This window comes from Trichomycterus rosablanca, chromosome 1 (genome assembly GCF_030014385.1).
Source record: "Trichomycterus rosablanca isolate fTriRos1 chromosome 1, fTriRos1.hap1, whole genome shotgun sequence".
NCBI lineage: Eukaryota > Metazoa > Chordata > Actinopteri > Siluriformes > Trichomycteridae > Trichomycterus > Trichomycterus rosablanca.
Window position 1 is genome coordinate 13,238,620 of NC_085988.1, and position 112,705 is coordinate 13,351,324.

General features: G+C 40.9%; 2 protein-coding genes across 7 annotated transcripts; both read left to right on the forward strand.

The window, feature by feature from the left end:
* The first annotated feature begins 189 nt into the window (after positions 1 to 189).
* On the forward strand, positions 190 to 11,538 carry stpg1 (sperm-tail PG-rich repeat containing 1). 3 transcript variants are annotated; one of them, XM_062999932.1, is made up of 10 exons: positions 190 to 253; positions 636 to 929; positions 1,296 to 1,341; positions 3,456 to 3,568; positions 3,670 to 3,768; positions 5,812 to 5,991; positions 7,233 to 7,344; positions 9,233 to 9,401; positions 10,147 to 10,334; positions 11,330 to 11,538. In XM_062999932.1, the coding sequence occupies exons 3-10, from the start codon at positions 1,308 to 1,310 to the stop codon at positions 11,401 to 11,403; spliced, it is 969 nt and encodes a 322-aa protein (XP_062856002.1). In that variant the 5' UTR covers positions 190 to 253; positions 636 to 929; positions 1,296 to 1,307; the 3' UTR covers positions 11,404 to 11,538. The 3 variants fall into 3 exon arrangements, with proteins under 3 accessions (XP_062856002.1, XP_062856011.1, XP_062856018.1); XM_062999941.1 differs by having other exon boundaries at positions 636 to 756; XM_062999948.1 differs by lacking the exon at positions 190 to 253 and adding an exon at positions 412 to 495.
* An 8,618-nt stretch (positions 11,539 to 20,156) lies between these two features.
* map7d1b (MAP7 domain containing 1b) lies at positions 20,157 to 89,740 on the forward strand. 4 transcript variants are annotated; one of them, XM_063018482.1, is made up of 19 exons: positions 20,157 to 20,493; positions 51,158 to 51,358; positions 53,292 to 53,360; positions 54,566 to 54,586; positions 62,634 to 62,797; positions 64,929 to 65,037; positions 68,125 to 68,229; positions 71,415 to 71,534; positions 74,269 to 74,393; positions 74,482 to 74,612; positions 75,517 to 75,773; positions 77,281 to 77,515; positions 77,981 to 78,140; positions 79,918 to 80,022; positions 82,140 to 82,190; positions 84,609 to 84,651; positions 86,977 to 87,058; positions 87,624 to 87,868; positions 89,212 to 89,740. In XM_063018482.1, exons 1-19 carry the CDS (start codon positions 20,436 to 20,438, stop codon positions 89,220 to 89,222), a joined length of 2,292 nt encoding a protein of 763 aa, XP_062874552.1. In that variant the 5' UTR covers positions 20,157 to 20,435; the 3' UTR covers positions 89,223 to 89,740. The 4 variants fall into 4 exon arrangements, with proteins under 4 accessions (XP_062874552.1, XP_062874706.1, XP_062874634.1 ...); XM_063018636.1 differs by lacking the exon at positions 68,125 to 68,229; XM_063018564.1 differs by lacking the exon at positions 54,566 to 54,586.
* The last annotated feature ends 22,965 nt before the right edge of the window (positions 89,741 to 112,705 follow it).

A 112,705-nucleotide genomic window follows, 5' to 3' on the forward strand; every position in this document is an offset into this window, starting at 1 on the left:
TTTTTTTTTTATAGAATCAGGTTTCGATGGGAAACCCAAAGGGTGCAGAATTTGGTGGCATCAGGAAACGACATTACACCTAGCATGAGCGATCTATGTAAAATCCCGTGGTTGACCTCTGGGAGGCGCTGATGAGGTGTTGTATTTGATTTTGTGTGCGTGAAAATCGAGTAGTGTCAGTGACGTCATTGTCATGGCAACGGAAAGCCGACTGGACTGCGGGCGGACTTTTATACAGTATAAAACTCATGTGGTAAGATCTATTTAGTCACTGTATTTATATTTACAGTTTAAAAAATACATACTAACAGTCAGTATGGGTAAAAATGGCATATAAATAATGTATAATTCTTTCTCAGTGCTGTTTTATTAAAGTTTTAATAGCGCAACTGTACGCAGTATAGATTCAATGAGAGTGGATGCTGCACAACAACACCAGTCTTAAGGCCCTGGGTTTGATCCTTTCCTCCAGTGATGGTCTGCGCGGCATTTCATGTGGGTTTCCTCCTGTTGCTCCGTTTTTTTCCCTCCAGGGGTGTGTGTGTGTTGTGGTCAGTGGTCAGTGGTCAGTGGTCAGTGCCCTGGGCGATCAGTCTGAATGTTTCAGGTTTGACTCCTAGCTTTTTTGTTTCCAGATTGCATTACGCTCCCTCTCTGCTGATGCTGATCTCCACTTCTGATTGAGAAGAGCGAGACTGTTACACGCCCCCTCCGACACGTGTGAAGTAGCCGACTGCATCTTTTCACCTGCACGAGGCGAGTTCATATGCAGATGAGCTTTGTGTACGGAGAGCCACACCCTGATCAACGCATTATTCCTCGGCTCTGTGCAGGCGCCATCAATCAGCCAGCAGAGGTTGTAATTGCATAGGTTATTAGGTCCCTATACGGCTCCCACCCTGTATGAACAACAGCCAATCATTGTTCAAGTAAGCCGGGCTTAATTAATTCAAATTCAGATACTAAAATCTTCAATACACAAAAGCATTCAGACCATGGAATGGCGCCCTGTCCGGGGTGCTTATATGTACTTTGTGCCCATAGACCCTGATTAGGATAAGCGGTTTAGAAAGTGAGTGAGTAAGTGAGTAAGATAAGAGTAAGTTAATGGTCTTTTCACAAAAAAAACACGTTTTAATTCATAACCCCCAGGGTTAGCTATCATTAGCCCAGTTCCATGTATTCAGGAAAAAATAAAATGCACATTAATAAAATCATCTTCAGTAATCATACAGAAAATGACAATGCTTGCAGTATCATAACACAGGTGGCTAACAGAGTCTCTCTCTGTATAGTGAACAGTGAAAATGGGCAAACAAGTCCAGAAAGGACTGACCCCAAGTAAGTAAATCTTTTTCCTCCTGCTTCCTTTGGTGTACTTTATATGGACAAATAAATATTGGGACACATATACATATACACAACAATAACATTAAAACCACCTCCTTGTTTCTACACTCACTGTCCATTTTATCAGCTCCACTTAAAATATAGAAGCACTTTGTAGTTCTACAATTACTGACTGTAGTCCATCTATTTCTCTAAATACTTTGTTAACCTGCTTTCACCCTGTTCTTCAATGGTCAGGACCCCCACAGGACCACCACAGAGCAGGTATTATTTAGGTGGTGGAGGATTTTCAGCACTGCAGTGACACTGACATGGTGGTGGTGTGTCAGTGTGTGTTGTGCTGGTATGAGTGGAGCAGACACAGCAGCGCTGCTGGAGTTTTTAAATACCGTGTCCACTCACTGTCCACTCTATTAGACACTCCTACCTAGTTGGTCCACCTTGTAGATGTAAAGTCAGAGACGATCGCTCATCTGTTGCTGCTGTTTGAGTCGGTCATCTTCTAGACCTTCATCAGTGCTCACAGGACGCTGCCCACGGGGCGCTGTTGGCTGGATATTTTTGGTTGATGGACTATTCTCAGTCCAGCAGTGACAGTGAGGTGTTTAAAAGCTCCAGCAGCGCTGCTGTGTCTGATCCACTCATACCAGCACAACACACACTAACACACCACCACCATGTCAGTGTCACTGCAGTGCTGAGAATCATCCACCACCTAAATAATACCTGCTCTGTGGTGGTCCTGTGGGTGTCCTGACCATTGAAGAACAGCGTGAAAGGGGGCTGACAAAGAATGCAGCGAAACAGATGGACTACAGTCAGTAATTGTAGAACTACAAAGTGCTTCTATATGGTAAGTGGAGCTGATAACATGGACAGTGAGTGTGGAAACCAGGAGGTGGTTTTAATGTTATGGTTGATTGGTGTGTGTGTATATACTGTATTCAGCCACAACAGTTGCTAACAGGTGTAATAAATGAATTATATAAGGGAATTGATATGCTTCCAACTTTGCAGCAACAGTTTAGGGAAGGTCCCTTCCTGTTCTAGGATGTACATTTAGCAATGTTTTGAAACTGATGTTTGGAAGAAATTGAGTTGACGTTTGAAGCTTCCTGTCTCCCATGAAGCCCTAGGATCTCTGGGACTCTACCCCGGGACTCCAAAGGCTTATTACATAATTACAAACTTATTAAGCCAAGCATGGCCCCCCTTATGTTCTGTCATCCTGAAAAAGACCACTTACACTAGTATAATTTGTAGTGACTATTTTTGTAAGGGGACGAGTTTAATCCATGGTAGCAAAATGCTTTGAACAAGTAACTCCTCTTTTTTACCGTTGGTGGCTCAGTAGTTAAAGTACTAGACTCACAGGTCATCTGCCAGGTTGTCACTGTTGGGCCCTTGAGCAAGGCCCTTAACCCTTAATTGCTTAGACAGTATACTGTCACAGTACTGTAAGTCTCTTTGTATAAAAGTGTCCGCTTAAGCTCCAACAAGTTGTTCAGTCTTTGTGACTGAAGCTCCTGCCATTCATGTATAAACGATGAACCCTAAATGATAAAGTCACTTAAATCCTTGATCCAAAATCAAGGCCAACGTGGGATCATCAAGGGTATCATTACTTTGTATGTAGTACACATACATAGACACATGATCCAAAACATTAGGGCCACCCGCATAATCTACTCTCAAACCAGCTCTGATCTCTGAGATATGGACTCCACAAGACATCTACAGGTCTCCTAGTCCTCTGGTATCTGTTACCAGCAGCTCTTCCACAGATAAACGATGCACAGGGCGTCCACATGAACTTGAAGAAAGTAGGATTCATCCATTCATCCATGAATGGCAGGAGCTTCAGTAACAAAGGCTGCTCAACTTGTTTGAGCTTAAGCAGAGACTTTTCCCCAATCAGTACAATTTCCCAGACCAGGTACAATCCAAGCAATTGAGGGTTAAAGGTCTTGCTCAAGGGCCCAACAGTGACAACCTGGCAACCTGACAGATGACCTGAAGGAATTCCTTCGATTCCTGCTTTTCTGATGCATAATACTTTTCATTTACTATTTACTCTTGTGTTACTGTTGTTTACCATAAATCAGGCTGTAAACCTTCTGGATCTTCAACCATTCCCACCAAATACCAGACTGTGGTTATCAGGAACACGGAGAGGGATGGGTTCAACTCCCACACCAAGCGCTTCACTTACAACGTGGTAAGTCCATCAGGCACATAGATACCAGAAACCAGAACAATAAGCATCACATTTTCCCTGGACTTATTTCGTATGAATCGTGAACCTTCTGTTTTGAGTAGAATGAGAATCCTGGTCCAGGCTCATATTTGTCTCACACGTCCTCGGACACTTGCAGTCCATCATTCTCCAAGAAAGGAACTGGAGGATTCGCATCAAAGGTCAGACTTAATAAGAAACCCTATGTCCATAAAAGATGGGACATTTTGTAAAGCGCAATAAAAAGAAGAATCTGTGATTTGTTAATAAAAGGAGGATCCACCAAAGGATCAGTATTTATAAGCGATGATGTGTCGTTGCTCACCACTTTGTGCCAAACTTCATGAAAGAATGATCAATCAGTTCAAAAACAACATTTCTCAATGCAAGACTACTAATAATTTAGGTATTTACCATCTACAGTACATAATATTGTGAAAAGATTGAGAAAATCAGAGTAAATCTCGTTGTACGGTAGACCAAGGCTGGAAATCACTGTTAAATGTGTGTAATTTTAAAACCCTGAGACTGTGATGCTACTATAATAAATATAGCCACATGGGTTTAGGAGCACTCTGGAAAACCGTTGCTACTTAACACAGTCCACCACTATGTCAAGAAACACAAAGAGAAAGCCAGACATCAGCTCGATGCTCCAGGCCCAAGCTCATCTCAGATGGACCGAAAGATGGACGTCAAGTTCTCCTCGCCAAAGATGAAAAGGACCATCCAGGCTGTTATCAGTGAAAGGTTTAACATCCAACATCTGTCACATGGAGACGTAATATTGGGATTTTAGAGAGGCATGTGCTGCCCTCATTGTGACTTTATTTCTCAGGTTCATGATTATTTCAGTAAGATGATGCCAGTTTTTATTCAAAGTGACTTTGTGGACACAGAGTGTGTGTGTGCTTGACTGACCTGCCTGCAGTCAAGATCTGTCTTCTATTAAAAATCTACGGTGCTTTATGAAGAGGAGAATCAGACGATGGCGACCACGGACCGTTGAGCAACTGAAGTCTCGTATTGAGCAATAATGGAGAATCCACACTGCAAAACTGTAACAATAGGTGTTCTCAGTTTTTAAACCATTAAAAAGTATCATTAATAGGAAACCTGATAAAACACAGGGGGGAACACGCCTCTGTTCCAACTTTTTTGAAGTGTGTTGCAGGCATTAAATTATAAATAAGTTAATATTCATCAGTTAAGTAAAAAATTAGGAGAATTAGCAAATCACAGATTGTTCTTTGTGCTGCATTTGACAAAACGTCCCAACCATTCAGGAAATAGGTTTTGTATAAATAATGTAATTTTTAGCCACTTTCAATGTTTTTAGAGAGGCAGAGACTGTTTGCCTTTTGCCAGGAGCACTAATGGTTATCTGGGTTGTCAGTGGTTTAGTATTGTAGGGTCATTGTTAGGAACATTGATCTTGGCTGAGGCTCAAGACGTCAGTCGCTCTTTAGTAGATTAGCACATTATTTGCTTTTTTGGTGCTTTCTGAGTCCTAGAGCCTTAGTTGATCTTTTCTGACTAATATAAATCAGTCTTAGCAAGTCTGAAATCCCTCAGGTTGTAGCATAGTGTCCCTGTAGAAACCTGAAGGTGACTGTTTGACTTTAAATAGTACAAGATGAGTCAAATTTTACATTTACATTTTCAGCATTCAGCTTTTTATCCAAAGCGACTTACAGTACTGTGACAGTATATTGTCTAAGCAATTGAGGGTTAAGGGCCGTGCTCAAGGGCCCAACAGTGGCAACCTGGCAGTGGTGGGACTTGAACCAGCAGTGATTCGATTACTAGTCCAGTACCTTAAACGCTAGGCTACAGCTGCCCTTTTATTCTACAGCTTTGTTATTAAGCCCGGCTGTGTTTGATTGGTTACATTTGTTGACCTAACTGATTGATTAATTGGGTGGGATGGCGGTAAATGACGCTAGGCCACTACCGGTATCCAGGGCTCAAATCCCTAGCGGCGCTATCAGTCAGGCTGGTGTCTACATACATACTTGATTGGCTGTGTCTAAGGGGGGCTGGCACAGGCCTTGCGATGGATTAGCGTCCTGTCCAGGGTGTGTTACTGCACTGTGCCTAGTGATACCAAGGAAACCATACCCACCACAACCCTGACCAACCCTGACTTGCGTTTAGGATGTAAAACCATTTATTTTCAATATACAGTAAATTTTATGTTGGGATCTCTTTCTGAACGTACGTAGACTGCACGAGTGAGTCGTAAAAAACAGAGAGGACCGCCGGGCCCCGACGCCTACAACCTACAGAGCTCTCTGGTCCAACAGCATGATTTTAACCACGGCGTTTCCAGAACCTTCCGCCCACTCGTAGCTGTTAAACCTGAAAACCAGCTCCCAAGATCACCAGCTCCAAACCAGTACAACGTGGGTGGTGTTACATTCTGCTAATCGTTAAGTAATATTTATAGTAGTTCCAGAATTATTGGCAGTCCTTGGAAATATAAAAGAGTTTGGAGCTTTTTTTATTAAGTGGTTTTGTTTCAGTCAGTGTTACAGTGGTTTAGCAACATGCTAACATTTATGATAAGATTAAAAAACTCTTTTAGAGGAAATGTTGTTTTTATTCAGATTTATTTTTTTATTTCTTATTTTCAAAGTAAAATTGTTCTTATTAGAGACAGACCTTTTATTGCCTTTTTATCCATCTTTACTAAGGATGTTAATAATTATGGAGTCTATATGTATAATGTGTATTTACTAGATGGGTAGATGATTGAATGAATGGAAAGATGGATGAATGATTGGATTTATGGATCGATGGATGGAGGGATGGAGGGATGGATGGATGATTGGATAATTAGATGGACAGATGAATGGATGGATAATTAGATGGATAATTAGATGGATGGATGGATGGATGAAGGATGGATGATTAAATGAATGAATGGATGGATAAATTATTAAATGGATGGATGGATGGATGTATAATTTGATGGATGATTAGATGGATGATTAGATGGATGATTAGATGGATGATTAGATGGATAATTAGATGGATGGATGGATGGATGGAAGGATGGATGGATGATTAAATGAATGAATGGATGGATAAATTATTAAATGGATGGATAATTTGATGGATGATTAGATGGATAATTTGATGGATAATTAGATGGATGGATGGATGATTAAATGAATGAATGGATGGATAAATTATTAAATGGATGGATGGATGGATAATTTGATGGATGATTAGATGGATGATTAGATGGATAATTAGATGGATAATTAGATGGATAATTAGATGGATAATTAGATGGATGATTAGATGGATGGATGGAAGGATGGATGGTTGGATGGATGGATGGATGGATGATTAAATGAATGAATGGATGGATAAATTATTAAATGAATGAATGGATGGATAAATTATTAAATGGATGGATGGATGGATAATTTGATGGATGAATAATTAGACTGATGATTAGATGAATGGGTGAATGGATAGATAGTTAGATTGATGGATGAATGATTGGATTGGATGGATTATTGAATGGATGGATGAATGAATGGATGAATGGATGGATGTAGTCTAGTAAACTCTAGGTGAGACGTGTGTGTGTGAGATAATGAAGTTAAGTGAAATTGCTGGTGTGTATGAGCAGGTGAGCTACAGTGGTGTGCAGGTGAAGTCTGTCGTCTCTGCTAAATCTGTGTTTCTGTCCAAAACTGAGAGGAGTGCTGTTTTCACCTCTACACAGAGAGGACCGTCTCCATGTGAGTATAATGAGCAAATAAACATTAATTGTGAATATAAATGTACAGATGTTTGTTGAGGATCTGCAAACTTATAAAAACACAAACACTAACCATGGTGTACAGACCATGATAAACCAAACATTAAAACTATTCCCCAAAAGTGTGCATGGTAGTGCCTGTTTTGCAACAATGATGCATGTGATCATCGGGGATCTAATACGTTGATCTAAGGGAGGTTCCTCAAAGTTTATGTGAGTTTGATACAAACAAATCATTATAGCCAGATGACTGGGTTGAAGCATCTCCCGAACAGTAAGGGGTGTCACAGACAGTCCTGGTAACTTTCACCGACAGTGGTTTCAGGAGGGACAAGCCAAGAACCACAGACAGGTTGTTGGGCGACCAAGACTCATTGATGCCAGAGGACACAAACGCTGTCCGGACCGACAGAAGATCTACTGTGGATTATACTGCAGATTATTTTAACTGCATGTCACAAGACAGTGAATGGAACCCTTCTGTGTACAGTGCTGTGTGGGTGCCCATGCTTGATCACGTCCACCATTGAAAGCAACGGTTCAATGGAAGATGGTCTAAAGATGCACTAAAAACCTCACAACAGGAGTTGAAGGACCTGCTGGTAATGTGATTGGATGAATAGATGATTGGATGAATAGATTATTAGATGGATAGATGGATGGATGAATGGATGATTGTATAGATAATTAGATGGTTGGATGGATGATTTGATAGATAATTGGATGGATGGATGATTGGATGAATAGATGATTGGATAGATAATTAGATGGATGAATGGATGATTGTATAGATAATTAGATGGATGAATGGATGATTGTAAAGATAATTAGATGGATGAATGGATGATTGTAAAGATAATTAGATGGATGAATGGATGATTGTAAAGATAATTAGATGGATGGATTAATGGATGATTGTATAGATAATTAGATGGATGAATGGATGATTTGATAGATAGTTAGATGGATGGATGATTGTAAAGATAATTAGATGGATGAATGGATGATTGTAAAGATAATTAGATGGATGGATGAATGGATGATTGTAAAGATAATTAGATGGATGGATGAATGGATGATTGTATAGATAATTAGATGGATGGATGATTTGATAGATAATTGGATGGATGGATGATTGGATGAATAGATGATTGTATAGATAATTAGATGGATGAATGGATGATTGTATAGATAATTAGATGGATGGATAGATGATTGGTTAGATAATTAGATGGATGAATGGATGATTTGATAGATAATTGGATGGATGGATGATTTGATAGATAATTGGATGGATGGATGGATGAATAGATGATTGGATAGGTAATTAGATGGATGGATGGATGGATGGGTGAATGGATGGACAGCTGATTGGATAAACAGATGATTGAATGAATAAATGATTGGATGAATTGATGATTGGATATATAATCAGGTGAATGGATTGATGGGTGGTTTGATGGATGGATGGATGAATGGGTGGATGGATGTTTGATTGGTGGAAAGTTGGATGGATGGATAATTGGATGGATAATTGGATGGATGGATGATTGGATAGATAATTAGATGGATGGATGGATGAATGATTGAATGAGTAGATGATTGGATAGATAATTAGATGGATGGATGGATGAATGATTGAATGAGTAGATGATTGGATAGATAATTAGATGAATGGTTTGATGGATGGATGGACAGCTGATCGGATAAATCCTGGTACCAGATACCACAGTAGTCCTTCAGATGTCACAAAGAAGCCAATTCATTTGCAACCATGTAAATTTGCTAACAATAAAATCCAGCTGATGTAATTATTATAGAAAGCAGTTTAAGATTGTTGAATAATCCTGTGGCTCTGTTCACTACAGGTCATTACAGCGTGAATGATGAGGTATTACAGAAGACCCCTAAAGTACCTTCATCCTGCTTCAAATCCACTTCTGCCAGGATTCAGCCGCTGGTTAATAATGAAGCTCCCGGTCCTGGAAGCTATAATCCTCATGAAACCCCAGAGCCTACCAAGAAAACCATTCTGCCGTAAGTGCCGTACTGTACAGTACCAAGATCTAGATGAAAAGTCTGGAGAGGGCGCCCAGGTGGCACAGCAGGATATTCTGCTAACTCCCCGAGTTTGAATCTCATTACAATACTGTGACAGTATATGGTCTAAGCAATTAAGGGTTAAGGGCCTTGCTTAGGGGCCCAACAGTAGCTTGAACCAGCGACCTAAACTATACGCTACCACTTCCCTGCATTTATATTGGTTATCCAAAGCCACTTACCATTATGACTAAATACAATTTGAGCACTTGTGGATTAAGGGCATTCCTTACAGGCTTAACAGTGGCAGCTTGGCGGTGGTGGGGCTTGGACCGGCAACCTTCTGATTACTATGATAGTACCATAGCCACCGACCTAACACTGCAACAGCTACTACTGTTTTATAGCACATTTATAGCACGTTCTGTAAATGTTAGCGCTTTTAGGCCTGCAAAGAAGCGACTGGTGACTTAACGTGTTGGAGGACCCACTCTAGCTTGTGGCCCTCCTTAGCAGCAGGGGTCGCCAGAGCGTCTAACAAACAATACAAACAATATTGTGTTAAACAGAGGCAGTTCTCAGACAGTCGGTAAGAGTACCAGTGCTGTTGCAGCGACTTGCTTCATAACTTATCCCGCTGGCAGGGCGAGACTAGCATTATGCCACAGAACATGCAGTTTGCACAATGCTAACTGGTCACTAAATGCTTCTCTCGTTTGCTGCCTGTGATTGTGTCATTCAGGAGGAGACATTATTTAGGACTCTCGGCTCCTCCGTTGATTCCTCCTAAACCACCGCCCCTGCCTGGACCGGGTCAGTACGACATCGTGAACAACGGCCCACCCGAGCACCTCAATGCCAGCGCTGCATTTGTGTCTGGAACAAGCAGGTGGACTCAAGAGACTAGAGGACATGAAACCCCTGGACCAGGTTACAGAAGCTCCATGTCTTTAGGGACCATTTATGCAACATGGAAGCTGGTGATGTAGTTATGAGGAGTCGTGTCCTTCTGCATTGCCAGGTTTGGCTAGCAGGTGGGGCACGGAGGCACACATTATTGACTTGTTAGTCTCTCTTGATTGACAATCAAAAACCTTGTAAGCGATAATTCGCTCTAGGTGCAGAATGTTTTATCAAGGTAGAACAATACTGGGGCTAGAAAGCCACAACATGAAAGGGGGTATAGAAATAAAAAGGTGGCCAAATTAGTAGAAACTAAGGAACAAATGAAAGACGCAAAAACATCCGCAGTCCTCAATTGAGAAAGTGGACAGAACAGGGACAGGGCAGAACTGAAAACTGGATGTCATAATATGACTGGCCGCTCAAGCCGTCTGTGACAAGCCAGCTCTCAGAAAAATTTAATCTAGGGAACCCCAAACCCAACCCTACCATCCGCCGCACCCCTGCATAACATGGATTTAGGGTGGGGTCTGCTCCAGAAAACTCTGGGTCGGTCCGCTTTTCCAGGGCGGTTCATCGTGAGGTTCAGAATGCTGCGACACTTGTGCGACTTCCCAGAAAGTTAAAGAATGCTGGCATCACACGCCAGTGGAAGACAGTACTGGCATCACGGCTTCAGAGAAAAACAAGTGTCCCAACAAGGGAGAGGGAGAAACCGTGATGTTTAGAAAAAATTCCACCTGGAGCGAATTGCAATCACAAGTCAATCAAGAGAGACCGATTTATTAATCATGTGCGCCTCCGTGCCCCTTCTGCCAGCCAAACGTGGAAAGGCAGAAGGACGCGACTGTTAATGTCGATCAGCTACCGAACTACATCAGCAGTTGCCACATTTCACTTTATAAGTCACATTATTTGTCTATAAACACATTTCTGTAGTTTGTCTTGTCTTTATTAATGGATTATTTTATGTTACTGCATGTTTATACGCTAACCCCGTGTCTCTTTTCTTTTTCTTGTAGGTTCCTATGAACCAGATGTGCTCACAAAGCGGACATTCTTATACAACCACGGCAAAACATGGGTACCAGCCTAAAGCGTGACATTCGATAAGTACCGCCTGACTACCAGACAGGGTAAAGGTGATGAAAACAGCAACATAAAGCTCTATGAGTTCTGGTTCATTCACCAAGTTTGTTAGGCAAAATAAAAACAGTAAATGAATATAAAACTACTGTATCACTCTCATGTCTTGAACTAGACGATGGGGCTTGAACCTTCTGCTCACTAGTCCAGCATCAAATCCCTGCCCTTGAGCAGGTTTTACTTTGGCATGGATTCAAAATCAGCAACTCGAATATTGACTCAAATTTAAAACAAAATTGCTGGAACAGGAAAGGGCCTTCCCTAAACTTTGTACCTTTGTGTAATTGATTTATTACACCTGTTAGCAAATTGTTGTGGCTGAAACACTTGATTATCACAATACTTTTGTCCATATGTGGAATGTTGTCATGAGCGGTCATAACAGTTGATGTCAGTTGTTATAAGAGGTTTATGTTACCCGTACCAGCCTTACAACATGACATCTGAGACCACTCATTACGGTTACCTGTTCTGCTAACACATCACTGTTATAATACCTGCTGTTTATGGCTGCTCAAATCGAGGCATATTAACAATTCTTACCCCAAAACAGGACGTCCCAGCTTTAACAGAACAAACTGCACCTTGGGAACCCTTATCTTGGAAGCTACATGGAATATTCGGCCAAAGGTTTAATGAAAGCATGATGTATACACTATATCAGGGTGTCCAAACTTTTCTTTTTGGGGGCCAGATGGAGTAAAAAATACACAAACACGCGACCACAGTCTTTAGTAATAAAACAAGTACAAATATAACAGAGCTCCCGATTACTAACAATTCCACTTCATTTTTGAGTGATTAATGATCTATCGTCCACAGTGTTGTGTAACTCAGATTTTGTCAATTTCACTCACCAGTTTATAATCCTAATGGGAAGATTATTACCCTTCTTTAAATTAAACATACCCACCTCCCTCTGAACTCAGTGGAAAATATTTATTTTCCCAGCGCTCCTGAAATCTTCTGCATTTGCGTCTGGTTTTAATTTCATTGAAGCCGCCGTGTTTATCCAAAAACTGGGGAACGTTAATGTAGGTGTAACGTTAACGTTCTGAGTCGGGGGAAAGAAGACGGGGAGTTTTAGATCTGTTTTATGTGAGAGCGCCACCCAGAGTTTAAACAGTTCAAGCAGTTTGTTTAAAACCTGATTAACAGCGGCACGACTTTAATTTTATTTCTAAAATACCTCACGAGCCGTTTCAAAAATGGTAATGGGCTGCAAATGGCCCGCGGATTATAGTTTAGACATCCCTGCACTATATGGACAAAAGTATTGGGACACCTGAGCATGAGCTTGTCGGACATCCCATTACAAAATCGTGTGCATTCATATTGAATTGCTCCTTCTTTACTTTGTAGCTTTAATATACAGTAGCACTCACTCCTCTGGGAAGCCTTTCTACAAGACTTTGAAACATGTCTGTGGGAAGTCGTGCCCATTTAGGCAGTAGAGTCAGTGAGGTCAGGCACTGATGTTGGAAAAGAAGAGAAGGCCTAACTCACAATCCAAGTTGAATTAATCCTAAAAGTGTTGAGTTGGCTTGAGATCAGGACTGTGTAAAGCACACAACTAGTCAAACCACGTCTTTATAGAGCTCGCTTTGTGCTCAGGGGTGTAATGATGCTGAAACAGAAAGGGGACTTCCCTAAACTGTTACCATAATGTTAAAAGCATATTATTTACTATACATCATTTTTATACATCTGTTAGTAATGTGTCCACATATTTTTGACCATATAGCGTGTATTTGTGATGGCTGTATCAGATGTTTACACATTTTCTTTTTAATGTCAGATCAGTCTGGCACATTTAAGACTCCTAAAATTAAAATGGATTCTGAATGATTATTTAATATAGGGTGACCATATGTTGGTTTAAAAAAAAGAGAACACTTGTCAGGAGGGCAGCATGGGCTAGCTAGACACTGGTAGCACTTTTCCACCAAAAGAACTATGGTTCTTGAACCGGTTCTGTTCAGGTTTTTTCAAACCTTGGTGTTTTGTAGAGAACCGACCCGCGTTTCCACCAGTTTTTGGGGATCAAGCCTGCGTCATCAACGTTGGGCGTCACACAACGAAAGTAAAGAGTAGTGACATGATGGTGGATCATCCTGCATCCTGTTGCTGTACAGAACAAAAAGCATCGATCAGCTATCGGTGATAAGGAGACGTAGACGTGTTTGTCTCAGTTGTTGTTTTCTTTAGTTAATTGAAGCGTTTTGTGCTTCGCTCTCACCACGACCCTCGGCGCAGATAGCCGATTTGCTCAGTGCTCGGTTTGAGCGGTGAACATCACTAAAGTTCCACGACATGAACATCCATCTGTGTGAAATAACCATCAAATCCAGTCTAAAAGCTCCACATGTATCTGTGTTTATCTGGATTTACTTCCCGTGTGGTGTTTATGCAAATCGGGGTTCTGAATCCGCCTCTCGGGAGAGTCGAAAAAGCTTCACCTAAATAAAGCGTCACGTGGCTGAATGTACTAAAAGTACGACACAGAAACACTCAATTTCTCTTCGTTATTACTGGTTATTAGTGCTCTGTGTTGCACAAATTCATTGCTCATTGTTTTAGTACAACAAGCCACGTTACGCTTTATTTTTCACGTTAAGCGGTGTTCGTTCTGTCCGGGTCACTTCTACCACGTCATATCACACAGTTCATCTCTTTGAAAATATCAGCGAATATCAGCGGCAAACCGGATCAAAATGAAAGTGCAGCGCAACTTTCTCGTGTAAAAGGGGGGTGGGGGGTGGTTGGTTGGATGGGTCCATTGATCTGTAGCTGTTGTGATGCTTTGTGGTGTGAAAAAACTCCCTCTGCAGCAGTAACAACATCTTCTGTGTTACCCGATCTTTACCTGACCACCTCTCTCTCCTTTAGGTGCAGTTTTGTGTTTGCTGAATTGGCTCCTTTGTTTGACACTTTGCAGGTCATGCGTTCTGCTTCCCAAGGATCCCAACCATTTTTCTGTAATTCGTTTGTGATTTTTTGTTTGAGATTTTCAATGTCTAAAAAAAGAGGACATGTCTGGAAAAAAGAGGATGAATGGTCACCCTATTTAAGTCCCAACCGATTACACAGTAGATTCAGCTGTGAATCAGAACAGCTGAAAATCTGCTGGACGCTGGTTGACCTTTATTAGACTAGGCGTGGAACAGCTGCTCCTGGATCAGCTGGCCGGCTGTGGTTCGGTATGAGATGCCTAAAACACTGATCCTAGTTCTGTAATGGAACAGATGGAGTAAACGGAGCTCATGTAGAGCAACTGCTGTGGAAATATTCTCCAAATGTGAGGGCGTGGACGCGGGTTTCAGTGTGAGTAATGTGGAGAGACGAATCATGACATAGTGTGTCTTCAGTTTACATGAAAGCTTTAATAAAGATTTGTTTAATTATGGTGAACTAGCACCAATTCATCATTTCTACATACCTGGACTACATATACTGTAGATATAGAAAGACAAGTTTTGAAACAAAAAATTCAGCAACGACAAAACTGTACTGTTACACACCTTAAGACGTGTTTGCAATAAAAATGGGACAAAATTACACCTGAAACACTAAATCACTTGGTCTCCTTGGAGCCAAAACGTCTTTTAAGTGTGGTGAAAAGGACTGGCAACATTACAAAGTGGTAAATGCTTTACCATCCCAACTATGTTGTAATGTGTTGCAGAACTGAAATGGTTCATACTGTCTACAATCAAGTAAAAGTAACACCGCTTTTGTTTGATTAGCATTTTCCATACTGTCCCATCTTTTTCTGATTTGGGTTGCATATATAGGGATTTTACTTAGTGGCTAAGTGGGTAGCACTGTCGCCTCACAACAAGAAGGTCCTGGGTTCTATTCCCAGGTGGGGCGACACCGAGTCCTTTGTGTGTGGAGTTTGCATGTTCTCCCCGTGTCCGCATGGGTTTCCACCAGGTGCGTGAGGTGAATTGGAGATACTAAATTGTCCATGACTGTGTTTGATATAAACTTGTGAACTGATGAATCTTGTGTAATGAGTAACTACCGTTTCTGTCATGAATGTAACCAAAGTGTAAAACATGACGTTAAAATTCTAATAAATAAACAAACAAACTTAGACATTGGCTCTCATTAATGGAACTTTTCCAGGGAAGACAATGTCAGGCTTCATTCTGCAAACACCAGAACACTGTGGCTTCGTAGCTGCAGAGTGTGTGTGCTTGACTGGCCTGCCTGCAGTCCAGATCTGTCTCATATTGAAAATGTACGGTGCATCATGACGAGGAGAATCGGACGACAACAACTACAGACTGTTGAGCATCTGAAGTCTCGTATCAAGCAAGAATAGAGTAAAATTCCACTTACAAAACTGTAACAATTAGTGTCATCAGTTCACAAACCATTAAAAAGTCTCATTAATAGGAAGGCTAATGGAAACACAGGGGTAAACACGTCTCTGTCCCAACTTTTTTGGAATGTTTGGAGGAAATCAAAATCTAAATGTGTTGAAAATTACAAAGTAAACGTTGGAAATCTTTTCCTTCTGCTTTCATCAGTGACTGTAAATAAAGACTCAAGAGAATAACCAAATCACAGATTCTTCTTTTTATCGTGCTTTACCAAATGTCCCAACTTTTTCAGAAATATGGTTTGTATTACTGTGTTTTCTCTATAAAATGCTGCTTTATGCACTTTAACACATTTTTGCAAGCAGGGGATTGTGAAAGATAATCTGCCAGATAATGAGGACAAAGGGAAAACATTCATGGTCTCTGTGGGTTCTTCTTTGAATGGTCTGAAAGCTTCAAAAGTATTAAACTGTCCTAAATATAAAGACACATGTTCTTTAGCCTACTGAAATTATACTGTGTGTTTTTCTGTCTGGCTGAATTTGAGAGTGTTCCTTTGTGTAATATCATCTTATAGTGATACGCAATAGTAAAGGTCAAATTTATCTTGGTTTATGCTCCTAAATGCAGATGATAGGGTCCGAATTTGGTGTCAACGAGATAAATCCATAGACCAAACCTTCCTTCTTCAGTTCAGGCTGCTGCAACTGAGGTTATTGTGTGGGAAATACAACCCCAAATTAGAAAACGTTGGGACAGTATGGCAAATGCAAATAAAATAAAAATACAGTGTTCCTCACATTTCTTTAGAATTTTATTTGATTGCAGACAGGATGAACCTGAGATATTTCATGTTTTATCTGCTCAACTTTATTTCATTTATTAATAAACATCCATTCCTGCATTTCAGGCCTGTAACACATTCCAAAAAAAGTTGGGACGGGGGCAATTTAGGGCTAGTAATGAGGTGAAAAAACTAAATAATGATGTGATTTTAAACAGGTGATTGTGATCATGGTTTGGTACAAAAGCAGCATCCAGGAAAGGCTGAGAGTCTTTGATGAGTAAAGATGATCAGAGGATCCAAATGTGTGAGAAAATTATTGAAATGTTTTAAACAATGAACCTCAAAGAAAGATTGGAAGGGATTTACATATTTCTCCCTCTACAGTGCATAATATCATTAAACCATTCAAGAAATCAGGAGGAATTTCAGTGCGTAAAGGCCGAGGGTGCAAGCTTAATCTGAACGCCCGTGATCTTTCATTCCTCAGACGGAATCAAGAACCACCACTCAACAATAGCTGATATAACCACATGGGTGAGGGATTACTTTATCAAACCTTTGTCAAGTTCTACAATACGGAGTTACAGGGTATGTCAGGGTTTGGGGCTGTGTCAGTGCCCTTGGTAAAGGTTATTTACACTTCTGTGATGGCATGCAGAAAAGTACATTGAGCTCTTAGAGCAACATGTGCTGCCTTTAAGACGTCGTCTTTTCCAGGGACGTCCAGCATTTTTCAACAAAATGCAAAACCACCTGCTGCACACATTACAAAGACATGGATGTGGAAGAAGAGGGTACTGGACTGGCCTGCCTGCAGTCCTGACCTGTCCCCAATAGAGAATGTGTGGAGAATTTTGAAAGGAAAAATGTGACAACGACGACCCCGTACTGTTGCACATCGTAAGACGTGTTTGCAGGAAAAACGAGACAAAATAAAAGCTGAAACATTAAATCACTTGGTCTCCTCGGTGCCAAAAGGAACGACAGCATTACAAAGTGGTAAATGCTTTACTGTCCCAACTTTTTTTGGAATGTGTTGCAGGCCTGAAATGCAGGAATGGATGTTTATTAATAAATGAAATGAAGTTGAGCAGATAAAACATGAATTATCTCAGGTTCATCCTGTCTGACATCAAATAAAAGTCAAAGTAAATGTAAGGTGTTATTTTATTTACTTTTTCCATGCCGTCCCAACTTTTTCAGATTTGGGGTTGTATTTTTGACACACACTGCTGTGTCAACTTTTTACTTTGACCATGCATTTTGCACTTAGGTAAATTTTTTGTTCTTACTACCCCGTTATAATGACGATGGCTTCATTAGTGTATTCAAAGATAGATTGTACTTGTGACAGGTTGCATTGACAATAAACGATTCATAACTGTTATTATGGGCTTTTGATTCATAACATTACTTTTAATTGTTGCATTTGTATTTTAACATACATTTATGTGTTTAAGGACCTTGACATTAATGTTTTAATAAGGACGGTGATTTAGTGTCCGCCGTGTGACCGTCACAGCCATATTTTCTACATCCTGTACAGAACAAAGCCGTCTTTCATTCTGCACGACTATCAGACAGAAACAGAGAAATTTTTTGGGAAGGGGGGAAGGTGAATATATAATCATTGGTACATCGGTAGGTTCATGTTCTCGGGCAGCTCAGTAGCACAGGTCTCAATTGTTGAAAGGTTGTTCAGTTCTCGACTTACTGGACCTGTTTTCGTCCCAGCAGCACCAGTGACGTCAGAGATGAGCTCACCAGCTGATGAAGAAGAAACTTTATACTGCAGCCTTGAGTTATTTTTGTTTTGATCTGTTCGGTTCTGTCTTGTGCTGCTGAACTGACGTCCAACGACAAACAGTGTTTTATTTACTCTGTTTCTCTCTGCATTTTAAAAAGCTGAAACAAAATATTGAGTGGTGGTAAAACAGACAATTAATGAATGACTTTATTCTGGTCAGGGTCACAGTGGGATCTCATGGGTTGTGGGCTAGAATAATAATAGACCACTATGCCATCCAAGCACCTAATATTATTTATGTGGTTTTGCATTGTCTTGTTAAAAAATGCATGAATGTCATGAACGTCCCTGAAAAAGATTACATCTTGAAGCAGCACATGTAATTTTCTGCATTAATGCTGCATCACAGAAGTGTAAATGACCTTTGCCAAGGGCACTGATACAGCCCCATACCATGACAGACCCTGGCTTTTGGACTTGTTGCTGATAACAGTCTGGATGGTCCTTTTCATCTTTGGTCCAGAGCACACGGTGTCCATTTTTTCCAAAAAAGGCCTGGAATGCTGATTCATCTGACCACAATACACGTTTCCACTGTGTGATGGTCCATCCTAGATGCCCAGAGAAGTTGACGCCGCTTCTGGACATGGTTAACATAAGGCTTCTTTTGTGCACAGTAAAGGTTTAAGTATCATTTTTGCAGTAACTGTATTGTAGAGCTTAATAAAGGTTTGATAAACTAATCCCTCACCCATGTGGTTATATCAGCTATTGTTGAGTGGAGGTTCTTGATGCCGTCTGAGGGATGGAAGATCACGAGCATTCAGCTTAAGCTTGCGCCCTTGGCTTTTAAGCACTGAAATTCCTCCTGATTCCTTGAATGGTTTAATGATATTATGCACTGTAGAGGGAGAAATATGCAAATCCCTTCCAATCTTTCTTTGAGGTTCATTGTTTTTAAACATTTCAATCATTTTCTCACACATTTGTGGACAAACTGGATCCTCTGATCATCTTTGCTCATCAGAGACTCTCAGCCTTCCCTGGATGCTGCTTTTGTACCAAACCATGATCACAATCACCTGTTTAAAATCGCATTATTATTTAGTTTTTTCACCTCATTAGTAGCTCTAAATTGCCCCGTTCCAACTTTTTTGGAATGTGTTGCAGAACTGAAATGCAGGAATGGATGTTTATTAATAAATGAAATGAAGTTGAGCAGATAAAACATGAAATATCTCAGGTTCATCCTGTCTGACATCAAATAAAATGAAAGTTTTATTTGGGGTTGTAGAACATTAAGTAATAGAAAAAACAAAAGGTATCTAGCACTGATGTCGATCAGGAAAGCCTCAGTTGTTGTTCCAGTTCATTCCAGAGCTGTTCAGTGGGGCTGAGGTCAGAACTCTGGAGTTTCTTTAAACCGAGCTTTTCTTTTTGTCATTATAGAGCTTGCTTTGTGCATAGGAAAGGAAAGGACCTTCCCTAAACTGTTGCAAGGCTGGGAGCATATGCAGTACTGACTGAGTCATTTCTATTTTCTTCCACCAGTCCAGTGGTGGAACCATGAGAAGCGCTCACTAAAGTGGGGGGTGTTTCAAAACTAAAAAACGATTTTTTTTTTTCTCACTTGCGCAAAATCTACCAAATAGGTTTGCAAACAGTGTTCAACAAAGTTAAATTGTGTTAATCTTGCATTGAGAAGCGTGTAAACTGGGTATTTCTTTGTAGGAAAGTCTTTTATACAGATGTGCCCCCCCCCCCTAGTGTGTATCTGGATGGTTTAGTCCGGTACAGATCTGCTGTTCCTCTGAGCGCTTTCATTGCAGCGGGGTCGGAGCGGTGCGCCGGAGGAGCTTCCAGGTTTATCGTGGGTTTGTTTTTAAAGCACCGCGAATCATCCTCTGTGTGTCTGTGTCCTGTACCAGTACACGCGTATTCTGGTGTTTGATTATCCACTGGTAGCTCTGGTTTGGACCGCTTGTGTTGCTGAGCGCTGGCTGGGACAGGCGCATTGTTCGGGCTGAGCTGGTTCAGGGCGCACTGATGGAATGACGCACCGTGGAGAGGAAAAGCCTTAAACATCTTCAAATAAATAATACTAAAACACGCAGAAAATGGAGAACAAAGATCTGGAGAGCAGCTTCCAAGCAAAACTGACCCTGACAGATAAAGGTACATGTTTTTTTTTTTTTAATTATTATTCTTGAAGGCTTTATAGCTGCTGACATGTCTGGTTAAATCATGGAGATAAATGTGCAGCTCTGGTGGACATACTCGGATTTACTCTGGGATATGTTTGTTATTTTGTTCACTTATTGTAAGAACATACATGTTTTGCTTTATTCCTTAAGCTTAATGTGATGTCCACACAGTTGGACACAGAGTTCCATTAATCTTGGACACACCCTGGGACCATTCTAACATATTTTACCATACCAGACCTTTATATGTTTAATTACCATTATAGAAACTTTGATTTTCGGTATTTTATCAATACAAAATGTTATCTAGTTTGCAAGTAATCGCTGGCATATATATTTCTAAATAAGGGGGTCCAGGCACATAATAGCTGGGCCTACACTGACCACTGATGACCCTTCAGATCCTGTCATGATATGTCCTACTTTGACACTCCATGTTACACTGTTATTATGGTAGAAGCTCCAGATAGTAAAAAAGCTTTATATCTGATCAAAAGTCCACATAATACGCCTAGAGTACTATAAGTAGTATTTTATAGCCTTTATATTGTATATCATTATAAGACTCAAAGCTCTCAGTGTTTACTTTTGGACATATATTATGGCAGATGATATTTAATCTTGTAAATTATTATTTATATACAGTATAAGTATATAGTGATGATATTATTATTATTATTTTTAAGGAAAACAGCAGAAGAGAATGTGGTTTGGTCTTTGTTGAACCTTTTAAAACAAATCTCAGTGTGTTCTGGAGCATATTACAGGGCTTAATTTGTTAAATCTTGGCTAGAGAAATGTATATTTCTGTGTATAATTAGCAAGAAGCTAAATATATATTGTATTTTATCATTAGGGGTCCAAGCACATCGTGTTTACATTGTAGATAAAATGTTTATGTTTACTTTTGGACATATATTATGCCAGATGTTGATTTGGTTAATTTTTTGAAAACACAATCCAACTCTGTGCATTTATATGTAAGTACATAGTGATATTATTATTCTTATTATCATTATTATTATTATAGGTATTAGGGAAAATAGCATAAGAGGAGAACATGCATTTGTTTGTTTGTTTATTAGGATTTTAACGTCATGTTTTACACTTTGGTTACATTCATGAGAGGAACGGTAGTTACTCATTACACAAGGTTCATCAGTTCACAAGGTTATATCGAACACAGTCATGGACAATTTAGTATTAGGGGTCCAAGTACTCAGTGTTCAAATTATAGATGAATATTACTTACTTTTGGACATATATTATGCCAGATGTTGATTTGTTTCTTAATCTTGATCTTTTAAACTCTAAATCCATTTATCATTAACCTTTTTCCAACTCTTTGTATTGATATATAAGTGTATAGGGATGTTATTATTATTATTATTATTATTATTATTATTATTATTATTATTTAAGATATTAGGGAAAATAGTAGACTAGTGGTCTATGTTGTATAACAGGTACCCTTTAAAACAAATCTCAGTGTGTTCTTGAACATATTCCAGGGGTTAATTTGTTAGATGTTAGCTATAGAAAACGTATGTAAATTTAGCAAGAAGCTGAATATATATTGCATTTTATTATTAGGGGTCCAAGCACTCAGTGTTTAAAGTCCACGTGAACTTTTGGACATATATTATGGCAGATGTTGATTTGTTTAATAATCTTGATCTTTTAAACTCTAAGACTCTGTGCATTTATATGTAAGTATGTTGTGTAATGGGTAATAATGTGTATTTTGCAAAAAGCTATAGTGCAGCAGTAGAAATTGTGATATGAGTACCACTGGTGGTCCACAACGTTCCCCCGTTGTGCTAGTCCAGTGTGTGTTTGGTGTTTGGGCAGACATGTTTGTATACAATGTCACACACATTGCTTTCAGCTTTTTCCAATTTTAAGCCTTCCAGGGCTTGATGCAGCTCTTATAGATCACTTGTAAAGTTCTCTTGTAAATCCCCACATAATCCTTACATTCAGACAACAGTGTCAGTCTTAGCAAGATGGTACAAAACTATTTAACCGAGGACTAAACAGGTTCACTCATTTTAAAGTTCATTTTAAAGCCTAGCCTTTAAAGTCTACAACGTGCTTTATCTGGAAAATCTGATGTTTGAACCACAGTCTAATAAAAAAAGCTAAATCAAACACTAAAAAAGAGAAAAGTGTAGTTCCACCAAAAGTGGCATTTAATGCAGAAGGTGTTATTAACATTAAATGTGGATCAGAATGTAACAGGGTCGGCAAGGTCAAATTTTCCACTTTTTTAATGATTTAAAACCCGATCATATCTTTTATTTAGCAACATAAATAATAAAAGTAGTAACAATAATAATGACAATAATTACACATTAGGTATACTTATATATTCTACAGTATATTATAATATAATGCTATGACTCGACTCACATAGACCAGTTATCCCTGATTAAGGTAAATGATATGTAGACCAGGTTATGATTTAGCCCATGTAGTGCAATGCTAACCCTTCTGATTCAAACTGAAACACTGCATTATGAAAACACCAGGTTCTGATTACGTCTCGGACACACCCTGACACAGAAATGTTAAGCCAGAGGCTAATAAACAGAGAGATGTGTATTTCAGGCTCAGACTACATGAATATTTAGAAAAACTGACCCATCTGTGCAGTCAACCATCACAAAGCGATGACGGCGTGGTGAAGTGACGTGATACAGTTTGTACCCACCTGCTGACAGGATCTGTCTTCTTCTTAAAACAAATGTAGGTTATGAGTAGATCTGACTCAGGTTTGAAATCCTGCCTGTCTGCTAAAGTAATAGAATGCCTTTATTTGTTTTGACGCTGTGGTCAGAGCGCAGGGTCAGCCATTGTACAGCGCCCCTGGAGCCGAGAGGGTCAAGGGCCTTGCTCAAGGACCCAACATGGTGGATCATTCTCAGCACTGCAGTGACACTGACATGGTGGTGGTGTGTTAGTGTGTGTTGTGCTGGTATGAGTGGATAAGACACAGCAGCGCTGCTGGGGTTTTTAAATACCTTACTGTCACTGCTGGACTGAGAATAGTCCACCAACCTGTGTCTGATCCACTCATACCAGCACAACACACACTAACACACCACCACCATGTCAGTGTCAATGCAGTGCTGAGAATCATCCACCACCTAAATAATACCTACTCTGTGGTGGTCCTGTGGGGGTCCTGACCATTAAAGAATAGCATGAAGGGGGGGGGGGTAAGAGAGTATGCAGAGAAACAGATGGACTACAGTCAGTAATTGTAGAACTACAAAGTGCTTCTATATGGTAAGTGGAGCTGATAAAATGGACAGTGAGTGTAGAAACAAGGAGGTGGTTTTAATGTTATGGCTGATCAGTGTATATGGTCTGAAATGTAAGTAGTTTTGGATAAAGGCGCCTGCTAAATGCTGAAAAAATCTATGTAGGCTGTAATTGTGCAAAGTGAGCTATAATATCATTATGAATATACTCCTCTCATGATAAAAAAAACATTTCTGTGTATTATGATGTAATTATTATGTAATTTAAAGGTCCAAGCAGCTGGATCAGGATCTTCAATTTGATCTTGTGCTCGTTTGTTTTCTTGACGTTGGACGTTGTATGCCACTGTGCTGTATTCACCATGACAGTGCTGGTTAATTAAGAGAAATGTTTGTAGGCTATGATTTGACCCATTTATCCGGAGGAATGATCGCACTGTGCCTTTTAATCACAGAAAACATCCAGGTCGTAATTTAGCCCACAGTGAGCTTCTCTTTCAGTCATCACTACGATGTTCCTGTCTAAAGGGACAAATCCCTTACAAGTTACTAAGAGATATCAACGTGGATTTGTATATTAGCAGTGTGGGATGGTGGTGGTGTAGAGCTTAAGGCTCCAAAATATTACTGTCATAGGAAAATAATGCATTTTGAGGTTATTTTCTACTCAATCAGCAATCAGTGTAGCTTTCAGAGCGCTCAGGGGGCGCAGCGGTAAGGTACGCTAGCCCACTACCGTTATCAGTAGGTCGTGCGTCTGCACTGACATGACCTTAGCCTAGCTGTTGGGAGGTGTACTCTCAGTCCTGGTTCCAAGCCAGGATAAAAATAGGAGGGTTTTGTCAGGAAGAGCAGCCGGGATAGAAAACTCTGTTAAGTCTGGTAAAAAATGATGCAGGTTTTATGTTCAAAATACACCACATGGCCAAAAGTATGTGGCCACCCCTTGTAATGATTGAATTTACTTGTTTCTTGCTTTATAAAGAAGTGGTTTGAATAGTTGTGTGTGAATGAGCTCGAGTTTCTCAACCCGACTTCACATTTTTGGGCTGAATTAAACTTGGATTGTAAACCAGCACTACACTTAGTCAATTAACTAAATGAGCACAAATTCCCTCAGACACTCCAAGCTTGTAGTAAGGCTTTCAGAAGAGTGACTGATGTTAAAGCTACAAAGTAAAGAGGAAGCGATTCAATATTAAAGCTCATTGTTTTGGAATGGAATGTCCAAACAAGCTCATGCTCAGGTATCCCAATACTTTTGTCCATATAGTATAGGTTAAAATATTGACTTGAGGTCAAATGTATTCAGTATTTTAATTCTCATTCTTGTAAATGAGAGCCGCCGTAGCTGGGACTGCAGTGTCCTCATAAATCACGTCAAGGTCAGAGCGTTACTTTCTGATGTTCAGTAGTACGCAGTCCTCAGCATCGGCGGTGTTCAATACACGTTTGATTTAGGATGATCTGAGCAGGATGTATTTGTGAGCTTTAAGGCATTTTAAATGAAGGATGTTCCTGTGGTGAGGCGTAAAGATAGACACGGTGTGCAGACCCACATCGAGGTATGAAAACACATTCCATTCCCATTAAGCAAACCAGCTTGTACTGAAGAGTCTTACAGTGATGCATACCATCATTATTGCCTTTATCTCAGTAAAAGTACCAGTATTCTGAATTATAAGTCTTTTTTTTGGTCTTCATATGCAGCTTATGGTTTGATTTCATTTATTTATTTAGCATTTTCCCCCAATTTTCCCCAAACTAGTTGCACAATTGCATTTTGCTTCCTCTCTACTGCTGCTGATTTCCACTGCTGACCGACTCTTCAGTACAAGCTGGTTTGCTTAATAGGAATGGAATGTGTTTTCATACCTCGATGTGGGTCTGTTTACCATGTCTATCTTTATGCCTCACCACAGGTACATGCTTGAATTAAAATCCTTAAATCTCACATATACATCCTGCTTAGATCACCCTAAATCAAACATTTACAGAACACCGCCAATGCCGAGGACTGCGTACTACTGAACATGAGAAAATAACGGTCTGACCTTGACGTGATTTGTGAGGACACTGCAGTCCCAGCTAGGACGGCTCTCATTTAGAGGAATGAGAATTAAAATACTGACTACATTTGACATCAATATTTTACCCGACACGTCCGACTCAGACGGAAGAGTCAATCATTGACTGTGTGGGCGCCCAGCATGTTAGTAGTAGAGCTGAGATTCGAACCTACAAGTGTTTTACCGCTGGGCCACCTGAGCGCCCCATTTTGTCGGGACTTAGTTCTTTGTTGATCTACATTGTTATCATTTTAATTTGTTTTCTTTTTGTGGCTCTTCAGCTTCTTCTACCTTGGTTAAGTATCCTTCAAAGCATCCCTTTAATGGTTGTGTCAGTACCCTTCCATGGTCCCATGACCCTGTGTCACTACTATGTTGTCACTGTTGGGCCCCTGAGCAAGGCCCTTAATCCTCAACAGCTGAGACAGTACACCTTCGCAGTACTGTAAGTGACTTTGGATAAAAGTGTCTGCTAAATACTGAAAATGTAAATGTAAAAATCTGAACTATTAGGGCAGTTGTAGCCTAGTGGTTAAGGTACTGGACTAGTAATCGAAAGGCCGCTGGCTCAAGTCCCACCACTGTCAGTTTGCCACTGTTTGGCCCCTGAGCAAGGCCCTTAACCCTCAATTGCTTAGATAATATACTGTGACAGTGGATAAAAGCGTCTGTTAAATGCTGAAAATGTAAATGTAAAAATCTAAACCATTAGGGCAGTTGTAGCCTAGTGGTTAATGTACTGGACTAGTAATCGAAAGGCCGCTGGTTCAAGACCCACCACTGCTAGGACTAATCACTGTTGGGCTCCCAAGCAAGGCCCTTAACCCTCAATTGCTTAGATAATATACTGTCACAGTGGATAAAAGTGTCTGTTAAATGCTGAAAATGTAAAAGTAAAAATTTGAACCATTAGGGCAGTTGTAGCTTAGCGGTTAGGGTACTGGACTAGTAATCAAAAGGCTAGTGGTTCAAGCCCCACCACTGTCAGGTTGCCACTGTTGGGCCCCTGAGCAGGGCCCTTAACCCTCAATTGCTTAGATAATATACTGTCACAGTGGATAAAAGTGTCTGTTAAATACTGAAAATGTAAATGTAAAAATCTGAACCATTAGGGCAGTTGTAGCCTAGTGGTTAAGGTACTGGACTAGTAAGCAAAAGTTTGCTGGTTCAAACCCCATCCCTTACTACTACGTTGTCACTGTTGGGCCCCTGAGAAAGGCCCTTAACCCTCAATTGCTTAGATAATATACTGTCACAGTGGATAAAAGCGTCTGTTAAATGCTGAAAATGTAAAAGTAAAAATCTGAACCACATAAAACCATTAGGGCAGTTGTAGCCTAGTGGTTAAAGTACTGGACTAGTAATCAAAAGGTCGCTGGTTCAAGCCTCACCACTGTCAGGTTGCCACTGTTGGGCCCTTGAGTAAAGCTTTTAGATAATATACTGTCACGGTACTCTAAGTTGCTTTGGAAACAAGTGTCTGCTAAATGTCATAAATGTAAATATGGTAGCTGGTAGTAGGTCATTGGCCTAAAACGTTTGAGAACCTCAGCTTAGGTTGAGTATCTGAACACGTACTAACGTGGAGTCGGTGGGAATGGATCAGTACGAATACAAACGTTTTAACCCATCTAGTAAGGAGGACAGGGTGCAGGTTTCACTGCAGACGTTACCATGTGATTTCATCCAGGTGTGTGTATATAGTAAGCAGTTCGATTCAAACCACCTGTAATTAATGAGACGTGAGACTCGATGTCCTCTGCGCTCCATCATCAGTGGCTTTATGTGGTACGACTGTGGCACTGAGCCTCTCCAAGTCCAGACGTGTTCAAATAAATATTTTCAGTCTGTGATAAAAGGAAGCGCCGTTCTTTCTTTCTGTTTTTCCGAGACACAGTCAGGAGAGCGTGTGTGAACTTGTGAGCATTTTAGTTCAGCTGAAAAGTTTACATACACTCGCAAGCAGAAGTGCGACTATTGTTTCTCAAAATTGTTCATACTGGAGTCTCCACAATTATGTAAAGGTTGCCACTGTTGGGCCCTAATGCCAGGCCTTTAACCCTAAATTTTGTGGATTGTACATCGCTTTGGATAAAAGCGTTTGCCGCAAATGTAAACAGACCGTAAGCTTTCTGAACAGCTCATTGTTTACTGTGCCCTGCCCAAACTGATGCCACTAAGTTGAAAGAACATAATTTATTTTATACAGTTGATTTTACATGCCTGTTTGCAACCTGTCAGTGAGTAAGATAACGGACTAGTAAGGGCGCATTCACATGAGAAGCGGCAAAACCGCGAGCCTCGATGCAAACCGGCGCTTTACCGGTGCGGTACGACATGAATCTGCATTTGTGTGGAATAACCATCAAATTTACTCTGAGAGCTCCATGTGTATCTGGGTTTATCTGGATTTTCCTCACTGTTTCACTTTTAAACTTGTGTTATAGCCCGAGGTTCTGAGAAATTGTGAGAATCAGCTTTTCTGAGAGAGTCTAAAACGCTTATTGTTAAAAAAAAAAGCGTAACGTAAATTAGAATGACACAGGAACCATAAACCTCTCTTAATTATTACTGCTTATATTGTAAGTTCTCTCCACTAATGAAATTCTTTACTCGTTGTTTTAGTACAATAAGTCACGTTAAGTTTTTTTCATGTTAAGCGTCTTTCGTACAGCCTGAGCCACTTTTACTGTGTTGTATCAAACAGTTCGTCTCATTGGAGGCGCTTTGAAAAGGTCAGCAGCAAACTAGGTCAAAGTTCAATCAGGAATCTTAGCAAAAATCACGAGCACAACGCTGCAAAAGTGGTTTTGCCGCTTTGAATGTGAATGCACCCTGATCATAAGGTTGCTGGTTTAAGCTCCTCAAGATCTGCCAGGTTGTCACTGTTGGACCCTTGGGCGGAGGCCTTTAATTCTCAAATGCTTGGATTGTATATAGTTACAATTGTAAGTCAGTTTGGATAAAAGCTTCTGCTTCAGTCATCTGGAAAGATGTCCACCATTTACATTTTCGGTATTTAGGAGACGCTTTTATTCAAAGTGACTTACAGTATACTGTCTAAGCAATTGAGGGTTAAGGACCTTGCTCAAGGGTGCAGCAGTGGCAATCTGGCAGTGGTGGGGTTTGAACCAGCAATTTTCTACCTACTAGTCCAGTACCTTAACCACTAGGCCACAATTGCCCCTGCACCAAGGACGTAGCCATAAATTAAACACATTGTAGAGCATTTTTGCCATATTAAATAACTACTGATTAAAACAATTATGGATCCTAACATTACACGAAGCTAGTGAATGGAATATGTTTATTTATCATTTATCAGTATATTGGGGATATATTGGACGTGCCCCATAACCCCAAGTATATATTGTGATAACAGCTTTGGTGTTCACATGCTTTTGGGCAAGAGGTAGGGTAAATGTCACTCTTCTCTAAATATGAACAACCATTCAGTAGATATTGGTGGTTCTCTCATGATCTCTCTTTGGTACAGTGGTAGCCTAGTGGGTAGAGTTTTGGACTATCAATTGAAAGGTTGAGAGTTCAAAGCCCGGTTCTGTCAGGTCTTGAGCAAGGTCCTTAACCCTCTCTGCTCCAGGGGTACCGTACAATATCTGACCCTGTGCTCTGACCCCAGCTCACAAACAAGCTGGGATATGTGGAAAAAAAATCCATCATACTGTTCACGTGTATCTGTATATATGACAAATAGAGGCATTCTATTCTTTTTGAAGAATTGTGCAACTTCCTCTGGAGAGAGGCTAAAAACAGGAGTCCTCATACATTTTGCGATGTTGTTGCAGTAAGGCACAGCTGGAATCGGAGTCTCCTCAGAGCACGTCATCATCATTTATGGTGTTAGTCGCCCTCCTCCACATTTCCTGGCTGCACGTTTTAGACTGAAGCGTTGGTTAGAAATCTCAATCCCAGACTCATGACTCAACTCAGACCTCTAACTCACCGTGTCTCTAAAGATTAGATAATATTGTTAAAGATATTATTAAATTGTTAGAATGGTAGGTCTATGATACACTACATGACCAAAAGTATTTGGACACCTGACCATGAGCTTGTTGGGCGTCCCATTTCAAAAACAAACAATGTGATCTTTGGCTTCTTTGAAGCATGTCTGTGGGAATTTGTGCCCGTTCAGTGCTATAGACATAATATACAGATTAAGGTGCAGATTAAGATTAAGGTGCTATGCAGATTAAGGTGATACAGATTAAGGTGCTATGAACATAATAGATAAATGTATACGGTATAGGCTATGAACATGAACATAATAGACAGATGTATACTGTATAGGTGGAAATTATGAACAAATGAGATACAGTATGTACAAATGAGACATATGTAATGCAGAAAAAGGTTTGTAGAGCAACCTTTACCAGGAGGAGAGATGTGGGGGGCTAACAGGGGACAGAGTTCAGTAAGGAGACAGCTCTGGGTAAAAAGCTGTTCCTCAATCTGCTGGTCTTGGTCTGGAGGCTCCTGAAGCGCCTGCAAGAGAGCAAACAGTCTGTGTGCAGGGTGGGAGGAGTCCTTATGAATGTTGCGAGCTCGACGCAGACAGCGTTTCCTCTGTACGTCCTCAATGGGTGGAAGTGGAGTCCCTGTGATGCACGGGGCCGTTTTCACCACTCGCTGCAGTGCCTTGCGGTTTGCAACATCTTTCAGCTTGAAAAAGAAAGAAAGAAAAGAAAGAAGAAGCCTTTATTTGTCATATATACATATACACTGGTCAGAGCGCTGGGTCATGAATTGTACATCGCCCCTAGAGCAGACAATGTTAATGTCCTTGCTCATGGGTTCAACAGTGGCTGCATGGCAGAGCCAGAATTTAAATCCACAGTCTTCCAGTTGCTAGCCAGAGCAATTAGAAGATTGTGATTTCCAGTCCCTGCTCTTAGTAATATTGACTGAAGATTTGACCTTTTATGCAACCACATTGATAAAATGACCCCTGATAAAGACAGATCAATGATGTTGTCCAACACTGCGGGCAAATTCTTCAAATTCAGATTTGGTCTGTGCTTGCCTGAAGGATAAAAAACTCGCTACTTTTTTGTTTCAGAACAGTAATTCGACTGAGCATTTATCAATAGATGGAGCATCTGATACTGCGTTTATAGACCACTGAAGACCACTTCTCGTTATGCCCATATTTGGAGACCTGGGTCTAAGCCCGATTTCCTATGGCAAAAATGAACAGGGTTTTCAAAAAATCGGCTCTAACACATCCTGTGCTGAATAAACATGTTCAGAACCCTATACGTTTTGTTCTATGTACAGTACATATTTATCCTGTACATCACTGGATCCTCTGAATTACGAGGTTGTTAAAGGGTCGTAATACTAATAATGCTACACGAAAGCTAACGCTAATGCGCATTAATTAGACATCACTGAACTACACCAAAGCAAGGCGCACTATGGTGGTCGTATCGCTTTGTGGTTTGTCCCCCTTTTTCAAGGATGATTACAATAGTATTAAAAGAGGTGAAACCACTTTCAGTCAGGTCATGTTGAGCAGTGTAGCCTCAGTGCAGGTCATCTTGTAGGGCTTGTTAAAGCAAGCTATGAACAGAAGGGAAAGCTCTATCACGTTTCAGTGAGTATTAGATAAAGGACTGCACTGTAACCTACGTCCATGCTGAAAAATCCAGCTCAACACCAGCTCCTGTTTTTTTTTTTTTTTTTTTTTCAATTTGTGTAATTTGCAAATATAACATTTCAAAAAACAATTACACATGTTATTTATTAACAGTTTATTTGGTTACATTCTTTGGTTACAACGGAATGAGCCCGCAATACCTCCAGTTTGGTGACTGCAACCAAAGGCGTAACACCCAACCATCCCATATCACTGCACTGTTACACCGGTGAATCGTGCTGCTTCGCCCGGTTATTTAAGAGGCTTCCAGTCTAGTGACGTCAATTCAGTGCGCAGTAGCATTAGCTTACATGTAGCAATATTCATATTTTGACTCTTTAACGACTTCATAATTCAGAGGATCCAGTGATAATAGACAGAAGAATCTCCATAAAACAAAACGTAACAGCTTTGGAAAATTTTTTATGACTACAGGATGCGAGAGAGGCAATTTTTCTATTTTTCCCATTCAAAATTTCTCTTAGACCCGGGTTACCAAATATGGGCATAACAACATGGTGTGGACTACAAAATGACCTTATTCTGACCTTTAAGTTCTGTTGTTATAAACCACTTAACACCTCAAGATTCGGACTATATGAATATTATTGTATTACAGGCGAGAATCACGAGGAATTCACCATTAATATAGTTTGGAAATAAGTGTTATTTAATGACTACGTGCAAGCTACATGTTTACACTGAACAGATAATGTGACTGGCGTCTTTTTGTCGCTGTAGTTTTCATCTCCTTGTAAAATATTTATGACCTACATGTGACTGAGAGCTCAGTGACTGTAAAACTCGGCCTCTCTTAGAAGTTAAAGCCAAGGCATTTTTACATAAGTTAACTTTACTTCTAAAAGATTTTAATATAAATTAAAATAATCATTTAGTTTTTTATCAGTTTTTGTACCAAAACTATTTTTTGTACATTATAGTCTTAGCAACTTGTATTTATAGCAGCTTGTCATTGTTAAACTAGGTGAGTAATCTGTGAGTCATTTGATTCCTTCCTTCTTAATGAGTTGTGCTAAATGACTCAGTGATTCTTTTCCGCTGTCCGCAGTACTGTCTCAGTACTGTCTCAGTACTGTAAGACGCTTTGGATAAAAGCGTCTTGTAAATGCCAAAAATGTACATTTATTTTACTTTAGTTAGAACATAAGGAGAGGCATCATTCTGCAATCGATCACGACACTCTGGTGGACAGAGTAGCTGTTTGATGGATACTAACCTAGCGCTCTCGCCTCACTAGTTTAGTTTTATGTTTAGTTTGGTTTCCATGACAGACTCGGTTCTCTCTGCTAGTTAGTGCACATTGTAGTGCCTTAGTCATGACACTCTTTAGTCGAAAATCAGATTTGTGCAGTAGGCCTCTTGCTTCCTCTTTTTGAGTTTTTAATAGTCCATTCCACTTTGTGTGACATTTCCCTTGGTTTTATTTTGATCAATGTTGAAACCACCATTCTTACACAGCTTACAGGGACGTTATTGATTAATTGATTTTAGGCTTTCTTGACCAACATCAGCATCCAGCCATACAAATTCACTTTTGACCGAATGGGCACAAATTCCCACAGTCTTGTGAGAAACCTTCTCAGAAGAGCGGCTGTTGTTCTACCTGAGAAGATCACATAGAGGATCAGTCTGTTTTAATACTGTTCGTTCTTGAAATGGGATGTCCAGCAAGCTCACTGTCAGGTGTCCGAATACTTTTGGCCATACAGTGTACATCACTGAGTTTTCTCACAGTTGCCGCGGATGGCGTTTTACTGCTCACCCACTTGTTTGAACTTTGTTGTGGAGTTGCTAATGAGCTGATGTGCTGGATCAGCTGGAAATACCTCAAGGGGCACAAAAGTTCAGGATTGTTAAAGAGCAACATTGGGAAAGTGAAGGATTGGGTAACGCTGGATCGAATTGCATATCAGCTGTAGCTTATCGTCCACTGTGGTCAGCTGTTTACATTCCCAGCTGTGAGGGGTTAGACTGGACGGGATAGTTGTGAAAGCTGTATTGATATTTTTTTCTTTGAAGTGCAATAATAACTTCTAGCTAGAACTTTTTAAATGTGTTTTACATAAAATGACAGTGGTCGCTTGGTGGTAGTGTTAGTTTAATCCCTGTTATCGCTTAGCTAGATAGATACTTTATTAATCCCAAAGGAATTTAGGGATTAATTCTGAATTAGGGAGTTTCCTTAAGGAAACTCAAGTTACCTTGGGGAAATTACAACTTACTACTATTGATCCCTGAACAAGGCCCTTTATTTTACTTTAGTTAGAACATAAGGAGAGGCATAATTCTGCAATCGATCACGACACTCTGGTGGACAGAGTAGCTGTTTGACGGATACTAACCTAGCGCTCTCGCCGCACTAGCTTAGTTTTATGTTTAGTTTGGTTTCCCTGGCAGACTCGGTTCATGAATCGATTCATTTCATTTTCATTCACGGCTTTAGCCATTTCTCTCTGCTAGTTAGGGAGTTTCCTTAAGGAAACTCAAGTTACCTTGGGGAAATTACAACTTACTACTATTGATCCCTGAACAAGGCCCTTAACCCTCAATTGAATTGCTTGCATGGTATTCGGTCATAACTGTAAGCCGCTTTGGATAAAAGCGTCTGCCAAATTACATAAATGTGAATAAAAAAGCACTAATAGAATAGACAATATTGCCTAATTCTTGTATTACCAAGTGCTAAATTCATGACACAAAATACCTATATATTTTTTTTATTTTACAAACTCTCAAACTCTATTTTGTCATAGAACATGCCCAAGGTGGATTCAGTGCTCATATCAATATAATATTCATATATTTAACAATATGTGCACATATTTATAGATGCTAATCCATAATATTTAAATGATTGTTGTTTTCTATTATTGTGAGATTATAAAGTTATTATACGGTTATTCAACCTTTTACTGAATACGATATAGAGCCAGAAGTATGTAGACACCCCTGCTAATTATGGAATTCAGATGTTTCAGCCAAACCAGTTGCTATCAGTTATATGCAATCAATGACATAAAATCAGTTCTACACAGTCTACAAATACCTGATATTAAGGGTCGTGACATCAACCCCGCTGAACCTTTGTAGGATGCAGTGGAATGCTGATTGTGAGACAGGCACTCCACATCTCAGCTCTCTCACTTATACATGTACAGTGTTTCAGATGCTTTTATTTATAGCCACTTACAACTGTGAGCAATTACGGATTAAGGGTCTTATTTAAGGGCAACAGGGGCATCTTGGCCTCAACCCCACAGAGGATCAATGGTCCACTGACCCTCTGACCATTAGTCCAGTATCTTAAGCACTAAGCTACCACTGATGCTTTTGTTACATTCGTGGTTCAGGGTTGAGGGCCTTGTTCAATCGTCCAACAATGGCAACTCTACAGTGGTGGAGATTGAACCAGCTACCTTCTGAATTCTAGGCCAGCACCTTAGCCATTAAACTACCATTGTTCTCACGACCACATAAGGGAACGTTATGCTAGCCAGTTCTGCAAAGCAAAACCCACATGGACACAGAAAGAACAGAACGGTTCTTAGGACCCTGAACATAAGGTGTATACATGGACATGATTGGCTAGGGATGTAACGATTCACCACAAGACAGTTAATAACCGATTCAAAAATTCAACATTCAAATCGATTTGACATGTAAAATGAATCGATATTCACTTTAAACAGCAGAGGGCGCTGGCGCTATTCACCTCGCCTGGTTGACGTCACTGGCGCTATACACCTGGTTGCCAAATTCAGGGTTTTTCAGCCACATTGGGCTTAATTCAAAATTGTTTTGCATAGTTTGTACCTACCTCAGAAATAAAAGGGCATTCATTATTTAGATAAATAAAAGATAAGCACAAATACAGGATTTTATTTTCTTTTTTTAGGAGAAATAATAAAAGGAAACTTTGTGCACCCAGATTTCCTCTTCTGTCTTATTTTTATGTTTTTTTATTTCTATTTATTAGCCTTTATATTTATATTTATTTATATATTCTATATTTATATATTTTATTTATTTTATATCTGTGACCCTTAAATGCACAACAGATAAAATAGCTGCTCTAAATTGGCCCTAAGTAAAAGTGAAAGGCTGCATGAGTGTCCGGTGCGTTTTCAGTTTTTATTTTCACGTAGCTCAGTTACTGTTCGTTCAGTCAGGCTGAGGAGGGGCGAGACAGAAATCACTTCCTATTTTTGTTCTTCATGTGCCTGCTTTTGGTCAGAGCTGGGTGACTGGACAGTAACGGGAGAAGAGAAAGGGAGGGTGTGGGGAGAGGAAGAGAAAGAGCTGATTCTCGGAAGTACCACGTCAGCGCTCGCTTCTTCCACATGACAGATTTTACAGCAGTACTGAGCATGCTCAGAGGGAACCGAGCACACGCAGTGTCTGCTGTTAGATCAGTGGTTATGATACTGGTCTAGGAACCAGATGGTTGCCACTGTTGGGCCCCTGAGCAAGGCACTTAAACCTTGTTCGGTCATAATTGTAAGTAATGCTCTCTCATTATCCAGTCAGATTATCACTCAGAATTAAGGCGCCTCAGTAGGAGCATTTTAATGTATCTAAGAATTTAGACATGCCCTCTTCTCGGGAGTGTAGGATGATATAAAATACATCTATGTAAAGAGATCACTAGGTTTTCGGACAGAACCACTGAATGGCCGAGTTGATACTGTTGATATGCGTAACTGGCATTGCTGCCCTGAGCCTGAAAGCTTTGGGCATCAGCGCCGTACCTCTGAGCTGCATTCTTTTCTTCATGCTTCTCTCTGGAAGCGATTTGGATAAATACACCCTGCCTTTAGTCCTTTGTTTGTTTTGAAACACCTCCTCCCGGTAGCGGTTGGTGGTCTCAGGAAGGAAGCAGCCTTCAGTGGCGACGTTTCAGACACCGAGGTGCCTTTTCAGACCCTGCAGATCCTAAAAGAGTCGGGCTTGAGCTTTCTTTTATAAACATGATTGTGTTGTCGTCTATAGTATGCCGCTCAGGTGGCGCAGCAGTAAAGTATGCCAGCTGATTACAGCTGTTATCCGGGGATCCATGGTTCCAATCTCAGCTGTGCTGTCAGCTCGTCAGGTGCAGGGATGTAACGATTCACCACAAGACAGTTAATTACTGATTCAAAAATTCAACATTCAAATCGATTTGACATGTAAAATGAATCGATATTCACTTTAAACAGCAGAGGGCGCGGGCGCTATACACCTCGCCTGGTTGACGTCACTGGCGCTATACACCTGGTTGCCAAATTCAGGGTTTTTCAGCCAAATTGTTTTGCATAGTTTGTACCTACCTAAGAAGTTAAAGGGTATTCATTATTTAGATAAATAAAAGATAAGCACAAATACAGTGTTTAGTTTCTATTTTAAAGATAAATAATAAAAGGAAACTTTGTCATAATTTGTCTTCAATTTCAGTTTAAAAAATCGGGGAAAAATCATATCGTGAACCCAGTATCGTAAATCGCATCGCATCGTGGGTAGAGTGTATCGTTACATCCTTATGATTGGCTAATGTTCAAGGGGAAATGGTCAAAACAGCCTAGCTATTCAGAGGTGCACTTGTCCATGCGCTCGCAGTGCAGGTCCCAAGCCCGGATAAAAATAGGAAGGTTGCATCAATAAGGTCCAGAATAACCTGATGTCGCGACCCTTAAATACAGGAGCAGCCTAACTGAAAAAATACTATCACTATTTTATTTATGCATTATCTCATTATCTATAATAATCTATAGTTTAACGTATCCAATTAGTCTGGCGCTGCTGGGGACCCTGATCGCGTCCTAGGAGGGTATATTCACCTGACACATGCTCCCTTTGACCCCCTTCTTATTCGCCCATACTTTGTGGATTCGCATGTGTGGCCAGTCTTGCACATTGAGAGTCACTCACTGATCTCCACGTTCCTCCACTTCTGTACAGGAGTTTCAGGCTACTAACCAGGGTCTTAACACAGAGTCAAAGACCATGCCCCCTTCTTTTAGTCCAGTCTTTTCCCTCCAGCAGACTAGTGGCCAATTTTGTCTGTTGCAGGCACTGACAATTGTGTCCACTAGGGGCGCCCAGCCGACCGATATCGTTATTTTTTTAATACATTTCTTTTGGTACTTTACAGTAAATCAATACCAATTTTTTCTCCGTTGACGCTGCCAGTCAAACTTTGCACATGCCTAATGCTCAGCAGAAAAAATGCTCTTGAAAAATATTGAAAAAGAATGCAGTGCTATCGGCCTGACCGGACGCTCAACCGACATGATTGGTCGTGTCTGAGGGAGGGAGATCAGGTTTGATAGTTTTTTCTTCATATTGCTGCTACAACAGCGACTCCTGTTGTTTGATTGAGGCCCCGGCATGAGGAGTGGAGGAACACATTTACATTCGCAGCATTTTTTCCAAAGCGACTTACAGTTGTGACTGAACATGATTTGAGCAATTGAGGGTTAAGGGCCTTGCTCAGGGGCCCAACAGTGGCAACTTGGTGGTGGTGGTGGGGCTTGAACTGGCAACCTTCTGAGTACTAGTCTAGTACCTAAACCACAGAGCTTTCTCTGCTCACCTAGAGCATAGTATGTGAGAATCCACTGCAGACTGATGTGAAGAAGCGTGGGGATGCTGGAATCGGCAGATTAAATGTAAAGAGGATTTGGATATGACTAAAATGGGAGAAATTAACTAGCTTCACGTGATTGTTTTTACGGCATGAATCTGTCCAAATTATTTCACACACTGCATAGCCAAAAGTATGTGGACACCTGACTGTGAGCTTGTTGGATGCCCCTTTCCGAATGGACCCAATGATGTTAGGCACTGGACCCAAAGGCCAAGCTTGGACGTCTTCGTACCCCCTGGCTACCACGGCACCCACTGAATCTTCTTCACATGCTGTTGATCAGCAAAATTTTGTAAGGTAGGGGTGGCAGAGCGCAGTAGGTTGCAGTAGGCCAGGTTTGTTCCTCACCCTGGTTACACTCTGTGAATTAGACAGCGCATTTCATACAGCACTAGTGTTTATGTGTGTTGTTGGGATTTGGCTCGTCCCGCTTCAGTCACAGGACCAGGATGCTAATATTAGAGTCGCGGCTGAGCATAAACAATCTGTGTCCGAATAACGGACAGGTCTGTCAGGACAGATCCAGGCTGATGGTTAATCCATTTCCAATAATGCCTTTTATCCAGAGCAACTTACAGTCCAAAAACTAGAGGGTTTCGGACACTTTCTGACCACAGGGCGCTGCTGGCTTTATATTTTTGGTTGGAGTCACCGTGAGTACTGTTATGCTACATCTTCAGTCTCGTCTGTCCTTCAGCACAGAGATGAAGATCCCAACTGGGACCCGCCTGAGGAAAATTCCACATGTTGGATAGACCAACCCACTCACTCATTCAACAGCGGTAGCTTCGCGGTTAAGGTACTGGATTAGTAATCAGAAGGTTGCCAGTTCAAGTCCCACCACTGCCAAGTTGCCACTGTTGGGCCATTAAACAAGGCCCTTAATTGCTTGAACTGTAAGTCGCTTTGGATGAAAGCGTCTGCTAAATGCTGCAAATGCAAATTCAACAGGACTTCTTCTGTTCATACATGGAAACCAAAGTCATATGTTCTCCTCCCAACTTCAATTACATCTTTCTGCCCTCTAGTAGGTGCTTTGACTGGCCAAAAGTATGTGGACACTCAAGCATTAAGGGTGGCTAAGTGGGTAGCACTTTTGCCGCACAGCAAGAAGGTCCTGGGTTCGATCCCCAGGTGGGGCGGTCCGGGTCCTTTCTGTGTGGAGTTTGCATGTTCTCCCCGTGTCTGTGTGGGTTTCCTCCGGGAGCTCCGGTTTCCTCCCACAGTACAAAGGCACGCAGTCAGGTTAACTGGAGATACAATACTAAAAAATCCCCCTAGAAGTGTGTGTATGTGTGTGTGTGCCCTGTGATTGACTGGCAACCTGTCTGGAGTGTTTCGCCCAGTAAATCTGGACCCACCGCGACACTGAACAGGATAAAGCGGTGGTAAAACAGACAATGAAATAATAAATAAATGAATATGATGTTGCATCCTCCAGCGGCTCTAACAGTGTCCACCTTTCAGAGAAGGCTTTCCACAAGACTTTGCTTTGGGCTCAGGGGCACATTCATGATGGAACATTTGGGAGAGCCTTTCCCAAAGTGTTTACTTATTTTTTTTATATACCTGATCTTCTACATGTAATTAATGGCTGGCTAAAAGACCTGAACACAAGGATTAGGAGGAGTGTCCACATACTTTTGGCTGTTTGTGTATATTTAATAATCATTATAATTAAGTGGTGTACTAATAAGTTGATTCTGACTTCTGCAGACCATATGGGATAGTGTTTCTCCGGAATACTAGAGTGTCTGTGGGAATTTGTGTCCATGTAGTCAAAAGAGCAAACACATTCACACAAGTACCACAGCTTGAATAAGGGTCTGTCTGAAAACCTACTGGGCTGCCTTGCTGCCTATTGCCTACCTGATCAGCTGCTTCAGTAGAGAGGATTCTAATAACATCGACTCATAAGGCAGACTGTGTAATTACATCACCGCAGTTTTAGCTTACTAAGCTAACGCAGTTTGCCTCAGGCGGAATAGCCCGCTAGCACACCAGCTAACGTCTCCCTCCGTGTACTGAAAACGGTTAAACTGTCCCTTATGAGCCCGAATTTATAAATAAGTGACACTTGTGGACCTTTATACAAATTAAACATCAAGAATGTATTTACATTTGAAAAGAACTCCGTTAGTTGCGTCACATTCGTCCACCAGATTTGTAGTTTTTTTGTGAGAAAAGTTGTGCCGCACTGAATGCTGGGATTGCCTTCAGCGCTGAGGAAGCGTCGGACGCTCCCTCTTTATTCAGTCAGATTATCACTCAGAATTAAGGCGCCTCAGTAGGAGCATTTAAGGGATCTAAGAATTTAGACACGCCCTCTTCTCAGGAGTGTAGGATGATGTGAAATGCGTCTTCTGTGCAGAGTAGTAGCTCGAGGTGCCTGTACATAAGTGGAGGAACGCAAAGATCAGTGCGTAACTGTCCATGCGCGAGACTGGCCTCACGTGCAAATCCAGCAAAAAAGGGGTCAGCAGTCTAACTGGCTATTCTAAATTGCAAGAAAATGCATAAATAAAATTACAAAAAAAGTAAAAGTGGGTACAAACTCAGAAAACCAAACAAAATAATAACAATTCCAACGATGAGAAACCAAAATCTTAAATTAGATTAAAATAACAAGCTAAACAATAGCTACTGGCCAGTTTGTTTTGACTGGTCCTGTCTGTTTTATCCAGGCTTCTTCACACAGACTGATCTCAGACCTGACAGGAGACAAACAACTATGTAAGATGCCTTGACTCATGAAAAGCTGCAGAAATGGCTGAAATGTTGAGGGCGTGGTGTTTAGTAGAAAGCTTGTGCAGTCACAGACATTACACACATTCTGATGTCTGGACTCCAGCTGGCTGTTGATGGTGTAATAATAGGAGGAATGGGAAGTGTAAGTGCATGTAAACGTCTCACTGATCTCTCTACACAGACACAGTTTACATCATCCTACACTCCTGAGAAGAAGGCATGTCTAAATTCTTAGATTCCTTGAAATGCTCCTACTGAGGCGCCTTAATTCTGAGTGATAATCTGACTGAATAACGAGGGAGCGTCCGACGCCTCCTCAGCGCTGAAGGCAATCCCAGCATTCAGTGCGGCACGACTTTTCTTACAAAAAAAGTACAAACATGGCGGACGAATGTGGAGTTTTTTTAAATGTAAATAAATTTTCATTGATGTTTAATTTGTATAAAGGTGCACAAGTGTCATTTATTTAGCTTAGTAAGCTAAAACGGCAGTGACGTAAAAGTCTTGCGTCTAAATAATCTGCCTGATGATTTCGATGTCTTTTTAGAACCCGCTCTACTGAGGCAGCTGATCAGGTAGGCAGTAGGCAGCAAGGCATCTCACTAGGTTTTCGGACAGACCCATGATTTGTGTGTGGATTATCAGCACACGCCTCCTAATGCGACTTCTGGTGTTTGTTTCATCAGCCTGGTTCACACCATAGCAGTGGGGTTAAAGTGGGTCAGCAGTGTGGGTGTGTGTGTGTGTGTGTGTGTGTGTGTGTGTGGCTTTAGAAGCAGCAGAAGAGGATCTGGGTCAGTGAGGCCTTTGGCATGCAGGGTATGTGCTGGTGCAGATGGCATCTGGGTGCTATATGCTAGTGCAGATAACAGGGATTACAGATGACGGTTTGTCTGAGAGAGACCGTGGTGCATCAGTTCCTTCCCTACAGGTGAAATATGTCTGACCGGGTCATTTTTAAGCATTTATAATAAAAACAATTGTGAAATAATATCTAGTTTGGTTTGTTTTTTATTGTTCTGATGCATATGAAGCTAATAAAACAGTTTTGGCAACACAATGTATCTTATTCTCTTTATACAAGAAGTAACATAAAGCCTCCACAAGGGGGCATTCACAGACAAGTCAATTTAATTATTATTATTTTTATTTGTGACCCATTTTTTTCGGCTGGCTGTCCATCTATGGGTCAAAAATATAAGTACGCCTGACCATGAGCTAGTTGAACATCCCATTCAATATCCATCAGGATCGTCGCTCAGGTGGCGCAGCGGTAAAAACACACGTTGGAACCAGAGCTGGGATCGCGAATACATCGTATCGTATCGAATCTCAACTCTGCCTGCCGGCTGAGGCTGAGCGGACACATGAACGACGATTGGCCTGTTGTTCATATGGGCGGGACTAAGCCGGATGGGGTCTCTCTCCCATGACTGGTGCAATTACGACCTCTGCTGGCTGATTGATGGCGCCTGCACAGAGATGAGAAAAGAGTGCTCTCAGGGTGCGTCTCTCCGTACCCAACGCTGAGCTGCACTGCACTCGTCAAAGTGTAGGTGATGAGATGCATATGGCATGCTGCCCACGTGTCGGAGGGGGCGTGGGTTAGCTTAGTTTTCCTCAATCAGAGCAGAGCAGAGATCAGCATTGGTGGAGAGGAAGCATGACGCAATCGGGCAATTGGACGAGCTGAAAAGGAAGAAAAAGGGGGGAAAATGCTTAAAGAAAATATAATATATATATATATATATATATATATATATATATATATATATATATATATATATATATATATCCATCAGGATCAATATGGAACATTCCCCCCATTTGCGGTTATAACAGTATCTTCTACTGTGTGTGTGTGTGTGGGGGGGGTATTTGTGCTCATTGAGCTAAAAAAGCATTTGTAGGGTCAGACACTAAGACGTCTCTCATCAGACACAGTTGACCATGTCTGAGGGATGGAAGGCCGGACGGGGATGCAACTTCGCGCCACTGTAACAGCGACCCCTACTGTTGATGGTTAATGTGGTGGCCCAAGAACTGGAGGAATAAAGAGAGCACAGTGTTGTCCTCTATACATGTTAAAGCTCTGACAGAATTAGCGTTTCTGTACACTATGGATCTCAAAGACCTGTTGGTAACGGATGTGTCCAAAAAACCTTAACTGAATAATTAAGAGGGGTGCACACATACCACAGTTTGCCCCCCTAACCCTAACCAAATGTGACCAATTACCTTTTACATTGTAAACCGGATCATCTGGAGCATATCTAGTTAACGATTGGTTGGAAGCTCGGGATGTGTAACATTGTCCTTTCTACACCAGCTTTGGTGACATTCCCTGTTCTCCTTTGTTGTCGTTTTCTTCTTACTGTTTAGTTTAGGGGTGGGCGACTGTTGGGCTTAAGGGCTATGCATTTACCCCCTTTATCTCCCAATGTAGCATAGCCAATCAGCTGCTGTGGACCTCAGCGGCATCCAACAAGGGTGTATATTTGCCTGACACACACTCCCTCCGACGTGTGCGCAGTCCTACCAATCCCTTCTTATTCACCCATACTTTGGTGGACAGTACAGGGAGCCACGCCCTGATCCTTGCGCTACTTTCTACTTTCTGTACAGGTGCCCTGGGCAACCAAGGTCCTTACACAGCATTGAAAACCCCAACCCTTATTAGTTAGTTCTTTTCCCACACAGCAGACTGGAGGCCAATTTTGTGTGCTGCATGCACTGCCAATTGTATCTGCTAGAGGGCGCCCAGCCGACTGGTAGCAGAGCCGAGATACGGACCCGGGAGCTCAGAATCTCGGCTCTGGCGGATTATTCTGCTGCGCCACCTTGGCACCCCCTTCCACACTGGGCCAGAAGCAGATGAGGGCGGTGAACTAACATAAGTTATCACTTAAAGAATGAATATCTGTGCATAGAGACGATAAATTCAACATTGGCAAAGGTCAGTAGTGCTTGGATTGCGCCATCTAGTGGAAACAACTGAGGCGCAGGGTATTGCAGGAAGGTCCTGGGTTCGATCCCCAGGTGGGGCGGTCCGGGGCCTTTCTGTATGGAGTTTGCATGTTCTCCCCGTGTCTGCTTGGGTTTCCTCCTGGAGCTCCAGTTTCCTCCCACAATCCAAAAACATGCAGTCAGGTTAATTGGAGACACTGAATTGCCCTATAGGTGAATGGGTGTGTGTATGAGTGTGTGTGTGGGTGTGTGTATGTGTGTCTGCCCTGCGATGGACTGGCACCCCGTCCAGGGTGTTACTGTGTGCCTTGTGCCCATTGAAAAGCTGGGATAGGCTCCAGCAACCCCCCCCCCCCCCCCCCCCACCACCACCACCTTCCCGCAACCCTGATTGGATAAGCGGTTAAGAGAGTGAGTGAGTGAGTGGTTTACTGTGTGGGACATGTGGACATTTTTTAAAGTGCATGGGCTCAATCCCAGCACCTTTTATGGCCACTGTATGATCTCTGCAGGTTGCCGGAGGTTATTTTTACCCCCCCGGTGTTATCTGCACGAGTTATCCGAAACCTAAGTGTGTGTGTGTGTGCTGAACAGCTGACTCGCGCACAAGTGTTTGGATGCTTGGCAGCAGCCAAAACAGACGTTATCTGGGTTAATTACATGGGCGTACCAGGTCTGCTGAAAGCCCTGCGATGGATTGCCGGCCTGTCCGTGGTGTTTTTTGGCGGAACTGGACCTGCTGAGACCCTGACCGGGATAAACCAGCGATGAAAATAAATGTAAATAGAAGGGATGTGCTCGGTTAAAGCTGTCTGTAAAAAATAGATGTCATAAAACGCATTTCCTTTTTGGCATCTTTTTTCATTAGTCGCCACTCACCCCACCCCACCCCAGTCTGTTTTTTTTCTTCCAATTTAGTCATTTCCAGTTCCCTGTAACAAAAGCATTTGATACGAATGAAGCTGCGCTGTGTTTTGAACAATCTGATGATGACTTGATTCCTGAGCTGTGCATTGTCAGAACATACAGTGTTGAGGAATGGGGGCGTGAGTAGGGCGGGGGTGTTAGTTGGGCGAGGGGGTGGTGGGGGGCTGTGGCATGCAGCAACCAATAGACAACACTGTTCACACACACACTTCTTCATTTAAAGGGGCTGTTTTGTTCTCAGAATACACTACATGGACAAAAGTATTGGGACACAACAGTTGCTAACAGGTGTAATAAATTAATCATACACTGATCAGCTATAACATTAAAACCACCTCCTTGTTTCTACACTCACTGTCCATTTTATCAGTTCCACTTACCATATAGAAGCACTTTGTAGTTCTACAATTACTGACTGTAGTCTATCTGTTTCTCTGCATGCTTTGTTAGCCCCCTTTCACCCTGTTCTTCAATGGTCAGGACTCTCACAGGACCACCACAGAGCAGGTATTATTTAGGTGGTGGATCATTCTCAGCACTGCAGTGACACTGACATGGTGGTGGTGTGTTAGTGTGTGTTGTGCTGGTATGAGTGGATCAGACACAGCAGCGCTGCTGGAGTTTTTAAACACCTCACTGTCACTGGTGGACTGAGAATAGTCCACCAACCAAAAATATCCAGCCAACAGCGCCACCCTGGGCAGCATCCTGTGACCGACCACTGATGAAGGTCTAGAAGATGACCAACTCAAACAGCAGCAATAGATGAGCGATCGTCTCTGACTTTACATCTACAAGGTGGAGCAACTAGGTAGGCGTGTCTAATAGAGTGGACAGTGAGTGGACACGGTATTTAAAAACTCCAGCAGCGCTGCTGTGTCTGATCCACTCATACCAGCACAACACACACTAACACACCACCACCATGTCAGTGTCACTGCAGTGCTGAGAATGATCCACCACCTAAATAATACCTGCTCTGTGGTGGTCCTGTGGGGGTCCTGACCATTGAGGAACAGGGTGAAAGCAGGTTAAAACAGTATGTAGAGAAACAGATGGACTACAGTCAGTAATTGTAGAACTACAAAGTGCTTTTATATGGTAAGTGGAGCTGATAAAATAGGCAGTAAGTGTGGTATATGGAGGTGGTTTTAATGTTATGGTTGATTAGTTTATAAAGGAAATGATATACTTCCAACTTTGCAGCAACAGTTTAGGGAAGGTTCTTTCCTTTTCCCTTAGACACAACCAGTTTGTGTTAGACCGCTGCACCACTGACACCCTTCTGCATCATCTATTTTATTTAAAGATCAATAGAATATTAACCAGTGCACTTTTAATTATGTTCAGTAGATGGCCAAAAGTATTTGGACATCTGACCATGAGCTTGCTGGACGTCCCATTTTAAAAACAAATGCTTTTTAAACAGAGTGACCTCTGTGTGATCTTTTCAGCTAGAACAACAGCTAGGGGCACAGTAATGTTGGAACAGGAAAGGACCTTCCCTAATTTGTTGCTGTGTGGTTAGAAGCATCTTTGGTCCTCGTTTCATATAATTGATTTATTACACCTGTTAGGAATTGTTCTGGATGAAACATGTGGACTTAATATTTATTTTTGATTTCTCATGTAATATTAACTTTGCTCCATTGCTCAAGGGTCAAATTGGTAAGAGCCTCCCATTGGATAATTACTGCATGGGTGATTATGTTTCAGCTGGCAACAAGTTATTTAACCCTAACTGATGCAGTGAGTAGCTTCTCATTTGTTAAACAACCATGTGGAAACACACATCCTGTGGTCTTGGAAAAGATGTTAATCTGTTTCAGAAGGGTGAAATTATTGTCATGCATCAAGCAGAGAAAACATCTAAGGAGAAGCTGAAACTACTAAAATCGGGTTAAGAACTGTCCAGCGCATTATTAAAAAGTGGAAGGACAGTGGGGGTGGAAACATCATCTTCCAGGAAGGTGGTCGGAAAAAAATCTTGAATGATCGTGATCGGCGATCACTTAAACGTTTGGTGAAATCAAATGGTAGAAAAACTCCAGTAGAACTCAGGGATGTTTAATAGTGAAAGTAAGAGCATTTCCACATGCACAATGTGAAGGGAACTCAAGGGATTGGGACTAAACAGCTGTGTAGCCTTAAGAAAACCACTTGTCAGTCTAACTGGCAAAAACGGCTTCAATTTGCTAGGGAGCATAAAGATTGGACTCTGGAGCAATGGAAGAAGGTCATGTGGTCTGATGAGTCCAGATTTACCCTGTTCCAGAGTGATGGGCGCATCAGGGTAAGAAGAGAGGCGGCTGAAGTGATGCACCCATCATGCCTAGTGCCTACCGTAGAAGCCTGTGGGGGCAGTGCTATGATCTGGGGTCGCTGCAGTCGGTCAGGGTCTAGGTTCAGCAACGTTATGTGCCCAAAGAATGAGGTCAGCTGACTACCTGAATATACTGAACCACCAGGTTATTCCATCAATGGATTTTTTCTTCCCTGATGGCACGGGCATATTCCAAGATGACAATGCCAGGATTCATCGGGCTCAGATTGTGAAAGAGTGGTTCAGGGAGCACGAGACATCATTTTCACACATGGATTGGCCACCACAGAGTCCAGACTGAGAATCTTTGGGATGTGCTGGAGAAGACTTTGCGCAGTGGTACAAATCTCCCATCATCAATACAAGATCTTGGGGAAAAATTTATGCAACTCTGGACAGAAATAAATGTTGTGACATTGCAGAAGCTTGTGGAAACGATGCCACAGCGAATGCGTGCCGTAATCAAAGCTAAAGGCGGTCCAACCAAATATTACAGTGTGTGACCTTTTTTTTTTGGCCAGGCAGTGTATTTCTACTTTGAAAAGCACATGATTGGCTATTTTTGGTGTATTTAGTTCCACTTGTAACCGCTGTTCCTCTTTGCTGATGCAGATGCTCGATATACGTGCCAGTGAGTGTGTTTGTTGTCATGCTAGTGTAAATTTTTTGCCAGCTGTAGCCTCTCCGGAGCTGCGCTGAGTTCTTGTTGTCCTCAGCTGATGGGATGACGTGTTTCAGCAAGTTTAAAACTATTCAGTATGTCTCCCCTCCCCCCCATCACCCCTCTCGCCTCTCTCCACCCCCCACTCGTCTTTTGTCCCATCTCCCGGCGCCCAGTCATGCAGCCCTCCCACCCAAACACAAAAGCAGAGCCAATAATGAACCCCAGCCCAGTTCTGTCAGCGAGTTTATCCAGCTCCAGTAAGCCCAGTAAACCACCAGGACCTGTTACTGGAACAAACAGCTGAATTCTGAAGTCATACACTGTATGGCCAAAAGTATTTGGACACCTGACCATGAGCTTGCTGGACGTCCCAGTCCAAAAGCACAAAGTATTAAAACAGAGTGACCTCTGTGTGATCTTTAAAGCTGTAACAACAGCCGCTCTTCTGAAAAAGCTTCTCGCAAGACTTTGAATCATGTCTGTGGGAATTTGTGCCCATTCAGTCAAAAGATCATTCAGATGTTCTTTTATGAGAAATTAAGTGTCAGATTATAAATGATATAGTGCTACAGGACAACTCTTCTGGGAAGGTTTCTCACAAGACTTGGAGTATGTCTGTGGGAATTTGTGGCATTCAGTTAAAAGATGACTGAGCACTGATCTCGGTCTGGAAAGCCTCAGTTGACGTTCCAATTCATTCGGGGCTTCCAGGATTTGCAGCACCAGGTCCACATGTCATGTCCCTTATTAGCGTGCTGGTCTATTCAAAGTGTGTCTGTGGGGATTTGTGCCAATTTAGTCAAAAGATTATTTGGATGTTGATCAAGGGAACCTCAGTTGATGTTCCAGTTCATTCCAAAGTGTCTGATTATAAATGATAAAGTGCTACTGGACCGCTCTTCTGAGAAGGCTTCTCACAAGACTTTGGAGTATGTTTGTGGGAATTTGTGGCATTTAGTCAAAAGATGACCGGGCACTGATGTCGGTCAGGAAAGCTTTGGTTGATGTTCCAGTTCATTCCAAAGCTGTTGAGCGGCGCTGAGGAGTTTATTTAAACCGAGCTTTTCTTCATGTCTTTATAGAGCTTGCTTTGTGCACAGGAAAGGGAAGGACCTTTGAGGAAGCCTCAGTTGATGTTCCAGTTCATACCAAAGCTGCTGAGTGGGGCTGATGAGTTTCTTTAAACTGAGCTTTTCTTCATGTCTTTATAGAGCTTTTTGCACAGGAAAGTCAAGGGCCTTTCCTAAACTGTTGCCTCAAAGTTGGAAGCATATGATTTCCTGTCTATGATTAATTGATTACTGCCCGTCCTGCCTTCTTTTTTGAGAAAATAAGTGTCTGATTTTAAAATGATAAGTTCTACTGGACCGCTCGTCTGAGAAGTCTTCTCACAAGACTTGAGAAGTTTGAAGTATGTCTGTGGGAATTTGTGACATTCAGTCAACCAGGAAAGCCTCAGTTGATGTTCCAGTTCATTCCAGAGCTGCTGAGTGGGGCTTCCAGGATCAGTCATGTCATGTCCCTCATTAGATTGCTGATTAATTCCAAGTGTGTGTGTGTACTGAGTGTGTGCATTAGATGTGACTGCAGCAGTGTGGTGTACAGACGGAGCAGATGGAGGCTCTGCAGTGATAGTTTATCTCTTCACACACTCACTGCGGGTCTCCTCATTCCTGCAGAGGAGTTTATCACGTTCTGAATCAGGATACGTCCCAAACACAAACCACAGATACTTTTCCTTTTATTCTCTTTCTGTTTAAGCTGAGAGGTGCTTTAACAAAAGCAAATCCATGATTTATGTTTGTGTTTATGCCTTCAGTAAAGTCTTCTTTATCTTCATACTGCCTCCTTGATCTGCTGCCTCAGTAGAGCGAGTTCTAATAAGACATCGAACTTATAAGGTAGATTGTTTAGACGCACTACTTAGACAGAGATTACAGCGATTACGTCACTGCAGTTTTAGCTTACTAAGCTAACACAGTTAGCCGCAGGCCATTCAAACCGACGTGCTGAGGCGGCACAACCTGCTAGCATGCCAGCTAACGTCTCCCCCACATTATGAGAATTTATTTACATTTGAAAAGAACTCCGTTGGTTGCTTCACATTCGTCCTGCATATCTGTAAATTTTTTGTGAGAAAAGTCGTGCCGCACTGAATGCTGGGATTGCCTTCAGCGCTGAGGAAGCGTCGGACGCTCCCTCGTTATTCAGTCAGATTATCACTCAGAATTAAGGCGCCTCAGTAGGAGCGTTTTAAGGAATCTAAGAGTTTAGACACGCCCTCTTCTCGGGAGTGTAGGATGATGGAAAATTCGGTCTGTTTAGAGAGATCACAAGAGTTTCAGACAGACTCATGGTGACATTTTGAGACCTGACCGGGGATCTAACAGACACAATTGGGCGTGTCTGAGGAAGGGAGGTTTTCTCCTCACTGCTGGAACAGGAAAGGGCCTTCCCTAAACTGTTGCTGCACAGTTGGAGGCATAGAATTTACTTTATATAATTGATTTATAACATCTGTTATACAACCCCAAATCAGAAAAAGTTGGGACAGTATGGAAAATGCAAATAAAATAAAAACATTCACATTCATAAAATAAAAACATGTTCCTCACTTTGACTTTTATTTGATTGCAGACAGGATGAACCTGACATATTTCATCTTTTATCTGCTCAACTTCATTTCATTTGTTATTATACCTCCATTCCTGCATTTCAGACCTGCAACACATTCCAAAAAAGTTGGGACAGGGGCAATTTAGGGCTAGTAATGAGGTGAAAAAACTAAGTAATGATGTGATTCCAAACAGGTGATTGTGATCATGGTTTGGTACAAAAGCAGCATCCAGGAAAGGTCTTTGATGAGCAAAGATGATCAGAGGATCCAGTTTGTCCACAAATGCATGAATTATTATTGAAATGTTTAAAAAAATAAACCTCAAAGAAAGATTGGAAGGGATTTGCATATTTCTCCCTCTACAGTGCATAATATCATTAAATCATTTGAGGCATCAAGGAATCACTGCCACTGTGATATGAATGATTTCCGGCAATGATTAAGATGTCAACACATGGAGCTTAGTGTGACTTTTTAAACACAATACAGCTTACCCCTGGTTGGTGTAAAGAAGCGGTCATCGACTGCACACGTGTTGAAGGGTGTTAGCAGTGGAATTTCATTTGGGGAAAAAAACACCTCAAGAGATTAGGAGGGAAATGATGGTCAGTTAGTTCATGTAGCACTCCGTTAACCAGAATTGTGGGTCAGGGGTCTGTACGTCATGATAAATATCTCTTAATGAAGCGTTTTGCTGTTTATTTTCTGATATGGATCTAATCCCTTTCTCTCTCTCCCCGTCTGTGTCTCAGCTCTGAGCAGCTCTCCGATAGAATCCACTCCCAAGCTGGACAAGCACTACGAGACGGACTCGGAGCATCTTAAAGCCGAGGACACCACCGTCACCGATTCCTCTCTGATCACCGACCCTCCCTCCAAAACAGAGACGCCCAGCAAACCCAACACCAGACCCAGCACGCCTGCTGCCGGCTCCACCCCTCAGGCCAAAAAAGGTACGAACGGGTAAAGAAGTGGCTACATACTTGTGATACCCGGAATCTGTGGGTGTAACGCAGTAACACACCCCAAACAGGATGCCAAGCCATCGTGGGGCCTCAGCCATCCCCCTTAGACATAGCCAATCATGTTTGTATGTAGACGCCCACTCGGCCCATGTCCCTGTTTAATCCATAATACCAGCACATAGTCCAGGCAGCGATAGGGTTTGAACTAGCGACCTTCCGATTACTAGTCCAGTACCTTAACCACTAGGCTACAACTGCTTTGTTTGTGCTTCGTGTCCTTGGACTGCTGTCTGTTAGTACTGGAGTAAGGAAATGTTTACTGATGAAGCTCTTCTGGATTAGAGCTTCTGCTAAATGCTGTAAATGTAAATCATTATTTGTTTGAAGCAGGGAGACAGAAAGGGATGGCTGAACTTCTCAGGGGGGAAAAACTGTGTGTGTGTGTGTGTGCTGGAACAGTCTGACTGTTCAGGCGAATCAGCTCCATCAAAGGAGAGGAAAAGTAGTTGCCATAGCAACAGGCAGTCCGTCTTCCTCTAGTGTTTGTCACGTTTTGATTTGCTCTGTAAACCTCGCATCCACTTTACGCTGCAGCACAGACTCTGTGTGTGTGTGTGTGTGTGTGTGTGTGTGTGTGTGTGTGTAACAGTACTATAAACTTATACCATGTGAGCAAAAGTATGTGGACACCTGAGATGAGCTTGTTGAACATTTTACAACACAGAGACTCGCCACCGAGCTGATCCAACACCCGAGTGCAGTGATAAGGCAGGATCCAAAATGATGCCGTGGAGCAGAGGTTTTTAAACCCTGGGTCACAACCCTTGAATGGGTCGCAAGCCGAAAAAATTAGTTGCAGGGCCACTCAGGTGGCGCAGCGGTAAAACACACGCTAGAACATCAGAGATGGGATCTCGAATACATCATATCGAGTCTCAGCTCTGCCTGCCGGCTGGGTTGAGCAGCCACATGAACAACGTTTGGCCTGTTGTTCATATAGGGGTGGGATATAAAGCCGGATAGGGACTCTCTCATGACTGATGCAATTACGACCTCTGCTGGCTGATTGATGGTGCCTGCACAGAGAGGGGAAAAGAGTGCTGTCAGGGTGTGTCTCTCTATACACAGTGCTGACCCGCATATGTACTTGTCAAGTGTAGGTGACCCATTAGAAACACCTGAATTCAAAAATTAGGAGGGGTGTCCACATACTTTTAGCCATATCCAGTGTAAAATTTGTTCCAGATCAGATATATGGATCAGAATGATCCGCTGTGGCGGATTATGATATACTATGTTATATTATGTATTATGACAGCTTATGTTCCTTTCCTTCACTATGAACATGAAATAATATTAACTACAAGCATCATAAATGAGTTTTTTATTGGTTGGTTGGGATTAGTCTCTGTGATAGGTTCAGCCATTTGGTAGTAGGTTCAGCTTTTAGAAGTAGCTTGGCTCATTTAGAAGGACACTGCCTGGTTGACTTCCACTGGAACCGTCTCATGTCCCACTTCTCTTTCTGGTAGCCACACAGTTATTTATTGATATTTAGTGACTGGTAGTCCTGTCTCTTGTTATTTAGAGGCTGAACTACTTCACCTCCCTCCTGGTAGGTCTTCCCTTGTCCACTATCAACCCAAACATTGCCATGTCCATGCAAGTCCATGGGGCACTTAGCAGGAGAAGCAGATGGAAGATGTTGATAATGGGATTTTAATAGCTGAGGTCTGAACATGGTTGAAGAGTTTACTCATGATAAATTACACCGACCTGTTTTATGAAACGGTTTTTTATTGATCCTGACTGAATAAATCCTGACAGAAAAAAAATCTGAAAGTGTAAAGAGATATGGTAAAGGTAAATATGATGATAAAAAGTGCTTTAATAACATGGTGATGCTCTGATTTCTTCACAGATGGGGTGAACTCAGAGCAGAAACAGAAGCTGGCTAAGCAGAGAAGAGAGGAGAGAGCTAAATATCTGGGTAAGACATAAACACAGATCTGTACTGAGACCTAGTTCATACCAACACAGATTGTAGTAACAGTTTGTTTCAGGCTGTGGTAGCTTCTGCCCCTTTTCTACTTTCTTTTTATATAGCCGTTACGTTTATATAGCCATCCCCACCCCGACATAGCCAATCATGTCTGTGTAGAAGCCAGGATGATAGCACCGCTGAGATTTCGGCTGTGGTAAGCTAGTGTAATAGATCACTGCACCACCTAAGCCCCTACAAACGATTTATTTTGTAATGACTGTTAAACACAGTAAATATTTATTCAGTTCTTCTGTACCAGTTAGTTGGTTGTTTATGCTAGTGTGGACGATCCTAGAAGATGAGTCCAGAATATACAAAGACCAAAGACCATAGGCTCAAGTTTGGCTTCAAAAATGCCGGCTCGTCTTTAACCTTAGTGAGCTGTCTTATATAGATATGTCTTGTATAGATAGATGTCAGGTATTTAGTAAAAAAAGTATTAGTATTTTTAAATAATGATGTCCTACAAACATACACTATATGGCCAAAAGTATTGGGATGCCCCTTCTTTTTAAATTGACTCTTGACCAACAGCAGTGCCCAGCCAAATACGAGGAATCTTCAAAAAGTTTCCACACTTTTATAGTTTGGTTGGAAGCGGTGAGGGTGGGAGGAGTAGTAATCTGATTTCCACCTTTTTGAATGCTCAAAGAAGCTTTAAGGGGAAGAAGATTTTCATGTGATGATGATGTGAAAGCAGTGCTGCATCAGTGGCTACGCACACAACTAAAAACATTTAATGCGGCATTAAAAAGTTGGTACGAAGCTGGAAAAATGCATCGGAAAGGTGACGATGTAGAAAAGTGATGTCATTTATTTTTGAAATTCTTAATAAGTGTAGTTTAAAAAGTGCGGAAACTTTTTGAAGAACCCTCGTACAAATGCTGTCATCGTTTGACTGAATGGGCACAAATTTCCACAAAAATACTCAGAAGAGCGCCTGTTGTTCTAGTTGAACAGATCACATAGGGTTCACTCTTGTGTTAATACCTTTTGTTTTTAAAACAGGGCGTCTAACAATCTCATGCTCAGGTGTCCAAATACTTTTGGCCATATAGCGTACCACAGTCAGTATAAAAAACACAAGGCAGGATGTTTGAAATATATTTATCTTATTGATGGCTCTTTTTTCATTGTTTTTAATGCTTCAGACCAGAAAACCCATGAGCAAGGTAAGACATGAGATAATATTGAGTCAAGTCAGTGGTGTCCATATTAATCAGAGCTCATTTCATACCTTTATTTATTTATTTATTTTCTATCTTTTCTGCTCATTTAATTCAATCCGCTATTGCAATCGTGACCCCTGATACATACACAACACCCACGTTGGATGACTGGGGCTGCAGAATAGCGTAAACCTCCTACGTTATGTGGTCACTTCTTTTTACCGGACAGCAGCAGATTCCTACTGAGATCTCAAACTGGGGATCATGCAGTGCTACCCTTCTTCCTTCCATCCCTTACACCCCCAGTTCCATCCCCCAGTTGGGTCTGTGGAGTGCCAAACTAAGCTGATGGTACATCAGAGAGTCTCTGAGGCGCCACCAACCTGGTCGAGCTCTTTACAGACCACCACAATCACCACAATCTCTTTTATTTCATGTTTTATGGAAAAACATTGATGTAATTTGTGCTTTTTTATGTGGGTTTTTTGGATGTGGTGCACACTAGAATGTGCTATAATGTAGAGAGAGAATGCTGTTTTGCTACTTTCACAGTGGTTATAGGGAAATTTATAGTAAGTACACTAATGGGGAGCTGATCTGTGGCCATAGATTATTTTTTGTTATTATTATTATTTATTGTATTATAGAAAATACTGACCTTCGAGCATAAGGAACCCTTATGATACTGTGTTAAATATAGCCACATGGGCTCTGAAGTACTTTGGAAAACCGTTGTCACTTAACACAGTCCGCCACTTCATCAAGAAATGTACAAAGATTGAACAAAGACAAACTATTAATGATTTATGGTCCAATTTGAGAAAAAACAGTCAACATGAGACATGGAAAGAAGAGGTAAAATTCTTAACAGTGACCCTTGGCCAGATTCGAACCCAGGTTCTCAGGGTTCTGGTGCTGTTTGGCACCCACGCAGTGAGATGGAACGTGTCTTACATACGACAGTCTGTTAAATGTGTGTGAGCATTAGAAACCCTCATGTTACTGTGTTAAATATAGCCACATGGGCTCTGAAGTACTTTGGAAAACCGTTGTCACTTAACACAGTCCACTGCTACATCAAGAAATGTACAAAGACTGTACAAAAACAAAGTATTTAATGGGTTACGTTCCAATTTGGGACAAAAAGTCATGAGACATAGGAAGAAGAGGTAAAATTCTTAACAGTGTCCCTTGGCCAGATTTGAACCCAGGTCCTTAGGGTTCTGGTGCTGTTTGGCACCCACACAGTGAGTTGCTCTTGACTGAAATGGAAATGAATGGCTGTGTAGATGGAACGTGTCTGACATACGACATTCTGTTAACTGTGTGTGACCTTATATAGCCACATGGGCCCTGGAGTACTTTGGAAAACCGTTGTCACTTAACACAGTCCGCCACTGCATCAAGAAATGTACAAAGACTGAACCAAGACAAAATATTTAATGGTTTATGTTCCAACTTGGGACCAAATAGTCAACGTAAGACATGGAAAGAAGAGGTAAAATTCTTAACAGTGCTTTCTGGCACCCACACAGTGAGTCGTCCTTGACTGAAATGGTACTTTAACATATCAGGGAAATGAATGGATGTGTAGATGGAAAGTGTCTGACATACGACGATCAGCTGCCATGCACCAACAATAGAAACATCATGATAAAGATCTGCCATTGAAATTCACCACGATTACAGCTGCTCATTAGAGGAAATGACTTCGTTCAGTGGCGTGATGACCCTGCATGGTCATTAGCGATGTTTATCAGCGGTCATGGATGATTTAAATCTCTATATGCAGCTGTTGCCCTTCATTTCACTTAGTGGAGAAAATACATGGAGACTTTTATCCACTTTGACAATGGAAACGTCTTTGCTTCAGCTCAGAACAGCTAAGCTAACGTGTACAGCTAAAAGGATTAGGGTATTTTGTGCTCAAATTCATACAATGCTACACAGAGAGCAATAAGTCAAGGATCTTTTGGAATTAGGAAGGCAAATCATCTAAAACCAAGATTAGTACATCATCTTTAATGCGTATTTCAGTGCGGGAGAGTCTCATTCACAAATTTCAAAGTTGAGAATAATAGAATTTGTCATTCTTTTAACTGGGCGAGTTGCTCCTCGCCACTGAGGTGTCAGGTTTGAGCTCCATGCCTGCAAATATTAAAAAATGAACCCAATTTACATTTTCAGAATACGCTTTTATCCAAAGCGACTTACAGTACTGTGACAGTATACAATCTAAGCAATTGAGGGTTAAGGGCCTTGCTCAAGGGCCCAACAGCAACCTGGCAGTGGTGAGGTTTGAACCGGCAACCTTCGGATTACTGGGCCAGCACCTTAACCACTAGGCTACTAGGCTACAGCTGCAGGTGCTTAACCAAGGCAAAACAATATAGTGCCTAAAATGCCATAAACAAAAAGGGGTAACAAGTCTCAGCTCGCAATTCAGCGATATACAGGGGTTGGACAAAATAACTGAAACACCTGTCATTTTAGTGTGGGAGGTTTCATGGCTAAATTGGACCAGTCTGGTGGCCAATCTTCATTAATTGCACATTGCACCAGTAAGAGCAGAGTGTGAAGGTTCAATTAGCAGGGTAAGAGCACAGTTTTGCTCAAAATATTGCAATGCACACAACATTATGGGTGACATACCAGAGTTCAAAAGAGGACAAATTGTTGGTGCACGTCTTGCTGGCGCATCTGTGACCAAGACAGCAAGTCTTTGTGATGTATCAAGAGCCACGGTATCCAGGGTAATGTCAGCATACCACCAAGAAGGACAAACCACATCCAACAGGATTAACTGTGGACGCAAGAGGAAGCTGTCTGAAAGGGATGTTCGGGTGCTAACCCGGATTGTATCCAAAAAACATAAAACCACGGCTGCCCAAATCACGGCAGAATTAAATGTGCACCTCGACTCTCCTGTTTCCACCAGAACTGTCCGTCGGGAGCTCCACAGGGTCAATATACACGGCCGGGCTGCTATAGCCAAACCTTTGGTCACTCGTGCCAATGCCAAACGTCGGTTTCAATGGTGCAAGGAGCGCAAATCTTGGGCTGTGGACAATGTGAAACATGTATTGTTCTCTGATGAGTCCACCTTTACTGTTTTCCCCACATCCGGGAGAGTTACGGTGTGGAGAAGCCCCAAAGAAGCGTACCACCCAGACTGTTGCATGCCCAGAGTGAAGCATGGGGGTGGATCAGTGATGGTTTGGGCTGCCATATCATGGCATTCCCTTGGCCCAATACTTGTGCTAGATGGGCGCGTCACTGCCAAGGACTACCGAACCATTCTGGAGGACCATGTGCATCCAATGGCGGTGCCGTGTATCAGGATGACAATGCACCAATACACACAGCAAGACTGGTGAAAGATTGGTTTGATGAACATGAAAGTGAAGTTGAACATCTCCCATGGCCTGCACAGTCACCAGATCTAAATATTATTGAGCCACTTTGGGGTGTTTTGGAGAAGCGAGTCAGGAAACGTTTTCCTCCACCAGCATCACGTAGTGACCTGGCCACTATCCTGCAAGAAGAATGGCTTAAAATCCCTCTGACCACTGTGCAGGACTTGTATATGTCATTTCCAAGACGAATTGACGCTGTATTGGCCGCAAAAGGAGGCCCTACACCATACTAATAAATTATTGTGGTCTAAAACCAGGTGTTTCAGTTATTTTGTCCAACCCCTGTATCTCACAATGGATGTCAGCTCATCATCTAAAACTCAATCCCAGCAAGACAGAGCTGTTACTCATTCCTGGAGATCAATCTCTAACCCAGTAGCTAGTCATCTCTCTTGATGACTCTCAGATCAGACCATCTGATAATGTAAGAAGCCTTGGTGTCGTCCTGGATAACCAGCTGACCTTCTCTCCTCATGTAGCCAACATGACAAGATCGTGCCGGTTCCTCCTCTACAACATCAGGAAGATTCGACCATTTCTCTCCATGGAAGCCCCTCAGATTCTTGTGCAGTCACTTGTAATCTCACGGTTGGACTACTGCAACTCCCTCCTGGCAGGTGCTCCTATGTCCACTATTAAACCTCTGCAGCTCATTCAAAATGCAGCTGCCCGTCTGGTTTTTAACCAACCTAAACACTGCCACATCACCCCACTGCTGCCACATCACCCCACTGCTGCCACATCACATCACCCCACTGCTGCGTTCTCTTCACTGGCTCCCTGTAGCCGCACGCATTCAGTTTAAAACACTGATGCTCGCCTACAAAGCCAAAAATAGACCAGCCCCAAGCTACCTTCGTGGTCTAATCAAACCTCGCTCTGTACCACGCAACCTCCGAGCCACTAGTCTCGTTCAACTTGATCCTCCACCCAGGACTTGAGAAGGATGAGAATCAAGGCTCTTCTCTGTACTGGCACCCAAGTAGTGGAACGAACTTCCTCTGTCCGAACATCTGAGTCTCTTGCTGTCTTTAAAAAACTATTAAAAACTTTCATCACCTCTTTACTAAACACTTAAACTGACATGTACTTACTTACTAATGCTCTTATTCATTTCTTGCAAAAAAACAAAAAAAACACTTTGGTTCTATCAGGGCTTTAGTAGATTTGTGTTCTTCGACTGTTGTTTACTAAAACTAGAGTAAGGTTATGTTTACTATGGAAGCACTTCTGTAAGTCGCTCTGGATAAGAGTGTCTGCTAAATGCTGAAAATGTCAAATGTAAATGGGTAACAGGAAAATAAAAGCGTTGGCCAAAACAACAGAAACAAACAAGTAACGGATAGGAAAGCTGATGGAACACAGGAGTAAACACGCCTCTGTCCCAACTTATTTTGAGTGTGTATGCTCACTATCCTCACTATTAGAAAGCTAGCTGATTATCATTGTTGCTAGTCAGTAATAACAAACAGTAGCTTCAGAAACACATTTGGTTTAAGCAGATCCATGGTCACTGCACCTCTAATAACGAAGTTGCATCGTCAGAAAAGGCTTTAATTTTCACGACAGTATCAGAATTGGACCTTCAATGATTGGCAAAGGGTTTCCTTCTCTGATGAGTCACGTTTTCTGCTTCATCCACGGATTGATGTTGACGTGTCAGGCGAGAAACATCAGAGAACAAACACCCTGCAACCATTGCTGTAAGAACACAAGCTGGTGGGGGCAGTGTTATGATCTAGGTAATGTGCTGATTGTCTTCCCTGCAAGAAAATGCGACATATCACACGGCTAGAAATGTCTGACATTGGTTGGAAGAGCATGACCAAGACTTCCAAGTACTACCCTGCCCCCTAATTTCCCAGACTTGAACCAATTTGAGCATCTGTGGGAGCACCTTGATGGTCGTGTTGGCTCTGTGGATCCTCCACCAGGCCCCCTCCAGTAGCTGTGGGATGCACTGCAGTCAGCATAGCTCCAGATACCCGTGAGAACCCACCAGGACCTTATTGAGTCACTACCAGCCCGTCTAGCTGCTGTCCGTGCTGCACACGGCGGTTCCTCTGGATTTAAGCTGCTGGTCATAATAATGTGCCTCGACTGTGTATTTTATAATTCAATACATCTACGTCACTAATAAAAGCTACAAGCTAACATGTCCAGCTGGTTGCACTGGTTGGTACACTGAGGTAAATGGTGATCAGAATAGATTAGAGTGGTTAGCTAGCTGAAATCAGCAGCGCACTTAAACACAAACACTTGTGAATTTTGCTGCCTGGGGTCACTCATTTGACCAGGGTGTTACGCTTCTCCAGGTTGTGAGAAACTGAACAGAAGAGCAGCGTAGCCTCAGGAAAGAAAAGAGGAAACACTTCCTCTAAAATATAACCCGGGAGTTGGCATTCCTGGCCTCCATCTGGTCTGATTCTCATCTTTAAATGCACTGCACTGTGCTGCAGCGGTCGAGGCTCAGAAAAACAGGAAATACCACTGCGACATGTTGACTGTTTTCTTCCTTGCAGCAGAACGTATCCAGCTGCTGCACGGCGTGCTAGAGGCTGTAAATAAAGAACCGTAATTACTTTGTAATGCTTGTTTTATTAGGACGTGAAATTAAGCTCATTGTGTGGCTGCGGTTAAACAGAAATAGTTTTATTACCTTTATTTACAGTCTTTTTAGTCGCTGATTTGGAGGCTATGCTAACAGCTATGGGTAAACTAAATCCAAATCTACAGCAGAGGCCAATTGATCTGAGATTGCACCAAATCATATAATCAGCAAAACAATTTGCAGAAAACATTAAGAACTAAGTCTTCTGGGATTCTCTGGATTCAGAAAGTATTCAGACCTTTGACTTTCTCCACTTTTTTTGTGTTGTGTGCATCCTGTTTGCTTTAATTAGTCTTGAAATACGTCTAGAACACAACTGGAGTCGCCTGTTGTGTTCTGAATTGTTTGAAAATAGTTTGGAAAGGCACACCTGAGTCTATAAGGGCCACAATTTACACCGTATTATCAGGACAAAAACCAAAACATTAAGTCCAAGGAACTGTCTGTGTATTTCTGCAAATTCAATTATGGCAAGGTATCAGTCAGGTCAAGGATGTAAAACAATCTTTAAGGCTTCACAGTGGCCCCAACAATTTTGAATTAGAGAAAGCTTGACACAACCTTAAACCTTCCTAGAGTTAGCCATCTGGTCGTATTGGGGCTTTGGGTAAAAGGGCTTTGGTCAGGGAGGTAAGAAAGAACCCAACGGCCCATCTAAATAAGCTCCAAAAGTTCAGACAACCATATCTGTAGCACTTCATAAATCAGGCCTTTATGACAAAGTGGCTCGATGGAAGCCACCATTGAGCAACAGATATACAAGAGCCCACATGGAGTTTGTTAAATGGTACATCAAGGCCTATAATAATAAACAGATGAATTACTGAATAAATGAATGGATGGCTTTATCGCAGTTGTATATAAAATACAGCAAAATATTCTGTGCAACTTGGAGAAAAGAAAAAAACTAGAACACAAGAATATACGCTGTTGCTTATACATACACACTAAAACGGTGAAATACACACAACAATTATACAAATAACTGTGTTATTGCACATTTTGCAGTTTGCAATATTGAAGCAGGGGGGTATGAGGCAAGATTTATTTAATACAAACTTGGCACTTGGCACTTGGGACCTTATAACGCTCTACAGATGGAAGCAGAAAAAAAAATCTTGTGTCCAGGGTTGCAGCTTTCATAATACAGGAACATCATTGAAAAAAATCTCCTCTAGAGCGCAAGCAAATTCAGACTGGGGTGACAGTTCACATTTTATCATGACAGTGACCCAAAGCATACAGCCAAAACAACAATAGAGTGTTAAGATCTGTAGAGAGACCTGAACCTGGAACTTTAGACTCTTAAAATCTAATCTGACAGAGCTTGAGAGGATTTGCCATGAATGATGGGATAAACTGCCCAAATCCTATTATGCAAAGCATTTTAAGAAGACTTGAGCTGTATTATCTGCCAAACGTGCTCCTACAAAGTACTTTCAGGAATAAGATCTATTAGGTTTTTGTTTTTTGTTTTCATTTTTTTTATGTTAAAACAAGTTTTTACTTCATCTTTGTGTGTGTTTAAGTGTAGATTGACAGTAAAATGGCAAAAATATTCATTCAAAATCAAATCCGCAGTGCAAAGTTTGTAATAAATCGAAGGGGTCTGAATACTTTTTGAATCCATTGTTCATGTTCCTAACTATAGTTTATAAACGTATGACTTGATTTTTTTTTCTTTTTTGCCTGCTCCCGTAATAAGGGGTCACTACAGTAAATCATTCTGGTTCACAAACCTGATTCAGCACAGTTTTTACACCCCTTGTTATGCTTTTGGGGCTTGGGACCAGCACTGAGATCTCACTGACATGTGCACCTTACAATAGCAAGGCTGTTCGGCCACCATACCTTGGGAAATCGGCCAATCATGAATGATCGCACTGCTGAGAATCGAACCACACATCCCCGGATCCTAGCAAAATTATTCGAATAAAAATAAAACCATCAATATCATACAGTAACACAGTAACATGAACAATCCGCCCCTAATCTCCCTTTATTCTCTCCTGCTCCTCCACAGCTATGAAAAAGGCCCAGTGGCTGGAGAAGGAGGAGAAGGCTCGTCGTCTGAGGGAGACCCAGCTGGAGGAGAGGAGGAGGAGGCTGGAGGAACAGAGAATCAAAGCCGAGAAACGCAGAGCTCTCCTGGAGCAGAAACAGAGACAGAAACTGGAGAAGAACAAGGTCAGTGCACTGGACGGTCGACAGTAGAGCCTAATACGATGGTGTGAAAAAGTCTTTGCCCCCTTGCTGATTCCCACCTTACTGCATTTTAGTCACAGTGAATTTCAGATTAATAAATAAAACATGATATTATTCATGTGTTTCAGCCACTACAGTTGCTAACAGGAGTAATAAATCAGTTATTTAAAGAAAATGATTTGCTTCCTACTTTGCAGCAACAGTTTAGGGAAGGTCCTTTCCTGTTCCAGCTCTATAAAGACATGAAGAAAATCTTGGTTTAAAGACTCCACTGTCCTGCACAGTTCTGGAATGAACTGGAACCTTTCTTGACCAACATCAGTGCTCAATCATAGACTGAGGCACAGTCATGTAGGGCCTTCCCTAAACTGTGACTGCAAAGTTCAAACTTATTATTTCCTTTACCTAGTAGCAATTATTGTAGTAGTGTAGTGTAGTAATTCAGTTAAATGCGTTTTTAATAAAAAATTAAGATATTTACATTAAAGTGATTATGGCTGCTACAAAATCATACACATACGGGGGTGTCCAAACGTTTCTTGTTGGGGGCCAAATAGAGCAAAAAATACACAAACACGCAGCCACAGACTCTTTTGTAATAAAATAAATAAAAATATAACAGAGCTCCTGATTACTAACAATTCCACTCCCTGTTTATTTGAGTGACTAGGGCGCAATGGTGGCTCAGTGGGTAGCACTGTCGCCTCACAGCAAGAAGGTCCTGGGTTCGATCCCCAGGTGGGGCGGTCCGGGTCCTTTCTGTGTGGAGTTTGCATGTTCTCCCTGTGTCTGTGTGAGTTTCCTCCGGGAGCTCCGGTTTCCTCCCACAGTCCAAAGACGTTCAAGTGAGGTGAATTGGAGACACATTGCCCATGACTGGAGACACTAAATTGTCCATGACTGTTTGATATAACCTTCATGAATCTTGTGTAGTGAGTAAATAACGTTCCTGTCATGAATGTAACCAAAGTGTAAAACATGAAGTTAAAATCCTAATAAATAAACAAACATCTGAGTGACTGTAATGATCTATCATTTGCAGATTTTGTTGATTTCACTCAGCAGTTTATAATCCTAATAGGAAGATTATTATACTTCTTTAAATTAAACATACCCACTTCCCTCTGAAATCTTCTGCGTGCTCATCTAGTTTTTGTTTCTCTGGAGTCGCCACGTTTATCCAGAAACTGGGGAACGTTAATGTAGGTGTAACGTTAATGTTTTGAGTCTGGGAAGAGAAAACAGGGAGAGTTTTAGATTTGTTTTATGTGATAGACACACCCAGAATTCAAACTATGTTTTTTAATCTGCTTAATAGAGGGTCAAAATACCTCTCGAGCCGTTTCAAAAATGGTAACGGGTTGCAAATGGGCCACAGGCTGTAGTTTGGACACCCCTGATATACACCATTATTGTCAGGATGAACATCATCGACAAAGTCTTTGGATTCACTGTTCATCTCTGTGATGATTCCCAATTGGGAATTCCCAGTTTATTAAAAAAAACATTGATATGATTCTGACGGAAACCTGTTTACCCTCTCGAGGTTAAAGACTGCAAGTCGAGACTGCTGTGCCAACATTGCTGCTCCTGCTAGATGGGATGGGAACCTGGCGTGTTTGCACCAAAAGTGTCCAGAACTTACAATGGACTTTATCACAGACTGGACTGAACAATGAAGAACTCCAATTATAACTTTCAGTTCTATTTAATTCTGTGTTTGTATGATTTGTGTAAATCAAATTTAATTTGTCCTTGAATTTCCCCCATGGGGATCAATAAAGGAATCTTATTTATTTAAAGTATCCTCCAGGCCACCCAAGAAGGATGGGGGTCCCTGCTGAGTCTGGTTCCTCTCAAGGTTTCTTCCTGTAGTTTTAAGGGAGTTTTTCCTTGCCACTGTCGCCCTCGGCTTGCTCAATAGGGGTTGTTGGTCTGTTGGTCCTGGATTCTGTAAAGTTGCTTTGAGTCAATGACTATTGTAAAATGCGCTATACAAAGAAATTTAACTTGACTTGACATTGATTGATAAGCATCTTTATCACATGACAACAGCTTTTATTTAATCGAATGCTGATTAATGTATAATAATGATTTCTACTATTGTGTACAGGAGAGATATGAATCTGCTATCAAAAGATCCACCAAGAAGACCTGGGCTGAGATCAGACAGCAGAGATGGTCCTGGGCTGGAGGTCTAAACCAGACATCTCGCAGAGAAAGTGAGTCATTTTTATATGGAATTTTTATTATTATTATAAGAATAATTTGTCGTGTTTATTTCTATAATAATTATTGTGTAGGTGCTCATGTGGCGCAGCGACCTATCCAGCTATCAGACAGCTACACAGACTCGATTGGTTAAATCTGGAAGGGGGGGGGGGGGGGGGGGGCTACTACAAAATGCTTCTACAGCAAAGACGTCCAAACTACGTCCATGTGTGGCCCGTTACCATTGTTTCTGCTTAAACTGTTTGAACTCTGGGTGTCGCTTTCACATAAAACAAATCCAAAACTCTCCCCGTCTTCTTTCCCCCGACTCAAAACATTAATGTTACACCTACATTAATGTTCCCCAGTTTTTGGATAAACACGGTGGCTCAGAAGAAACGAAACCTAGACCGACCGAGATTGCAGAAGATTTCAGGCGCGCTGGGAAAACAATATTTTTTATTTTGTTTATGCATTTTCTACCCTTTTTCTCCCTTTTAGAGCGTCCAATTGCCCGATTGCTTCCTCTCCACCAATGCCGATCCCTGCTCTGATTGAGGAGAACGAAGCTAACCCACGCCCCCTCCGACACGTGGGCAGCAGCCGTATGCATTTTGTCACCTACACTTTGACGAGTGCAGTGCAGCTCAGCGTTGTGTACGGAGAGACACACACTGAGAGCACTCTATTCCCCTCTCTGTGCAGGCGTCATCAATCAGCCAGAAGAGGTCAAATTGCATTAGTTATAAGAATACCCCACCCCTATCTGAACAACAGGCCAATCGTTGTTCACGTGGCTGCTTAGCCCAGCCGGCAGGCAGAGCTGAGATTCGATACGACGTATTCGAGATCACAGCTCTGGTGTTCAGCGTGTGTTTTACCGCTGTGCCACCTGAGCGGCCCAGAAATTGGTATGTTCAATTTAAAGAAGTAGAATAATCTTCTTGTTAGGATCATAAACTGGTGAGTGAAATCGGCAAAATTTGAGTTTACACGATGATAGATCATCAGTCACTCAAATAAAAAGGAAGTGGAATTGTTAGTAATCAGGAGCTTATATTTTTATTTTTTAAGAGACTGTGACCCCATGGTAGTTTATTTTTTACTCTATTTGCCCCCCAACATAAAAAGTTTGTTTTTGTTGTGATGTTCAGAGAAATAAAGTAGGTATTCAAAAGCACCACCGGTTCACCACGTTCCTCAGTATCAGTGCTGGTCTTTCTGATTAGAGTGTCTGTGGGAGTGGATCAGATCACCCTGAGTGGTTTTTTTTTCGTGTGTTGGTAATGTAGTTCCAGTCTTGTTAATGTGGTGACAGGGATTCGTTTACAGCTGAGGCTTTTTGTGGCTTTTCTGACGCTATATGGTCAAAAGTATTTGGACGCACTTAAAAGAGGTTTTGGCACCGAGGAGACCAAGTGATTTAATGTTTCAGCTTTTATTTTGTCTCGTTCTTCCTGCAAACACGTCTTAAGATGTACAACAGTACGGGGTCGTCGTTGTAGCATTTTTCCTTTAAAAAATTTTCACACATTCTCTACTGGGGACAGATCAGGACTGCAGGCAGGCCAGTCCAGTACTCGTACCCTCTTCTTCCACAGCCATGTCTTTGTAATGTGTGCAGCAGGTGGTTTTGTATCGTCTTGTTGAAAAATGCTGGACGTCCCTGGAAAAGACGACATCTTAAAGGCAGCACATGTTGCTCTAAGATCTCAATGTACTTTTCTGCATTAATGCTGCATCACAGAAGTGTTAATGACCTTTGCCAAGGGCACTGACACGCCCTATACCATGACAGACCCTGGCTTTTGGACTTTTTGTTGATAACACACATTTCCACTTGTTGCCAAAAAAAACTTGGAATGCTGATTCATCTGACCACAATACACATTTCCACTGTGTGGTGGTCCATCCTAGATGCCTAAGAGCCCAGAGAAGTTGATAAGACTTCTTTTTTTGCACAGTAAAGTTTTAAGTGGCATTTGTGCAGTAACTCTGTATTGTAGAGCTTTACAAAGGTTTGATAAAGTAATCCCTCACCCATGTGGTTCTATCAGCTATTGTTGAGTGGTGGTTCTTGATGCCGTCTGAGGGATGGAAGATCACGAGCGTTCAGCTTAAGCTTGCGTCCTTGGCCTTTACACACTGAAATTCCTCCTGGTTCCTTGAATGGTTTAATGATATTATGCACTGTAGAGGGAGAAATATGTAAATCCCTTCCAATCTTTCTTTGAGGTTCATTGTTTTTAAACATTTCAATTATTTTCTCACACATTTGTGGACAAACTGGATCCTCTGATCATCTTTGCTCATCAAAGACTCTCAGCCTTTCCTGGATGCTGCATTTATACCAAACCATGATTACAATCACCTGTTTAAAATCGCATAATTATTTAGTTTTTTCACCTCATTACTAGCTCTAAATTGCCCCCGTCCCAACTTTTTTGGAATGTGTTGCAGGCCTGAAATGCAGGAATGGATGTTTATTAATAAATGAAATGAAGTTGAGCAGATAAAACATGAAATATCTCAGGTTCATCCTGTCTGACATCAAGTAAAAGTCAAAGTGAATGTAAGAAACTCTGCAGTTTTATTTTATTTGCATTTTCCATACTGTCCCAACTTTTTCTGATTTGGGTTGTAGATTTCAGTGCAATAGAAAGTGTGCGATGTCCTAGCGGGAGCATGTTAGCCATAATTTTCCCAGTTTGGTAGCTGGTGTGTGAACTGCATTTCCTTTTAAATTCTGTCTCACAGGCAGACGGATCTCTGGTGCGACTACTACTTTTTGTTTCTTGTGCTGCGAGTGGACGCTAATTGTAGACAATAGATTGGAACTCCTGCGTAAAAATCTGAAGTTTAGGATCATAATGCAGGGCAGGAAGTGACATCATCATACAGGACGTCCTGTAGCATGATGCCAACCTTGGAATAATTTCCTTTTCTCAACTCATGTAAAATCTGTACAGTTAGGAAACAGTGGCTTCCTTCAAGTGACCCTACAGGACACCCTGGTGGCATGAAGCTTAGTTTCGGGGTTCCTCTGTGAACGTACGTGTGTGTGTGTATGTGTGTGTGTTGCGTTCTCTCCGGTGCAGGCAGATGCTCCTCGTCCACGGTAAACCTGCCTCGGCAGACGGAGCCTGTCATTAGCAACAGGCTGTCCAAGTCGTCAGCGACGCTCTGGAACTCTCCTAAACGAAGTAAGACCAAGCGCGCCCGTCTCGTTCCCCTCATCGCTTTGTTTCGTCTGGGTTTCTGGTGACCTGCTTGCCTGCCTGCGCCTGGGGGTCAACGGTCATCCTCACACGCCCCCTTCACCCCACCCCTCTTGTTATTGTGTTGCATCATGGGTGATTTTGAGTTTGTCCCTCTAAATGCATCATCAGCCCACACATCTCTAATTTCATAGCTTGTTGTGGTGGTGGTGGTTTATTTTCAGCTTGGCTGTCTGTGGTGTATTTTTATTTTGTTTATAAATGACTTGCTGTTTTTATTGAATGTTTGTTTGGTTTGACCCTCTCCCGCTGCCTGTGTGTGTGCTGTGTCACTGGTGATGGTGTAACCTGCGGGTATTTGTGTAACAAATTAACAAGCATTGAGGATCGACAAAAATGTAGTTTCCTGCTGCTTGGGTGGCGCACCGGTAAAATGCACGAACCCACCAGTGCTGAGATCTCGAGCTCTCAAGTTGGGGGTGGTGAAGAGAAAGAGATAAACTCCAATTGGCTACGACTGAATTGGGTGAAAAAAGGAGGGAAATGGCTCAATTAAATAAAAAATCTTCTTAACGAACATTGGATGCATAATAATAATAATAGTAATGAAAGCTGAATTTAAAATAAAAGATTTCTAACAAACTTTTTTGCATGGATGCATAACAATAATAATAATAACAATAATACTTATAATAAAAATCAAAATAATAATAGCAATAATTACAATACAAATCACAATAATAATAATAATTATTATTATTATAAAATTCACAATAATAATAATTATAATACAAATCACAATAATAATAATAATTATAATAAAATTCACAATAATAATAATAATTATAATAAAAATCACAATAATAATTATAATAAAATCACAATAATAATAATAAAAATAATAATTATAATAAAAATCACAATAATAATAATAATGATAATAAAATTCACAATAATAATAATAATTATAATAAAAATCACAATAATAATTATAATAAAATCACAATAATAAAAATAAAAATAATAATTATAATAAAAATCACAATAATAATAATAACAATAATAAGTATAATAAAAATCACAATAATAATAATAAAATCACAATAATAATAACAATAATCATTGCAATACTAATTATAATTACAGTAATAATAATAATAAAGCTCAGTTTAAAAACGTTTTTAGTTTTTACATGGATGCATAACAATAATAATAATAATAATAATAATAATAGTGATTACAATAAAAATTATAATTGCAGTAGTAGTTAAACAACAACAATAATAATGATAATGATAATTGCAATAATAATAATAATTACAATAATAATAATAAAGCCCAATTTTTAAAAGTTTTCTAATGAACATTTTTGCATGGATGCATAATAATAATAGTAATAATTATAATAATTGCAATAATAATTATAATTACATTATTGTAAAAAAATAATTAAAATAATGATAATTACAAAAACAATATAATAATAGTAATTGCAATAATAGTTATAATTACATGAATAATAATAATTACATTAGTTACATGTAGAGTAATTGCTGATTTGTGATTAAGTTCTGCCACTGGTGCCTTCACTTCTGCATATTAAATATTAGCAGTTAAACGTGACTGTACATGAGAACGAGCTGCTCGTCTGATCCAGGACGTTGCAGTACCGTGATCATGTTTTCTGTCTGCGGCTGCATGTTCTGCCGCAGTGTGGGAAAAATCAGCCGTTGCTTAGCAACAGAGGGCTATCCAGCACCGCATGTGATGTAAAATTGAGTAGAGCGGTACAACCGTGCTGACGACCTTCAGTAAGATCAGTTCTCCTGTCTGATAAAGCACACGTGATGGAAACGCAATCGTGTATGTGCTGTACATTCATACTGAAGTTTCTCTCCAGTAAGATCACGTTACAATCAGACGGGCTGTGTTAATGTTCACAATAAAAACGTGCAACACAATGCAAGTGCATTTGGAAATGACATGACCAGGGTTTGGAAATATGGCATAAGAAAGAGAGAAAGAGAAATTAATTATTAATTAATTATCATATTTGCAATTATTATGTCATTTGTCAATAACAAAAATAAACATGATCTGAGCTGATAGCATTTCAATAAAATGTGTTTTTAATGATATAACTTCAGGAAGCTTCTTCACCTTGACTATGATTGATATTTGTTGCATACAGTCTTAAGACCTGGTCCAATTAGCATGTGAAAACTACATTTTCATATTTAATATATCAAATTTTTCATATATTAAATTTGCTTCGGGTGCTCGTGTGGTGCAGCAATAAAGTACGCTAGCCAACTGTCTCTGAGATCTGGCGAGCTGGGGTTCGAATCTCAGAGATGCTGGTGGCTGGTCAGGCGTCTGAGCAGATATTATTTGCTAATGTCAGAGGTAGGGATGGCCAATCAGTCCTAGCCAGTGTGGGGGTGCACTTGTCATTCGCCTGCAGTTCCAGCTTTAAGCTTTGATATAATAAGGAGGGTTGCATCAAGAAGGGCATTCTGCATAAAAACTGTACCAAGTTTGGTATATGGACCTGATCCAGTGTGGCGACTGAATACAGAAACAGACAAATTAAGAAAAACATCTGGAACTTAGTAATGTTGACATATACTGTATGGACAAAAGTATTGGGACACCTCTTTTATTTTTTGTCTTTTAATTAATTCATGCCACAACAGGTGTATTAATGCAGTGATATAAAGGAAAGGAAATGCTTCCAACTTTGCAGTAATAGTTTAGGGTAGGCCTATTCCTGCCCCATGAAACTTTAACAAGCTTTTGGTCTGGTGTCCAAATACTTTTGGTCATATAGTGTATAAGCACTGAAAGTCTGTTTGGTTCAGAAGTTTGGACTCTGACACTGAGTTCAGTCTGTGTACTGGTAGGCTGAATATGGGATGTAAGGTCTGAGTTCAGCATTTAGGTGTGTGTAGAGTGTTGTATTTGCATTGTTTTTCTTATTTATTTTTGTATATCTGTAACTGTTTTATATATTGTAATATTATTATTGTTATATGTCCCTTTTTATTGTTGTTTTATTCTGTAAATAAGCTTTGCCAGTATATATGTCCATATTTATCATGGCAGTAAAGCTACCTGTGAACGGAATTGAAGTGTGGTGTATGGGGACTAACAGCACCCTCTGTCTGTAGCTCGTAGCTTGCGTCTGAGCCCGTGGGAGAGTCGTATCGTGGAGAGACTGATGACCCCCACCTTGTCCTTCCTGGCCAGAAGCCGCAGCGCCGCCACACTCCTGAACAGCAGTGATCCTCGTGAGTTACACACACACACACAAACGTAAACCCACGTGTACGAAAGTTAGCATCTCCAAGCACAGTGATGCTGCATGAGCTGCAGCATGAAAAGAAGTGGTGTTTGACCTGACACATTTGGGAGGTTACCCCTCACCCTCCCAAATTAAAAGGTGGGTTAAATTAGTGTGTGGGAGAGGGCAGCTAGTTTACATTTCTCTTAATAATTAAATATAAAAACAGAAGTTTAATAGGCATTATTATTCAGATAGACAGACAGACAGATAGACAGATTGATAGAGCGACAGACAGACAGATAGACAGACAGACAGATAGATAGATAGACAGGCATATAGACAGACACACAGTTAGGCATATAGATAGACAGACAGACAGACAGATAGATAGATAGACAGACAGACAGACAGGCATATAGACAGACAGACAGATAAGATAGATAGACAGACAGATAGACAGACAGACAGATAGACAGACAGACATATAGATAGACAGATAGACAGACAGATAGATAGACAGATAGACAGACAGACAGATAGATAGATAGATAGATAGATAGATAGATAGATAGATAGACAGATAGACAGATAGACAGACAGATAGACAGACAGATAGACAGACAGATAGATAGATAGATAGATAGATAGATAGATAGATAGATAGATAGATAGATAGATAGATAGATAGATAGTCAGTCTGTACAATGTAGTTATAAATCATAAATAAATAAATGTGCAGGAGGTGTAGTTTCAGTGTAAAATAAGAATTAAATAGTAGTTACATATGTGACAAGTATTACACAATGAGGTGGGCCAATATAATCATATATATTTATAAATATTCACATGTGCATCCATACGTACATACACATACAGTGTATCACAAAAGTGAGTACACCCCTCACATTTCTGCAGATATTTAAGTATATCTTTTCATGGGACAACACTGACAAAATGACACTTTCACACAATGAAAAGTAGTCTGTGTGCAGCTTATATAACAGTGTAAATTTATTCTTCCCTCAAAATAACTCAATATACAGCCATTAATGTCTAAACCACCGGCAACAAAAGTGAGTACACCCCTAAGAGACTACACCCCTAAATGTCCAAATTGAGCACTGCTTGTCATTTTCCCTCCAAAATGTCATGTGATTTGTTAGTGTTACTAGGTCTCAGGTGTGCATAGGGAGCAGGTGTGTTCAATTTAGTAGTACAGCTCTCACACTCTCTCATACTGGTCACTGAAAGTTCCAATATGGCACCTCATGGCAAAGAACTCTCTGAGGATCTTAAAAGACGAATTGTTGCGCTACATGAAGATGGCCAAGGCTACAAGAAGATTGCCAACACCCTGAAACTGAGCTGCAGCACAGTGGCCAAGATCATCCAGCGTTTTAAAAGAGCAGGGTCCACTCAGAACAGACCTCGCGTTGGTCGTCCAAAGAAGCTGAGTGCACGTGCTCAGCGTCACATCCAACTGCTGTCTTTGAAAGATAGGCGCAGGAGTGCTGTCAGCATTGCTGCAGAGATTGAAAAGGTGGGGGGTCAACCTGTCAGTGCTCAGACTATACGCCGCACACTACATCAAATTGGTCTGCATGGCTGTCACCCCAGAAGAAAGCCTCTTCTGAAGTCTCTACACAAGAAAGCCCGCAAACAGTTTGCTGAAGACATGTCAACAAAGGACATGGTTTACTGGAACCATGTCCTATGGTCTGATGAGACCAAGATTAATTTGTTTGGTTCAGATGGTCTCAAGCATGTGTGGCGGCAATCAGGTGAGGAGTACAAAGATAAGTGTGTCATGCCTACAGTCAAGCATAGTGGTGGGAATGCCATGGTCTGGGGCTGCATGAGTGCAGCAGGTGTTGGGGAGTTACATTTCATTGAGGGACACATGAACTCCAATATGTACTGTGAAATACTGAAGCAGAGCATGATCCCCTTCCTCCGGAAACTGGGTCGCAGGGCAGTGTTCCAGCATGATAATGACCCCAAACACACCTCTAAGACGACCACTGCTTTATTGAAGAGGCTGAGGGTAAAGGTGATGGACTGGCCAAGCATGTCTCCAGACCTAAACCCAATAGAACATCTTTGGGGCATCCTCAAGCGGAAGGTGGAGGAGCGCAAAGTCTCGAATATCCGCCAGCTCCGTGATGTCGTCATGGAGGAGTGGAAAAGCATTCCAGTGGCAACCTGTGAAGCTCTGGTAAACTCCATGCCCAGGAGAGTTAAGGCAGTTCTGGGAAATAATGGTGGCCACACAAAATATTGACACTTCAGGAACTTTCACTAAGGGGTGTACTCACTTTTGTTGCCGGTGGTTTAGACATTAATGGCTGTATATTGAGTTATTTTGAGGGAAGAATAAATTTACACTGTTATATAAGCTGCACACAGACTACTTTTCATTGTGTGAAAGTGTCATTTTGTCAGTGTTGTCCCATGAAAAGATATACTTAAATATCTGCAGAAATGTGAGGGGTGTACTCACTTTTGTGATACACTGTACTTAAACATCCACATACACCTATGGCTACATATAGGACCCTCAGTCTTTAGCTGTATATATTTGGCCCAAAGTACAATATTACCCGCTATTACCTGCTCTTACCAGTGGTGTGGTTCCTACCATCACTGTACACGAGCTAACTAGTGTTTATTCTGTAAATTCAGGTTTTTTTTATTAATTAGAAATATAAATGTTGGTATAAATGTGTGTTTGATTTTAGATCAGTGTTCCCGTTCTCCATCTGCATCTCCGTTGGTCGCCTGCTCCCACAAGCACAGTGCGGATCGCTGGAGTGCCAGCACACCGGACATTACACAGCGCCAACGCAGGCGCAACTCTGCACCGGTACACACTTATAATCAAACTGGAACTGTACTTCTGTAAGTTTGGTGGAAACTCTGAGTCGTATTAAGTGAACTCTGTGTGTTTTAAGGCTGAGAAGAAGAAGAAGGAGAAGAAGGATAAAGAGAGAGAGAACGAGAAAGAGAAGAATGCTCTCACTAAAGAGAAGGTGCAGAAGAAGAGACATTCAGAGTCGATCACGAGAACCAAACCAGGACTCAGGTGAGTCGATGTTCAGCGTCTCAACGTATTTATTTATAAGGATTAAAATAAATAAATAAAAAATTGATACTGGTTACACAAGATTCATCAGTTCAAGTTTTTAATATCAAACACAGTCATGGACAATTTTGTATCTTCAATTCACCTCACTTGCTCATCTTTGTGCTGTGGGAGGAAACCGGAGCTCCCGGAGGAAACCCACACAGACACGGGGAGAACATGCAAACTCCACACAGAAAGGACCCGGACCGCTCCACCTGGGAATCGAACCCAGGGCCTTCCTGCTGGGAGGCGAAAGTGCTACCCACCGAGCCATCGTGCCACCCGTGTCTTAATGTATAAGATTTCAATCTGATTGGCTGGACCGGTGCACTTAAGGACAACAACCTCATTTCTCTAAATTGATTGTTTAATACCTATTAACTTTGGCATTCGGTACGCTCTCCCGGACATGACGTGATTTGGGATTTGACCGCTTTAGAATTTATATTGAATGGGCCTTGAATAATTATACAGTTGAGGTCAAAGGTATTTGGACACCTGACCATGAGCTTGCTAAACATATCATAAGTTACTTCAGTATGATCTTTTAGGCTAGAACAGCAGCCACTCTTCTGAAAAGGCTTCTCACAAGACTGTGGGAATTTGTGTCCATTCAGTCAAAAGATGACAGTATTCATATGGCTGGGCACTGACATTGATCAAGAAAGGACCTTCCCTAAACTGTTGCTGCAAAGTTGGAAGCATATGATTTCCTTTATATTTAATAATTGATTAGTTACACCTGTTAGTAAATGTTGTGGGTGCCCCAATACTTTTGACCATACATCTTTGCACCTTGTCTTTTATCACATATTTTCATTCATTTGTACTGATGTTAATATTTCTCTCCTCTTTTTTTTAGCACTAATCCCAAACCCAAAAGCAGAGTTTCCTCCCCCGCGCCTTCGAGGAGTCGCCCCCTGTCACCCAGTACCGCCGTGTCTCCCAAACCGCCTCCTTCCTCCTCAAGCAGAACTCCTACCACCACCAAAACCCGACCCAGACGTGCACAGACCCCGGCGCGGGTACAGCCCCCCGCCGTGAGCACCGTCGCTGTACAGGAGACCAAGAAAGAACAAGCCTCTCAGTCCAGAGGAGCAAGAAAAGAAGAGGCCAAGAGTGAGTCTGATAATCATGATTAGTGTTTTACAGACTCTTCAGAATCTAAAACAATTTCACTGCCATTTCACTGAATGAAATTAAAAATAAAACTAATGACAAAAAAAAAGAAAAAAGTGAATAAAAATAATAAGGAAAAAAGTAGAATGAATGAATAATAATAATTAACAACAATTAGTAATGATACAATTAATAATAATAATAATATAGCAAATATAATAACAAAAATAGCAAAATTCATAATAATAATTACTACTACTACTAATAATAATAATAAATATACATTTTTATAATAACAGCAATAATAATAAACTAATAATAATAATGACACTAATTGTAATAATAGTGATATTAAACTAACCATAATTATAAAAAAATATAGTTTATAATATTGATAATACAATCACAATGATGATGACATTTTTAATAATAATAATTATAACAATAATAATAAAAATAGTAATAATAACAATAATAATACTAGTAAAACAAATAATAACTTTAAAGATAATAATAAAAAATTATAACAATAATAATTATAAAAATAATAATAATAGTAATAATAATAACAATAATAATAATAATAAAAATAATAACAATAATAAAGATAATAATTATATAAATAATAACAATAATAATAATACTAGTAAAAACAAATAATAACTTCACAGATAATAATATTAAAAATAACAATAATAATAATAATAGTAATGACAATAATAATACTAGTAAAACAAATAACAATACAAATAATAATGATAAAAATAATAACAGGCGCCCAGGTGGCACAGCGGGATATTCTGCCACCGGTCGGCTGGGCACCATCTGGCGGGCATAATTGGCAGTGCCTGCAGCAGATACTAATTGGCCACCGTACCTGCAGGGTGGGGTGGGTGGGATCTTTATAAGCTGTGTAAGGACCCTGATTGGTGGAAGAGACGCCTGTGCAGAATGCATGGGCGAGAAGAGGAGGCTGTATACGTGTCGGAAGAGGCGTGTACAGCGACGTGCTCTCCTCGGATGCAATCTGGTATCTCTCAGCAGTGGAAGACAAAATTGAGTGCACTAAATCGGGAGGAAAATGGGGAGAAAATGCACTTAAAAAATTAAAAAAGTAATGATAGTAATTATAAAAAATAATATAATCACAATAATGATAATGATATTGTTGATAATATTAATAATATTACTAATACTAGCAAAACAAATAATAACAATACAAATAATAATAACTAATAATACTAATGACAATAACAATACTAATGAAACAAATAATATCTATATAAATAATAATAGTAATGATAAAAATAACACTAGTAGAACTACTACTAATACTACTACTTCTACTAATAATAATACTTATTATATAATAATAATAATCACAACACAATTTATAATAAGAATAGAAGTAATAAAATTGATATAAAAAAGAGTAATGATAGAATTATTGTTATTATAATTATTATTAATATGCTGGACTCAGTTTGCTACTGTTTTCCTCCTACAGTTCCTGCAATCACAGTATCTGCATCTCCAGCTCCACCCCCAGCTGTCAATCAACCAATCACAGCAGCACCTCAGACCACTGAGGCCACAACCACTCCTCCACCTGAACCCAAACCCACGGCAGGAACGACTGACCCGGAGGAGGCGAGTCGAGTGCTGGCAGAGAAACGGCGGCAAGCTCGAGAACAAAGAGAGAGAGAAGAACAGGAGAAACTGGAGCAAGAGCAGAGAAACAGGTCCGTCAAAAACACTAAAAGCTCGAAACGTTGTGGCATTACCTCCTGATTTGTCTTGGTGAGCATGATTGATTACAACTGGTAGCTTCTCTGTGTACATATAAATAGGGCTAGTTTGGCACGTGGCCCAGCTTTGTACACATCTCAGAAAGTAAGACAAAGGGTGTCAAGACTCCAACTCCAGGTCCCAGTATCATCTGTACAAACTATTTTCCATAAGCACATAAAACATGGAACAGTGGTATCCTGCTGATGTTGAAAAGAAAACCCAAACTGGCTGGAAGCTGGAATCTCATCAGTGCTTTTGACCTGGCCAGGCACCTAACAGACATAATGGGACCTGCATGAGAGGTGGACAAGTCACAAAGGGCACAGCATGACTCTACAGTTGCAATACATTCATATGTTTATATTAATATGTTATGAGGTTATAACTTGTTTTACCTCTGTGTCTTATTTCTGCAGAGCTCTGCAGATGGAGCGAGCCCAGCGTGAGGAAGAGGAGAGGAGCCGCAGGGAGGAGGAGGCGAGGTTAATGGCCGAGCGACAGCGTTTGCAAGAGGAGAAAGAGGCTCTGGAGAAAGCTCGTGCAGAGCAGGAGGAGAACCTGCGCCTCCAGAAACAGGTCAGAAGTGTATAATGGAAGAAACAATCGATTTACTTTTCCTAAAATCACGGGCAGTGATAGCTCAGTGACTAAGTTACTGGCCTCGTAATCATAGGGTTGCTGGTTCAAGCCCCACTTCCACTAAGTTGCCACTGTTGGGCCCCTGAGCAAGCCCTTTAACCAGGAATTGCATTGTATTCAGTCATAATTGTGGATCACTTTGGATAAACAGTGTCTGCTTAATGCCACTAACGCCTAGTTCACACTACACGATTTTGCCCTGATTTTCGCTCGCTGACAGGTCACCACTAGATGTGGCTGCTCAGAGGCAAATTGGCGTTCGCCCGGGGCTCGAAAATCAGCTCTCGATCTCTGTGTGTGAACTGTTCAAGGACTCGATCCAAGCGGCTCGCCAAACGCTCGCAGACTCAAGAAAAATAGCTAGCATGCTAAAAAATCTGGACCTGTGGTTCAAAACTCGGTGTTGCCACCGGTCGGGTGGGCGCCATCTGGCGGGCATAATTGGCAGTGCCTGCAGCAGATATTAATTGGCCACCGTATCTGCAGGGTGGGGCCGGACTATGTGTGGGTGGGTCTTCATATGCTGTGCAAGGACACTGGTTGGCGGAAGAGACGCCTGTGCAGAATGCAGGGGTGAGAAGAGGAGGGCCAGATTGACTGAGAGACGCCAGATTGCATCCAAGGAGAGCACATCGCTGTACACGCCTCTTCTTACACGTGTACAGCGATGTGCTCTCCTTGGATGCAATCTGGCGTCTCTCAGCAGCGGAAGACAAAATTGAGTGTGCTATGGGGAGGAAAATATGGAAAAAATGCATTAAAAAAAGCACCATTTGAAAGATTTATTGTCTTCCATGGGTACTACAGGCTCTGCGTCCTCTTCTTGCACTAGTGAGAGTCATTAGATTGCCTCAGCAGTGGGCATAAATTATCTCCTGTAGTGCTCATTATTGAAATAAGTGATTGGGAAGATGAGTCTAAAAGCGTTTCTATGACACTGTTAAACTTAGAATAGAAAAGTACTGAAGACCATGAGTACTTGGGTCTCAGGGCCTTGATCCTCGGAAGATGTCCAGCATCCTTGCAGAATTTTTTTTATTTAAAATTAAAACACAGACAAGATTAGAATGTGTTGGCGAGGTCACTGTATTTTTGAAAAGAAATTCATTAGCACACCTGCTGGTGAAAGATAAGGGTGGTTAAATGGGTCTGAAGTGTTTATGTAATAGTTTGAGTTATTGTATTAGGTCTGACGTAAGTGATTGGTGTCTTTGCCGCACATCGGTCCTGTGGGTTTCTTTACCAGTAGATCAAACCGGAAGCCTCGTTTGTGTAAGATGCATTGAAACAGCGAGACAGACTCGGCGTGAGCGATGAGAACGAGCCGTCTCATCCTTACTCTCTCACAGACTGATGTATATAATGGAAGTTGAAAGGATGGCAACGTGGATACAGAGTGATGTGAGGTGAAAGTAAACCGGTCTGAACTTTTAGGCCTCGAGCTGAGCGTACCATTAAACATCTTTGGGATGAATTTGAACATCAAAGGAGAGCCAGGTCTTTTGGCAAACATTAATGCTTGACCTCAAAAAGACACCCCGAAGTCTGGTGGAAAGCCTTCACACAAAAGAAGAGGCTGTTATTAATATTTTAAATACTAACAGCCGTATGTCTACATACTTTTGGCCACAACAGTGTTAAAAAATTTTTTGCACATGTTGTTGTGTCTAGGGGATTATGGGTCATTATTTATGGAGTTTTGCTTTAATTTCAGAGAGAGGAGGCGGAGTTAAAGGCGCGGGAGGAGGCGGAGAGGCAGAAGATTGAGCGGGAGAAGCACTTTCAGAAAGAAGAACAGGAACGCCTGGAGAGGAAAAAGGTGAGGAGATAAATTTAGGAAATATTCATTCAAAATATTCATATTTAATTCCCTTCTTTAATTCTTTTCTTCAAAGCCAGACATACAGATTATGTCCTCTTTTGACTGATCAGGCACAAATTCTCACAGACATGTCTCTTAATACATGCTCAATAATCCAGGTACACAAATCCACAAAGTTGAATCAGTTCATCTGGACACAAGTTTGTTGTAGAGATACGTTTCGTCACTCAATCCGAATGACTTCTTCAGTCTGAGCTGGTGGTGAATACCCCCAACCTTATATGCAGACGATTTGCATGACGACTGATCACCGCCCACAGCATAACAATGAAACCGGTGATCAGGTCCATATGCAAATCACAATGACCATTAATTACAATGGCCATGTGTGCCTTTCACATATGACTGGTGTATAGCTGCAATCACGGCGTTGTGTACTCTCAGGCCCCCCCTCGGTTCAGGGATGGTCATTCCCTCTTCACGTAAATGGCCTCTTTGACTCCTTGTTCAAACCAGTGTTACTGCTTGTCAAGGATCTGCACATCATCATCATTAAATGAGTGGCCGCTGCTTGCAGATGAGTGTAAACCGCGGATTCCTGGCTAGAAGAGGTCGATCTTCTATGTTGTGCCATCCGTTTAGCCAGTGGCTGTTTAGTTTCCCCAATGTACCGTTCCCGGCATTTTTCCCGGCACCCAGCAGCATGCACTACATTACTCTGTTTGTGTCGGAAGATCCGATCCCTAGTGTGACATTTCTGGCATAGCGTGTTTTGGGATTTGAAAGCAGCTGAGACGTGGTGTTTGGAAAATATGCGTCACAATTGTTGTGATGCATACGGAATCACCACTGGTTTGCGCTTAGACTGCGGTTGTCCTTCTTCTCCCTTAGATCCACTGAAGCTGTGTTTGGGCATTTTACAGCTTTGATGAATGCCCAGAATGCCCAGTTTGTTGTATCTCTAAACAAACTTGTGTCCAGATGAACTGATCGAACGTTGTGGATCTCACAGACATGCTTCAAAGTCTTGTGAGAAGCTTCTCAGATGAGCGACTGTTGTTCTAGCTCTGAAGATCACATCGTGGTCACTCTGTTTTAGATTAGATTAGATTCAACTTTATTGTCATTGTGCAGAGTAAACAAGTACAAAGCCAACGAAATGCAGTAGCATCTAACCAGAAGTGCAAGATAGAGATTATTTACATATATTACAGTCAGAAGTTAGAAGTTCAGAAGTGACCAGATAAGTGAAATGAGAATACATATAAGAATATTAAGAATGTTATGTTGTATTATGCTAGTGGGGCTTTAATTTCCTTCAGGATCAATAAAGTATCTATCTATCTATCTTTATAAAACGGATAGTTCCGGTCCGAAAATCTGATTGGCTGAGCCGCATTCGAAGCCGTTGTAAAATCCCAGATAAACGCACACCTAGGACCACCTCACATCATTCCATATTAATACGCCACTGAATAGAAAAAGTTAATGTTATGTTCGCCCTCATGTTGCCTAGCAACACTGTTAATCGAACTACCTGGCGTCGCGGAAGAATGCTTTATTGTAAGTTTATACACAATAAATACATTTATGAATTAAACATTGTTGTATTTATTATATTTTATGTTGACCGCCGTTTTATAAAAGCAATAAGCCACTCGAGACCGTGCATTACTGTTATGATTTTAGCACGGGGAAAGAAGTTTTAGGTGTGCTAAGATCACAGTAACGCACGGCCTCTCGTGGCTTATTGCTTTAATCTATCTATCTATCTATCTATCTATCTATCTATCTATCTATCTATCTATCTATCTATCTATCTATCTATCTATCTATCTATCTATCTATCTATCTATCTAATATTAAACAGATGATGTTGATATTAAACAGACAATGATGATTGTACAGTGTATAGACTAATATAATAGCATTTGTTTTGAATTAGGATGTCAGACAAGCTCTTGGTCAGGTGTTCAAATACTTTTGGCCATAAAGTGTATGATTGGAACACATTTGTCCATAGTAATGTTGAATAATGTTAGTTCTTTTATAAGGATATTGTATTGTTTTTATTGTACTCATGTTTGTGTGTGTGTGTGTGTGTGTGTGTGTAGCGCCTGGAGGAGATCATGAAAAGGACTCGTAAGAGTGATGCTGGAGAGAAGGTAAGATGTCCACACAAACCTAATTTTCAGAAAAATTGGGACATTTTGTAAAATGCAGTGAAAAGAGGAATCTTAGGTGTCGCCACAGCGGATCATTCATCTCCATCCTGCCCTGTCCTGATCCTCCTTTTTGATCCTATCAACCACCTGCACTTTCTCCCTCACTGCATCCAGAAAATTCCTCTTTGGCCCTTTTCTCCTCTTCAGCAACCTTCTCAACTCACTCAAAAAAGTTGACAAATAAGAGAAAAAAGTTGTATATTGGTACCTTAAAACTGGACGTCAACTCAACTGGTAATATAAAAAAACTGAAATACAATTAAAAACAGTTTAAAATCAATAAAAAATACAATAAAACCTGCACCTCACTTTTTCCTCTTTATTGTTTCCCCATTGCTTTTAATCTTGGAACACCGTATCCCTCTTTCAGTAAGGGTGCAAAAACGCTTTTGCACCGGCTGTGCTGTTATTTTCTTATGGAGTGTGGCCCTAAGTGGCACGCACTGCACACTTTTGCCGTGTTGGGCTCGTGATTTTTGCGCTTGCCGCGGCACGCAAAACACTTCTCATGTAAACGCACCCTAAGTACCCTTTGTTTACATCGCTGTGCAGTGCGGCTTAGGAAAGCCAAACAAGTTAAAAACGTCGAGTTTAAGGGAAACGTCGAGTTTAAGGGTACAAATTTCTCGACAGAAGGCGTCGAGTTTCAAAGATTTTGAGTTTAGGGGACGTGGAGTTTCAAGGTACGACTGTATTCGGGCAGCTGTAGCCTAGTGGTTAAGGTACTGGTCCAGTAATCAGAAGGTTGCCGGTTCAGGCCTCACCACTGCCAGGTTGTCACTGTTGGGCCCTTGAGCAAGGCCCTTAACCATCAATTGCTCAGACTGTATACTGTCACAACTGTAAGTCGCTTTGGATAAAAGCGTCTGCTAAATGTGAATGTATAATAATATAGTATAAATATGAAGGGACATTGTAGCCTAGTGGTTATGGTACTGGACTACTAATCAGAAGGTCGCTGGTTCAAGCCCTTGAGCAAGGCCCTTAACCCTCAATTGCTCAGAGAGTATACTGTCACACTAATTATTAACAAAATTGTCCTAAAGACCACATTCATTTCACCTTTTTCCTGCAGTACCCTGCGTCTCAGTTCATTCCACTAGATGGCGCAATCCAATCACTACTGATCTTTGCTAAAACTCTGTTCCCACTGAAATTAAATAAGGTAATGAGCTTCACATGTCATTTACATTACATTTACATTTTCAGCATTTAGCAGATGCTTTTATCCAAAGCGACTTACAGTACTGTGACAGTATACAGTCTAAGCAATTAAGGGTTAAGGGCCTTACTTAAGGGCCCAACAGTGGCAACCTGGCAGTGGTGGGGCTTGAACCAGAGACCTTTCGATTACTAGTCCAGTACCTTAACCACTAGGCTACAACTGCCCATACAGACATTAGTCCCCCCTCTTCCCTATCTGCTACTGGCAAGGCATGTCTGTCAGATTTTAAAACCCAGTGTGGCCCTTGAGCCAAAAGGTTTGCCCACCTCTTATATAAAAGGACATTCAAAGACTCAGTCAGAGAAAGCTGTACATCAATTCTATGCAGAAACACCGGCCTTGACCAGCCTGCCTGCAGTCCCGATCTGTTTCCTATGGAAAATGTACGATATTTAACTTGCAAAACTGCAACAATTAGTGTCCTCAGTTCCCAAACCGGGCGGCACGGTGGCTAAGTGGGTAGCACTGTCGCCTCACAGCAAGAAGGTCCTGGGTTTTATCCCCAGGCGGGGCGGTCCGGGTCCTTTCTGTGCGGAGTTTGCAGACGCGTGGGTTTCCTCCGGGAGCTCCAATTTCCTCCCACAGTCCCAAAACATGCAGTCAGGTTAATTGGAGACACTGAATTGCCCTATGGGTGTGTGTGTATGTGTGTGTGTGTGTGTGTGTGTGTGTGTATGTGTGTCTGCCCTGGGATGACCCGCCAAGGGTGTTACTGTGTGCCTTGCGTCCATTGAAAAGCTGAGATAGGCTCCAGCAACCCATGACCCTAATTGGATAAGCGGTTAAGACAGTGAGTGAGTTCCCAAACCTTTAAAAACTCTCATGAATAACAAAGCTGGTGGAACACAGGGGGAACACACCTTTGGACCAACTTTTTGAGTGTGTTGCAGGAATCAAATCCTAAATGTGTTCATATTTACAAAATACAATGAAGCTGATCAGTGAAAACATTGAGAACCTTTTATTTCTACATTCATCAGTTGAATAAAGATTCAAGAGAATTAACACATCACAGACTCTTCTTTTAATTGCATTTTACTAAACGTCCCAACTTTATTGAATGAGGTGGATTCTGGATTCTTTAAATTTGACTTTTTTTTGGTAATAACTGATTGTTGTTTGTTTAATTGCAGAAGGACACCAAGTCTCCAGCCCAGGTGAACGGCAGAGACACAAGTAAGCGTGCTTCAGAAATACATTAGAATTTTAAATGTACAAAAACTATTAAATATCTGCTGATTGTTCACTGCATTTCTGAAGCAAAAATAAGCTTCTTCTCAGCTTAACCTTACCATTATTATAAATAACAGTGATAATAATATTATGGGATGTAATAATATTGACTGTACATTAGTGCTGGACAATAATTCGATATCGATATATATCGCGATAGAAAATGTTTCAATAACGGTGATATGATTTTTAAACGTGTTACTTTTTTGCGGAAGCATTTCTGCTCGCAGGTGTTCCCACAGGGACGCAATTCAACAGCGCACCTCAAGCGAGTAGTTCTCCATCAAAACAGTGCAGTTACACACTCAACATAAATGTCAACCACCAACACAATTACAGAAGAAGTACTAGTACTGAGTACTAATACTACTGAGTACTAATACCAGTTATTAATATTACTTCTTATTAGTTGTGGTGCGCTACGAATAAAGGCACCAACGGGATATTCGCGTTCCACTGTTGCCAGATTGGGCTGTTTTCCTCCTAATTGGGCGGGGTTTTTTTTCCAAAACAATTTAATAGCATTTAAATAACACTTCTATTGAAAAGAGAATATTCAGTTTTAAGAAGCCCCAGCATTGTGGAAGGCTGTTAAAAGTAAAGTCAATTTTCAATGCTTATTTGGCTTAACAGTGTTGGTCAGTCTGTATCATATTCTTGAAAGAAAATAAAAATGTGTTTTCCATGCATTCACACTGGCATGTTCTGGGGTTCAGATGAGTCTCATCAGTACACACAAGTTTGCAATCAAATGATCAAGTATTGCAAAGGAATATCTTTGAAATTCTGTTAAGGTTATAGGCTATATTTTAGTTTTTCACAGGGAAAATGAGAAAAAATAAAAAGCTTATTATGCTAGGCTTGATGTAATTCTACATGGCACTCACTGCCTGTATAGGTAAACGAGTGAGTGACCAAAACACTACTAGATCAACAGCTACTAGCCACATACAAAAATAAGGTATCAGACAGTTTCTGTGCCACCCCTGTGTGAGCAATGGTCTCAGTCTGGCCACCCCTATGGAAATTGTCTGGCTTTGCCACTGTCCACAGTTGAAAAAGAAGCAGATGAAATAGCTGATAAGAGATGAAGGACTGATTCAGTCGTGTGTTTAGCTTGTATTTCTTGCCAGAAACCAGAAAAGAGGTTTGCAGGTACCGGCATCCAATTTTGGTGTTTTTGGCAGTTTTTCTGACATTTGTGTTATTCATATCGATATCGAAATTATATCGTATCGACCGAAATTAGGAGTTATATCGTGATATGAATTTTGGCCATATCGTCCAGCCCTACTGTACATTAATTAGGTTGCTGTTAATAACAAAAACCTAGTCACCTAGCAATATGCACATTGTTCCTACTGTATACGTAGACTTCAACAATTTAGCCCCTCCATTGCACGATACCCTACAGTCCAATACAGTACACATCCAAATCCAGAACTATCTGCACCATAGTGTTAACTGACACAGTTAGCCTCAGGCCATTCAAACCGACCGGCTGAGGTGGCACAACCTGCTAGCAATCCAGCTAACGTCTCCCTCCGTGTACCGAAAGCGGTTAAACTGTCCTTGACGAGCCTGAATTTACAAATAAAGACACTCACTCACTCACTTACTTTCTTAACCGCTTATCCATTTAGGGTTGCGGGGGGTGCTGGAGCCTATCCCAGCTTTTCAATGGGCGCAAGGCACACAGTAACACCCGGGACGGGGCACCAGTCCATCGCAGGGCGTAAACACACACACACTCATTCACCTATAAGGCAATTCAGTGTCTCCAATTAATGTGACTGCATGTCTTTGGACTGTGGGAGGAGACCGGAGCTCCCGGAGGAAACCCACGCAGACACAGGGAGAACATGCAAACTCCACACAGAAAGGACCCGGACCACCCCGTCTGGGGATCGAACCCAGAACCTTCTTGCTGTGAGGCGACAGTGCAAAAAAGTCATGCCGCACTGAATTCTGGGATTGCCTTCAGCGCTGAGGAAGCATCGGATGCTCCCTCGTTATTCAGTCAGATTATCACTCAGAATTAAGGAGCCTCAGTAGGAGCATTTTAAGGGATCTAAGAATTTAGACACGCCCTCTTCTCGGGAGTGTAGGATGATGTAAAATGCGCCTGTGTAGAGAGATCACTAGGTTTTTAGACAGATGTTTGACCGCTGTGCCACCCGAGCGACTTGTATTTTTGTTGTATAAGATTATACTAATAATCTAGTATGTATAAGATTATGAAACGATGTGTATGTGTGTTTCTTGCAGATGCTGCCACACTGAATCTCCCTGTCAACAACAGTAACGGCACTCCAGGACTAAACCAGTCACAGGGAGACCCAAACTCAAGGTACACCTAATAAAAAGGTTTCATCTTTTAAATGTAGTTTTATTGCCTTTTATTGCCTAGTCATAGAAAATGGGGTGGCACGGTGGCTCGGTGGGTAGCACTGTCGCCTCACAGCGAGAGGGTCCTGGGTTCGATTTCAAGATGGAGTGGTTCGGGTCCTTTCTGTGTGGAGTTTGCATGTTTTCTCTGTGACTGTGTGGGTTTCCTCCGGGAGCTCCGGTTTCCTCCCACAGTCCAAAGACATGCAAGTGAGATTAATTGGAGAGACTGAATTGCCCTATAGGTGAATGGGTGTGTATATGTGTGTGTGTGTGTGTGTGTGTCTGCCCTGCGATGGACTGGCGTCACGTCCAGGGTGTTACTGTGTGCCTTGCGCCCATTGAAAAGCTGGGATAGGCTCCAGCATGCGACCCTGATTGGATAAGCGGGTAAGAAAATGATTGAATAATGAATAATGGAGATGCTTTGAAGGGGGTAATTTTGCGTCGTGTTTCACTAGAGGGTGCTGCAGCTCCTCCACTACCCACTCTTGTATTCACACTTGTTTCCCATGTCTCCTTTTCAGCCCTGAATCCTGGAATTCATCTCCAGTGGTGAATGGAATGCCACCTACCAAACACCACAACGGCATCTCCTCCAACGGAGAGGCTGCTGACTTCGAGATCCTCCAGTTGGCCAATCACAACGGCGGAAAGAGCAACGGACAGGGCCAACCTCAGAGCGCCATCGCCACTGACCCCATCATGGCCTTTGAGGGAGGAGAGCCGTTCCTCATGAAGGCAGGGTCTATGAAGCCTCCTCATGTGGCAGGTAAACAAAACAATAAAGGTTAAAGAGTATTTAGTTTTGACCCAAACATCACACACGTTTCCAACTTTGCAGCAACAGGTTAGGGAAGGTCTTTTCCAGGTCCAACATGGCTGTGAAATGCCCAGTTTAAAAAAAAGTCCAGTGTCCTGCACAGAGCCCTGACCTCAGCCCTACTAAACAGCTTTGGAATGAACTGGAACATCAACTGAAGCTCTAATGACCAGCATCAGTGCCCATCCAGTACAACTGCTGTCATCTTTTGACTTAATAGACACAAATTCCCACAGACATACTTAAAACTCTTGTGAGAAGCCTTCTCAGAAGAACGGCTGTTGTTCTTTTCAGCTAGAAATGGGATGTCCGGCAAGCTTATGGTCAGGTGTCCATACTTTAGGCCATATAGTGTAGTTTTTGGTTTTGGCTGAGTTTGAGGGAGGGAAAGTCAGACAGGTCCTGATCCTCCTCTGTTCCACCAACCACCTGCAGGTCCTCCCTCACCTCATCCATCCAACTGTCATTCTCAGCCCCCTTCTTTTAAAGAACTCTCACCCTTCCTCTGCACATGCTCAAACCATCTCAATCTCCAAACTATAGAAACTTTAATGTCTCTATTTGACTATGATATAAAAATATAAGATAAGTGAAATTTACTAGGGGGTGGCACAGTGGCTCGGTGGGTAGCACCGTCGCCTCACAGCAAGAAGGTCCTGGGTTCGATTCCCTGGTCAATCGGTCTGGGTCCTTTCTGTGTGGAGTTTGCATGTTCTTACCATGTCTGTATGGGTTTCCCACCACAGTCCAAAGACATGCAGTCAGGTTTATTGGAGCTGCTGAAATTGTCTTAAGTGTGTATATGTGTTTGCCCTGTAATGGACTGGCAACCTGTACAGGGTGGTAAAACAGACAATGATTGACTGAATGAAATGTACTATATTCTACAAGGCTAGATAATATCAAGTCTTGCTAATTGAGTCGTTATGATTGATTAACCAAGGGGGCATTTACTTTTTCATTGTGTACATAATATGTACTATTCAGGCTAAGCTAATAGGTTTATTTAGTGTTATTACCGGGGTTTAGCATGAGATATTTTACACATACAGGCACGGTGGCTCGGCGGGTAGCACTGTCACCTCACAGCAAGAAGGTCCTGGGTTTGATTCCCAGATGGAGCGGTCCGGGTCCTTTTTGTGTGGATGTTCTCCCCGTGTCTGTGTGGGTTTCCTCCCACAGTCTAAAAACATTAAAAACTTGAACTGATGAACCTTGTGTTCATGAAACATGCATAAAAATCCTAATAAATAAATCAATAACTATACATACTTTTCTCCTGTGCTGTACAGAAGTGCTGTGATGGACAGGAGGGGTGAGATCTTTACCCCGACGTTTCAGCAGCAAGAGGTGAGATTGTGCCAAACCTGCCAACCCGAGCGACTGAGCTTCACGTCTTCTGAACTACGCTGAGATGGATTTTTTTACGTACATGAGGACAGAGATACATGATACATGAACGTTCATCTTATCTTCGTAGCGTACAAAAAGAAAAATAAACTAAAGCATTGTTTGTGTATTTCCACTATAATCCAAACGTCACCCAGCGTGTTCATGGTGCACCTTACAGACTGCCGGACGAGTTTTACACACAACCCTGGAAGTATACGCTATTTGAGGATTGTTATAACAAATCGTTATTGTTATTGTCGTTGTTCTTATGATATATCAGTATTTTATTCTTTTTAGTTCTGAAAAAACAGTGTTTTTGTCCTGAATTCTTGAGTTATTTAATTAACTTGAGACGTATGAGAAGAGAAGAGCGAAGATTATGTAAATGTAAATTTGCCTGACCTGTGGAATAAATCTTCATAAAAGGGAGTTGTGTTTCCATTTCCATGTGTGTGTCTGTCTAAAAAAACCTAGGTCTCTTTGTCTACATAGATGCATTTTACATCATCCTACACTCCCGAGAAGAGGGCGTGTCTAAATTTTTAGATTCCTTAAAATGCTCCTACTGAGGCGCCTTAATTCTGAGTGATAATCTGACTGAATAACGAGGGAGCGTCCGACGCTTCCTCAGCGCTGAAGGCAATCCCAGCATTCAGTGCGGCACGACTTTTCTCACAAAGAAACCACAAATATGGCGGACAAATGCAGAGCAACCAACGGAGTTCTTTTCAAATGTAAATAAATTCTCATTGATTTTTAATTTGTATAATTAAAAATCAGGCTCGTCAGGGACAGTTTAACTGTTTTCAGTACACGGAAGGAGACGTTAGCTGGCGTGCTAGCGGGTTGTGCCACCTCGGCCCCTCGGTTTGAATGGCCTGAGGCTAACTGCGTTAGCTTAGTAAGTTCAAACTGTGGTGACGTAAGTAGAGCGTGTAAATAATGTCTTATGAGTTCGATGTCTTATTAGAATCCTCTGTACTGAGGCAGCTGCTCAGGTAGGAGGTATGCAGCAAGGCTGCCTACTGTATGTGTGTGTGTGTGTGTGTGTGTTTGCTTGAAAGAAGGCGCTCGGGTGGTGCTAGCACACCACTGTGGAGTGTTGGAACTCATGAGCTGGAATCTCAGCAGATTCACTGACCTGGCCAACCGTCCACATGAACACAATGGTCATGTTTGAGGAAGGGAAGGTTGGACTGGTCCAGGCATCTGCGATTTGGGGTGGAGAAGGTGAGGGTTAAGACATTAATGTGGCTTTTCAAACGCGATACACACTCTGTGTGGGACCCCAAAACTGGGAGGTTGGTGAGAAGAAATGATGGCAGATTGGACATGTTGGAGTGGACCTGTGGTGATCCAACTCACCTTGATCAGATTGGGGAGTTATGCAAGCAGCAGCGGATTCACACTTGGGAATTGGATATGACTAGATCACTCATTTGTAAACCTAGTAAACATTTTCTCAGTGGTATCTGTGTGTGCTCTGTAGATGTACTGGAATAACAATAATAATAGAGTTATAATAAAAAAGTGCATTTATATAGTGCATTTCTTTTATTGTTTCTTTTTCTCCCATTTTAGCAAAACTAATTAGTGTTCTCCTTCTGGGGACACTGATCTCAACCAAGGAGGGTATATTTGCCTGACACGTGCACATTTCAACCCCTTTTTGTTCAACCATACTTTAGTGCAGTGGTGTCCAAACTTTTTTCTAGGAGGGCCAGATTTGATCATGTGAAAGTTCCCGGGGGCCAACAGTCCCTGATGACAAATTCAGATGAACAAATCAGAACATACAGAACAAGCTATTTGAATTTCTAACTGAACTTTAAACTTTCAGAAACTCTGTAAAATAAAAGTATAAATAAGTATAAAATAAAACTCTGAGTTTCTCTAAATTATTACTGGGCATAAGTGCTCTCCATCACTCAAATTCTTAGGTCGTTGTTTTAGTACATCATGTTAAATTTTGTTCACGCTAATAGTCGTTTGTACAGCCTGTGTCGCTTTTATCACCTCATATATGAGTACGTCTCATTCACACATCTCATTCAAGCATTTACCGCTCCTCATGTGAACGCGTACTTACACAGTGTTGCTGCCACCATCTGGTAAAAAGGGGAATTGCATCTTGAATTAGAAAAATTCAAGGCCACAAGAAATGCAATTTTAGAGAGAAGACGCGGGCCATATAAAATCCGACCTCAGGCTTTCTCCACCCAGCAGACTAGTGGGCAGTTTTACTGCAGGCACCTCCAATTGTGGCCTGTAGCAGAGCTGAGATTTAAACTCCCAGCACTGGTGCACTAAAGCTGGGCGGTTCCTGAATCACCCGGGTTAATGATTCGAATCTTTGTACTGAATCAGGAATCACGAGTCCGAAATCTCAATTAACCCGGATCCTATGAGTCCTCTGACTGGCTGCGGCTAAGTAGATGATTTGGCTGAACCGACTCCACTCCAGTCCAGGAATATAAGTAATAAGTTAAATATTTCAATAAACAATTGGTTACACACACTGGTGTTCGTTATGTGGCTGATTTTATGCACATGCTATTATTATTATTATTATTATCAGTAGTAGAGGTATAGATGAGTAATGCAGCATATTTTCTTGTAAGCAAAACAACAACAAAATATAGTTCTATTATTATAAAAATGCAAATGCTTACAGACTACTTTAGTACTGTACCACTTAAGGAGTATCATAGCTCCCATGGTAATTTTAAATCCTTGACCCATTAATATACCCATCTGATTGGTAGGTGAGTCCACCCCCCTCTTCCGCATGATCAAGATTCCACTTAGAAAAAAGTGCCAACTTGTCACTGACAGGAGAAGTGTGAGGTGCCAGGAGAATTAAGAGAGAAGGATTTATTAACAGAAGATGAGTGGACGGAAGACGAGTGATATTTGGATGCATTTTCATGCAGTAAATCAATCACAATCAAGATGTCAGTACAAGTGACTCAAGTGACTCAATTGGCCCAAGTGAACTGGATCACATTACTGAGTGACTCAGATTAACCCAAGTCCATAAAATGAACCGAATTTACCACCACTATGGTGCACTAGTGGAATATATCGCTGTGCCACCTGGGCACCCATGCCTTTCAAATAACCAAGGTCGCGTTACAAAATAGTTTAAAAAAACAACTTAGGAAAGAAAAGGAGGAAGTAGTGAGAGAAAAGTGTTTTTAGTTCAGTTTTAAAAGAAGAAAATAAAGGGCGAAAGTGCAGACTTTGTGGTAATGAGTTCCAATCTGAATTTAGGCTCAGATAAAAGAAAACCATCAGAGACCTACGTGATGGTGCGGGACAGTAAGTGTGTAGAAGTTCAGATAAATAGACTGGAGACAGATCGTGCAGAGATTTGTACATCAGCAGAGGAACTTTAAACTAAATATGAATTTAGAATTGGGGTGATATGATCTGACTTTAGAATGTGAAAGAACTTAAGCAGCAGAGTTTTGATCATATGATTTTGTTAGGGAGGCTAATGAAAGAGCACTGCAGTTATCTAACAAGGACAAGATGAAACATGAACTATAATTTCAGCATATTTAAGTAAGTGCAAGGTACGCAGGTGAGCGACATTGTGAAGGTGTAAAGAAGAAGTTTTAACCAAGGCCCTAATATGAGGTTTGAGGGAGAGAAAAGAGTCAGAAATTACACCCAGGTTGCAAACCGCTGGAGATGGTTGTACAGCCACACCACTAAAGTGGACTTAGAATTTATTGTCATTGTTAGCACATTTGCAAACCAGAGATGTTCACAAGTCACAAAATACAAGTCCAAGTCAAGTCACGAGTCTTTAGGCTAGAGTCCGAGTCAAGTCACGAGTCTTTAGACTAGAGTCCGAGTCAAGTCACGAGTCTTTAGGCTAGAGTCCGAGTCAAGTCACGAGTCTTTAGGCTAGAGTCCGAGTCAAGTCACGAGTCATTAGGCTAGAGTCCGAGTCAAGTCACGAGTCTTTAGGCTAGAGTCCGAGTCAAGTCACGAGTCGTTAGGCTAGAGTCCGAGTCAAGTCACGAGTCGTTAGGCTAGAGTCCGAGTCAAGTCACGAGTCGTTAGGCTAGAGTCCGAGTCAAGTCACGAGTCAATATAATCTACACAAAACATATATTGGAAGTGTAGTGTAGAAATAAACAGATAATCTGTAAGTTCAGATAAAAAACAACAACAGATTAGTGACTGTATTTTGTCACGAGTCTTTAGACTAGAGTCCGAGTCAAGTCACAAGTCTTTAGGCTAGAGTCCGAGTCAAGTCACGAGTCTTTAGGCTAGAGTCCGAGTCAAGTCACGAGTCTTTAGGCTAGAGTCCGAGTCAAGTCACGAGTCTTTAGGCTAGAGTCCGAGTCAAGTCACGAGTCTTTAGGCTAGAGTCCGAGTCAAGTCACGAGTCTTTAGGCTAGAGTCCGAGTCAAGTCACGAGTCGTTAGGCTAGAGTCCGAGTCAAGTCACGAGTCTTTAGGCTAGAGTCCGAGTCAAGTCACGAGTTGTTAGGCTAGAGTCCGAGTCAAGTCAAAACATATATTGGAAGTGTAGTGTAGAAATAAACAGATAATCTGTAAGTTCAGATAAAAACAACAACAGATTAGCGACTGTATTTTGCCGTTTTACTCCGTGCCTTTACTTTACTAGGTACCAGTTAAAAGCTTCAACTGATACGTTTTGTTTTCATTGCAAATCACGGCACAGCGGCCAAAATCCAAAACACAGCAAAAAAATCCATAATACTGCTTACCTTAGCTTCTGTTCTTCCAGATGCTATTACATTTATAACCATGTGTCCCATTAGACATATAATTCGTTATTTTGTAAATGTGCTTATAATTAAAAACCTCCAAACTTTTCCCGGTTGTGAAGTAAAACTCGAACTCGTTAGAAAGCCAATCAAGTGTTTCATTGACACATCATCTGTGTGACGCTGCAAACTGAACAAATGCAAATAACAGCATTTCTTACTAAAAATTCTGATTGGTTCAGAAAGCGGTTCTTTCAATCATTAGCGCCAATTCTGTAGGAGATTGATATATACAGGGGTTGGACAAAATAACTGAAACACCTGTCATTTTAGTGTGGTAGGTTTCATGGCTAAATTGGACCAGTCTGGTGGCCAATCTTCATTAATTGCACATCGCACCAGTAAGAGCAGAGTGTGAAGGTTCAATTAGCAGGGTAAGAGCACAGTTTTGCTCAAAATATTGCAATGCACACAACATTATGGGTGACATACCAGAGTTCAAAAGAGGACAAATTGTTGGTGCACGTCTTGCTGGCGCATCTGTGACCAAGACAGCAAGTCTTTGTGATGTATCAAGAGCCACGGTATCCAGGGTAATGTCAGCATACCACCAAGAAGGACAAACCACATCCAACAGGATTAACTGTGGACGCAAGAGGAAGCTGTCTGAAAGGGATGTTCGGGTGCTAACCCGGATTGTATCCAAAAAACATAAAACCACGGCTGCCCAAATCACGGCAGAATTAAATGTGCACCTCAACTCTCCTGTTTCCACCAGAACATTCCCTTGGCCCAATACTTGTGCTAGATGGGCGCGTCACTGCCAAGGACTACCGAACCATTCTGGAGGACCATGTGCATCCATGGCGGTGCCGTGTATCAGGATGACAATGCACCAATACACACAGCAAGACTGGTGAAAGATTGGTTTGATGAACATGAAAGTGAAGTTGAACATCTCCCATGGCCTGCACAGTCACCAGATCTAAATATTATTGAGCCACTTTGGGGTGTTTTGGAGAAGCGAGTCAGGAAACGTTTTCCTCCACCAGCATCACGTAGTGACCTGGCCACTATCCTGCAAGAAGAATGGCTTAAAATCCCTCTGACCACTGTGCAGGACTTGTATATGTCATTTCCAAGACGAATTGACGCTGTATTGGCCGCAAAAGGAGGCTCTACACCATACTAATACATTATTGTGGTCTAAAACCAGGTGTTTCAGTTATTTTGTCCAACCCCTGTATATCAATGGTAGGTTGTCACAGGCAGGGATGGACTGGCCATCGGGAGGGTCGGGAGTTTTCCCGGTGGGCCGCTCTGTATTTGGGCCGCTGAGGGAGTGAAAAATAAATTCTGTTTTAAATATTCCTGAATAATAATCCTGAAGTGTGCATTGGCACACCACAGTATCCTCACTGCATGTCCATTGGCCAATCACAGAAATGTCCCTCCCCCAGGATAAACCGTAATCACAACCACCAGTACAAAAAAACTATGGCTGCATCCGGAATCGCATACTTCCATACTCAATAGTACGCAAAATGAGTACGCGAGAGCGGTTAGTATGTCCGAATACATGTTATACACAAAGAGGTACGCGAGAAGTACCCGGATGACCTACTTATTGGGCAGCCATGTTTGAGTATGCAAGCGATGCACACTTGCATTAATGTATCCCATAATGCAACTGGAGCTGCGTAGGCGTTCGAAGCGTAATAAGAAACAAGAAAGAGGATAGCGGATAAACAGAGGATAGCGGTCCTCTGTTTACAAGTGTAAGTAAGATAAATAAAATAAAACATTTTAAAGACGAATTAATAACAAAAACACGATAAATATCCAAAAGTTTGGCGAGTGGGGTTTGTAATGAGTCTGTAACTATGGTGATAGTACGTCATCACGTCCCACGTCATCACTTGACGTTGGAAAGTGTTGTGTGTGTTGTGCAGTGTTGTGTGCATACTGCATACTTCTGTACTGGAAGTATGTACTTTTTTACCTGCAGAGTAGTGCATACTTCCTCCAATCTAGTACATACTCTCTAAGTATGCGATTCCGGACGCAGCCTATGAATGAGTGCGAGATGGAGAAATGGTCGAAAAAGCGTAAAGGAGGTGCAGAAAAAGCCCGTGATAAAAAACAGAAAAAGCTGCAAGCAGATGCAGAAAAGTGCAGGAAACTGGACAACCTGTTTGGCAGTGAGGAACTACAGCAGAGCCAAAGAGCAGAAAAGGAAAAGTTAGTGTTCAGTGACTCTGCTTCGTTAGTAACGCCGTTTAAGGAGAGACTGTGGGCCCATCTCAAATGTCGCCTATACCCTACTTAGGGTACTTCCTAACAGTACAAAACATTTCTTTTAACAGTCACTGGATGATTAATAAGTAGTTATCTAAGCTACTGTTGGATACCAGGGGCTTTAAACCAGCCGTTTTAAGGACGATTTTTGTAAAAGTTCTATGATATCATGTCCAACATAGTGCACTACATAGGGCGGTTGATATAATTTGAGACGGTACCATTAGTCTCTGCTCCTCAGAAAAAGTACACACTATCTTGTCCTCTATAATACAGAAAGGAAAATGCAGCTGTTCAGGACATTTTTTAGAGTGATTATGTGCAGAGCTCACATGGTTCATTTCCCTTGTCAACATATAAAGTATTTATTTCTTTGCTCATCGGAGCAATGCACTAATTTGGAACAAACGTGAATCACGTGTGAATAAAAGTGCGAAAAAAGCATATTTACCAGTGTTAAAGGTTAAATGAAAGAAAGGTTTAATTTTATTTCTTGCGGTTTAATGAGACAGGATGGGGAAATCCAATAGAACCATTTAAGAAATTGTAAATTTTATGTGTGTGATAGATGGATAGAACTATTAATCCCAAAGGAAAGTGTTGGAAATATATATATTTGTTTGTAGTTATTTTTTTATTATTTTAATTTTTATTATAGTGAGTTAACTTTAGTGGTAAGATAGATGAAAACTATTAATATCAATCATCTAACATTTGATTAGGGGGTGATATGTGTGGCGCGATGTGCTTGTAATGGGCTGGTCAAGAAAAAAGTCCAGGGCTGAATTTTGTTCCCAGTCCAGCCCTGGTCACAGGTATCTGGAGCCATGCTGATTGAATCCCACAGCTGCTGGAGGATGCGTGGTGAAGGATCCACCTAGCAAACACCATGATCAAGTCGGTCCTACAGATGCTCAATTAAGTTTAAGTCTGGGGAATTAGGAGGGCAGGGTAGTACTTAAAGGCCTCGTTCATGCTCTTCCAAGCAATGTGGGACATTTCTAGCCATGTGACATGTCGAATTGTCTTGCTGGAGAATCCCATCCACCCCAGGGAGAACAATTAGCATGTATGGGTGTACATGATCTTCAAGGATGGATTCATACCCAAATCGGTTGAGAGGGCCTTCCACACCTTATATACCCACCAAACCAGCTCACGAAACATGACTTCCTTCATGAGCTACGCTCTGCAGCCATTGAAGGTAGGAAATGGTCATAATAATGTGACTCGACATTGTATAAGAGCCACACAATAGAAAACATACAATAGACATGAAGACATAAGACATATATACACAAACACAAGACCTGGAATGATATTCAGGTAACAGCAGGATAAATTATTAGTCCACAACATAATTTAAATTGTGCATTGGACGTTATAAGTGATATTGCACGTTATTCGATTGCATGAATAGATTTAGCAGCATTGATCGTGAAACTGTACTGGAGAGAGAGAAATTAGTCTGTATTAGACTGAAGTTTATATATAGATGTGATAAAGGCGCGGTCCTCAATGCTCGTTGGACAGATAAGCCTACACAGCTGCTACAATAAGCTTTGCTTACACAGAACTTTGCTTTCATGGAATTATATTAAACAGCCTGTTATTATAAACTTTATGGCCAAAAGTATTTGGACACCTGAGCATGAGCTTGTTGGACATTCCATTTTAACAGCAAATGGTATTAAAACAGAGTGACCTCTATATGATCTTTTTGTTCAAAACACTCTTCTAAAAAGGCGTATGACAAGACTTTGAAGTATGTCTGTGTGAATTTGTGCCCATTCAGACAAAAGATGACAGCATTTGTATGGCTGGGCACTGATTGCTGTTTCAGTTCATTCCAGAGCTGTGATTCTCAGTAGATCTGAGATTAGGACTCTGTGCAGGACACTGGAGTTTCTTCATCGAGCTTGCTTTGGGCCACAGTCATGCTGGAAACAGGAAAGAAAGGGCCTTCCCTAAACTGTTGCTGCAAAGCAAAGTTGAAAGCATATAACATCCTTTGCATATTTGATTTATCACATCTGTTAGCTATTGTTGTGGCTGAAATACATGAATTAAAAATTAAAAGGGGTGTCCCAGTACTTTTGGTCATATAGTCACAATGTACGTATATGGAGTTAACAGGTCAGTTTACTGGTACACAGGATGGACTTTAGGAAAGGTCAGACGAACTGAGCCACTGACTTATTTGTTGTGTTGTTGTCTTGGTTGCGGTCATTAACAGCCCTCACCCTGACTGTGTGTGTGTGTGTGTGTGTGTGTGTTATTGCATCTCTTGGTCACTGAATAAGCACTTAAAGCAATTTATATTCAAGTTGCATCAAACTAAATATGTGTGTAAGGTGTGTAAAACAGTGGTAATTTTAATTCTTTATATTTTATTAACGTCTTTATCCTGTTGTATCCTTTATAATTGCAGTGGGTCTATTAGCTTCCAAAAACACTCAACAAACGACTGGAGTACACCATGGAAAGTGCGTCAATCCAACGCAAGGCAACAGACACTTACTTGATTGCTTACTCACCAACACCCAGATGCAATTTTCAGTCAGCTGTAAAGAACATGCATTATTAACTAAAACACTTTTACTAATTTGAACTTTGTAGTTACAACATAAACATATACCAGTGCTTAAAAATAGTGTTTTAATAAGTTTTACCAAGCTTCTGGCTAGTGGTGGTAAATTCGGTTCATTTTATGGACTCACTTAGTAATGTGATCCGGTTCACTTGGGTCAGTTGAGTCACTTGTACTGACATCTTGATTGCGATTGATTTACTGCATGAAAATGCATCCAAATATCACTCGTCTTCCGTCCACTCATCTTCTGTAAATAAATCCTTCTCTCTTAATTCTCTTGGCACCTCACACTTCTCCTGTCAGTGACAAGTTGAAACTTTTTTTCCTAAGTGGAATCTTGATCATGGGGGAGAGGGGGGTGGACTCACCTATATTTTGTTGTTGTTTTGCTTACAGGAAAATATGCTGCATTACTAATCTATACCACTACTACTGATAATAATAATAATAATAATAATAACATGTGCATAAAACCACATAACAAACACCTGTGTGTTTAACTGCTTGTTTACTGGAATATTTAACGTATTACTTAGATTCACGGACTGGAATGCAGCCTCCGGACCAAGACCAGCAGATTGAGGAACAGCTTTTCCCCCAGAGCTGTCTCCTTACTGAACTCTGTCCCCCGTTAGCCCCCCACATCTCTCCTCCTGGTAAAGGTTGCACTACAACCCTTTTCTGCTTAGTAAAACATATCATTGGTACATACCTCATACCTCATTTGTACGTATCTCATTTATTCATAATTTCCATCTATACCGTATACATCTGTCTACTATGTTTTATACACTGCCTGGCCAAAAAAAGGTCACACACTCTAATATTTGGTTGGACCGCATTTAGCTTTGATTATCATTTCCACAAGCTTCTGCAATGTCACAACATTCATTTCTGTCCAGAGTTTTTGCCGGTTAGCCTCACTGACAAGTGGTTTTCTTAAGGCTACACAGCTGTTTAGTCCCAATCCCTTGAGTTCCCTTCACATTGTGTGTGTGGAAATGCTCTTACTGTCACTATTAAACATCCCTGAGTTCTACTGGAGTTTTTCTACCATTTGATTTCACCAAACGTTTAAGTGATCGCCGATCACGATCATTCAAGATTTTTTTCCGACCACAGTCCTTCCTCGAAGATGATGTCCCCCCCCCCCCCCCCCCACTGTCCCTCCACTTTTTAATAATGCGTTGGACAGTTCAATCTCCTTAGATGGTTTCTCTGCTTGATGCATGCCAATAATTTGATCTTTCTGAAACAGATTAACATCTTTTCCACGACCACAGGACGTGTCTTTCGACATGGTTGTTTAACAAATGAGAAGCTACTCACTGCATCAGGGTTGAATAACTTGTTGCCAGCTGAAACATAATCACCCATGCAGTACTTATCTAATGGGATGCTCTTACCTATTTGCTTAGTTAAATCCAGGTGGCGACCTTTTTTTTTGGCCAGGCAGTGTATATACATTCCTCTATTATGTTCATAGCACCGTAATCTGTATCATCTTAATCTGCATAGCACCTTAACCTGTATATTATGTCTATAGCAATCTATATATCATGTTTATAGTACATTAAATAATATATTCATCTGTATATCTTGTTCATACCACTTGCCCATATCCTGTAAATAATGTATATCATAGATACTGTACATCCTGCACTTGCTGCTTATTGCACTTCTAGATGCTAAACTGCATTTTGTTGCCTTGTACTTGTACATGTGTAATGACAATAAAGTTGAATCTAATCTAATCTAATCTAATCTAAAAATACTTTTTGTCCAATAGTGTACCAAATAAGGTAATGTAAAACCAGGAGCTGCTAATCTAATGCACTTAATTACCTAATAACCATAACTTTTATAAACATAGACTATTTGGTTGTTGGTCCTGAGCATTTAAGTTTGTGTAAACACCATACCAAGAAAAACAAACAACAACAAAGTAATTATTTCTGTTAATTAATCTGGGAGAGGCCTGTGATTAATTGCCATCCTGCCTGGTTGTAGCTGCATTGCAGCCAGGGATTTACCAAAGGTCACCTTGTTTACTTGCAGAAATGACAAAAAACCCAAGAGTCCCCAGTAAGGATTTACAGGCCTTTAATATTAATAAATTTTTAATACTGCTGATTACTGCTGCACCAGCTGTCTGAGGTAATAAGCTCATGAGATTTAAGAAGGCAGCTTGGGAACAGTCATGGGAGACTATTCTGAATTTGACTTTGGTCCGATTTGGTTTGGTATGCTCGGCCTTGTATACTCTTAATTATACTCTTGTTTAAACTCTTGTTTATATTTATGCCCATGTTTAGAAGTCTCGTTTAGGGTTAGTCGTGTTCAAGTTTTCTGTTAGTTAGTTCATGTGTAGCTTTAGCATTTGTTAGCAGTTAGTGTAGGAGATAGATTAGCTTAGGGTTTAGGATTGTTTAGGTTTATGTTTCATGTACGTTTAAATAAGAATTAGCATTTGCATTTACTGTAGCTTAGTTCATGTGTGTTTAGTCTAGCACTTAGCTTAGCAGTTAGCATAGTTTGTGTAGTAGTGTAATCTTGTACCTTGTCTTGTCTTTTGTTATTATTACACTCATTGTTCAGCAGCATTCCTGTGTGTGTCCGCCCCTCTCTTGTGTTGTCTCGCCCAGTTCGTTACAAAGACCTTGTTACTGATATCCCAGTTTCCATATTTAGCCAGCTATTGTTTTAACTCAATCGATTTTAATCAAATTGATGTTTTTTTTCCTCTGGTTAATATTCATCAACACATACATACATACATTCACTCACATTCAAATAATTGAATTCAGGTGTTCCAATCACCTCATGGTCACAGGTGTATAAAACCAAGCACCTAAGCATATACAGACTGCTTCTACAAACATTAGTGTAAGAATGGGTCGCTCTCAGGAGCTCAGTGAATTCCAGCGTGGTACAGTGATAGGATGCCACCTGTGCAAGAAGTCCAGTCGTGAAATTTCCTCACTACTAAATATTCCACAGTCAACTGTCAGTGCTATTATAACAAAGTGGAAGAGATTGGGAACGACAGCAACTCAGCCACCAAGTGGTAGCCACGTAAAATGACAGAGCGGGTCAGCGGATGCTGAAGCGCATAGTGCGCAGAGGTTGCCAACTTTCTGCAGAGTCAATCGCTCCAGACCTCCAAACTTCATGTGGCCTTCAGATTAGCTCAAGAACAGTGTGTAGAGAGCTTCATGGAATGGGTTTCCATGGCCGAGCAGCTGCATCCAAGCCTTACATCACCAAGCGCAATGCAAAGCGTCGGATGCAGTGGTGTTAAGCACGCCGCCACTGGACTCTAGAGCAGTGGAGACGTGTTCTCTGAAGTGATAAATCACGCTTCTCCATCTGGCAATCCAATGGACGAGTCTGGGTTTGGCTGTTACCAGGAGAACGGTACCTGTCTGACTGCATTGTGCCGAGTGTAAAGTTTGGTGGAGGGGGGATTATGGTGTGGGGGTGTCTTTCAGGAGTTGGGCTCGGCCCCTTAGTTCCAGTGAAAGGAACTCTTAATGCTTCAGCATACCAAGAGATTTTGGACAATTTCATGCTCCCAACTTTGTGGGAATAGTTTGGGGATGGCCCCTTCCTTTTCCAACATGACTGCGCACCAGTGCACAAAGCGAGGTCCATAAAGACACGGATGAGCGAGTCTGGTGTGGAAGAACTTGACTGGCCTGCACAGAGTCCTGACCTCAACCCGATAGAACACCTTTGAGATGAATTAGAACCAGACCTTCTCGTCCAACATCAGTGCCTGACCTCACAAACACGCTTCTGGAAGAATGGTCAAAAATTTCCATTAACACACTCCTAAACCTTGTGGAAAGCCTTCCCAGACGAGTTAAAGCTGTTATAGCTGCAAAGGGTGGGCCGACATCATATTAAACTCTATGGATTAAGAATGGGACGTCACTCAAGTTCATATGCGTGTGAAGGCAGATGAGCGAATACTTTTGGCAACATAGTGTAGATAGGCAAAGAGACCTCTAGGAGGTGAAGACATCTTGGAGGCAGGAGTCATGAGGATGCCTCTTGTGTAGGATACTCTACTGAAGGCAGGAAGAAGAGTAAAAACAAAGTCATGGTTATTACCTTTCTTACTAATTAAAGTTTACAATTATTCGTTAATCATTTCCCTTCTTAAGTTATCGTGAGCCTCTCAGTTCTGGACGAGTGTATTTGTTTACTGAAGGCATTTCAGAGTGGATGAAAAACCTGATTTCAATCTCTCATGCACTTACCAGTTCTATCATGGTTATTTTACTTTACAAACCAGTTTGTGTACAACAGCAGTGTTCCTGCTCGAGGAAACAAATAGGATTCAAATACGGTTCGTCTGGAGGGGGGTAACTTTGCATAGCTTATTTCCTCTTAGCAGACGTTTGTACTTGCACGTTTATTTTTACAAGCTCTACCACAGAATGAAGATAATAAAGATGTTTAAGGTTTCAAGGAAGATGGTTTTACACTTACAATTTTTAATAATTCACTTGATACAGTTAAAGATTAAGGGGTGGGTCAGTCATTGACTCTGTAGCAAATCTAACATCATGCAAATAATGCTTTTAATCTCCCATGAAAACTTTCTTCTTGTACAAAACATGATGCATTTCTTTTTTGTAAGCTAAATTATGTTAAGTATCAAGCCAAGCAAGCAAGCAGCAAACATTAGGTGATCTATTTGTTCTGTAGTAACAGTTTTTCATTTCTGCTGTCTGTGTCCTGTTGGGCCCGGAGCTTAAATTAATTAACATTGGGAGCAAATTTTAAAAAAGCAGACCATAAAAGCAAAAAAAATGTCAAGAAATTAATTGTTAACTTCTCAAAAGTGTTGAAGCAGCGTTTCCCAACCTTTTTTGCACCACGGACTGGTTTCATATAAGATATAATTTCACGGACCGGTGTGGAAGGGAGGATTTAATAACATTGCATCACAAACGATGTAAAATGAGCTTTTTTTACTACAACAAGACGCTGCTCCCACCTAGGGGTGACAATAAGACAATAACACCCGAAATGGAAGCAGTGAAACTGCTTTTCTAGCGGTCTCTAATTGTTCCGGTACCGGTCTGCAGCCCAGTGGTTGGGGACCACATAGTACATTGTACTATTATTGTATTGTTATAATTTTGCATTAATGCTATAAGCATGTTTGTAAATTCATGGGCTTTTGGGCTACCCTGTTCTTTATTATCCATATCAAGTCCCATCTGTTGATAAGTCTCTCAGTATCAACATGTTGCTTCTTATAACCTTTGCTAGAGATGAGCTACAATAGATCTCTACATTCATGAATTCATCATGTTTATTGCTTACTTGCAGTTTGACTAAATTAGTCTATATTTTTCAGATCAAGGTCCCTAAAGTGGCCTGTAAGAATTAGATTTTCAGTGGTTAAAGGTCATTTGAGAAAACCTTCAGAATACTTTGCAACTTCTCAATGAAATTATCATGATGTCATTGTTCATTTTCATCAACTGCTTTACCGTGTTCGGGTCATGGTGGGTCTGATTCAACCAGTAAACACTAAGCAAAAGGCAGAAACACTCTGGACAGGGCCTGGGCCATTATATTCCAAGAAAGTGTATAATTTATTTTTGATAATTTTATATATACCATAGCAATGGTTGTGGCTGAAACACCTAAACTTGATTGGAAAGGGTGTTCACATACTTTTGGTCATAAAGTGTATTTTTCTACATTGGCTGATAGCACAGCTAAATCCCCAGATCCTAAATGTAGGGGGCTATCATATTTTATCGCTGTGCCACATGAGCGCCAGTCTATCACAGGACACACACACACACACTTATGACAATTTTTGTAGCTTCAGTTAGCCTGGCTGCATGTATTTGGACTTGAATTTGGGAGGAAACCCGTGTGGACACATGGAGAACATGCAAACTCCACACAGAAATGACCAGGGAATCTAACCAGGCCATTCTTGTTGCATTTATTTTCGTATACATTTATTCTTATTTATTTATTCTCTCTCTTAGAGGTTAGAAAATCGGCCCACGTCACTCCTAATCTGTATCAGTTACACTGGCTACCTGTTGCACAACGCATTCAGTTTAAACTCCTCCTGCTCACCTACAAGTCTTTGCAAGGTCATGCACCCCCTCATTTAGCTAAACTTATACACTTATACTGGTCCTCTGATGCTGGTCTTCTGGCCATCCCTAACTCCAGACTGGTCTCGGCAAAGGATGGATCTTTCAGTGTCTTGGCCCCTAAACTATGGAAATCTTTACCACAATCTCTCTGTTTCTGCTCCTCACTTTCATCCCTCAACTTAAAACATACCTGTTTTCTCAGTATTTTTATCAATTCCCTCCTGTAAACAAGAGTTTGAGTATGAGAAAGGTGCTTTAAAAATCTAACTTATTATTATTATTATTTTACACTTATTCTTTATTTAACATTTAATAAAACAGCAGGTGGTTGGATTTTTGTTTCCCCACTGTAAGTTTAACTTACTTTAAACTTCAAACTTTAGAAAGCAGTAAACTTCAAATAAATGGCTCATCCACTGCATCATGGGTTAAAGTGCAAACTTCTTTTAAACAGAAACGATCGTGCTTCTGAATAATATCTTGACTTTAAGTGACTAACTGAAAGCAGTTCCAGATAAGACCAGTTTTTCAGGCCTGTTTAGTACATACACTGCATTCACATGTTATCTGTACAGCAGTGATGTAGTGATACTCATGATGTACTGAATGCATCCTGCTTTAATAAACTACCTCTGTTCTTATAGTACTGTAGCTTTAACTAGACGCTTAGGTGATGCAGGTGCTATAAACTGAATAAAATTTGAGCAATTAAGGGTTAAGGGCCTTGCTCAGGGGCCCAACAGTTGTAACTGAACCACTATTAGGACTATGTTTTATGAAGCCTACATTGCACGTCTATTAATGTTTACTGCACCGGGCACTTTCATGATAGTTTATTATATTAAATAATGCATATTTTCATTCTGTTTATACACTTTACATAATATTGTACAGTAATACTTACTTACCTTAATACTTTTGTTTTACTTTTATGTACTTGAGCTGCTGTGATACTTAACTTTCCCTTTGGGATTAATAAAGTGATCAATTAATCTTTCTGTCTATCTATCTATCTATCTATCTATCTGTCTGTCTGTCTGTCTGTCTGTCTGTCTGTCTGTCTGTCTGTCTGTCTGTTTATCTATCTGTCTTTCTGTTTGTCTGTCTGTCTATCTGTCTGTCTGTCTGTCTATCTGTCTGCCTGTCTATCTATCTATCTATCTATCTATCTATCTATCTATCTATCTATCTATCTATCTATCTATCTATCTATCTATCTATCTATCTATCTATCTATCTATCTATCTATCTATCTATCTCTCTATCTATGTCTATCTGTCTGTCTATGGGTCCGTAGTAAACAGCAGGAATCGGTCCACCCAACCTGCCTTGTGTCAACAGCTGATTCTAAAGCTCAATACAAGAGCAGATTAAATATCTTCTTTTTGAAACATACACGACCTCTACAGTTTATTGTTTAGAAGCAGGAACTTTTGTGTATTTGAGCATATCAGGACTTTCATTTTCACTTTCCACCACTTGCTCGAGTCACCAGAGGTAAGAGGACACATTTTAATTCAATATAAAGCTGTTATAAAACCATTTAACTCAAATGTTAATATCAATGCATTTTGATTAAGGATGCTGCTAAATGTCTAGCATAGACTGTTGTTCCACCTGAGGAGTGTAAAGTTTAAATTCAGCAGTTTGACAGGAACATTTTCTCTAATGAATCCCACATACTAAACTGCAGCACCATGTCAGTGATTGTTAGTTTACTTCCTCTCTATGCTAAAATAAAACTCAAGTTTAAGACATTTATTTTAAGATCTATACAGTGCTATAAAAAGTATTTGCCCCCACTTTATTTCTTTCATTTTTGCTAATTTGTCAGATTAAAATGTTTCGTTCCTCCAACTAATTGTAATAAAAGATAAAGACAGCATGAGGAAACACAAAATGCAGCTTTTTAATCATCATATATGTTTTGAAGATAAAGATTTATTTGAAACATATATAAACCTTGTGAAAAAGTAATCACCCCCATAAGCACCAAATCGTACTGTGCTTATTTTTTATATTTCCTTATTTAAAGCAATTTGAATTGCCTCTGTGTATGAAAGGTGCTATACAAATAAACCTGCCTTGCCTTACCATGAAGCTAACATCTGGTTGTTCCATCCTGGGTAGTAACAAATGTAATCAAATGTTTGTGATACTTGTGATGAGTCTTTTACATTGCTGTGGAGGAATTTTAATAATAATAATAATAATAATAATAATAAGTTTGACTTATATTACCCAAGGATGCTTTACAAAGAACAGAAGAGTACATTAAGATACAAGAATTGAGACAAACGGAGGCCGCTCAGGTGGCGCAGCGGTAAAGTACACTAGCGCACCAGAGTTGGGGTTTTGAATACATCGTATCGAATCTCAGCTCTGCCTTCCGACTGGGCTGGACGGCAGTATGAGCAACGATTGGCTGTTGTTCAGGGTTGGGGTAAAAAGTCGGATAAAAAGTTCTCATAACTGGTGCGACTGCGGCCCCTGCTGGCTGACTGATGGCGCCTGCACAGGGCTGAGGAATAATGCTGATGGGGGTGTGGCCCTCCGTACACAGTGTCCATTAGTGTGTATGAACTCGACTCGTGCAGGTGAAAAATGCAGTCTGTACGTGCCGGAGGGGGCGTATGTCAGTTGAGAGGCGTATATAGAGGTGTTATAAAGGACGCATTCAGGGTAATTGGACACGAATAGATTAGGGGAGAAAATTATAAATTATTTTAAAAAAAAGAATTGAGACAAACACACGAAAAGCGTACAAATTACATAGACTAATGAATCATGAGACAGTAGAAGAAGAGGTAGAGCGCAGGGAAAGAGGAAGAGAGTTCCAAAGAAGAGGAGCAGAGACGGAAAAGGATCTCCCACCCATGGTCGAGAGCCTGAATCTGGGCACAATCAGGAGACCAGCGTCAGCAGGCCGTAAAGTACGCGAGGGAGTGTACCGATGTAAAAGGTTATGTAAATATTTGGGACCGAGACCATGAAGTGCTTTAAAAGAGGAATAAGGATTTTGTATTGAATGCGTTTGGAAATGGGTAACCAGTGAAGTTGGGCAGGGACGGGTGTAATATGATCAGATTTTTTGAAACAAGTGAGAATCCAGGCAGCAGAGTTCTGAACAGGTGGATAGATTTAGAAGAAATCCATAGAGCACTTACTTTAGAGGGTCACAAAGTGACCATTTGATTCTGTGGCTGTGCTATTATGTTATTTTGTGGCTGTGCTATCGAGCAATATAATGTTTTGTAAAGTGGTCTATTTTACTGTTCGCAAACTTCAAATCCTTAACACCGTTCCTCGCTTCTTGCTAATAATGTTTGTATATGTCTGTTAATGTAGTGACCAATACAACACTTAGAACTTCATGGCAAATTTAAAACCAGCTAAAATTGGGTTTAGTACCAAGAATAAACAATGAAAAATGACAGGTAGTGAAATTTCTTATGTAATTCCTTTGATTTCAAATATTCAAGCCTTTGCACAGAACTAGCTATTACATCTGACCAGCCAGATAAATTTTTACCCCAGTATAAGGTAACAGTTTGTGGTTTCCCCCTCAACTTGGTAAAAAAAAACCCAAACAAATCAATAAGCAAATAAAAGTGCCCCACTGTTCCACGTACTTTGTACTTATATACTTCTAGTTGTTTGCACAGATGGCCTTGAGCTCTGGATTTCATTAGAAATGGTTAACTTGTACAAACACTATTCTAGAAAAGCTGGGACATTTGAAAGTAGAAAGAAAAGAGTTTCAATGTTAGTTTGTTTATTAGGATTTTAATGTCATGTTTTACACTTTGGTTACATTCATGACAGGAACGGTAGTTACTCGTTACACAAGATTCATCAGTTCACAAGGTTATACTGAACACAGTCATGAACAATTTAGTGTCTCCAATTCACCTCACTTGCACGTCTTTGGACTGTGGGAGCAAACCGGAGCACCCGGAGGAAACCCACGCGGACATAGGGAGAACATGCAAACTCCACACAGAATGGACCCGGACTGCCCCACCTGGGGATCGAACCCAGGACCTTCTTGCTGTGAGGCGACAGTGCTACCCACTTAGCCACCTTGCCGCCCGAGTTTCGATGTTTTCACTGATCAACGTCATTGTAGTTTGTAAATGTAAACACATTTAGAATTTTAGGCCTTCAACACACTCAAAATAAGTTGGGACAGAGGCGTGTTTACCTCTGTGTTCCATCACCTTCACTATTAATGAGGCTTTTTAATGGTTTGGGAAGTGACGGCACTAACTGTTACAGGTTTGAGCTCAAAGGTCATGCACATTCAACAGTGGTTTCTGGCTGTGCCCCACATGGACTGAGATCTCTCCAGATTCCCTGAATCTTTTCACAATATTACATACAGTAGATGGTAAATATCTAAATAATTAGTGGTCTTGCACTGAGAAATGTTCATTTTGAACTGACTAACAATTCTCTTAGTAGGTTTGACACAAAGTAATGAGCAATGACACATCATTGCTTTGGTGGATCCTCATTTTATACCCAATTAAAATATTGTTACCTGTTACCAGTTAAGCCACTTATGGCAGAATGCTGCAACCTGAATATTCTATAGGCTCTTATTTTACCTCTATTTTACCTTTTTTGGAGTGTGTTACAGGAACTGAATTCCAAAGTTTCTATAACAAAATACTATGAAGTTGATCAGTGAAAACATTGGCAAGTAAAAAGATTCAGGGGTAGCACTGTCGCCTCACAGCAAGAAGATCCTGGGTTTGATTCCCAGGTGATGTAGTCTGGGTCTCTTCTGTGTGGACTTTGCATGTTCTCCCCTGCTCTGGTTTCATCCCAGTCTAAAAACATTTCAATTTAGGTGAATTATAGATGCAAAATTGCCCTGAGTGTGTGTGTGTGTGTGTGTGTGTGTGTGTGTGTGTGTGTGTGTGTGTGTGTGTGTGTGTGTTTGTCCTGTGATCAGACACACTGGGACCCTGAACAGACATTGAAAGAATTAATTATTTAAGATTCAAGAAAATTAATAATTAGTTTGTTTATTAGGATTTTAACGTCATGTTTTACACTTTGGTTACATTCATGACAGACACAGTAGTTTCTCATTACACAAGATTCATCAGTTCACAAGGTTATATCAAACACAGTCATGGACAATTTAGTATCTTCAATTCACCTCACTTGCATGTCTTTGGATTGTGGGAGGAAACCCACGCAGACACAGGGAGAACATGCAGACCGCCCCACCTGGGGATCGAACCCAGGACCTTCTTGCTGTGAGGCGACAGTGCTACCACACTTAGCCACCGTGCCGCCCAAATTAATAATCAGAGACTCTTCATTTTACTACATTGTACACAATGTCCTAAGCTTTTTAGAAATGTTTTTTTTAATCTATGATTATGTTTCTGAGATCTGTACAGAGCTTTTTTGGCTCAATCTTGTGGGTACAGTCAAACTAACCATTTTATATAGGTAGAGAAGTCACCAAGCCAGAGTCTAAAAGGCAAAATAGAACATTATACACCACCAAATGAGTACTCTAATCCAGCAAATGTTGTCAATCTTTTAGAAGAAAAAAACACAATAAACTTATAAAAGACGTCATACTGAAAGGGTTTTTGGTGCTAAAAGTACATGATCTAATTATTCTATTACAGAAAAAAAAAGTTGAAGAAATTATTAAAATCATGAGACTGTCACGACAAACATGTTCCTCACAAATATGCAAAGTATGTAAGCATTCAGGGTAACTGCCAAGATACTACTGTTGGACTTTTAAGCAAATCGTTTTGAATAAAAGTGCTGTAAATGCAGTAAAAAACTCCAAAACCCAAGAGCTCAGGGACCATGTAGTTGTGCAACACCTCCATCATGACAAACATGTTCCTCACAAATGTACAAAGTATGTAAACGTTTAACTTCAACTGTACATACACCTCTGTTTAAGCCAGTTTCTAGTGAGTGAAGTCATTTCAGATGATTTACAAAGCTCGTAAATTTGTTTACGATATGAATCTGAGGCAGGTCTGATATTACAGTCTGCTATTAATCATGGTGATTCTACAAATGGCTTGTGTTGATGGACACAGATAGCTGGGTTGGTAAGCAGTGCCAGCGCTCTGGGATTAGCCTCTGTCAGAATTAGATGCGTGTAACAGGTGTTAAAGATGGAACCGGAGGATTGGTTTTATTCCTCTTGTACTGAGGCAAAGGCGTGTGCTGTGTGTACAGTGCTTGTTAACAAGCACTACTGTTGAGTACTGATCACGAGGTTGCTGGTTTAGGCCCCACCACCAACTGGTTGCCAGTGTTTGGCCTTTGAGCAAAGCCCTTAATCTTCAGTTGCTTGTACTGTATTCAGTAAAAACTTAAATATTATCATGATGGTTTGAATATAACACTTTATTTTTGGAAAGCATGCTGCTTTTTTCCTAATTCTTAGATTCTTGGATCAATAACTACCCATTGAGTACAGACAGGTCACTTGTATTCACCTACATATTCACGTCCGCTGAATATATAGGCATTCACAGCTGTAAGTCATTTTGAATAAAAGTGTTTGAATAAATGCCATGAATGTAAATGAACACAGATAAAGCTCTTGAGGGCACACTGTAGAACCAAGAAGATCAGGAACCATGCTGGTGTGCGACACCCACTGTACAACTTCTGGCAACATGATGTCGATGGTAAAGCCTGTCTTTTGCAAACATGATGATTTTTAATTGTATGAGCCCCAGTCAAGTCTAATTTATTTCCCCTATTCAAAAACCCCTGTTAAGAAGCTGAGGGCAACAGAGGCAAGGAAAAACTGGATCTATGTGAAAAAGAGCAGAATTGATGAGAAATTGCTTTTTCTAGTGTCTTGAAAGCAAGGAAGGTTTGATACCAGCATATAAACTGCATTTCGTTGCCTTGTACTTGTACATGTGTAATGACAATAAAGTTGAATCTAATCTAATCTAATAATTATAAAGCACACATGGACGATTAGTGCTTTTAATCAAGGGTTTAATAATTTGGGTACATATTCAAGGTTAAAGAATGGATTAGTTATGGTAAGCAAGGGCTCTGTGGTGGCGGGGTGTAAATCTTTAAGTAATTGTGTTGGAATAGGGTCAGGTATACAAGACAATGACTAAATGATTAAATCAATGAAGTTAGCTCAATTTGGAAGATTGGATTAAATGAATTTACTTCAGCACTAGTGATGCTCCAAGGTGACACACTTTGAATTTGAAGTTATATTTTTTCTATCTTGTTATTAAAGAACATTAGTAAATCATCATTACAGTAGTCAGACAATAAATTATATCTTGGATAAGTTTGGATACTGTCTCGAAAAGGAATCTAGGATTTGTCTTATTATTCTCTATTAAATATGAAAAATATAAAGATTTGTCTTTTTAAGGGCATGGTTACACTCAGCAGGGGCATTTTCCATGCAATATGGTACACTTTCAATTAAGTGTGCCAACAATTATTCCAATTACTCCAATTTTTGTGCTGTTTGTTTTATAGCATGTGTTGGGTCATTATATGATGGAGCAAGCTATTTTTCTCTAATCATTTTATTTTAACTGGTGCTACTTTATCTAAGGTTGTGCAGAATACCAAAT

Excerpts from the sequence above, each read along its gene's own strand:
- stpg1 (XM_062999932.1), top strand. The coding sequence starts at position 1,308 with ATGGGCAAACAAGTCCAGAAAGGACTGACCCCAA. Across the intron at positions 3,569-3,669 it reads AGCGCTTCACTTACAACGTG|AATGAGAATCCTGGTCCAGG; the intron begins GTAAGTCCATCA and ends TGTTTTGAGTAG. Across the intron at positions 10,335-11,329 it reads ACATGAAACCCCTGGACCAG|GTTCCTATGAACCAGATGTG; the intron begins GTTACAGAAGCT and ends TTTTTCTTGTAG.
- map7d1b (XM_063018482.1), top strand. The coding sequence starts at position 20,436 with ATGGAGAACAAAGATCTGGAGAGCAGCTTCCAAGCAAAACTGACCCTG. Across the intron at positions 74,394-74,481 it reads GCAGGCGCAACTCTGCACCG|GCTGAGAAGAAGAAGAAGGA; the intron begins GTACACACTTAT and ends GTGTGTTTTAAG. Across the intron at positions 82,191-84,608 it reads AGAGTGATGCTGGAGAGAAG|AAGGACACCAAGTCTCCAGC; the intron begins GTAAGATGTCCA and ends GTTTAATTGCAG.